The 144,179-nt window shown below is 45.7% G+C and overlaps 1 protein-coding gene across 1 annotated transcript; it reads right to left on the bottom strand.

The window, feature by feature from the left end:
• Positions 1–25,819: 25,819 nt before the first annotated feature.
• LOC147105176 (membrane cofactor protein-like) lies at positions 25,820–135,330 on the bottom strand. Its single transcript, XM_086011298.1, has 9 exons — positions 135,150–135,330; positions 127,354–127,450; positions 94,818–94,891; positions 92,844–93,023; positions 71,666–71,851; positions 71,328–71,396; positions 62,682–62,726; positions 40,790–40,819; positions 25,820–31,506 (listed from the first exon to the last, which is right to left on the bottom strand). Exons 1-9 carry the CDS (start codon positions 135,280–135,282, stop codon positions 31,445–31,447), a joined length of 876 nt encoding a protein of 291 aa, XP_085867424.1. The 5' UTR covers positions 135,283–135,330; the 3' UTR covers positions 25,820–31,444.
• Between the last annotated feature and the right edge of the window lie 8,849 nt (positions 135,331–144,179).

Genomic DNA, 144,179 nt, shown 5'->3' with positions numbered 1-144,179 from the left:
TATTTAATGAATTGGCCTTTACTGCCTTTGGTAGAGAATTCCACAGGTTCACCACTCTATGGGTGAAGAAATTCCTCCTGATCTCTGTCCTAAATGGCTTACTCCTTATCCTTAGACTGTGACCCCTGGTTCTGGACTCCCCGACCATCGGGAACAAAGCATTTTGATTTGTTTAAATGTTGAAAAACTAATTTTTCTCCAGTTATATTCAATGTTTTTATAGTATTTTGGAAAGACATCTGAAGAAAGGACAATAAGAAATATGACGTAATTTACTGTTTTCTGCAAGAATGTGCTATTTTGTTTTGTTTTGTCTGTTCATTGTTGATGCAGAGGATGGGCTTCGGCCTTGACGTTATAGTTGCCGGTGTGCCTGGAAGAAAATGAATTTGAATGTGAATGTTTGCAGGGCATGAGTGATTGTGTCTTTGTTGAAATGGCTTCCTTCTTTCTTTTCCAAGTGATACTGGTTGGTTGAAAGGGGAATTGGTTTGGATTGAATTGGAGTTGTGAGGTGGGTTAACCTATTGAAGCCGGACTTTCATTGTGGCCACGGGATGTGGATTGGTGTAGTCCGAATTGAATAAGATAATTCCACTCCGCAAGAACATCCGATAGTGGCAGGTCCCTCTACAATATTTAATTGACTACGGTACTGGGAGCCCTACAGAATGCGGGACTAAAGTTAAACCCTAGAAAGGTACAGGTAGGGAAGGGCAAAGAAATCTACCTAGGATACATAATAACACAAGGGAATCTGACCAATGAAGCCCAAGTGTTCGTGTTTAGTTAAAGTGTGAAAACACAACTGTCTTTTTCGATCGGAAATGTTTTTTTTATTTACGTGAAGTGATGCAATTGCGTAAGGCTGATAATGTTTTGCTCCACCTTCAAAAGCCTGCAAAGGAGTTAACCCTTTCCACTGACAGCTGTTTAAGTTCACCAAGCAACAACTTTAGTATGAAATTTAAAGATAGTGGACATTATTACATTTAAGTTTCTTAATGTTAAGTTAATATTTCCCCACAGTGATAGAAGGAAAATTATGATTTGATAAATGGAAGTTATCTTGTAAACTAATTGTATGATAACGTGCAACATGAGCTTGTACTGGTAGTGCTAGATTTAACCGATATGCCTTAACTACGTGGTGTTCTAAGAAAACTCAACAATTATATTAACACCTTCTAACTCAAGTGTTAAAACAAGGCGCGACATGGAGTGGTGGTGGACACAGTAAAAGAGATAAACAGATATGGAGATGTAAAAGGTTTGTGATAAATGACGCAGCAACTGCCTTTAATATGGGTACCTCAGTTGTTAATACTATTGATCTGGCGACACTGGATCAAAAGGTTAGAGACATAGGGTCTCGCATTAAAGATGTATTACAAAAGACAAATGAAAATCCAGATAAGAAATTATCTGAGGATCAAACGCTGACCATACATCTGCAAAAGATAGCTACAGTGCTAGAAACACACGCCCAAACCATTAATAAATTAATAAAGGAAGAATACAATGCATCTCAGCAGGCGGCTGCTAATGACATATGTAGCACATATGGTAACTGGATTGTGGAACAAACCAGAGAAAACCTGGCCCAGATACAGGCAGGGGAAGTACCCTTATGGATAATGAATCAACAATTAAGGGCAAACCTGACCGGTGGGCACAAGGGGGACGGTACCTCTAAACGGGCATTAGCAGGCAGGAGCTTGACGGATTGCCAGTTGAGAGCAATGGTTCGGGTGCATCCTACACAAGTCGAATGTAAACCTGATGGGGGAGGGCTCCTAGGGTTGGTATTGGTAATACCGGTGACGGCACCCGAAGCCCAAGGACGAGAGGTGTACCGAATACAGAATATTGGGATAGTGAAGGACGGAATGCACATATCCTATCACAATATGTTACCATATGCTGTAAAGATTAAAGGGAATTTGTCTGGAACAAAATTGGAGGGATGTGTTACTAGGCACGCTATCACTGTATGTCCACATGGTATTGGACACAGCCCAGAGGCACAGTGTGGGTTTGGTACCAGTATTGTTAATCAGGATATTATTTGTACCATGGAAGCCCTAGAGGCGGATTTAAAACCCACTCAAGTGGCATACGCTGGAAAGGGTGAATATTGCATTACAACTAATTTGAAAATGTTTAAATATGCCAATCTAACTTGTGATATTCCAAGTTCAGAGTTCTGCTTCACCCCTGAAATCCCGGTACGGATTGGTCACGAGGAATTGGTGGAGATACACCAGCATAACCTCACCACCTTACAAGTTTCTGAAGATATCAAGAAAGACTTGAAGGACTATCAGAACACATTTGGGTATCCGATACCCCTGTTGCTTGAACACTTGAAAGTATTGCGAATGGAGATACGCCTCTCCCAGGTTTATTATACCCTACAACAGAACAATAAAAACATTAAGCATGACATTGATCAAATTAAAGTCACCACTTGGTGGGATGACCTTTGGAGTTGGGGACTGAATATACAGATCCATCCTTGGATTAGATTAATTTCACATGTATTAGTAGTAGTGCAGTTTGTTGTAATGTGCTTCTTGATTTTCATGGCCTGTAATAAATGTCGTAGGCAGAGGATGAAAAGGTTGGCCAAGGCAGTAAAGCAGAGACTGGGTGAGAATGTCCCCAGTGCCTCTTTGACCTCAACAAAGGGCACATCTGAGTGGTACCAGGGGTAGTATCTACCGGGGCAAGGTGCATATAAAAGGGGAGACAATCATAGTTTGATAGGACTATCAGATGTTCTGCCTCTTTTCCACCTGGACTGGTGGCCACCACGAAGGGAACCTGGTTAAGATGAGGTACAGCATCCTGCATATAGGTGACGGATAAGGGTTGGCTACCTTGGGCTTAGCCAAGGGCCAAAAGGGGGGATTGTTAGGATAAAATTTGGTTTAAGGGATATAAAGGGGTCCTCAATATTCAACCGGTATAAAACTGTCTGAAAGGTACCATTTACTCTTGTTAGCTGGAAAACAAACGCAAAGCACCATGGGATACTTGGCTATATTAACTCTTTTAGACTAACATAAATAGAAATTAGCTGACCAAAGGCATTCTGAAATGTTGCTTGTAATTACAACCTGGTAACTGTTTAGAAAGAGCCTGTTCTTGGAAGAGATAAGAGTACAAAGGCACGATTAAGAAGCAGCAGCAAATAAGGCCTTGAAGAAGTAGTCAGCCAGCTGCATAATTCAATGTGGCTTTGTATCCAGCTAGCCATGTCTCTGCTGGAAAATACTTTCCCATACCGATAACAAGAGTAAGAGATAGCTCATGAATATGAAGCCTCCTACAGTCGACAAGCTTTTTACTGACGTATTCAGGGGGTACTCGAGTTTGAAGGACAGGCTTAGTAGTTGATTGATTAACCATGTAAACCAATGAAGTATCAGTATTCCCATGTATACACCCCATTAGTAATAAGTGGGTGTTGTCTAATAAACTGTATAAATTAAGCTGTATTGTCACTTTTCCTCTGAGAACGGTGCCTCCAGCTGGGGTTGGCTGAGGTGGTTCTCCCATGTGCACTCGTAATAAAACTATTGATCTGAGTAACACCTGAGTCTGTTAGTTCTGTTTTACCATCCAGATTTTCCTCGCTTACAGTAACCAATGTTCCCTCTAATTTTTTTTGGGCTGCATGACCCCTTGAACGGGCTGCGCGACCCATTAAAAATTCCGCGCATGTGTGTTTTTTCCATTTAAAAGCCGGTGAACCAGCTGCGCGTAACCTACAGAGTGTGGCGCTGCTGCGTAGCTTAAACAGAATGTTGGATGCAACTGGTTTTAAGCAAGTACACAGGCATGGAAAGAGGGAAGGGGAGGAAAGAACAAAAGGGAAGGTCTGTGATAGGGTGGAAGGCAGGAGAGATTAAATGACAAAAGGGATAATAGCGCAAGGCAAAAAGATATGGTAATGGGACAAGTAAAGAAAAAGAAGATGGGTCTAGTGGAGGTGTAAATGGGAATAGCAGAATCAATAGCTGCTGCCTGAAAAAATGGGGGCAGAGGTTATGTTGAAATTGTTGAAGTCATTGAGTATATTCAAGATAGAGTGATAGATTTTTGAATATTATCAGGGGATATGGGGATAGTTCAGGAAAGTGGAGATTAGGTAGAAGATCAGCCATGATCTCATTGAATGGCAGAACAGGCTCGAAGGGCCAAATGGCCTACTCCTGCTCCTATTTCTTATGTTCTTATGTTATGTTCTAATGTTGAGTCCGGAAGGCTGTAGAGTGCCTAATCAAAGGATGAGGTGCTGTTTCTCAAGCTTACGTTGAGCTTCATTGGAACAGTGTAGGAGGCTGAGGACTGAACGGAGGTGTTCTGCAAAGCGGTCACCCAATCTGCGTTTGGTCTCCCCAGTGTAGAGGAGACTGCATAGTGAGCAGCACATACAGTATACTAAATTGAAAGAAGTACAAGTAAATTGCTGTTTCATCTGGAATGAGTGTTTGGGGCCCAGGACGGTGGGAAGGGAGGAGGTAAAAGGGCAGGTGTTGCGTCTCCTACGCTTACATGGGAAGGTGCCATGGGAAGGGGAGGGGGTGATTGAGAAGTGGACATGGGTGTTGTGGAATAGTCCCTTCGGAATGCTGAGAGGGGAGGGGAAGATGTGTTTGGTGGTGGGATCACGCTGGAGGTGGCGGAAATGGCGGAGGATGATCCATTGAATGTGGAAGCTGGTGGGGTGGAAGGTGAGGACAAAGAGAACCCTACCGTGGTTCTGGGAGGGAGGGGAAAGGGTGAGAGCAGAAGTGGAGGAAATGGAACAGACATGGTCGAGAGCCCTGTCAACCATGATGGAGGGGAATCCTCAGTTGAGGAAAAAGGAAGACATCTGTACTTGGACTTCACACGTCAAAACCAACCTGAACCAAACCGAGATTGCATAAAGGGCAGCAGGCTCAGTGTTTGCGCCACTTCTCACAAGGAACATCATCCTCAACTCAGCTCAGCACCAACATTTCTAAACCACTCCCTGGGCTCGGTCTCAGTAAAGGAGAGTTTTCATAGTGTTCTGGACCGATGGACATTATGTGACATTCTGGACATTTTTACATGCAATAGCACCGTCTGGTGGCGGTTATTGTGTTAACAGTTTGTATGCTGGAAAGGTCATCTGATCTTTCTTCCTGTGTGAGGTCATTTGACCTTTGTTCCTTTCTTCCCATGTGAGGTCATTTGACCTTTGTTCCTTTCTTCCTGTGAGAGGTCACTTGACCTTCCTACCTTTCTTCCTGTTGACCCCAGGAAGCAGTTTTGCCAGGAAGAACCTGACTTGAGTAATGGAGAATTTGCTATGAGAGGTTCCATTTACAATCTAATGTAATCTGATTTCATATGTTAAGCCAAGCGCAATATCTGTGAGTATCTTTGTTCCTTAGCATAATAGCAACGTTGTCAGAGTAATATTTTGATAATACTATGTTTATAAAAGGTTAATATTTAATAGTTACAGAAGTTAGTTCAAATGTTAGTTAGTTATACAATTAGTCCATTCTACTGTTGTAAATATGTTTATATCTTATGTAATATCGAATGTATAGTACTCAGTTTATGTACAAAACATACTTTGTCTTTGTTTACAGTTTCACAAATTTGTTCAAGTAAAAGCTTCAAAACAGCAACCGGCTTCAGAAGAATTATTTTTGAATGAGTGTTTAACTTGCTGGATAGCTAGATAGGAGCACGTCTAGCGCAGCCAGTACAGTGAAAAGATAGCAATACGGCTAGCTGTGAAGAGCGGAGCAGGAGGAGCCCAGAGTAAGCCTTAACCTCGTAGAGCACATCTACCTCACATGAACATGTCAGAAGATAATAACGAAAATGCTTTGCAGCAAGTAGAAGACCTTAAACAGGCAGACGAAACTGTAGAACGTGACAATCGGTCTATAAGCACCGGTTACTACAGGTCGCAAGTTGGTTCACGGTCATCGGGTGGTTCTAGAGTAAGCATAGCCATCGCCAAAGCACGGGCTAAACTAGTAGCAGCTCAAGCCAGAGCTGCGCATATGGACAGTGAAATAGAAATAAAAGTAAGTCAGGCCCGTCTCCAAGCTGAACCCCAAGCAGAACAGGCCCGGCTCCAAGCAGAACAGGCCCGGCTCCAAGCAGAACAGGCCCGACTCCAAGCTGAATCCCAAGCAGAACAGGCCCGGCTCCAAGCAGAACAGGCCCGACTCCAAGCTGAATTCTAAGCGGAACAGGCCCATCACCAAGTGGAACGCCAGGCTGAACAGGCCCGTCTCCAAGCCACATTAGAGGCTCTGCAGCAACAAAAAGAGATAGATGCTGCATTAGCCGAGACACAAGTACTCGAGGCAATTTTGGACGGAGCTGATCCCGAGACAGCTTACAAACCTTTAATTCCCGTTCTGTGGCAGAGTCCACGACAGCGCACCATAGATTACGTGAGCGACCATGCCAACATACAGTTTACAGGAGAAAGGGATGGAGGCTCGCACATCTCTACAGACGCAAACACTTCGTATAACATGCCACAAGTTGCCAACCAAGGTCAAAGCAGACAGCGTGCCTCAAGCCGCAGAGTCTCCGCCAGCAGAACGGAAGACACGGTGCAAAGGAATAGGACGCCGAATAGAGAAAGTCAGAGGCAAATCCCCTCTCGGTTCCTTGAGACCCCCAACAGAGCCCCCAGCCAAGGCAACCCTGGCCCAGGTCCCAGCACCTACGACCTCGCCAAATACCTTGCACGCACCCAGCTGGTGACTTCAGGGTTAATCAAGTTTGATGACAGGCCGGAGAATTATCGGGCTTGGAAGTCCTGCTTCCACGATGCCATATCGGGCTTAGACTTGTCGGCAGGAGAAGAGCTCGGCCTCCTTATCAAATGGCTCGGCCCAGAGTCCGCCGGACAGGCATGCAGGATAAAAGCGGCCAATGTGGGGCAGCTGCCAGAGGGGTTGAAGAAGGCTTGGGTGAGGCTGGAAGAAAGCTACGGCTCGCCCGAAGCCATTGAAAGGGCTCTCTTTGACAGGTTGGCGAACTTTCCGAGTTTGACGAGTAAGGAACCCCAGAAGCTCCGCGACCTTGGAGATCTGCTGTCGGAACTCGAAGCCACAAAGCAGGATGGCTACCTACCCGGTCTATCGTACTTAGACACTTCCAGAGGGGTAAGTCCCATCATTGAGAAGCTTCCATTTAACCTGCAGGAGAAGTGGATAACGTTTGGATCAAAGTTCAAGCTAAAGCACAACGTGGCGTTCCCACCATTCTCTGCGTTCGTTAAATTAATCCGTAAAGAAGCCAAAGCCAGGAACGACCCCAGCTTCAACTTCTTCTCCTCCCACCCAGCACTTGCCAGAAGAGACAAGTTCGACAGACATGGAAAGACACCAATATCTGTCCACAGAATGCAAGTGTCCTCAACTGAGCACACAAAGATTCAGAAGAAACCTGAGGATATGAGCAAACAATGCCCTATCCACAACAAGCCCCATCCTTTAAAGAAGTGCAGAGGCTTCAGGGAGATGTCCCTGGAAGATCGGAAACAATATCTTAAAGAGAACTCTATATGTTTCAGGTGCTGCTCGTCCACGAGCCATCTCGCCAAGAACTGCAAGGTGGATGCAAAATGCACTGAATGTGAAAGTGATCGGCACGTTTCAGCACTACACCCAGGCCCAGCTCCTTGGAAGTCAGAGACGCCTCCTCCCGCATCAGAGCACGGCGGGGAGAGAGAGGGAGCTGCTGGTACGGAGATTACAACAAGGTGCACCGAGGTGTGTGGAGAAGGAGTGAGCGCAAGAGCGTGCTCCAAGATATGCCTCGTTGATGTGTACCCTGCAGGATGTCGACAGGAATCTGAAAAGATGTATGCCATACTAGATGAACAAAGCAATTGTTCTCTAGCAAGATCCGAGTTCTTCAACATCTTCAAGATCAAAGGAAGTCCGTCGCCTTACACGCTGAAGACATGTGCTGGACTTTCAGAAACAGCCAGCAGGAGGGCCTGCAGTTACGTTGTTGAGTCAGTCGACGGGAAGATTAGTCTCCCCCTTCCTACACTCATCGAATGTAATCAAGTCCCCGACAACCGTTCCGAGATTCCCACTCCGAATGCAGCTCGTCATCACCGTCATCTGAGACGCATTGCAGACGAGATCCCACCTCTTGACCCAGATGCAAGCATACTTCTGTTGTTGGGAAGAGACATCCTGAGGGTACATAAGATAAGGGAGCAGATCAACGGTCCACATGACGCCCCTTTCGCCCAAAGGCTAGACCTCGGCTGGGTCATTGTTGGAGATGTGTACCCCGTAGGACGGCGCCAAGAATCTGAGAACAAGCCATCTCAGGTGAGCACACTCAAGACTTCCATCTTGGAGAATGGTCGTCCAAGCTACCTTACCCCATGCAGTAGACAGATCCGCGTGGTGTTTGACTCCAGTGCACCATATCAGGGCGTCTCTCTCAACGACGTACTCCTCACAGGGCCTGATCTTAACAACAGCCTCTTGGGAGTGCTCATGAGATTCAGGAAAGAGCCCGTCGGCATCACTGCCGATATCCAGCACATGTTTCATTGCTTCGTGGTGAGAGAAGACCACAGAGACTTCCTCCGCTTCCTGTGGTATCGGGACAATGACCCCAATGGAGACATTGTGGACTACAGAATGCGTGTCCATGTCTTTGGGAATAGCCCATCCCCTGCTGTTGCCATATACGGACTAAGGAGGGCTGCCAAGGAAGAAGACGACGACTTTGGCAGTGATGTGAGAGGGTTCATCGAACGAGAGTTCTACGTCGACGACGCACTGAAGTCATTCCCGACCGAAGCAGAGGCCATCAGTACCCTCGGACGAGCCCAGGAACTACTTGCACTATCCAACCTCAGGCTGCATAAGATAGCCTCTAACAGACCAGCAGTGATGGAGGCATTCCCCCCTGAAGATCGTGCTAAGGACATCAAGGATCTAGACCTCTTCACTGATGACCTCCCCCTACAGCGTAGCCTAGGGGTGTCGTGGAACATAGCAACAGACACGTTCACGTTCCAAGTCCTAGACGCCAAGAAACCCTTCACACGTAGAGGAGTGCTCTCTACAGTCAACAGCCTATACGACCCTCTCGGCTTCTTAGCCCCTGTCACCATACAAGGCAGGCTGCTCCTCAGGGAACTCTCCACACGCGCTGAAGAGTGGGATTCACCTCTCCCTGAAGAGATGGAAGCAGAGTGGGACAGATGGAGCGACTCACTCCAAGACTTACAGGAGATCCGAATACCTCGCTGCTATTCGTCTTTCTCTCCCTTAAATGCCCAATTCAAAGAGCTTTGTGTCTTTGCAGACGCATCCGCTAAGGCCATTGCAAGTGTGGCTTACCTGAAGGTCACCACTCAAGAAGGACAAAGCAAAATCGTCTTCGTCTTTGATAGAGGCAAGTTGGCGCCCCAGCCAGACCTCACCATACCCAGGTTGGAACTGTGCATAGCAGAATGCAACCTACCTCCTCACAGCAGTCTACGGAAGCTGCATCCTATCATCGACATTGACGGACCGTCTCTGAGGTGGTTCTTCTTTTGTCACCAGAGGACTCCAGTGACAAGTAGAGTTCGGACTATGTGGAGTCGTTAATGACCCCAGACGGGGAGTGTTCTGGACCGATGGACATTATGTGACATTCTGGACATTTTTACATGCAATAGCACCCTCTGGTGGCGGTTATTGTGTTAACAGTTTGTATGCTGGAAAGGTCATCTGATCTTTCTTCCTGTGTGAGGTCATAGAGTCATAGAGTTTTCATTTGACCTTTGTTCCTTTCTTCCTGTGTGAGGTCATTTGACCTTTGTTCCTTTCTTCCTGTGAGAGGTCACTTGACCTTCCTACCTTTCTTCCTGTTGACCCCAGGAAGCAGTTTTGCCAGGAAGAACCTGACTTGAGTAATGGAGAATTTGCTATGAGAGGTTCCATTTACAATCTAATGTAATCTGATTTCATATGTTAAGCCAAGCGCAATATCTGTGAGTATCTTTGTTCCTTAGCATAATAGCAACGTTGTCAGAGTAATATTTTGATAATACTATGTTTATAAAAGGTTAATATTTAATAGTTACAGAAGTTAGTTCAAATGTTAGTTAGTTATACAATTAGTCCATTCTACTGTTGTAAATATGTTTATATCTTATGTAATATCGAATGTATAGTACTCAGTTTATGTACAAAACATACTTTGTCTTTGTTTACAGTTTCACAAATTTGTTCAAGTAAAAGCTTCAAAACAGCAACCGGCTTCAGAAGAATTATTTTTGAATGAGTGTTTAACTTGCTGGATAGCTAGATAGGAGCACGTCTAGCGCGGCCAGTACACATAGAGTTAAATAAATTACAGCACAGGAGGAGGGCATTTGGCCCCCAGTGCTGGCATTCACTTAACCCCATTCCCCCAGATCCTTTTATATTGTTCCTTTTCAAATATTTACCCCCTTCCCTTTTTAATAAAGTTTTAGTCTCTACCTCAATAGCCACATGTAGTGAAGAATCCCATGATGCCCTCAGTTCAAGAACCTTCCTCCTCCATTCCCCCTTGCTTCCTCCATTGAGAATCATTGGGGGGAAAAATTCAGTTGTTTGCGCCTCCCGTTAGCGCCTTAAGAGGGCGCTAATGGGGTGCAAAGCAACTCGCGCCCGGGCGCGGCGATATTAACTAGACATTTTGCAGCGGCGCTAAACACTACCGCCACGATCTCCTGCGCCGGCAGATTGTGATGTCAATCGAGTGCGCAATGCCCCGGTAACGCCCAGGACCGGATATTGAGTGGCGCCCCCTGCCTTACCGCCTGCCACTAGCAACGACAGGTTGAGGGGAGCGTTTTACAGTCAGAAAGGGACTGGGGGAGCGCTATTTAAAAGTGACCGCTTCCTGCCTTTTTTTGTTGGTGACATTTTTGCACCATGCATTCTGAGAGAGAGAGCGAGAGAGAGAGACTTCTGGAGAGATTCAACGCTGTGCGAAGGGGCTTTGGGTACTGAGCAGTACTTTGCAGGTTCATTTTGATTTGCCCTTCCTTGCTTCACCAGCGCTCTGAGGTAGCGCCTCGCTGCTCAGTCTTTGCGCCTTAAGACAGGTGTGAAGGGCCTGATTTAGCACTCCAATCACCTCCAGGGGCGATAAAAGCCAAGTTTGCTGTCGGAGGCGATAATTAGTGCCAAGCGCTAAACTTTGCACATGGCCGATAATGGCACCCCAAATGGGGCGATACTGAATTTTTCCCCCTTGGTTTCTATCCCTAGTTCCCCATTCACTCTTCTGCACAGTAACAGCCCCAGTTTTTACTTACCCCTGTACTGGCTGCTCCTCTCAGTACTGCTCCCACTCACACGTTGCTGTTGCTGCTCCCAGCTCTGCAGAAAATGCTGGTCCTCATGCCCACCCACATCCCATTCTCCCCCCACCCACTTGAACCCGTCCCCTTATCTCCTCCATTCCCCAGTCTCCTGTACTTCCCAAGCCCCCATTCCCCAGTCTCCTCTTCCCAAGCACCCAATCCGATCTTTCTGACAAATGCTTATAGCTGTATTGCATCTTTTTTCTCCAGTACAGTTATAGATGTTAGTCTTCTCATTGGGGTCTAGCTAGGGGTCTTTCTGTGGGCTCACCTCTCCATAACAGATTCTGGAGGAGGGGCAGAGGAGGTATACCAGACAGGTTTGCTTATACCATTGAAATTCCATTCGGACACATTCTCATTCTGGGACACATGTATATGGAGCAAGGATCTCTTATCTGAACCTCTTCCCCCTCCCCCCGCCATGAATTTCATCACCTAACTCTGCATATTGCTGCAACCAGGCATGGGCCCACTCCAGGATGGTCAGTTGCTGCTTTGGGCTTTAATATAACAGGCTCTTTCCACGACTTGTGGGAGATCGCTGCCATATTTCCCGACCTTCAATCCATAACTGCATCAAATAGGAAACTTGCATTGTTCATCAGGACCAGTAATTTCATTACATTTCCTGTGAAAAGCAGCCAGCATACCCATAACAAGGAATCAATAATTTAAGTTTTATAAATAGTGAATTGTTGAGTATAAATAAGGTGACATGAATGGTGTTGAGTGTTGGTGAACATGAATACAATTGACATCCAAGAGAGCCTAGTTAAATGTATAAAGACTTTGACAAAAAGTAAAAGGAAGTTTGGACAATTACAGTTACAGGATGGTGTCCTATTTTATGTATTCTTTTCAAGTAAATTTGAAGAAACTTTGCCGAATTGAAATCTGAGTCTGCAGCACTGCAGTTGACTCCGCACCCTCTTTTCATACACTGTGATTTTTTCCCCCAGTACAAATGCATTCTGTGCAATTAACCCATTCATGGATCTCAAGAGCCACAATGGTTTTTCTTTCAGGTGACCATGGTTTTCGGGACCGTCGGGGATGGGTGGGTGACGCAGGATTACTGAGAATATTTCTTTTACATTAAATTAGTTCCAGTGTTCCAGAGTGGCCTTTGCTAGAAAGGTGTTGGTGCAAGGAGATCCAGTAGTAAAGAATTTTTAATTCTTCTGCAGATCTAATATCATCAAATGTCACAACAACTTGTATTTATATAGCGCCTTTAACGTAGTAAAACATCCCAAGGCGCTGCACAGGAGTATTTTAAGACAAAAAATTTGACACCGATCCACATAAGGATAAATTAGGGCAGGTGACCAAAAGCTTGGTCTAAGAGGTAGGTTTTAAAGAGCGTCTTAAAGGAGGAAAGAGAGGTAGCGAGGCGGACAGGTTTGGGCAAGGAATTCCAGAGCTTACAGCCTAGACATCAGAAAGCACGGCCACCAAAGATTGAGTGATTATAACCAGGGATGCTCAAGAGGGCAGAATTAGAGGAGCGCAGATATCTTGGGGGGGTTGTGGGTCTGAAGGACATTTTTTAACTTTTTAAAATTCGTTTTTATGGGATGTGGGCGTCATTGGCAAGGCCAGCATTTATTGCCCAGCTCTAATTGCGCTCGAGAAGGTGCTGGTGAGCCACCTTCTTGAACTGCTGCAGTCCGTTCTGGTGAAGGAACTCCCACAGTGCTGTTAGGGAGTTCCAGGATTTTGACCCAGCGACGACGAAGGATCGGCGATATACTTCTAAGTCAGGATGGTGTGTGACTTGGAGGGGAACTTGGAGGTGGTGGTGTTCCCATGCATCTGCTGCCCTTGTCCTTCTAGGTGGAAGAGGTCACAGGTTTGGGAGGTGCTGCCGAAGAAGCCTTGGCGAGTTGCTGCAGTGCATCTTGTAGATGGTACACACTGCAGCCACGGTACACCGGTGGTGGAGGGAGTGAATGTTTAAGGTGGTGGATGGGGTGCCAATTAAGCGGGCTGCTTTGTCCTGTATGGTGTCAAGCTTCTTGAGTGTTGTTGGAGCTGCACTCATCCAGGCAAGTGGAGAATATTCCATCACACTCCTTACTTGTGCCTTGTAGATGATAGAAAGGCTTTGGGGAGTCAGGAGGTGAGACCCACGCCATAGAAATCATTGTGGACTTCAGGAAGTCTAAAGGCGGAAGTCACACCCCCATCCACATCAATGGGGCTGTGGTGGAAAGGGTGGACAGCTTTAAGTTCCTCGGAGTCCACATCACGGAAGACCTCTCCTGGTCCCTCAATACCTCCTCTCTGGTGAAGAAGGCCCAGCAGCGCCTATATTTCCTAAGGAGGCTGAAGGGATGTAACCTGTCACCCCTGATCCTCTCTAACTTTTACCGCTGCACAATAGAGAGCATCCTGACAAACTGTATCACAGTATGGTATGGCAGCTGTAGCTACTATGACCGGAAAGCCCTGCAGCGGGTAGTCAAAACTACCCAACGCATTACCGGCACCCGGCTACCGACCATAGAGCACATATACCAGAAACGCTGTTTACGGAGGTCACGGTCCATCATCAAAGACCCTACCCACCCCAGCCACAGTCTGTTCGCCCTCCTGCCATCTGGGAGGACGCTACAGATGCATTCGCACCCGTACGACCAGATTTAGGAACAGCTTCTTTCCCAGGGCTGTCATCCTACTGAACTCCACAAATAAACTCTAAAGCCTGCACATCTGCCAATGCACTTTATTACAGTTATGTTTATGTTAAAGTATTACAAGCCAAATGTATGTTGAATGTTTAAATGTCTTAATCTAAATGTACACTCTCGGGAGCCGCAAGCCTACATTTCGTTGTACTGCACCTGTGCACTAACAATGACAATAAAGTTGATTATGATTATGATTATGAATACCTAGCTTCTGACCTGCTCTTGTTGCCACAGTATGTGTGTGGCTGGTCCAGTTAAGTTTCTGGTCAATGGTGACCCCCAGGATGTTGATGGTGGGGGATTCGGCGATGGTAATGGCGTTGCATGTCAAGGGGAGGTGGTTAGACTCTCGCTTGTTGGGAGATAGTTATTGCTTGGCACTTCTGTGGCACAAATGTTACCTGCCACTTATCAGCCCAAGCCTGGACATCGTCCAGGTCTTGTTGCATGCGGGCATGGACTGCTTTATTATCTGAGGAATTGTGACTGGCACTGAACACTGTGCAGTCATCAGCGAACATCCCCATTTCTGACCTTCTGTTGGAAGGAAGTTCATTGATGAAGCAGCTGAAGATAGTTGGGCCTAGTACACTGCCCTGAGGAACTCCTGCAGTACTATCCTGGGGCTGTGATGATTGACCTTCAATCACCACAACCATCTTCCTTTGTGCTAGGTATGACTCCAGCCAGTGGAGAGTTCTCCTCAGTGGAGAGAAGCTGGACAAAGAAGAGCTGCTCACACTTATTATCGGAGGTGAGGGTGGAGGAAACAGGGGAGTGGGGTTTAAGAAGACGGTTAGCAGTAGAGAATAAGAGCTGGGGTTTATCTTTGCATTCCAGAATGATTCTGGAATAGTGAGCAATGTCACAGCATGGTGACACGTTGGAGTGAAGCTTAGCCTCCTCAAGCCTAGTTTTAACTCATTCAGTATGCTCTATGAGCTTCTGAGACAGAGTGCTCGGTAGGCAGGGGTGATAACAGTTACCTCCAAAAGCAATTGCAAGCACTGCTGTCAAACCACCAAGCATGGGCGTCATTTGTTTCCAGAATAAGATATGTTGACATAAATTGCTGTTCAAGCAATTGAGGGATAACAATTTATCTGAAGGGTTTAACATGGGATAATCATTTTTCTTTTTTTTTTAAAAGAGTCCAATCTAAGTGGTTCCTGCCCAATGCTGTATCTCAAGTAAGAATTTTTTTCTGGGAATAAAATTAACATCGACAAGGCCTGTTGTGTCCATGTGTTAATGGAGACACGGAATGCAGGAGTAGGTTTCACAGGTGTTTACTGAACAAAGTCTGGAGGTGAACTAACAGATACAAGACACTATACAGGCTTATATAGCCCGAGTGGCCATTACCGGCATTACAGTATACAGGGGCTCTTAAAGGCACATACACCACAATTCCTCCCCTTTTAGACAACCAGTACATAATATTTTAAATAATCATTAATTAACATATTACAAGAACAATAATCTACACATTTGCTGCAGTTAATCAATTATAAGTCAGTCTCTCTGGAGGCTTCCTGACTCGGTCCGGATAACGCCTCGGTGGTGTAGTAGGTTTTGGTGGTGTAGTAGGTTCTTTTGGCAAGGTCGATTCGGCTTGAATGCCAGTGTCGGGTTCATCTGGTTCCAGTATCACCGGATCGGAGGTAGATACTATGGGTATCTCTGCTTCATCATTAGGCGTATAGAGTTGTGGTGTAGGTTGTCCCTTTTCGGAGGACTCTATGATCTGGCCAACATGGCGCCTTATTATGCTTTCTCCAATGTCCACGGTATACATCAGCGGTCCTAGTCGTGTGCAAATAGTTCCAGGCTGCCAATTCTCAGTACGGTAGTCCCGGGCCAAAACTTGTTGACCTATCTGGAAGGTTCTAGTTGGCCTTTCATTCATGCCTTGAAATTGCCGGTTCTCCACGTCCCTTCTGATGTTTCGCTTGAGCAAATCCAGCCGGCATCTTAGGCTTCTATTGAAGAACATCATGGCGGGAGTTTGGTTTGTAACCACATGTGTTGCATTCCTGTATGCAAACAAGACATTATCTACCTTGTGCTGAAGTTTTATGTCTTCATTACCCATGGCCTTTATGGCCTTCTTCAAGGTCTGGACAAACCTTTCAGCCAATCCATTGGTGGCGGGATGGTATGGGGCGGACGTGTAGTGCTTAACCCCATTGTTTTTTAAGAACTTCCTGAATTCTTCGGACACAAATTGCGGTCCATTATCAGAACAGATCTGTTCCGGCAGCCCATTCCTGGCAAATATGGTCCTTAATACTGTGATGGTTTTTTCCGTGGTGGTGGAGGACATCTTTATTACCTCCGGCCACTTAGAGTGTGCATCAACCGCGATTAAGAACATTGAGTCCATAAATGGACCAGCAAAGTCGATGTGTACCCTTTGCCATGGAGATGAGCGCCACTCCCATGGATGTAGAGGGGCTTGTGGTGGGGCGTTTTGGACCTTCTGGCATCCTAGGCAGCTCTTGGTCATTTCTTCGATGTCTCCATCGATACCTGGCCACCACACAAACGCTCTGGCTAGGTTCTTCATTTTCACTCCACCCAGATGCCCCTCGTGAAGCTCCTTTAGCACTTTATCCTGGAGTTTGGGTGGAATCACCACTCTGGATCCACACATCAAGGTTCCTCGGCACACTGACAGCTGTTCTCTTCTTTGCGAGAATGCTGGCAACAGTGTTTCACCATGTGCTGGCCATCCCTTCACCGTTAAATCGTAGACTCGTGAGAGAGTCGGGTCATTCCTCGTTTCCTTTTCAATGGCAGAATTTGTTACTGGTAGACATTCCACTATGGTTGAATGGAACATCTCCAATGGGTCCACTGGAGGTGCCTCTTCTACCATTGGCAACGGTAGGCGCGATAAACCATCAGCATTCCCATGCTGTTTTGATCCTTTGTATTCTATGTCATATTGGTGTGCCCCTAGGAAAAGGGACCACCTCTGTAGCCTTTGCGCTGTCATAATGGGAACACCCTTTTTAGGGTTGAATATGGAGACGAGGGGTTGATGGTCAGTCAACAAGGTAAATTTTTGTCCGTGTAGGTAATGGTTGAATTTCTTCACTCCCCATACCAGGCGAAGTGCTTCCCTGTCGATCTGGGCATAGTTACGTTCAGCTGAGTTCAATGAGCGTGACGCAAAAGCTATCGGCCGCTCCGAGCCATCAGGGAATCTATGCGATAATACCGCTCCTACGCCGTAAGGGGATGCATTGCACACCAGTCTGATTGGCAGTGATGGGTTGTAATGAGCCAAAACTTCCTTGGACGTGATCAAGCCTTTGCATTTATGGAAGGCACGTTTACAGTCTTCGCTCCATTTCCAAATTACTCCAGTTTGTAGCAGTTCGTTAAGAGGGTGCAGAAGAGTTGACAAGTTCGGTAAAAATTTATGATAGTAATTTATCAATCCCAGGAACGACCTTAATTGTGAGACATTTTCAGGTGCTGGGGCTTTTATGACCGCTTCAATTTTTTCAGGTGACTTATTCAACCCTTCCTCGTTAATTATGTGGCCACAATATGATATTTGTTTCTGGAAAAATTCGCACTTGGGGCGATTTGCTCGTAGGCCCCATTCTCTCAACCTAGTGAGCACCTGCTCCAAATTGGCAAGGTGCTCGTTGTCGTTTTCTCCTGTTACAAGGATGTCATCTAGGTAGCATTGAGTCCCCGGAATCCCTTGGAGGACTTGCTCCATAGCTCTTTGCCAGATAGCTGGAGCTGATGCTACTCCGAAAACCAGTCGATTGTACTGGTACAGGCCTTTGTGTGTATTTATCGTGAGATACTTTTTAGAGGCCTCTTCAACCTCCATCTGTAGATATGCCTGAGCCAAGTCAATTTTGGTGAAACGTTTTCCTCCGGATAGTGAGGCGAAAATATCTTCTATCCTCGGAAGAGGATACTGTACCGTGTGAAGGACCGGGTTTACAGTCACCTTGAAGTCCCCACAGATGCGAATTTTTCTCTGTTCTTCAGATTTATCATTATTCAACGTTTTCTTCATGACCGGGACGATGGATGATGCCCACTCGCTCCAATCTATCTTGGATAATACGCCTGCCTTTTCCAAATTCTCCAGCTCTGCCTCGACTGCTGGACGAATTGCGTATGGCACCGGCCTTGCCTTAAAAAACTTGGGAATTGCCGCATCTTCCACTTTTATTGAGGCGGTGACGCCTTTCAAGGTTCCTAGTTCCTGTTGAAACACTTCTTTGGCGTTGGCCAAGATGTCTTTTAATCGTTCAGGTATGACGTCATCATCGTTTTTTTTCTTACTGGTCACCGTCTGTGCCTGAATGGAGTGCCAGTCTAAACGTATCTTCCTGATCCATTCACGTCCCAACAGCGGTGGACCACCATCTTGCAGAACGTATAAATACAAGTTCTGTATTTCCTTGCCGTTGTATACAACAGGCACCTTTATTTTCCCTTAGGGGTATACTTTCTGCCCCGTATATGTTTTCAAGATAATGGATGTGTCTTTCAAAGGTATATGCGGAAATAGCTGCTCGTAATCCCGTCGACTTATGACGGTCAGAGCTGATCCTGTATCTAGCTCCATTTTAACTGGGGACCCCGCTGTCGTGAGTGTAACCCAAATGGTCTGGTAATCTTCTTTGGCAATTACATTATGTAATTTGAGACAGCTTAGTCTCTTGTTTCCGGAGTCGCTATCGCTCTTCTGGTCTTCGGAGCTACTGTCCGTCATCATTTGTACCTTTCTGTACTTTTCCTTATTGATTTTTTTCCTGTCCGTGGATTTTTTGTGTCCAGATCGGCATACACGTGCAATGTGTCCAATCTTTCCGCATTGCCTGCATGCTTTGTCCTTGAACCAGCAGTCCCTCTGGTCATGGGTGGATCTGCCGCAGCAATAACATCTCTCGAAACCGGGTGTCATTTCATGGGTGCCGAAGTCCTGTGGCTTTTGCTGTATCTCTGCAGCTCCCCTTGCGGCTGCTTTGTATGATACAGCCATACTGAAAGCCTTGTCCAGTGTCAAATCTTTCTCAGAAAGTAGCCTTTTCTGTGTTCCTTCACTTAGGAGACCGCAGACAAATTTGTCTCGAAGAGAATCTGCCAGTCCTGCCCCAAATTGGCAGTGCTTTGACAGCTTCCTTAATTCGGTGAGGTAATCAGCGTTACTTTCATTCTTGTGCTGATTCCTCTTGAAGAATTTGAATCATTCCGCTATCAGCAGCGGTGTTGGGTTTAAGTGCTCCTGTAGGGTATCAACAATCTCCTTAAAATTCTTGTCCTTTGGTTTGGCTGGAGTGATTACGTTTCGTAACAGCCCGTATGTCCTTGCGCCCATTAGATTTAGAAGTACTGATGCCTTTTTATTATCTTCTATTTCATTTGCTGTGCAATATACCTCCACTCTTTCCACATATGTGGTCCAATCCTCTATATCACTATCGAAAGCATTAATATTGCCAGCCTTAGGCATCCTGGAAAAAAAATGGCGCCTCCCGCGCTTTCCTTTCTTCCCTGCAGAAAAAAATGGCGTTTCCCGCGCTTTTCCGCCGCTGCTGCTGCTGACAACGCTGTTCTCCGCGGTTTTTATTTACATAGGTTTTTTTTTCCAATCGGTGGAGACTCGTTCCCGCTGGACTCTCTGGGACTTTTCCCTCCCTCTGCTTGGTCCGAACGCCGACCTGCTTTGCAGCGCCGGTCGTCTCCCGAGTGCTCCCCCCCTCTGTCTCTATTTACCTCCGCTGCTCGGCTCCACTGCAGAGCCAGCCGATGGAGCCACAGCCCGCTGCCCTGGAAGGACCACTGCAGTACCTGCCACCAGCTCGGCCAGCCGATGAAACCACAGCCTTTCCCTTTTCTTTCTTGTTTTTCTTCGACTTTCGTCTGAGGAATCGATCTCCTTGAGGTGCTGCCGAATTGCAGGTAAGTCCGTTTCCAATTCGTCGCCACTGTTGTGTCCGTGTGTTGATAGAGACACGGAATGCAGGAGTAGGTTTCACAGGTGTTTACTGAACAAAGTCTGGAGGTGAACTAACAGATACAAGACATTATACAGGCTTATATAGCCCGAGTGGCCATTACCGGCATTACAGTATACAGGGGCTCTTAAAGGCACATACACCACAAGGCCAGTCAATCCTACAATACCAGTCCAGTCTGAAACTAATCCTAGTGTCAGAGGGGGGCGGGCGGAAGAAGAGACTGTTGTGTTAAAGGTAACTAACATCTCTTATCTTACAGACTGGACTGTCCTCTGGAAATTGGTACAATCTTAAAAAGATCAATTGGACTCAGGTACAACAAAGCAGGATATTTGGAGAAAAAAAGGTCCAGGAAGAGTTTAAGTAAAATAAACAGAAATGTATTCAAATATTGGACCAAACTGTCAATATTGTATTTGACTATAAGGTTCCTCCAGGGCTCATGAATGAGGTGAAATGGTAATAAAATGGGATGTGTAAATTGGACATGAAGTGACTGAGGGTATAAGACAGAAACAGAAAAAAATACACCACCAAATGGGGTCTAAGGTGATTATGGGTGTATTTCAGGAGTTTGAAAAGAAAGAGTTGGGGAAAAGATGTGTGAGTGCACCCAGGAGTAATATAAATCACCTGGGTACAATTGACCAAAAGATATTAATCTGGTATCAATGCACAATCTAGTGAAAGTTAGGAAAGTGTAAAGGATAGTTCATTGATAGTTTTCTCTTGGAGATGGTTGTGTCCTTGCCTATGCTCAACAGTCAGGAAAATGTATTTGAGAGCCTAGCTACTACCAGAGACATCGGGACCATGCAGGGGGGAGATCAGCAAAGACTTCCAGGCAACCCCCAATGTTTTGATAAGATAGCCTGAATGCCAGATAGCAGGGGCGTGATCTTAGGATACCGCTGTACATGTAAATGTGATATGTTGTGCGAGGCAACTAGCATGTAAAGTGCAACTTCATCATGCATTCAAGAACAAGTCTCAGACATGCTCAGTCATGTTGACAGCACCACTACATGAAATGGTTAATACAGCTCAGGAGAACATATACTGTATCACTATTGATTTGAACTTTTTAAATTAAGGCACTGACTGACATGTGCTCCATAGTGAAACTCACTAAATAATGAATGAAACAATAAGGATAGCGTTAAACATGCTGGCACCTATCAGAAGAATTGGTATCAAATTAAAGAGGGACATAGAATTACAAATTTCAAAATTCAGGGTTGTGTTCCTTTGAGTTAACAATGAAATTGGGAAAATTGAGGACTAGGGAGAAATAATACTAAGCCAAAATTATGCACAAGATGGATAATGGAAAAAGGAGATCTGGAATATATTTTAAGTCCAAGGGATGATTTATTGATAATATGATAGTATCAGGGGGAGGGGGAGCCTAGTTTCACTGTAGTTTTCTGTATTTTCTATGTCTGTATCACGATGTGTAATATTAACCAAATGAAACTTAGACTGGAAGAGCAAATAGCTTGTGATAGGTTTGTGATACGAATAAGATGTGGTGTGGGTCTTAGATGAAACTTATAGAGAGACCACGCTATTCATGATTGCAAACTCTAAGAGGAAATCTAATTTGTTGAAGATATAACAGATCAGAGATCTGTCCTGTTTAATATTGTAAGAATCTTTACTTTATATTTTTGAGTTGCGGATGGGTAGTTGTGCCATTATTGTTACCATTTTAAACTGGTTACTGCATTGATGAGAACAGCATGTCTAGATGAAATACACATTTTATGGACCAGGACTCCAGCATCAATGTGAGTTTCATTTCTTCTCTGATATCAAATTATCTTTGAGGAAATATGCAGGGCTGGCAGGAGAGACATGAGGGGCTGGATTTTGCTACGGGGGCGGGTTGGAGGTGGGAAACCCACATTCGGGCTTGTTGTCCCGCCTCCATGGAGATGTGGCCAACCCACTGGATTTTCCTCTGATTGACCTTGTTGAGCCCGCCCTGTGGGCTCAGCAGGCCAATTAAGGGCCACCCGGCAACAGGTGACGTCAGAGATTGACATTTCATCTGTCAAAAGCTTTTGGCAGATGAAATATCAGCGTTTGGCAGCTGTTTGAAGCTGTCAAGCACTGAAAAACTGCTAATTCAGCCTCAGTCCTTTCTCAGGATAACTTTAAAATCATTTTGCTGTAGAAACCAAGAAGCTGATTTTTTTTTTTTTAAATCGGAGCTTCTGTGGTTCTTGCAGCCAACTCCCGACACCGGAATGCAGGACTCCTGTAAAGGTAAGTAAAAGTAAGTTAAACTTATTTAAACACTTTAAACACTTGCAAAACACTTACCTTTGCACTCCTGCACCCCTCACTCACCTGAACACTGGGCATCTCGACCCCTCCAAGACCTCAGACCCACGTCCCGCCTCGAAAACTTTTCGTGGTTTGGAGCTGTCGGGAAGCCCACAAACCAGCAATAAAAATCGCGAATAGGCAAAAAACTACCTGTTAACAGGCAGTTTAATTGCCTTTAATCCCTTCCCGCCTCTGGGAGTCGGGTTCCAGCACTTGTCGGCAACCCGACTCCTATGAAATTGACATGGAGGCGGGTTGGGGTCGGGACCCCCGGATCTCCGATTTTTATCGCCCGCACGCCTCCAACCCGACTCCAGGGGCTTAGGAAAATCCAGCCCGAGGGATTCATATCACTGTCCAGTACCAATCAATGCAGGAGATAATAGGAAGAAGCAGAGTGCCATGCCAAAACCTCAGCTGGCACTTGCCTTCCTCCTTTCCAACTCTGACTCTTTGGCTTCCCAGAACCTCCAAGGCTTCATCCTTATAGGAAGCAAAAGGTCTCACATTTGGGGGCTGGCACCTTTCACTGATCCTTCTCTGCTGCCTTAATTCTTCCTTTGAAAACAATGCAAAAAGTATCTTTTGTTCCTACATGTAAGGATGTGAGTGAATGAAACCTTCCAGATGAAGCCTGTGGCTATCAGCTATCTAAGCACTTTAGCACAATGTGTTGGGAAAGGTCACTGCAAGCAGCAGACCTCCTTCAGTGCATTCTTGAAAGATGTAGCTGACTGCTCTGACCTCATTAAAGCTTTTCCAGCACAGAATGGAGGTATGGGGAGTCGTTGAACTGCCACTCTCTGCCCTCGACACTTCCATCCACTGGCTTTGAGCAGTGCTCCTTTGGAAACTGCTTCTGTCTTTTCCAAAGTGTGCCTCCCTCTTTGGTGAGCTTCCTGCTACAGCATTTCAAAATTAGAATCTGCAAAATGTGGAGAGGCTCTGTGTCCTATGGAAGACTTCACTGACATCCAACAATAATAAATTGATCTTTTACAGCCAAAACGATGATGATGATACCTGGCTCTTTAAATCCTACAGTGCTGTTAGGTCAGCTCTCAATTGAAGGAATACCTATATTCAAGAAGGGGGACAGAACATGTCCAGGGAATTATAGTCCAGTCAGCTTAACATCGGTGGTAAGAAAAATAATGGAATCCCTACTAAAGGAGAAAATAGAAGAGCATCTAGAAACCAAAATGTAAGGAAGTGCCAGACAATGACTATCTCCAACAAGCGAGAATCTAACCACTGCCCCTTGACATTCAATGGCATTACCATCGCTGAATCCCCCACCATCAACATCCTGGAGGGTCACCATTGACCAGAAACTTAACTGGACCAGCCACACACATACTGTGGCAACAAGAGCAGGTCAGAGGCTAGGTATTCTGCAGCAAGAGTCTCACCTCCTGACTCCCCAAAGCCTTTCTACCATCTACACGGCACAAGTAAGGAGTGTGATGGAATACTCTCCACTTGCCTGGATGCAGCTCCAACAACACTCAAGAAGCTCGACACCATACAGGACAAAGCAGCCCGCTTGATTGGCACCCCATCTACCACCTTAAATATTCGCTCCCTCCACCACCAGCGTACCGTGGCTGCAGTGTGTACCATCTACAAGATGCATTGCAGCAACTTGCCAAGGCTTCTTCGGCAGCATCTCCCAAACCCGCGACCTCTTCCACCTAGGACAAGGGCAGCAGGCGCATGGGAACACCACCACCTCCAAGTCACACACCACCTGACTTAGAAGTATATAGTCGATCCTTCATCGTCGCTGGATCAAAATCTTGGAACTCCCTCCCTAACAGCACTGTGGGAGTACCTTCATCACACTGGCTGTAGCAGTTCAAGAAGGCGGCTCACCACCACCTTCTCAAGGACAATTAGGGATGGGCAATAAATGCTGGCCTTGCTCGCGACGCCCACACCCCATAAAAACTAATTTAAAAAAAGCATAGATTTCAAAAGGGAAAGCCTTGCTTGACCAACCTCATTACATTTTGTGAAGAGGTAACAGAGAGAGTAGACAATGGTAATGCAGTAGATGTAATTTATCTAGATGTTCAAAAGGCCTTCGATAAGGTACCCCATAATAGACTGATGAACAAGGTCAAAGAATGCAGAGTCAGGGGACAAGTAGCAGAATGGATAGCTAGCTGGCTTCAAGACAGAAAGCAGAAGAGTAGGAGTAAAGGGTAGCTATTCACAGTGGCAGAAGGTGGGTAGTGGTGTTCCACAAGGATCAGTGCTGGGACCACTGCTGTTCACAATTTACATTAACAATTTAGACTTTGGAATCAAAAACACAATTTCTAAATTTGCAGATGACACCAAATTGGGGGGGGGGGGGATAGTCAATACTGAGGAGGACTGCAACAAATGACAGGAGGACATAAATAAACTTGCAGAATGGGCATATAATTGGCAAATGAAGTTTAACACAGATAAATGTGAGGTACTACATTTTGGTAGGAAGAATAGGGAGGTCACTTATCACTTGGAGGGTGTGAGTCTAGGTGGGGTAGAGGAACAAAGGGATCTCAGAGTACAAATACACAAATCACTAAAGGTTGCGACACAGGTTAGCAAGGCCATAAAAATGCAAACCAAGCACTAGGGTTTATTTCTAGAGGAATAGAATTGAAAAGTAGGGAAGTTATGCTAAACTTGTATCGAACCTTGGTTAGACCACACTTAGAGAATGGCGTACAGTTCTGGTTGTCATATTATAAAAAGGATATAGAGGCATTGGAGAGGGTGCAGAGAAGATTTACAAGGATGATACCAGAAATGCGAGGGTATACATATCAGGAAAGGATGAACAGGCTGGGTGTCTTTTCTCTTGAAAAAGGCTGAGGGGTGATCTAATATGAAAGGTTTTGATAGAGTGGATACAGAGAGAATGTTTCCACCTGTGGGGAACAGCATAACTGGAGGCCATCAATATAAGATAGTCACCAAGAAATCCAATAGGGAATTCAGAAGAAACTTTTTTACCCAAAGAGTGGTGAGAATGTGGAACTCGCTACCACAGGGAGTGGTTGAAGCAAATAGTATAGATGCATTTAAGGGGAGGCTAGACAAGCATATGAGGGAGAAGGGAATAGAGGGTTATGCTGATAGATTTAGATGAGGAAAGGCAGGAGCAGGCTCGAGTGAAGCATAAATGCCGGCATGGACTGGTTGGGTCGAATGGCCTGTTTCTGTGCCGTATAGCCTATGCAATCCTATGTAAGCTGTTTTGAATGCAATAATTATCCAAATGAGCCCATCGCTGGAGATTACAGAACACTGAAAAATCAGTGAATAGTGAAGGTAACAACAGCACTGACCCGGATAAAGGTTACAGTATAAAGAAAAATGCTAATTGGAGACAAATCAACATTTTCCAACTTGATTAATTATCATCTTTATTTCTTAGGGACTGAAACAGCTCCTGAAGCATCATTTTAATAAAGGCTAACAAAGATATGAGTAACACTGTTCTGAAAGTCTGTGTTTAATACAAAACAAAATTATACTTGAAACATACAAAAGAAAGAGATCTTTTCGGCAGTTTTTTTGGCTTTGTGTATCTTTTATATAGAATTTCTTTAATAATATTAGTGCTACACTCTCAAACAGCTGATCCTGCTGCCATCCACTATCATACCGCAACAGACATAATTACCCGGAATTTGAGGCCCTGATGACGGCAAACTGGCAGTGTTCGTCATCATTTCACCTTTGAAACTTACAACTTCAGGATTTAGCGCATGCGCAACCTAATGCGGAGATCCTGAAGTTGTGGTCTGTCATTCACTGCTCCTCCACAGGCTGCTCTGTAAAACCACCCCCCCACCCCTGCCCTACCCAAGAGCTGGCAATCAGTATAATCTGTCAAATCATGGAAACAGGTGAAAACTTTGGCTCTTCTGCGGTAATTACGCTGTTAAATACCCCATTAAAAGTTAGTCTCTTTTGGATTAGGTGTAACTGAGGTTTTTTCAGTGTATTGACTGCTAAACAAAGGTTACGGCCCTGAAAAACTAATTTTAATTTTGTGGGGTGTCAATTTTATCCATTTTTAAAAATGAACATTTTTAGAAACTTTCAGGTTTGCCTTTTCCCCATTTGTCCCTTGTACAACACAGTAAAACTGGGTCATAATTCCAGAATAGTGGACCTGGTTAAATGAGTCAATCTTACTGTTCTTTAAAAGCATGTACAGTATACACATTTTAAAAACATCAATTCTGACAGTTGGTGTTTTCACAAATACTCAAGTAGGTAAATATTTTTTATATTCAATATATCTGATGTTAGAGTCTCCAAATTGTAATATTAGAAGATGCCAACATCACCATTTGTTTTGTATAGAATGCAGCAGTCCTATACAACCTCAGTATTGTAGGATTGTAGATAGAAAGACTGGTCTGCTGAATAAAAGCACAAAACTGGATGCAATATAAATGTTCTATTTTCAAAGTCAATATTTCAACACAAACAAAATACAACATGTATATAAAGTCAGCTGATTCAGGTAGCTAAATAGATCCTAATCAACAAAAATATGCTACTAATAATAAGACTGCCTGAAAACTACAATGGCATAGGAAATCAACCTGCTAATCTGACCTCTGCTATTAATAATGTATGTTCACATTTTCAGCAGGCTTGAGAGAAAAAAAGCATTGTTGCCCCATTTGGATTATTAATTCAGAAACAATCGTAAAAATCAAATGAAGTCTGATCGATAAAAATGAATGTTCACATTCCTTCAGCTTCTTCTTGTCTGACAGTAATTAACAGATATTAATAGTACCATCAAGCCAGCTGCACTAGACAACTTTTGCTACAAATGCTAGTGTTGAAGTTTCATCTTGAGGTCAGTTACTGCATTTATTTCCGGTATTAAGTTGTCTTTTACTTTACATGTTGAGCTACTCGCTGACCTACACTGGCACCAGGTCTGGCAATGCCTCGATTTTAAAATTCTCATCCTTGTTTTCAAATCCCTCCGTGGCCTCATCCCTCCCAATCTCAGTAACCACCTCCAGCCCCACAACCCTTCAAGATCTCTGCGCTCCTCCAATTCTGGCCTCTTATGCATCCCTGATTTTAATCGTTCCAACATTGGCGGTCATGCCTTCAGCTGCCTAGTCCCTAAGCTCTAGAATTACCTCCATAAATCTCTCCGCCTCTCTCTCCTCCTTTAAAAAGCTTCTTAAAACCTACCTCTTTGACCAAGCTTTTAGTCATCTGTCCTGGTATCTCCTTATGTGGTTAGGTATCAAATTTTGTTTGATAATGCTCATGTGAAGCGTCTTGATACGTTTACTACGTTAAAAGGCGCTATATAAATGCAAGTTGCTGTTGCATAATGGTGACCCTGAGAGAGAGCATAGTGTAGGTACAGTTTAAAAAGACAATACACCATTTACTGAGGGTGGTACTGTTAGTATTTATGCATTTTATAATTTGATAGTGGAAATGGAACATGGGATCTAAATTTGAGATGCGTCACTGGCCCAAGAGGCAGTATATAAAAATGCTTCCGCATTATTTACAATTTTCATACAAAAAAGCAGACCTGCAGATTTCTAACATGACAAAATACTGTACAAAGATTGATCAAAAAAGAAAGACATGCATTTTATAGAGCCTTTCATGACCACCGGACGTCCCAATGCACTTTACAGCCAATTAAGTACTTTTTGAAGTGTGGTCACTGTTGTAATGTAGGAAACGCGGCAGCCAATTTGCGCACAGCAAGCTCCCACAAACAGCAATGTGATAATAACCAGATAATCTATTTTAGTGATGTTGATTGAGGTATAAATTTTTTGGGCGAGGACATTGGGGATAACTCCCCTGCTCTTCTTTGAAATAGTCCCATAGGATCTTTTACATCCACCTGAGAGGGTAGACGGGCCTTGGTTTAATGTCTCTTCCGAGAGATGTCACCTCCGACAGTGCAGCATTCCCTCAGTACTGTACTGGAATGACAACCTAGATTTTTGTGCTCAAGTCTCTGGAGTGGAACTTAAACCCACAACCTTCTGAATCAGAGGTGAGGGTGTTGTTACCAATTGGGCCATGGCTAACACTAAAATCAAATCCGATCAAACAATTCAGATACTTAAAATCTGAAGAGGAAATCATTGACTCTTATTCTTCTTTTGCTGATTTCACAACTGTCCAGCAAAACAAAACTTCATTAAAAATTGATTCAACTTAAATAACAAAATTAACATTTAGATAATGCATGAAAAACACTTTTCCGTTCACTTTTATTTGATGCACACCCATGTATTTAATTTTAAAAGTCTCCATGAGGTGGGGAGGTGGAAGCTGAGTCCAAGCACTGAACTGGCATGTTTCAGCATTTATCCTTAACTACAGCAAAGATGGCAGTCCCTCATTAGCTATCATGCAGTAAATTAATTTGATTCAAACAATTTTTGAGCCTAAACAATAAGGCTACTATAGGCCTTTGCAATCACTTGAGCAAATTCCTACTGAAGAATTAAAATACAATGTTTTATCCCATTTTGCTGGATATGACAAGTTAACAGCAAATCAAAGCTATTTTTCAATAGGACACCCATCAGTAATCCACACAAAAGGCCAGAGATACATACCAAGTGGCTCATTTTGGACACATTCCATAAAAAAACAATAAATAAACTTAGTAATGTACACTAAATTCACTTTTTTTCTAAAAGAAACTTATCTATGTGCTCAAATACAACTCATCCTCTAGTAGGCAGAAAAAAAAGCAAAGGGATATGAAAAAAGTGGGAAGAGCCACAAAATGGGAATACACGAAAAAGCTTGCGAGGGATATCAAGCATAATACTAAAGTATTTTACAAACATATTAAGTAAAAGAGGGTGGCTAAGTGTAATGTGGGCCCCTTAATGACAGACGCAGGTAATATTGTAATTAGAAATGAGGAAATGGCAGACTTACTAAACAGCTACTTTGTATCGGCCTTCACAGTAGAGGATGAGGATAAAATACCAGACGTACAAGGAAAACTAAAAATAAATCAAGGAGGAGCTAACTAGATTCAGTATGTTAAAAATTGGTGCTGGAGAAATTAATCTTATTAAACATAGACAAATCTCCAGGACCCAATGGTTTCCACCCTAGGGTATTGAAAGTAGTAGGTGAGAAAATTGTAGGTGCTCTAGATATGATCTTCCAAAATTCTCGATTCAGGAATTGTCACCTTGGATTGAAAAATTGCCAATATCACTCCACATTTAAGAAGGATAAGAGAGATAAACTTGGAAATTACAGGCCTATTAGTTTAATATTTGTTGAGGGGAAGTTACTAGAATCTGTTATTAGGGACAGAGTGACTGAGCATTTGGACAAGTATGAGCTGATCAGAGAACCAGCATGGATTTGTAAAGGGTAAGTCATGTCTAACAAACCTAGCTGAATTTTTTGAGGAGGTAACTCACGTGGTAGATAAGGGAGTGTCTATGGATGTTATTTATATGGACTTCCCAAGGTATTCAACAAGATTCCACATAAGAGACTTAACAAAAATGAGAGCACATGGAATTGAAGCCAACCTATTGGCTTGGATAGTGAATTGGTTAGGAGGTAGGAAGAGAGTAGGAATAATGGGTATATACTCAAATTGGCAGAATGTTAATAGTGGTTTCCCCAGGGATCTCTACTGGGGCCACAGCTTTTCACTATATATTTATAAATGACTTGGATGTAGGAATAGAGAGCTGTATATCTAACTTTGCTGAGGACACCAAGTTAAGTGCCACAGTATATTGTGTAGATGAGAACAGAAACTTACAAAGGGACATTGAAAAATTAAGTGAGTGGGTAAAACGGTGTTAGATGGGGGTTCAATGTGGGTAAGTGCGAGGTCATCCTCTTTGGATCCATGTAAGATAGATCAGAGTATTTCTAAATGGTGAGAAGCTAGGAACTGGGGATAAGCAGAGAGATTTAGGGGTCCAAATACAGAAATCACTAAAAGCTAGTGGGCAGGTGCAAAAAAATAATTAAAAAGGCAAATGGAATGTTGGCCGTTAAACCAAGAGGGCTGGAATACAGTTGTTCAGAGCTCTGATTAGACCCCATCTTGAGCAGTGCATTCAGTTCTGGACCCCACACCTCAGGAAGGATCTAGTGGCCTTGGAGGGGGTGCAGTGCAGATTCACCAGAATGATACTGGGCTAAAAAGGTTAAATTGTGAGGCCATGTTGCACAGATTAGGCTTGTAGTCCTTTGAATATAGAAGATGAAAGGGTTATCTAATTGAGGTGTTTAAGATGATTGAAGGATTTGATACGATAGACAGAGAGAAGCTATTTCCTCTGGTGGGAGAGTCCAGAACAAAGAGGCAAAAAAATTAGAGCTCGGCCATTTAGGGGTGATATCAGAAAGTACTTCTCCACACAAAGGGTAGTGGAAATCTGGAACACTCCCCCCCAAAAAGCTATTGAGGCTGGATCAATTGAAAATTTCAACACTGAGGTTGATAGATTATTGTTAGGCAAGGGTATTAAGGCTGACAAACCCAAGGTGGGTAGATAGAGTTAAGATACAGATCAGCATAATCTAATTGAATGGTGGAACAGGCTCGAGGGGCTGAATGACCTACTCCTGCTACTAGGTTTTGCAGTGTTGCACAAACTCTGCTCATTTCCACCAGAGAGAAAACCTGATGAACTTCAGTATAATGCAACTGTCAGAAATACAAGGATAGAAAATATGGCAATAAATTGGGACAAAAACTTTTGTAGCAAGTGTGGAGTATACTTCCATTTGTGCTGTTCCTGTGTGAACACATTGCTCTCATGCTAAATCCCGATGTACATTTTTTAATGCAGACGTTTATCTATTTTAAATGGGCTAATATCTGCATTTAAAAAAGGGCAGACAGGAAATTCAGTATGAGCACATCAAGTCTTTGTACGAGAAGAGTGCCAGTTGGAAACTATACCCCTATCAACAATTCAGTTCAGCTGCTCTGCAGACAGCATTAATCACAATAGGACAGTCAGAAATATAGTTACATTCAGGATGATAAGCAGTCCATATTGTTGACCTATAGGAGGGGAAACAGGAAAATTAGAAAAGGTCTTTAAATTAACAAACATGGAAAACAGTAAGACAGTGACTGCTACACCAGAATGGAAGCGGTCAGCAGAGGCCTGAAATAATAGGAGTCAAATTCTTTGTTGGGTGACCAGTATTTAACAGTTAGCACTGACTTTAAAAATGGCAAAACTAGCAGTAGCATTTTCCGTTCATTTAGAAAACTCACTCCACAAACCTTATCAAAATTTTGCAAATTGTTATTAATTCATTAGACCAACACCAACTTGACGCCATGCTCTGCAAACTTGGACCTTTGCGCTGATCTGGCTGGACCACAAAAAGCATTATCGGGTCCTCTCGTCTGCCAAAATTGGTCACTATTCCAGAATCTTTCTGGAATGCAAAGATAAACCCCGGCTTCTATTCTCCACTGTTAACCCCCTCTCCCGTCTCCTCCACCCTCGCCTCTAACAAGTCGGAGGAGCTCATGGACTTCTTTGTCTCTAAGATTGAGACCATCCATTCAGCTGCCTCTGCCACTTCCCTTCCTTCCCCTAGCCCACCGGGTCAAACTTCCTCTATGGTTCCCCCCTGCCCTAGCCCTGAACTTACATCTTTCTCCAGTTTCTCCCCAATCTCCCCATATGACCTTTTCGCGCTCATCTTGTCCATGAGACTCACTTCCTGCTCCCTTGACCCTATTCCCACCAAACTGCTGACCACCCAGCTTCCTTTTCTGGCTCCCGAGTTAGCTGACATTGTTAATGGTTCTCTCTCCTCAGGTACTGTCCCCCTCTCCCTCAAATCTGCTGTCATCACCCCTCTCCTCAAAAAAACAACCTTTAACCCCTCTGTCCTCGCAAACTACTGCCCCATCTCCAACCTTGCTTTCCACTTCAAAGTCCTTGAACGTGTTGTCGCCTCCCAAATTTGTGCCGATCTTTCCCGCAATTCCATGTTTGAATCCCTCCAATCAGGTTTCCACTGTTGCCACAGTACCAAATCGGCTGTTATCAAAGTCACAAATGACATCCTTTGTGACTATAACAAAGGTAAACTATACCTCCTCGTCCATCTTGACTTCAGCCTTTGACACTGTTGACCACTCCATCCTTCTCCAACGCCACTCCACCGTCGTCCAGCTGGGTGGGACTGCACTCGCCTGGTTTCATTCTTATCTATCTAATCATAGCCAGAGAATCACCTGCAGTGGCTTCTCTTCCTGCTCCCGCATGGTTACCTCTGGTGTTCCCCAAGGATCTATCCTTGGCTCCTCCTATTTCTCATCTACATGCTGCCCCTTGGTGATATCATCCCAAAACATAGTGCCAGTTTCCACATTTACGCTGACGACACCCAGCTCTACCTCACTACCACTTCTCTCGACCCCTCCACGGTCTCTAAATTGTCGGACTGCTTGTCCGACATCCAGTACTGGATGAGCAGAAATTTTCTCCAATTAAGTATTGGGAAGACCGAAGTCATTGTTTTCGGTCCCTGCCAAAAACTCTGTTCTCTAGCCACTGACTCCATCCCTCTCCCTAACATCTGTCTGAGGCTGAACCACATTGTTCGCAACCTTGGCGTCATACTTGTCCCTGAAATGAGCTTCCGACCACATATCCACGGCATAACTGAGACCGCCTATTTCCACTTCCGTAACATCGTCCGTCTCCACCCTTGCCTCAGCTCATCTGCTGCTGAAACCCTCACCCATGCTTTTGATACCTCTAGACTTGACTATTCCAACGCACTCCTGGCTGGCCTCCCACATTCTACCCTACGTAAACTTGAGGTCATCCAAAACTCGGCTGCTCGTGTCCTAACTCGCACCAAGTCCCGTTCACCCATCACCACTGACCTATACTGGCTCCCGGTTAAGCAACGCCTCAATTTTAAAATTCTCATCCCTGTTTTCAAATCCCTCCATGGCCTCGCCCCTCCCTAGCTCTTTAATCTCCTCGATCCCCACAACCCCCCCCTCCACCACCCTCACCCCCGAGATATCTGCGCTCTTCTAATTCTGCCCTCTTGAACATCCCTGATTATTATCACTCAACCATTGGTGACCGTGCCTTCTGTTGCCCAAGCCCTTTGCTCTGGAATTCCCTGCCTAAACCTCTTCACTTCTCTACCTTTTTTTCCTCCTTTAAGACACTCCTTAAAACCTACCTCTTTTACCAAGCTTTTGGTCACCTGCCCTCATTTCTCCTTATGTGACTCAGTGTCAAATTTTCTGTCTTATAATACTCCTTTGAAGCGCCTTGGGACATTTTACTATGTTAAAGGTGCTATATAAATACAAGTTGTTGTTGTTAAAAAAGGCTGTTAAATGTCTGTAAACGAACAGTTAAGTACCTCAGTGAGGTTGCCCGTCTCTCCCGAGTGGGTCCGTGGCACGCCTCGAAACGCGCCTGAGTTAAAGGCGGTAGTCGGCGGGTTCCCAACACGCTGCCCATTTATGTGCTTTTAACAGCGGACCCGCCCCCAAACCCGCACGCTCTCCAATGTGAAAATTCCGGCCAAATGTCTAAATCGGGTAGAGGAACAGAGGAACCTGGGGGTATAGATACACAAATCACTAAAAGTAGTGACGCAGGTTAATAAGGCCTTTAAAAAAGCAAACAAAGCACTGCTTTTTCATTTCTAGAGGAATAGAATTAAAAAGCAGAGAAGTTATGTTAAACTTGTATAGAACCTTGGTTAGACCACACTTGGAGTACTGTGAACAGTTCTGGTCTCCATATTATAAAAAGGATATAGAGGCACTGGAGAAGGTGCAAACAAGATTTACTAGAATGATACCAGAACTGAGGAGTAATAAAATCAGGAAAGGTTGTACAGGCTGTGGCTCTTTTCTCTAGAAAAGAGAAGACTGAGGGGTTACCTGATAGAGATCTTCAAGATTATGAAAGGGTTTGATAGGGTTGACGTAGAGAAGATGTTTCCACTTGCGGGCGAGACCAGAACTAGGGGCCATAAGATAGTCACTAATGTGATGAAATATTTCCATTCATCACTGCCTGTGACTGAGATCGGTTTCAGTGTCATTTCCCTTCCCCCAGACCTCATTGTATTGTGTACTGGAATGTGCTGTATTGTATACTGGAATGTGCTGTGTGTAGGGCTCCGCCCATACCTGGCCCCGTTTGTAAGCTAGCTTCAGTCTAGCCCCAATCTCCAGAAGGACGACATCTCTCTCGCTTACGTGTTTCGTTCTAAGTTAATAAAAGCCTTGTTTTGTTCTGCTACCTTCGAGTCTCGGAATTATTGAGGCACATCAATTTTATTAACTTATTTTTTCAACACTATGGATCAACTCCTGAAACCCGAACGTTTGGATTTGGATCAACATGCTCCGGACGCATCAGCACGCTTCGGACACTGGTTTGAGTGTATGGAATTCTTCCTGGACAATTCCGCAGCCGTCAAAGACGCTACGGAAGCTGCAAGGATGAGACTCGGAATTCTGCGGAATTGGGTAAGCCACCGGGTTTACCCCCTCATCCAAGACGCCGAGACGTACCTGGCCGCCTGCGACATCTTAAAGGCGCATTACCAGCAGCCTACGAATGAGGTGTATGCTAGGCACCTGCTCGCCACCCGCGCACAGCGACCTGGGGAATCGGTGGAGGAGTTCCTAAGCACCCTGAAAATGCTTGGCAAAGACTGCAAGTGCCGAGATGTAAAAGCCGCGGTGTACACTGACGAGCTTGTTCGCGATGCCTTCATCACAGGCCTCAGCTCCACTTACATCCGGCAAAGACTGCTGGAAAAAACGGGGTTGGACCTGAAACAGGCTGCGGACACCGCGCGATCCCTGGATGTGGCCCAGAGAAACTCGGACGCCTACTCTTCAGCCCGCGCCGTCCACGCCGCCACGTGTGCACCGAGGGCGCCGCCATCTTGGAAGGCATCTTCCCCGCCCGACAGCCCGACACCGGCTGGGCCCCGCTCTCCCCCCAGAAGCCCTACGACAGCCGCGACGCGCCAGGGACCCAACTGCTACTTCTGCGGGCAGCCAAAGCACACCAGAAACCTGTGCCCGGCGAAAGGCACCACCTGCTTTAAGTGCGGTAAGAAGGGGCACTTCGGGAAGGTGTGCAGAGGGAACCCCGCCGGAAAACCCGCCACCGCCGCGTGTGCGCCGTGGGAGCGGCCATCTTGGACGCCATCTTGCCCGACCTCGTGGGGTCCGCCATCTTGTGAGCAGACAGCGTGGATGCCATCTTGTATCGATCAGGGCCCTACAGTGGCATCGGTCACAGTGGACCAGACCAGGCCGCACCCGCTATCCAGATCAATGGTGGACATCGAGGTAAACGGGTGCCGGGTTAAATGCTTAATTGACAGTGGAAGCACGGAGAGCTTTATCCACCCAGAACTGGCACAACAACTCTCCCTAAAGGTGGTCCCTACTCAGGGTACCATCTCTATGGCTGACAAAACCCAGACATCGACCATTCTGGGTTACTGCACAGTACAATTGTGCGTTAACGGAACTGTATATGATAATTTTAAAGTATTAATCATGAAGAACCTATGTGCGAGCGTGATCTTGGGCCTGGATTTCCAGTGCAACCACCAAAGCATCACGCTCAAGTACGGTGGGTCCCAGCCGCCCCTCACAGTGTGCGGTCTGGCTACCCTGAAGGTAAAGCCACCTTCGCTATTCGCGAACCTTACCCCTAACTGCCGGCCAATAGCGACCAAAAGCAGGAGGTACAGCTGGGAGGACAGGCGGTTTATCGCGACCGAGGTAGACAGGCTCCTGAAAGAGCGCATTATTGAACGCAGCAACAGCCCGTGGCGCGCCCAAGTGGTAGTGGTAAGGGGTAGTGAGAAGAAATGGATGGTGATCGACTATAGTCAAACGATCAACAGGTACACCCTACTAGACGCCTACCCGCTACCCCGCATATCAGAAATGGTGAACCAAATCGCCCAATACCGGGTGTTCTCCACCATCGACCTCAAGTCAGCGTACCACCAGCTCCCTATCAGACCAGAGGATCGCCCGTACACCGCCTTCGAGGCGAACGGACGCCTCTACCAATTCCTCAGAGCCCCCTTTGGGGTGACGAATGGGGTCTCGGTCTTCCAGAGGGAGATGGACCGCATGGTCGATGACCACCACTTGCAGGCAACCTTCCCCTACCTCGACAACGTCACCATCTGCGGTCACAACCAGCAGGACCACGACTCGAACCTCGAGAGGTTCCTGAAAACCGCACAAAAACTCAACCTCACCTACAACGAGGACAAGTGCGTTTACAACACCACGCGCCTCTGCATACTAGGCAGCGTGGTGGAGAATGGGGAAATCGGACCAGACCCCGACCGATTGCGCCCCCTACGGGAGCTGCCCCTGCCCAACACTCCCAAAGCCCTGAAAAGGTGCCTGGGGTTATTTTCTTATTATTCCCAATGGGTCCCCAACTACTCCGCCAAAGCCCGCCCCCTCTTGAAAGCATCCTCTTTCCCGCTCTCTGCTGAGGCCCACACCACCTTCAAAAGCATTAAGCAGGATATTGAGCGGGCCACGCTACAGGCAGTGGACGAGAACACTCCATTTCAAGTGGAAAGTGATGCGTCTGACTTCGCCTTGGCGGCCACCCTCAACCAGGCGGGGCGGCCCGTAGCTTTCTTCTCGAGGACCCTCCAAGGGCCCGAGATCAGACACTCCTCCGTGGAAAAGGAGGCCCAAGCCATCGTGGAGGCAGTGCGCCACTGGCGCCACTACCTAGCCGGCAAACGCTTCACCCTACTTACCGACCAGCGGTCGGTAGCGTTTATGTTCAATAATAAACAGAGGGGGAAGATTAAAAATGATAAGATTCTTAGGTGGCGGATCGAGCTCTCCACCTTCGAGTACGACATCATTTACCGGCCAGGGGCCCTTAACGAATCCCCTGACGCCCTCTCACGAGGGATGTGTGCCAGCGCCACCGGGGATCGGCTACAGACCCTCCACAACGACCTCTGCCACCCAGGGGTCACGCGGCTGTTCCACTTCATAAAGTCCCGTAACTTACCCTACTCGATTGAGGAAGTTCGGTCCCTGACCAGGAACTGCCGCACTTGCGCGGAGTGCAAGCCTCGGTTCTACCGCCCAGATAGAGCCCACTTAATCAAAGCTACACGGCCCTTTGAGCGGCTCAGCTTAGATTTCAAGGGCCCCCTCCCGTCCGTCGACCGCAATGTTTACTTCCTGAACATTGTGGACGAATACTCCCGGTTCCCATTCGCCTTCCCCTGCCCAGACATGACCAGCGCCACGGTCATTAAATGCCTCAACAGCCTGTTCTGCCTGTTCGGTATGCTGAGCTACATCCATACGGATAGGGGGGCGTCCTTCATGAGTGAAGAGCTACGCCAGTACATGCTGTCCAGGGGGATCGCCACGAGCCGTACCACCAGCTACAACCCCCGGGGTAACGGCCAAGTGGAGCGAGAGAACGGGACAGTATGGAAAGCAGTCACTCTAGCTCTAAGGACCAAGGGCCTCCCTATCTCCTGCTGGCAGGAAGTCCTCTCGGATGTGCTCCATTCGATACGGTCGCTATTGTGTACGGCCACTAATACCACGCCTCATGAACGAATGTTTGTCTTTCCCCGGAAATCCACCTCAGGCGTATCCATGCCGTCATGGCTCTCCACCCCAGGTCCGGTACTCGTGCGAAGGCATGTGAGGGGCCACAAGACGGACCCTCTCGTGGAGCCAGTACACCTACTCCACGCCAACCCCCAATATGCATATGTCCGGCACGCCGACGGAAGGGAGGACACCGTGTCCATAAAAGACGTCGCCCCAGCCGGCATCGACAACAACCACGGCAATAGCGGCAACGACGATCACAGCAACTCTTACCCACCCACTACTCTTTCATCACCCCCGGAAGAACACCGACCAACGGCACCCCCACCAACTACCCCTTCAACAACCCTGGCGGCACCCCCGGCAGAGACCCAGGAGGCTACCGGGGACACCCAGCCGACACCCGCGGCACCTCAACAGCCACGTCGGTCGCAGAGGACTACCAAACCCCCGAACAGACTAAATCTATAGAAGGGGTGAATGTGATGAAATATTTCCATTCATCACTGCCTGTGACTGAGATCGGTTTCAGTGTCATTTCCCTTCCCCCAGACCTCATTGTATTGTGTACTGGAATGTGCTGTATTGTATACTGGAATGTGCTGGAATGTGCTGTGTGTAGGGCTCCGCCCATACCTGGCCCCGTTTGTAAGCTAGCTTCAGTCTAGCCCCAATCTCCAGAAGGACGACATCTCTCTCGCTTACGTGTTTCGTTCTAAGTTAATAAAAGCCTTGTTTTGTTCTGCTACCTTCGAGTCTCGGAATTATTGAGGCACATCAACTAATAAATCCAATAGGGAATTCAGAAGAAACATCTTTACCCAGAGCGTGGTTAGAATGTGGAACACGCTACCACATGGAGTAGTTGAGGCAAATAGCAGAGATGCATTTAAGGGGAAGCTAGATAAACATGTGAGTGAGAAAGAAATAAGATATGTTGATGGAGCATAAACATTGGCAGGGATCAGTTGGGCCGAATGGCCTGTTTCTGTGCTGTAAATTCTTTGTTAATACTTTGTAATGGTACTCTTGGAGATAAGGTACCGCTACAGATACAGAATCCAGATATAGCAAGTCACCAAAGCATTAACAGGTTCAGCAGGAGTTTGCGTAGAAACAGATCACGTGAGGGGTTGCAGAACCAGAACGAACTGGTTTGAGTCAGTTTCAAACAAAAGAAAGAGCACATGGTGTTAAAGGTACTGCAGGTTCATTCTTACCTATTACTGTAAAGATCAGCTCAGACCTGGGATTGTGAAGAAGCTAAGAGCAATAATAGAGGCTTAAGGATATGATAGACAAGACAACAGAGCTTGGATCCGGAAGCCTAGGCTTGTAGAACTGGATTAATCAGATTGAGGAGTAGACCTAATATACGTGAGCAGTTAGGATATGTAATAATGTTAATGAAAGACTAGATTTTACTATATAGAAGCAAAATGCTGCGGATGCTGGAAATCTGAAATCGTTTTTACGATAAATATGTGAAGCCTGTAAGGGGCAGTAGCAGACCTTATTGTGAGGAACTTACAAGAAGGCAGTCCTTGGTTCTCGGGAAATTTCGGATGGATATTCCATTTGTAAGTAACTAGAAGTAGCGCTTTCCCTTATTTAAACATGTACTGCTTAACTTAATAAAATTGTGCAGAAACTCGCTTTAGTCTCGGAACCTTATTTAGAATTCCATATTCCAAAATCCACTAGTGAGGAATTGGCAATGCCCTGATTCCACTGCAGCAGTAATACATCCTCAACCATCTTACATGCAAATATTTTTGGAACAACAATTTATTGTTGCAGTTATTTCCAACGGATGCTAAGGGCTAGACTTTGAAGTTTCCAACCTGCCAGGAGCGGGGGGGCCGGTAGACCGGAAGTCCGGGTTTCCCCACATGCTATGGAGTCCAGGCTGGCTTGCAGTCGTGCGGGGAACTCTGGCTGGACAGGACGCTGAAGCAACAGGTAAGTGCTGGGTCCAAAGGGCGGGGGGGGGGGGGTGCGAGGCGGTGGTTCCAAGCCCAGGGGGAGAGGGTGGTCCGTCCGATCCCAACCTCAGGGAGGGGCGTGCTGCTGGTGGGTGAGCTTGGGGGGCTGGGAGGAAGCACTCCTGCTCCTCCTGGCCCACAAGGATTGCTCCCCAAGGCTGTGCTCGCCTCGCTGCAGTGACCAGGAATCCCGAGTCGTGGGATTCCTGGTCAGCTGCAATTACACCTGCACAGCAGGTTAAAGCAGAGGCTTCAGGGCCTCGTTATCTTATTTAAAATGCCAACCTGGCTCCTGGCAGCAGGTTAGCTGCACCACCCCCCACCCCCCACCCCCCCCCACCCCCCACCCACCTTGAGTAAAAGTTGAAAATGGGTGGGTTGAAGGCGGGTTGGGGTCGGAATCCACCCATTTTTTCATGTTAAAATTCCCCCCTAACTGTTTACAATACAATTAGAACTTCTTTAGGCATTACAGCAAAAACCAGTGTCCAGCTACATAGTAAATGCCAATGCCTAATTCAAAACAGCATCCAGATTGAAGATTTATATACTTAGCTTGAATATTTGGAATGTCATTTCAAGTTGCGATTCTCATTAACAATTTTATTCCGGAGTGGTCAACTGTTAGTCCATACTAAAAGAAAATCTATTGAAGAAGTTTGTAAATGTATAAACAAACGCTTGTGTTACCCAGTTTTCCTACTTACCAACAATTGTTCCTGCAAGTCCATTCGGTGCTGCAATATTAAAAAATATATATTTTAAGCTGATCTTAAAAACACTTGTAGTTGGCTAATGCATATAATAGCAGACAATCACTCTCAAGTCGCCTGTCTTTTAGCAATTGGTAAGCTTTTGATTCCTCTACCATAACAGGAGAACTGTTCATGCTTCATCAGTTGGAAGGAGTTGCTGGTCTGTCTACTCTCTGCCTTCACTAAACATAACACGTGTCATTTACATTCTTGTGTACAAACCCGACCAGTTATTACCCAGCAATGGAAAATGTACAAGTGCTAATACTACAAGATCAGTGAAGTACAAGACATGGTCATCTCCACTAGTTAACTACTTCTTTGCAATTGTTATTCCTGAAAGTAGAAGCCTTTACCATGCCACCAAAATTGCCAAGCTGATTGCCAGACAGAAAGCAGGGTAGCTATTCAGAGTGGCAGGAGGTAGGAAGTGGGGTCCCACAAGGATCAGTGTTGGGACCACTGTTCACAATTTATATTAACGATTTAGACTTTGGAATGAAAAACGCAATTTCTAAATTTGCAAACGACACTAAAGTGGTGGTGGTGGGGGGGGGGGGGCGGTGTGGAGATAGTCAACACTGAGGAGGACTGCAACAAATTACAAGACAACATTAATAAACATGCAAAATGGGCATATTCTACTAAATTTTGATAAGAAAAATAAGGAGGTCACATTTTACTTGGAAAATGCAAATCTAAATGGGGTAGAGGAGCAAAGGGATCTGGGAGTATAAATACACAAATCACTAAAAGTAACCACGTAGATTAATACGGCCATAAAAAATGCAAACCAAGCACTAGGGTTTATTTTTAGAGGGGTAGAATTAAAAAGTAGAGAATTTATACTAAACTTGTATCAAACCTTGGTTAGACCACACTTGGGAATACTGTGTATAGTTCTGGTCGCCATATCATAAAAAGGATATAGAGGCACTGGAGAGGGTGCGAAACAGATTTACAAGGATGATCCTAGAACTGCAATGTTATACCTATCAGGAAAGGATGAACAGGCTGGGTCTCTGTTCTCTTGAAAAGAGAAGGCTGAAGGGTGACCTAATAGAGGTCTTTAAAACTATGAAATGTTTTGATAGAGTAGATACAGAGAGAGTGTTTCCACTTGTGGGGAAGAGCAAAACTTGAGGCCATCAATATAAGTCACCAAGAAATCAAACAGGGAATTCAGAACAAACTTCTTTAACCAGAGAGTGGTGAGAATGTGGAACTCGCTACCACAGGGAGTAGTTGATGCAAATAGTATAGTGTGGCGGTACCACCGGTTGTCCCTTACACTGAGATACATAATTCCCTTTAACTTACCTTTAAATGTATCTGTTACTGCACTCAGGCTTCATTCCTGTACTCTGCGTTATGACGTCATGACGTCAGAGCTTGGAACCTTCTGGCAGTAGAGCTCGGAACCTGCTGGCAGTTGAGCTCGGAACCTGCTAGCAGTTGAGCTCGGAAACTTCTAGTCAGTCCTCGTGGCATCCCCGCTGGGGAAAGACCTACACCACGGTGCTCCTACAGCCATCTTACCTGCTACCTTACCTGTTGTATTTAACCTGTTCCTGTAAATAAACAACTTATTTATAGTTCGTTGAAGTCGAACTCGATTATTTAGTGGCGATGCACACGAATCGCTGCAATAGTGCATTTAAGGGGAGGCTGGACAAGCATATGAGGGAGAAGAGAATAGAGGGTTATGCTGATAAGAGTTAGATGACGAAAGACTGGAGGAAGCTCGAGTGGAGCATAAACGCCGGCATGGACTGGTTGGGCCGAATGGCCTGTTTCTGTACTGTATATTCTATGTAATTCTATATTCTCCTGCTCCACGTGCTGAGTTAGTGGCTACAACCAGATCTCTCCCGCTGCTAACATTTACATAGGAATTGTCTTTTGAAGTGGAGATTCGACCTGAAGATGTAAAAGGGGCGAGACATGGAGGAGGGCAGGCGATAGAAAGGGGAGAGCGGGAGATAGAGAGATGGGTGAGTGGGCATGACAGATGGAGATGGAGAGGGTGAGAGAGAGCGACGGGGAGGGCGAGGGTGAGACGGGGAGGGCGAGGGCGAGACGGGGAGGGGGAGGGCGAGACGGGGAGGGGGAGGGCGAGTGACGGGGAGGGCGAGAGAGAGAGACGGGGAGGGCGAGAGAGAGAGAGAGAGAGAAAGACGGGGAGGGCGAGAGAGAGACGGGGAGGGTGAGAGAGAGAGAGAGAGAGAGAGAGAGAGAGAGAGAGAGAGAGAGAGAGAGAGAGAGACGGGGAGGGTGAGACGGGGAAGGCGAGGGGCAGACGGGGAGGGCGAGGGGCAGACGGGGAGGGCGAGGGGCAGACGGGGAGGGCGAGGGGCAGACGGGGAGGGCGAGGGCGAGACCGGGAGGGCGAGGGCGAGACCGGGAGGGCGAGGGCGAGACCGGGAGGGCGAGGGCGAGACCGGGAGGGCGAGGGCGAGACCGGGAGGGCGAGGGCGAGACCGGGAGGGCGAGGGCGAGACCGGGCGGGCGAGGGCGAGACCGGGCGGGCGAGGGCGAGACCGGGCGGGTGAGGGCGAGACCGGGCGAGACGGGGAGGGCGAGAGAGAGAGAGAGAGAGAGAGAGGGGGAGGGCGAGAGAGAGAGAGAGACGGGGAGGGCGAGAGAGAGAGAGAGAGAGAGAGATACGGCGAGAGAGAGAGCGAGAGAGATATACTGGGGAAGGTGAGAGCATGAGGGAGGGGGAAAGGGAGCTTGGGAAGAGCGAGGGATAAGTGACATGGGATGTTTGGAAGAGAGAGGGGAAGCGAGGAGTGAGCATGTGCAAGAATCAGAAAAGTGGAGAATGGCCTATGCATGGAAAGAGAGCAAAAGAACCAAGGTGCAAGGGAATAGTTGCATGGTGGTTAAAAAATAGGGGAGGGGGGAGAAGGATAGCCAGCCATACAGGGCTCATATGATTGCATATGTGCAGCCCACTCACTGGTAGTGATGTGTATATTGCCCCCAGCTTTGAAATGTTGATACATCCCTGATATAAAATGTGCGCAATGACTAAAAATAGACATAAGAGATTAGTGAGATGAGCTCAATATTCTCTCTCTCTCACTCTTCTCAATCCTGAAAAAATAAAAACATAGAACACTGACTCCTTTTGAAGCAATGTTAAATGCTGTACTCTTAAAGCAATGTTACAACAAATTAATACCGAGTAGTCATCAGCCTCACAACTGTTGTAAATACAAATTTCATTCTTGTACAAATTCTGCTTTAACAAAAATATATACTATGTACTCTATCAAAATGCCCTCAAAATTTTGAACACCTCTATCAAATCTCCCCTTAACTTTCTCTACTCTAAAGAAAATAATCTCAGTTTCTCTAATCTCTCCACATAACTGAAGTCTCTCATCCTTAGTACCATTCTTGTAAATCTTCTCTGTACCCTGTCCAAGGCCTTGACATCCTTCCTATAGTGATGTCCAGAACTGGACACAATACTCCAGCTGAAGCCTAACCAATGATTTATAAAAGATTTAGCATAACTTCCTTGCTTTTATGACTCTATTTATAAAGCTAAAGATCCCGTGTGCTTTTTTAAACAGTCATATCATCCTGTCCTGCCACCTTAAAAGCTTTGTGTACGTAAACACCCAGGTCCCTCTGTTGTGTATGCACCTTTAAGAGAATAACTGGTCTCAGACTGCAATACCGGCAGTGACCACCCCTGTATAAAAGGCGCTAGTGAGCCTCTGTGTTTTTAGTTTCACTATTGACTTCCACCAGTAAAGACTTATTTTGTTCCACTCCTGCAGTCCGTGTCTCAATTATTCACGGACGTAATACTGGCGACGAGTAAGAAACGAACTTACCTGCAACTCGGCAGCACCTCAGACGACGTTATTGAAGGTCGAAGCCAGAAGAAAGAAAAAAATAAAATAAATAAAATCCAAAGAAACTCGAGAAACGGGCGTCGACCGTGGGCAACTGCCCTCCAAATCGTCGGATTGAAAATTTGCAGATGGAGGTTGAAGAGTCCTCTAGGAAGTATCTCACGATAAACACTCACAAAGGTCTTTACCAGTATCATCGATTGGTATTCGGAGTAGCATCGGCTCCGGCGATATGGCAAAGAGCGATGGAACAAGTCCTGCAAGGGATTCCGGGGACTCAGTGTTACTTGGACGACATCCATGTGACAGGTGAAGATGACAGGAAACACCTTAACAACCTAGAACAGGTGCTCACTAGACTACGGGAACATGGGCTGCGAGCCAACCGCCCCAAGTGCGAATTTTTTAAGAAACAGATATCGTATTGTGGCCACGTGATTGATGAAGAGGGGTTACATAAGTCCCCTGACAAAATTGAAGCGGTTGTTAAGGCCCCAGCGCCTGAAAATGTGTCGCAACTGAGGTCATTCCTCGGATTGGTGAATTACTATCATAAGTTTTTGCCGAATTTGTCGACAATTTTGCACCCACTGAACGCCCTGCTACGAACGGGGGTAGCATGGAAATGGAGCGATGATTGTAAGCGTGCTTTTCAGAAGAGTAAGGACTTAATCACTTCAAGGGAAGTATTGGCTCACTACAACCCAGCACTGCCGATCAGACTGGCGTGTGATGCGTCTCCCTACGGCATTGGGGCGGTACTGTCACATAAATTCCTTGATGGTTTAGAGAGACCGATAGCTTTTGCGTCACGCTCGTTAACTTCTGCCGAGCGTAACTACGCTCAGATTGACAGAGAGGCCCTCAGCCTAGTGTGGGGGGTGAAGAAGTTCAATCACTACCTGCACGGTCAAAAATTTACTCTACTAACCGATCATCAACCTCTTGTCTCCATTTTCAACCCTCAGAAGGGCGTACCGATAATGACAGCGCAACGGCTGCAGAGATGGTCCCTTTTCCTAGGGGCACACCAATATGACATCGAGTACAAAGGAACTAAACAGCATGGAAATGCTGATGGATTGTCACGCCTACCGTTGCCGACGGTGGAAGAAGAAGACCTTGCAGTGGATCCAATGGAGTTATTCCACTCGACCATAGTCGAATGTCTCCCTGTGACGAATGCAAACACAGAAAAGGAAACACGGAATGACCCGACACTATCACGGGTCTATGATTTAACGGTGAAGGGATGGCCAGCACATGGCGAACCACTGCTGCCAGCATTCTCGCCGAGAAGAGAACAGCTGTCAGTGTGCAGAGGAACCTTGATGTGTGGATCCAGAGTAGTAATTCCACCTAAGTTGACGGATAGAGTGCTCAATGAGCTTCATGAGGGTCATCTGGGTGGGGTAAAAATGAAGAACTTAGCCAGAGCGTTTGTGTGGTGGCCGGGAATCGATAGAGAAATCGAAGAGATGCCCAAGAGCTGTGCAGGATGCCAGAAGGTCCAAAACGCCCCACCACAAGCTCCTCTGCATCCATGGGAGTGGCCCTCATCTCCATGGCAAAGGGTGCACATTGATTTGCTGGTCCCTTCATGGACTCGATGTTTTTAATTGCGGTGGATGCACATTCAAAGTGGCCAGAGGTAATAAAAATGTCCTCAACCACCACGGAAAAAACTATCACAGTTTTACGAACCATATTCACCAGGAATGGGCTGCCTGAACAGATTTGCTCTGACAATGGACCACAGTTTGTGTCTGAAGAGTTCCGGAGGTTCTTAAAGAACAATGGTGTTAAGCATTACACATCTGCCCCATATCATCCAGCCACTAATGGATTGGCCGAGAGGTTTGTCCAAACATTCAAGAAGGCTATCAAGGCAATGTGTAATGAAGATACAGGTAGACTACCCTTTATCCGGACTTCCGAAAACCGAAACCCTCTAAAAACCGAAGGTTTTTTCGGTCAGCGTAAGTCGTGCGCACGACATGACCAGAGTGGTGCACGACTTACAGGCCTAGCCGGATAAGGGATAGTGTAGCATTTTTCCGCACTTCTGAAAACCGAAATCGCTCAGCGTAAGTGTACCAGCCTTTATCCCTGTAACTACAGTATTTATAGTCGTTATTTATCCCACCCTTTCGGATAAGGGATAGTGTATCCTTTATCCGCACTCCCGAAAACCGAATTACCTCTGAAAACCGAAGTGTTTTCGCGCACCTTCTGAAATCCGAAATTTTCCTAAAATCGAAACACGGCTGGTCCCGAGGTTTTCGGATAAAGGTTAGTCTACCTGTATACCCCTACAACACAAGGTGGACAACTTCTTGTTTGCCTACCGGAATGCGACACATGTGGTTACCAACCAAACCCCAGCCATGATGTTCTTCAATCGAAGACTACGATGCCGCTTGGATTTGGTTAAGCCAAACGTCCGAAGAGATGTGGAGAACAGGCAGTTTCAGAATATGAATGAAAGGCCGACCAGGAGTTTTAAAATAGGTCAACCAGTTTTGGCTCGGGACTACCGCACTAAGAAATGGCAGCCAGGAACGATTTGTACACGGCAAGGACCTCTCATGTATACCGTGGACGTTGGAGAGAGCATTGTAAGACGCCATGCTGACCAGATTCTAGAGTCACTGGAAAACGTCAACTCCACACCACGATCTGATACACCTGGCAATGAAATCGACGTACCAATTGCAGCTACTGCAGAATCGGTGATATTGGAAGCAGGTGAACCAAACAACGACATTGATCTCGACTCAACATTGCCAGAAGAACCTGAGACCCCAAAGAGGCGTTATCCAGACAGAATCAGGAAGCCTCCTCAAAGACTGAACTTATAATTGCTTAAACTTAACCAATGTATCTAGCAACCGTAATTGTGATTGTAATTAGTTATCATTTAGTTGTTAAATGAATGTTATGTACTGTTTATCTAAAAGGGGAGGAATTGTTGTGTATGCACCTTTAAGAGAATAACTGGTCTCAGACTGCAATACCGGCAGTGACCACCCCTGTATAAAAGGCGCTAGTGAGCCTCTGTGTTTTTAGTTTCACTATTGACTTCCACCAGTAAAGACTTATTTTGTTCCACTCCTGCAGTCTGTGTCTCAATTATTCACGGACGTAATACCTCTGTTCTTGCACCCCCTTTAAAATTGTGCCATTTAATTTATATTGCCTCTTATATTGCCTCCCTCCCTCACTGCACTATGGGAGTACTTTCACTGCATGGACTGCAGTGGTTCAAGAAGGCAGCTCACCTTTTCAAGGGCAATTTGGGATGGGCTATAAATGCTGGCCTTGCCAGCGATGCCCACATCCCAGGAACGAATTTAAAAAAAAATTAGTATGTATCAGCACCAGTCAGGCACTGATGACGCATAAGACGAGGAACATCTTTAAGGTCCTTGTTCTAGAAACATTGGTAACAAACTGCCTGAACTAGAGATGGTCTGAGCAATATAGAACTATGGCGCAAGTAAAGCAGAGTTTATGCCACTAGATGGAGATGATTACAACACAGTATGATACAAAATGCTCAAGAACGATAGAGTAGATAACAAATAAGTGACTAGTAGATCTAATCAAATAATTGGGAGGCAAAGAAAGTGGAACTTGTGTACTGTGTCAGCCACCCAGAAAAAGAAAAAAAGAAAGACTTGCATTTATATAGCACCCTTCATGACCTAAGGACATCCCAAAGGGCTTTATAACCAATGGAGTACTTTTTGAAGTGTAGTCACTGTTGTAATTTAGTAAATACACTGGCTCAAAGTTTCTAATGTAAAGAGAGCGTAAATAAGACTCAGAGCTCTCTATAGCAATAGCAATAGATTGGGAGAAGGAGAAGTGCAACGAGACCTGGGTGTCCTTGTGCACCAGTCGCTGAAGGTAAGCATGCAGGTGCAGCAGGCAGTTAAGAAGGCAAATGGTATGTTGGCCTTCATAGCGAGAGGGTTTGAGTACAGGAACAAGGATGTCTTGCTGCAGTTGTACAGGGCCTTGGTGAGACCACATCTTGAGTATTGTGTGCAGTTTTGGTCACCTTATCTGAGGAAGGATGTTCTTGCCATGGAAGGAGTTCAGCGAAGATTCACCAGGCTGATACCTGGGATGGCAGGAATAACGTATGAGGAGAGATTGGGACGATTGGGCTTGTACTCGCTGGAGTTTAGAAGAATGAGGGGACCTCATTGAAACTTATAAAATTCTGACAGGATTGGACAGACTAGATGCAGGAAGGATGTTCCCGATGGTCGGGGAGTCCAGAACCAGGGGTCACAGTCTAAGGATAAGGGGTAGGCCATTTAGGACAGAAATTAGGAGGAATTTCTTCACCCAGAGAGTGGTGAACCTATGGAATTCTCTACCACAGAAGGCAGTAGAAACCAATTCATTAAATATATTCAAGAAGGAGTTGGATATATTTCTTAAAGCTAAAGGGATCCAGGGGTATGGGGAGAAAGCATGGACCGGGTACTGAAATTGGATAATCAGCCATGATCGCATTGAATAGCGGAGCAGGCACGAAGGGCCGAATGGCCTACTCCTGCTCCTATCTTCTATGTTTCTATAGGCTGCCAGCTCAGCCTAAGAGAGAGGACAGCATACATTATGAAGTAAGGAGGGTGTGTGAAAAACACAAAAATTGAGAATGCCCAGGTGCAATAGTCAGATTTGGCAAATGTAATGCAAGATTCCTTTGTGACTCAGTGCCTCAGGGAAACCACAAGAGGCAGTTCTCAGGTTAAGTTGCTAATGGTTAGTGCTCCAACAGCATAATAAAATTAAAATTATGGCAATACTAGGTGGCAATAACCACAACATGCCTAAATTTGATATGATCTGGGATTCAGCATTGCCTAGGACCAATAGCTGAGTATACAATTTCTCAAAGCCAATTATGGAGGGCTGACAGGAAACTTTCAGAAGCAGCTTAGAAGTTTGTTGAGAGGAGCAGAGGGAACTGGATAACAGTATAGCTACAGATGCTAACAATGAAGTGGGAAGAGATCTCGGGTGCTAAATAGCCCTCGAAAATGGGCGGAGTGCTCACGATGCATGATTAATCTGCGCCCATTGATTCCGATGCAGGCAGTACGCCAACTTTGTGCTGTCTGCTAATTTACATGATTGCTACACGCAGCCAGCACTAGCCACGCTACTGAGTGGCTGCACGTCTCAGCAGAGATCCAAAATTGTGAGAGGCTAGCACCACTTAAATCTAGCCTGTACCTCTTAAAGGGGAGGTGCATTGTGGCTGGAGCAGGCGGTGGAAGTCGTTGTGCAACACATTGTGAAGTGGAAAAAGAATGGCACAACATGGCAGAGAGCGGGCTCCAAGATTTTCCGACGCTGCGCTGGAGGCCTTGGTGGAGGAGTTGGAGAGGAGGTGAGCTGTTCTCTATCCACAGGGGGCCAGGAGATCCTCCAGAAAAACTCAGAAGGCAATGGGACCAGATAGCCATGGCGGTCAATGCCAGGAGTCAAGGACCTGGATGCAGTGCTGTAAAAAGTTCAATGACCTCACAAGTGGTCAAGATCAATGAATGCATCTTCAAGTGTTATATCCCACTAACTGCACCACTAGCCTCAGCAACTGCTCAATGCATCACACCCTCATCACTCACCTACCAACAATCTCTATCAATCAGGACCCATACCTTCAACTCACCCTCATACACTTAGCACTGGTGCAAGCCTCACACCCACATATCACAGCTTGCACACACTGCCAGCTGTTCAACCATAATAGCCACATCACCCAAAGAGATTGCACCACACTCACTGACATACTTGCCTCTCTCTTGGAGGACAAGGTGGCATATAACCATTAGCAGCAGGAGCTAAGCAGCGGGGACCGGCGCGGCTACATGTCCTTACCCCCATGGAGGAGACAGTGCTCGCCATCATTAGAGTGGCCATTGCTGAGGCCGTGGCCAGCGGCGAGGCTGAAACCATAGAAGATGACGGTATCCTCAAAATCTAATCCTCCTTCTCTCATCCCACTTACCCCTCATCCCACAATGTCCTCTGATTTAAAAGCTGCAGATGGTGTAAACATAGAATCATAGAATGGTTACAGCACAGAAGGAGGCTATGCAGCCCGTGGAGTCTGTGCTGGCTTTCTGCACGAGCACTTTAGCTAGTCCCACTCCCCTGCCCTTTCCCCGTAGCCCTGCAATTTTTTTTCCTTCAGGTACTTTCCAACTCCCTTTTGAAAGCCACGATTGAATCAGGCAGTGGTGAAAGAGCAAGACGGTGATGAAGAAGAAATACTGTTACTCGATTTCATACTCGCAGCCACCAGCTCAGAAACTGTGTGTAATTTAGAGGATAGCTTAGAGGGGGGAATCTGCACATGGAGACACACTGGGCACGAGTGGCCTACAGGTAGGGCAGGGGTCAAGGGTGGCGCAGGTGCCAGCTCACCGGAGGGCAAGGTCGCACACGGGTTCTGCTGCAAAGGACTCAGACAAGCACTTCGATGGGACGAGCTACAAAAGAAGGCTGATGGGTATGCACAATGAAATCCTTGGTGCATTGGCAGGCCTGCCAGAAAGCATGTGTGCAATGTCAAGGAGCATGGAGGAGGCTGGCACTAACTTAGCACAGGGCTGTGTGCAGAGCTCGGAGCCCATGATTTCCAGTATGTAAGTGGTGGCCAACTCCATTAGCACACTTATGGACCCAACCATGATGCAGCGTCTGAAGGCCGATGTCTCAGCTTCCATTGCAGCACAAGCAGAAGCCACCCAATGTCTGGGTGCTGCAGTGGAAGCTCAGACGTCTGTCATACAAGGTCAACTTGCTGCCGTGCAAGCTCAGGCTACTCTCATGCATGCTCAGACTGCTGCCATCATGGCTGCAGATACCAGTGTTCAAAGGGGTTTGCAGGGTGTCACAGCAGTCCAGCAATCTGTCCTCCAACAGATTACTAGGATTGCTGAGGCGCCGTCCCGGAGGAATGGCAGTGGGTCCGAGGAGCACAAACCTGCTGTCCTCTCTCAGGATGACAGAATTTATGCTCCCACTATGGCCACTCTGCCAGTGCCCTTGCTGTTGCCTGTCAGTCAGCCAGCAAGGCTGCTGCTGCCCATGCCAAGATGGTGCAGTCTGAAGCCAGGCCTTCTAGGCCCAAAGCAGCTTGAGGTCGTCCTCCAAGGCCATCTGCAGTCTCCCCCATTGAAAGTCAGCAGCCTTCCAACAGCCATGCTGCAGCTACTGGCGTAGCCCTGCGTAGGGGCACTAGGGCAAGGAAAAGCACACGGAAGACAGGCATTAAGGGAATGCACGAGAGTGATTGGTTGACATTTGTATGCAATATGGGATGGTTTGATATGTTTATTTTGTGTTGGCTTTTATTTTTGCATTGTGGCCAAGTGGACGCTATGATGGTCAGTAACAGATGGAAGGTAAGGTGGGACTGTTGGTGAATGGGGAATTGGGGTTGCGTTTAGTGGTATCGTAGTTGTTCATGGACAGCCTGGCCAGAAAGGGGCTGCCTAGGTTGCCTCCTCCCTTCCTCTTCCTGCTCAGCTACTCGACACATAGCTGGTGGCATGGGCTGTGCCCTCATGATGGCGAGGTTGTGCAGCTTGCAGCAGACCACCACGAATCTTGACATGCACTCAGCTGAGTACTGCAGGGCTCCTCCAGATCTGTCGAGGCAGCAGAATCATTGTTTCAGCACACAAATGGTGTGCTCTATCACATTTTGTGTGGCAGCATGGCTTTCGTTGTATGCATGCTACCCATGTTTGCGTGGGTTGCGCACCAGAGTCATGAATCATGTCGTCAACAGATAGCCCTTGTCGCTCAGTAGCTACCCTCTAGTTTGTCATGGTGGCTCAAATGCAGATGGCACAGCAGACTGCCGCAGAATGAAGGCATTATGACTGCTGCCAGGATACCCGATATTGACCAGCATGATTCACTCCGTATGGTCGCACACCAGCTGGAGGGAGTGGAACCACTTTCGGTTCCGGTACATCTCAAAGTTGACATGCGGCCCCCGTGCAGTCAATGGCACCTTGCACCATGGGGAACCCTGCAATCCTTACAAAGCTGCATGCTCGCTCCGCCTGCTGCTCTCTGGCAAGAAAGAATGAAATGTAATCAGCTCTCTTGGAATAGAATCACAGAATAGAATTGTTGAGTCTGTGTTTCCAAATGTAGTTATGCTGAATAACTGGACACAGACTACAGAAATAATTAAACAGGTCTTTAGTAATTGAGGGTCAGGGCTGAACTGGAATACACTTTGCTCCACAGGGTTTATATACCGGTGTGGTCACCACCGGTACTACAATGTACAGGAGCCATCAAAAAGTAGTCCATCACCTTAAGGTATCCTCTTAAGGTGGTACAGGTTACATACACTACAATTCCTCCCCTTTTAGCTTAACAGTGTACACCCCAATTTAAACATTACATGGATAACATATATACAACTTTCACACAAAACTGTTCAAAGATTCAGTCTCTGAGGAGGCCTCCTGATCCGGGCCGGATAACGCCTTTCAGGGGTCTCTGGTTCTCGTTGCTGGGGTGACTCATCCATTTGATCTCCTATGGATTGAACATCATCATGTACGTTCGAGTCTGAGGTAGATGCTACAGGCTCAATAACTTCTTCAACTGGTGTCTCTGCCGTAGACATGGGGTCGACCCTTGTTCTCGATTCCACAAGTTGGTCAGCATGACGTCGTATTACGTTCTCTCCAACGTCTACCGTGTACATCAAGGGTCATTGTCGGGCACGAATTGTTCCGGATTGCCATTTATCATTCCTATAGTCCCTGGCCAACACTGGTTGTCCTATTTCGAAACTCCGAGTGGCCTTCTTATTTACGTGCTGGAATTGCTTGTTTTTGACTTCCCTACGCACATTGGGTTTTAACAAATCCAACCGGGACCGCAACCTCCTGTTATAGAACATTATGGCAGGGCTTTGATTTGTCACTGCATGCGTGGCGTTTCAATATGCCATCAGGAAATTGTCCACCTTGTGTTGTAGTGGAATATGGTCTTCGCTCGTGGCCTTTATCGCCTTTTTGAACGTTTGTACAAATCTCTCGGCCAACCCATTTGTAGCCGGATGATATGGGGCAGATGTATAGTGTTTCACCCCATTCTTTTTCATGAATTTCTGGAATTCTTCTGACACGAACTGTGGTCCGTTGTCTGAACATATTTGTTCCGGCAACCCATTCCTTGCAAATATGGTTCTTAGAACTGCGATCGTCTTTTCAGAGGTAGTGGTCGACATCTTAATCACTTCTGGCCATTTAGAATGTGCGTCTACTGCTATCAAAAACATGGAATCCATGAATGGACCTGCAAAGTCGATATGCACACGTTGCCATGGGGTTGAAGGCCATTCCCACGGATGCAGCGGTGCAATTGGAGGTGCGTTTTGAACTTTTTGGCACCCTGAGCAGCTTTTAGTCAGATCCTCTATTTGTTTGTCGATACCTGGCCACCACACATAAGCCCTAGCAAGGCTTTTCATCTTGACTCCCCCCAGATGACCTTCATGCAATTCCTTCAGAACTCTCTCCCTTAATTTAGGAGGAATAATCACCCTTGTTCCATACATCAATGTTCCTTGACAGACGGACAGCTGTTCTCGTCTGGCTGAGAATGCTGGTAACAGTGGGTCGCCATGTGCTGGCCATCCCTTCACTGTCAAATCGTAGACCCGAGACAGTGTCGGGTCGTTTCGGGTCGCTCTCTCAATACCCGCATTGGTGACTGGTAAGCATTCGATGATGGTCGAGTGAAATGTCTCGACAGGGTCAACTGCCGGTGCCTCTTCCGCTGTAGGTAGTGGCAGGCGCGACAGCCCATCAGCATTACCATGTTGCTTTGTACCTTTGAATTCGATATCATATTGATGTGCCCCTAGGAAAAGGGACCATCTCTGAAGCCTCTGCGCCATCATAACCGGAACACCCTTCTTAGGGTTAAAAATGGAAACCAACGGCTGGTGATCTGTCAGCAGCGTAAACTTTTGGCCTTGCAGGTAATGGTTAAATTTCTTCACTCCCCACACGAGGCTGAGAGCCTCCCTATCTATCTGAGCATAGTTGCGCTCTGCGGAGGTCAATGATCTGGATGCGAACGCGACTGGCCTTTCCAAGCCATTTGGAAACTTATGTGAGAGCACTGCCCCAATACCATATGGAGAAGCATCACAAGCTAAGCGAATAGGCAGCGTTGGGTTAAAGTGAGCCAACACTTCCTTAGAGGTGATCAGTGCCTTGCTTTTTTGAAAAACCCGCTTACAATCATCGCTCCACTTCCATGGTATTCCCATTTGCAAAAAGAGTGTTCAGCGGGTGTAACACCGTGGATAAATTTGGAAGAAACTTGTGGTAATAGTTAACCAACCCAAGGAATGACCTCAACTGGGATACATTTTCCGGAGCGGGAGCTTTCACAACAGCTTCGATCTTGTCAGGTGACTTATGGAGCCCCTCCTGGTCAATGACGTGGCCGCAGTATGAGATTCGCTTTTGAAAGAACTCACATTTCTGGCGATTAACTCTGAGCCCATATTCTTTCAATCTGGTGAGCACCTGCTCCAAATTCGCGAGGTGATCCTTATCATCATCTCCTGTAATCAGAATGTCGTCCAGGTAGCATTGTGTACCTGGAATTCCCTGCAATACCTGCTCCATGGCCCTTTGCCAAATCGCTGGAGCCGATGCCACTCCAAAAACCAGTCTATTATACCGATATAAGCCCTTATGTGTGTTGATCGTGAGATACTGGCGTGACGCTTCATCAACTTCCATCTGTAGGTACGCCTGCGCCAGGTCTATCTTGGTGAAGTGTTTCCCGCCAGACAGCGAAGCAAAGATATCTTCAATCCGCGGAAGCGGATATTGCACCGTGTGAAGAACCGGATTAACAGTGATCTTAAAATCGCCACAGATGCGAACCTTCCCAGGTTCCCCCGGCTTGTTGCTCAACGAACGCTTCATGACAGGAACAATGGGCGTGGCCCATTCGCTCCAGTCCACCTTTGACAGTACTCCTGAACGTTCTAGCCCTTCCAGCTCTGCTTCCACAGCAGGTCGTATCGCATAAGGTACCGGTCTGGCTTTGAAAAATTGGGTTTGCATGTTCTTCAACCTTGATGTTTGCCGTAATTCCTTTCAGTGTTCCCAGTCCCTGTTGGAACACCTCCTTAGCATCGTCCAATATTTTGGACAGTCATTTAGGTTTGACATCATCCTCTTTACAGGAATCTACAGTCAGTGCTTGTATGGAATGCCAGTCCACATTTATTCTCCGGATCCATTCCCATCCCAGTAGTGGTGGACCTCCATCAGGTAACACATACAAGTCCATTTCCTGACTTTCTTTACCATTGTAGACCACATTTACTTTTATCTTTCCGATGGGGTATACTATTTGCCCCGTGTATGTTTTCAATACAATCTCCGTATCCCTCAGGGTCCGTATCCCTCAGGGGAATGTGCGAGAATAACCTTTTGTAATCTTGCTTATTCATGACCGTCAATGCCGATCCAGTGTCCAATTCCATCTTCACTTGGACTCCTGCTATCCGAAGCATGACCCAGATAGTTTGGTGGTCTGCTGTGTTACCCACATTATGTATTTTTAGACAACCCAGTTCCTTACTGCTGGAGTCTGAATCCATCTTCTGTTCATCCGAACTGTTCTCTGTCACCTTGTGTACTTTTTTGTACTTCTCCTGCGGCGACTTTTTACTGCTGGTCTTCTTTCCTGACCGGCATACTCTTGCTATGTGACCAAGTTTGCCACATTGCCTACATTCTTTATCTTTGAACCAGCACTGGTTCTGGTCATGCGTTGTCCTTCCGCAACGATAGCACTTTACTGTGCCCAATGCCATTTCATTGGTGCTGAATTCCAATGGCCTTTGCTGTATCTCTGCAGCGCCTCGTGCTGCTGCCTCGTGCGATGCTGCAATGCTGAAAGCTTTGTCCAGCGTAAGATGCTTTTCCTCTAGCAGTTGCTTCTGGGTTCCTTCCCTTAGGAGCCCACACACAAACTTATCTCTCAGTGCGTCTGCTAGTCCTGTACCGAACTGACAGTACTTTGATAACTTGCACAGTTCGGTTAGGAATTCAGTGTTGCTTTCTTCTTTAAGTTGAATTCTTTTGTAGAATTTAAATCGTTCTGCTATCAGCAGCGGCGTGGGGTTTAAATGCTCTTGCAGGATAGTAACAATATCCGCGAAACTCTTTCCTACCGGTTTATCTGGTGTTACAAGGTTCCTTAATAACCCGTACGTCTTCGCACCCATCGAGTTTAATAGGGTTAGTGCTTTCTTATCCTCCGGTACCTCATTCGTTGTACAGTAAACTTCGACGCGTTCCACATAAGTGGCCCAATCTTCCACATCACTATCAAAAGCAGTGATGTTACCCGTTTTTGGCATCCTTGTTGAGTTTCCTTTCCTTCGGATATGATTACTATTATATTTTTTTTTCAAAATGGCGGCTTCCCGCGCTTGGTGGCTTTTCCCGCGCTTGTCTTCTTCCCCCGCCGACTCAAAATGGCGATTACCGCGCTGTTGCCGTTCTCGCCTCCCAGAGGTCCTTTATTTTCCCCTACGCTGCTGCTCTTGTTCCCCGCCGCTCCCGCGGTCCTTGTGGACATAAACGCTTTTCTGGCTGCTGCGCGTCTCTGCCCCGATTGCAGTCCGGCCCCTGACACCGGCTGCGGTCGTGTTCTCCGCCCTTTTCGTCGTTTCCCTCCCCTTCTCTTACTGACAACTCGGCCGACTTCCCCCCGTGCCGCTCGATCGGGCTTACCCGCCGCTGTCGTCGAAGGGATGTTCACTGATGTTTGACTTCGTGGCCAGAAACCAACCCGGGTTCCCGATTGCCTCCCGTGCTATGCAGTGCCCAGCAGGATGTTGAGGGTGGATGTCCTTGATCGACGCCCGTTTCAGAGGCGAAGCTTCCTTTGATGCAACTGCCGCTAGGTAAGATCAGACTCGTCGCCACTGTTGAGTCTGTGTTTCCAAATGTAGTTATGCTGAATAACTGGACACAGACTACAGAAATAATTAAACAGGTCTTTAGTAATTGAGGGTCAGGGCTGAACTGGAATACACTTTGCTCCACAGGGTTTATATGCCGGTGTGGTCACCACCGATACTACAATGTACAGGAGCCATCAAAAAGTAGTCCATCACCTTAAGGTATCCTCTTAAGGTGGTACAGGTTACATACACTACAAGAATCATAGAAATTTACAGCACAGAAGGAGGCCATTTTGCCCATCATGTCTGTGCTGACCGAAAAAGAGCTATCCAGCCTAATCCCACTTTCCAGCTCTTGGTCCGTAGCCTTGTAGGTTACAGCACTTCAAGTGCATATCCAAGTACTTGTTAAATGCAATGAGGGTTTCTGCCTCTACCACCCTTTCAGGCAGAGAGTTCCAGAACCCCACCACCCTCTGGGTGAAAAAAATTCTCCTCAACTCCCCTCTAACCCTTCTACCAATTACTTTAAATCTATGCCCCTTGGTTATTGACCTCTCTGCTGGGGGAAAAAGGTCCTTCCTATCCACGCAACCTCTGTTCCAAAGAAAACAACCCCAGCCTATCCAATCTTGCCTCATAGCTAAATTCTCCAGTCCTGGCAACATCCTTGTAAATCTCCTCTGTACCCACACTAGTGCAACACATCTTTCCTGTAATGTGTTGACCAGAACTGTACGCAGTACTCTAGCTGTGGCCTAACTAGTGTTTTATACAGTTCAAGCATAACCTCCCATGCTACCTTCAGGGATTTATGGACTTGCACTCCAAGGTCCTTCTGTTCCTCTACACTTCTCAGTATCCCACCATTTATTGTGTATTCCCTTGCCTTGTTAGCCCTCCCCAAATGCATTACCTCACACATCTCCGGGTAGAATTCCGTTTGCCACTTCTATGCCCACCTGACCAGTCCATTGATACCTTCCTGCAGTCTACAGCTTTCTTCCTCACTATCAACCACATAGGAATAGAGAGCCTTAGTGACCTCCCTTATGTAACAGTGGATGGCAAACAGCGAGATGTTGCAAATATCTCCAGCCTGGAAGGAGCTTGACGCTTAAAAGTTCATGGCCACAGTCATCTTCACAGCCACTGGGAATGTGGACCTCACCCTGCTCAAAGGTTGCGTTTTATGGCTGCAGCTGTTGACATATTTCAGTGAGAACATCCTTCGTGAAGCGCAGACATCTGACACATTGTTTCTCGCTGAGGTTCAGGTAGGAGAATTGCTCCCTGAACACCCTGGGCAGATATGGCCTCCAGCTGAGAGCTCTTCTTCCCCACCCCCCCCTCCTCCTCCCACTTCTAGCAGCTTGCCCTGCTACGTGTGGCCTCTGCTCTTTCAGATGTATGGCAGATGCAGTATAATGTGGATAAATGCGAGGTTATCCACTTTGGTGGCAAAAACAGGAAGGCAGATTATTATCTGAACGGCAACAGATTGGGAGAAGGGGAAGTGCAACGAGACCTGGGTGTCCTTGTGCACCAGTCGCTGAAGGTAAGCATGCAGGTGCAGCAGTCGATTAAGAAGGCAAATGGTATGTTGGCCTTCGTAGCGAGAGGATGTCTTGCTGCAGTTGTACAGGGCCTTGGCGAGACCACACCTTGAGTATTGTGTGCAGTTTTGGTCGCCTTATCTGAGGAAGGATGTTCTTACCATGGAGGGAGTGCAGCGAAGATTCACCAGACTGATACCTGGGATGGCAGGAATGACATATGAGGAGAGATTGGGTCGATTGGGCTTATATTTGCTGGAGTTTAGAAGAATGAGAGGGGATCTCATTGAAACTTAGAAAATTCTAACAGGGCTAGACAGACTAGATGCAGGAAGGATGTTCCTGATGGCGGGGGAGTCCAGAACCAGGGGTCACAGTCTAAAGATAAGGGGTAAGCCATTTAGGACAGAGGCGAGTAGGAATTTCTTCACCCAGCGAGTGGTGAACCTGTGGAATTCTCCACCACAGAGGGCAGTTGATGCCAATTCATTAAATATATTCAAGAAGGAGTTAGATATATTTCTTAAGGCTAAAGGGATCAAGGGATATGGGGAGAAGGCAGGGACAGGGTACTGAGTTTGGATGATCAGCCATGATCTCATTGGATGGCGGAGCAGGCTCGAGGGGCTGAATGGCCTACTCCTGCTCCTATCTTCTATGTTTCTATGTTTCTCCCAGTCATGTATTCCAAGGGGAATGCCTACTACTGCACCCATGTCTGGGAGCAAGTGGTTTGTGCAGAAGCCTTGAAGTCGGGACAAAGTCCTTCAGTACCTTTCACACCACTGCCTGTAGATTTTAGCAACCTTAAAAAACTCTAGATAGCACCATAAACTTGAACAATTGCAGCAACAACCAGTAGAAATCAATCAACAACTAACCTGAAAGTAGTTGATGATCCCTTTAAATAGTGCTGGTGGGGGGGTCTTTCCTGCTGTTGAACACATGTTAAGCTGTGCGAGCTTAAGAGCGTTGAGCTCCAAAATGGCAGCGCTGACATCAAATCAGGGTGTAGACGTCATGATACTGTGCATATGTCCGGCGGACGTTTACTGCGCGTGTGCCGATGCCCTCACCAATATGGTGTCCGGCTCAACTCGCATGTAACGTGTGTGTGTGAGATTTTGGCACTCTGAGGGCACTTGTTGCGCCCAAAAAATGGCGCTACGGCTCCAAATTTTGCACCCCTGGGGAGGTATTGGATTTAGTATTGAACATCAAATTACCACGCTGTAGTTAATAAAACAAAGCAAGCAGAATGCTCAATTGCATTGCAAGGTTAATTAAGTATAAGTTGAAAACAGCATTCTAAAACTGTACAGTGCCTTGGTCAGACCACAGTTTGAGAACTGTGTTCAGTTTTGGTCACCGGCTGTAAGGAAAATATTTAACCCATGGAGGCAGTGCACAGAAAAACTAAAAGGCTGAACCCTCATGTCAAAGAATTGAGTTACTAGGAAAGATGGGAGAAACCAGAACTCTGTAACCTTGAAAGGTGGTGTCTCAAGGAAGTATATGAGATATGAAAAGACATAAAAAAATATAATCTGGAGAAGTATTTCAAGATCTGCATATGAAAAAAGCAGAAATAGGTTCAAATTGGTGAAAGGAATGTTAGGACAGATGTCAGGAACTGCTTTTTTACAAAAAGCATCATCAACACTTGTAATTACCTTCTGAGTGGGATAGTGGAGGAAAAAACCTTAGACTTAGTCAAGAGACAATTAGATATCATGAGGGGGCAATATGATTTTCTTCATCCCCAAACATGGTCTAAAATGGGTCAAATGGCCTCCCTCATCTGTAACTACCTTATGAACTTAAAAAGGTAGAATATTAAACAACTAAACTATACAAAAGATAAAATGAAAAACTACAAATACTGGAAACTCAAAAACAGAAAATGCAAGAAATACACAATAGGTAAATCACCTGAAAGAGAAAGACTGGAAAATATTTTAGATGGGAACTGATGTGCCAAATAACTGCCTGAATCCATAAGGTTAAAGCTTAAAACTAAAGGCTTTTATTAAGTAAGAACATGGCATCAAGTTAACACAGTCATCACCGACCCAGCCCTTGGTAGAACATTCCAGAAGAGGGGCGGGGCTAGGGAGGAGCATTAGTGGTTACACCAGTGGAACATTCCAGACATTAACAAGTACAACAACAACAACAACAATACAAATGCCAGAACACAGAGTTATTTCATCACAGGAACTTTCATTAGAAGAGTGAACTAAGGTGTCTACAGCTTCCCTTAAAAGCACCCATTATAAACACAATCTATACTTTGCACAACTATAGATTAAAATTGTGTCAAACACAGAACTACTGCAGATGTGGGAAATTTAAAACAAAACAGGAAATGCTAGAAATATTCAGCAGGTCAGGCAGCATCTGTGGAGAATAGAAAAAGCTAACCTATGAATGTTCGCCAGTTCTGATGAAGGGTTATACCTGAAAAGTTAACGGGCCAGTAATTCCAGTCCCAACGCGTGAGTACAGACGGTGTACTCACGCGTGGGCCCGTTGGAAGTGCCGGATTCCAGCATGCACAGTGCATGCACGGGAAACCGGCATTTCCTCTCCATCGAACTAAGGGGTTAAGAGGTCCAACGCGTGCGCGCAGGACTCTGCGCGCACGCGTTGAACTTCCTTCGTTTAGACAGGTTTGCGCGTGTGCAAGGGCCTGAACTTTTTGGAAATGAAAAAAGGAGGCGTAAGCAGTGGATTCTTGAAGGTAAGTGGTCTATTATTTAAATAGATTACATTTTTTCCACAGCTTCATTGTTTTTAAGGACTTTACAGTAAGGTAAGTTTTTTAGACCCAAATTCGTAAAAAAAAAAATTTTTCAAAAATATTATTAATTGTTTTAAATAGTTTTTTAGTTATTTATAGTTTATTTAATTATTGGGATGTTTTTTAAAATTTTAATTAAAGTTAAACTAGTCTTTTGGGCGCCCGTACTTTTCATGAGTTTAACATTCTTTACTATCAAACTCATGAATGAAGTTTCCCCTCCCCTGATTGGCTGCACAGTGCTCACCTGATCCCAGCCGGCACATCGCACTAACTACGCTGCTGGATCAGGTAAGCACATCGCGCCGACATCTGAACCGGGCCAGTGACAGGAAATGCAAGCAGGCCCGGGCTTCAGATGTCAGCGTGCAGGGTGAGTGCAGATCGGAGGCTTGCACGCGCGGCAAGCACCCGATCCTAATTTCTGGCCCAATTTGTTTCCTTTCTCCACAGATACTGTCTGAACTACTGAGTTTTCCCAGCATTTTATGTTTTTGTCACAGACCTTACAGGGATGTTAGCAGCTTTCTTTACTCAAGTAAGTTCATTGAATGATTAAATCTGCAACCTAGCGTGGGCCATTAAGTCTGAGGAATATACTTACCAAGTGTCGTAATTGTAGGAGTAGGAGTAGGAGTAGGATCAGTTACTGTACATGGGAGAGAAAAAATAAATTACTCAACTGACTCAATAAAGGAACGTCTTACCATAAAACAGTGTTTCTGAAAACATGTGGTGTGTATAAAGGAAAGGACAATCTAGAATACGCCAATGGCCCATGAATTTCGTACAATGACATGATCAGCAATGCACGGCATAAATTTTGCTGTTTCGCACGTCAATCTTCCTGTTATGAACTGCGCTAACATTTCCGGCAAAAGCAATTTGAATACGCCAGTGAACATAATGGAACCTCAGAAACTGCACAGCCAATGGCTTACCTCAACTGCATCAATAAACTTATTAAGCAGGTCAATATTGGCGTGACCCAAGTCATAGAATTCGGAATTGTAAATCATTTCACTATGCAGAACCTGATCACTTAGAGAAAAATGTTTGAGATTTGGACACACTCAGCTGTTGGTATTCAGTTTTCAGGAACATTCTAAGTTAGAGATTTATTTTACATTTATTTAGAAGATGACATTAGTAATTAAAGCTACCTAAAAACAGTCTCAAATTAAACATGACCTTACTTTATATGCAGGCGCTTTAGTACCTTACACTGTGCACCTATTATATAGAAAACCTAACACACAATAAAGAAGTGTATTGATGCATTTTAGCTCACAATTAAATATATCATGAAAGAGCAGAGGTTTTATTTTACTTTAATCAATTATTTTGAACACATGAATTAAAACATATTTACAAATCAAATAAATTGATTTAATGATTTTGTACTTACCACAAGGGCTCTATTTCTGAATGATCACAATAATAACATATTTTTGATGATGAAATGTGAAAGCCTATTTCTATTACGTATACATAAAAGTCTATTCACTGTAATCAACCACCACCTAGACTGAAGGGTGTGTTGATGTGGGGCGGGGGGGGGTGGTGGAGGACACAAGCACAGTCACAAGATTGGTAAATGAAAAACAGCAGTTAGCTGTGTTTTATTTTTAGAAAATGGGGAAAAAAGGTTCACATCTGGCAAAATCCAAAAAACCATATGACGTTCAAAAAAAGAAAAATGAAGAACAAAACTATCACCCGCCCCGGGTGGTTAAGAAGGCAGTCCTTACATCAATTTCCTCCAAAAACAATAAGCCAGGGTTACTTTATCACTGGATCTTTCTCAGCCAGTCCAGGGATCATATCAGGCTCTCAGAACTAACCAATATTCCACCCGGGTTCAATAGTAGACCTCTCTGTGGCAGCCGTAAGCTGGTCCTCAACAGCAGTCCTGGCCCTCAGGCACTGGCCTTCCCCTCAGGCACTGGCCTTGAAGGGATGCATTAGTTTGCCTTTTGAAGCTCCTGAGCTAATGGATAGATTTGCCTCAGGTGTGTTGGAGGTGGGTGTGGCCTTCACCTGAATTGGAGTGAGAGGGGGACTTTGGGCAGCGGGCGGTCGAGGGGGTCATCCAGCCAGATTGCCTCCCTCTCTTCCGCGGCCATGTTCGCGCCCGGGTGGCCCTGGAGATGGAGCACGTGGTGTCCGCCGGCGCGCTCGAGCACTTCCGTGACCGGTGGGCGCCGCGGGGACTGGAGTGCATAATTGGATTAAACAACCAAATTTTAATTTGATTTGTTAAGGTTTATTTAAAGATTTTTTAGTGGTTTAGTTACAGTTTATTTGTTCATTTATTTGGTCTTACCAAAAAGAGGAGGGGGACTTTGTCTCCATCTGGTGGCCACATACCGTCTATCCACCACAAACCGCCCCCATAGCTCACATCACACATGGTTCCAGATGTAGATATGAAGCTCCACATCTTTTATAAGAACATAAAAAATAGGGGCAGGACTAGGACATTCGACCCCTCGAGCCTGCTCCGCCATTCAATAAGATCGTGGCTGATCTTCTACCTCAACTCCACCTTCCCGCACTATCCCCACATTGCTTGATTCCTTCAGTATCCTAAAATCTATTGATCTCTATCTTGAATATATTCAATGACTGAGCATCCACAACCCTCTGGGATAGAGAATTCTAAAGATTTACAACCCTTTGAGTGAAGAAATTTCTCCTCATCTCAGTTCTAAATGGCCAACCCCTTATTCCGAGACTGTGACCCCTAGTTCTAGACACCCCAGCCAGGAATAACATCCTCCCAGCATCTACCCTGTCAAGCCCCTTAAGAATTTTATACATTTCAATGAGATCACCTCTTATTCTTTGAAACTCTATTGAATATAGGCCTATTCTACTCAATTGCTCCTCATAGAACAACTCCTCCATCCCAGGAATCAGTCTAGTGAACCTTCGTTACACTCCCTCGAAGGCAAGTATATCCTTCCTTAGGTAAGGAGACCAAAACTGTATACAGTACTCCAGGTGTGGTCTCACCAAAGCCCTAAATAATTGCAGTAATACTTCTTTTCTCTTATACTCCAATCCTTTAGTAATAAAAGCTAACATACCAACAAAAAAAAACTATGGACGACTAAAGTGGTAAGAGACAGCATAAAACTAAAAGAAAAAGCATACAAAAATGCAAAAAGCAGCACAGATCCTGGTGAATGGGAAAGATACAAAAAACAGCAAAGGGTGACAAAACAGATAGTAAGATCTACAAAAAGAGAGTATGAAAAGAAACTTGCAAGGGTTATCAAAATCAACACACAGAATTTTTACAATTATATTACGTATAAGAGGGTGGTCAGGAGCAATGTTGGCCCCTTCAAAATTGATATCGGTAATATTGTCAATGATAATAATGAAATGGCGGACACGTTGAATAATTACTTTGCATCAGTATTTACAGTAGAGGAAGAGGATAACATGCTGGAAATTCCAAGGAAACTAATATTGAATCAGGGACAGAGACTCAATAAAATTAACGTAAGCAAAATAGCAGTAATGAAGAAAATAATGGCACTCAGGAGTGACAAATCCCCAGGACCAGATGGTTTCCATCCAAGGGTTTTAAAGGAAGTAGGTGAGCACATTGCAGATGCCCTAACTATAATCTTCCAACGTTCTCTCGATTCAGGAACTGTCCGTTTAGATTGGAAAATTGCGCATGTCACTCTGATATTTAAGAATGGCGAGAAAGGGAAACCAGGGAGTTTATACACTAGTTAGCCTAACATCTGTTGTCGGACCACACCTGGAGAACTGTGAGCAGTTCTGGGCACCACACCTTTGGAAGGATATATTGGCGTTGGAGGGAGAGCAGCATAGGTTTACCAGAATGATACCCAGACTCCAGTGGTTAAATTACGAGGAGAGATTACACAAATTAGGGTAATATTCCCTAGAATTTAGAAGGTTAAGGGATGATTTGATCGAAGTTTTCAACATATTAAAGGGAACAGATAGGGTAGATAGAGAGAAACTATTTCCGCTGGTTGGGGATTCTAGGAGTAGGGGGCAGTCTAAAAATTAGAGCCAGACCTTTCAGGAGTGAAATTAGGAAACACTTCTACACACAACGGGTGGTAAAAGTTTGGAACTCTCTTCCGCAAACAACAATTGATGCTAGATCAAATGTTAATTTTAAGTCTGAGATTGATAGATTTTTGTTAACCAAAGATATTAAGGGATATGGGGCAAAAGCAGGTATATGAAATTAGATCGCAGATCAGCCATGATCTCGCTGAATGATGGAACAGGTTTGAGGTGCTAAATGGCCTACTCCTGTTCCTATGTTCCTACCATTTGCTTTCCCAATTGCTTGCTGTACCTGCATGTTAACTTTTTGTGATTTGTGTACAAGGATACCCAGGTCCTTCTAAATAGCAACATTTCCCAGTCTCTAACCATTTAAAAAATATTCTGCTTTTCTATTTTTCCTACCAAAGTGGATAACTTCACATTTCTCCACATTATCCTCCATCTGCTATGTTCTTGCCCATTCACTTAACTTGCAGCCTCTTTGCATCCTCCTCACAACTTACTTTCCCACCTAGCTTTGTATAGTCAGCAAACTTCGATGCATTACACTCAGTCCTCTCATCTAAATCATTAAATATAGATTGTAAATAGCTGAGGCCCAAGCACTGAGCCTGTCAATCCAAAAATGACCCCTTTATTCCTATCTCTGTTTTCTGTCCGTTAAACAATCCTCAATCCATGTTAATATATTACTCCCAATCCCATGAGGCCTAATTTTGTGTAATAACCTCTTGTGTGCCACCTTATTGAATGCTTTTTGAAATTCCAAATATAATACATTCACTGGGTCCCCCTTATCTATCCTACTAGTTACAACCAACATTCCCTTTAAGCTGCATGGTGCTCTGCCGCTCCCATGCAGCCGGTGAGCTGGCTTTTAAATAGGAAAAACCGCGCATGCGCAGTATTTTGAATAGGCTGCGCACCCCTCAAAACATTAAAGGGAACATTGGTTACAACTTCAAAAAACTGTCACAGATTTGTCAAACACAATTTCCCTTTCATAAATCTGTGTTGACTCTGCCCAATGATATAAGTTTTGAAGTGCCCTCTTACCATGTCCCTAATAATAGATTATAGCATTGCCCTACTATGGATGTCAGGCTAACTGGCCTATAGTCCCCTGTTTTCTCTCTCCCTCCTTTCTTGAATAGTAGGGTTATGTTTGCTATGACCTTTCTAATATGTAGGGAATTTTGGAAGATCAAAACCAATGCATTCACTATCTCTGTAGCCACCTCTTTTAAAACCCGAGGATGTAGGCCATCAGGTCCAAGGAATTTGTCAGCTTTTAGTCCAATTAATTTCTCAAATACTATTTTCTTTTCTAATACTAATTACTTTAATTTTGTCATTCTCACTAGACCCTTGGTTTCCCACTATTTCTGGAATTTTTTGTGTCTTCTTCCATGAAGACAGATACAAAGTATTTGTTTATTATCTCTGCCATTTCCTTATTCCCCATTATAATTTCTCCTGTCTCTGCCTGTAAGGGACCCATGTTTACTTTTGCTAACCTCTTCCTTTTTACATACCTGTAGAAGCTTTTACAATCTATTTTTATATCTCTTGCTAGTTTTACTCTCGTATTTTATTTTCTCTCACTTTATCAATTTCTTGGTCATCCTTTGCTGAATTCTAAAGAAACTCCCAATCCTTGGGCTTACTACTCTTTTGTCAACATTATAAGCCTCTTCCTTTAATCTAATACTATCTTTAACTTCTCTTTTTAGCCATGGCTGGACCACTTTTCCCGTGGGGTTTTTATTCCTTAAGGGAATGCATGTTTGTTGCATATTATATAATTTCTTTAAATGTTTGTAATTGCTTATCTACCGTCATATCTTTTAATCTAGTTTTCCAATCTATTTTAGCCAACTCGCCCCTCATGACTACGTAGTTTTCTTTGTTCATATTGAAGACCCTAGGTTCAGACTTAACTAAATCACTCTCAAACTCAACATAAAATTCTATCATATTATGATCACTCTTCTCTAGAGGCTCTGTTACTATAAGGTTATTAATTAACCCTGTTTCGTTGCACAATTCTAGATCTAGAATAATCTGTTCCCTAGTTGGTTCCTGGACCTACTGGATCTAGAAAATGATCTTGAATGTATTCCATGAACTCATCCTCTACACTATTACTGCAAATTTGCTTTGCCCAGTCTATAAAGCTAAGCCCCCATGATTACTGTATTACCCTTGTTACATGCACCTCTAATTTCCTGTTTTATACTCTGCCTGACACTACAACTACTGTTGGGGGGTCGAAAAACTACTCCCACCAGTGTTTTCTGCCCCTTGTTGTTTCTTAGCTCCATGCAAAATGATTCTACATCTTGATTTTCCGAGCCAAGATCCTTTCTCTCGGCTGTCTTTATCCCATCTTTTATTATCAGGGCTACCCCATCTACTTTTCCATTTTTGCCTATCTCTTCTAAAAGTCAAGTATCCAGGAATATTTAGTTCCCAACCTTGGTCACTCTGCAACCCCGTCTCCGCAATGGCTATTACATCAAAGCCATTTATTTCTATCTGTGCTATTAATTCATCTGTTTTGTTGTGAATGCTTCGCGCATTCAGATGTAGTGCCTTTAGCTTTAATTTTTTTCTATTTTTCCCTGATGTCACCTTAGTCACTAATGTCCTGTTACTTTTGGTAAGCTCTCTCTCCCTTCCTGCCCACTCTGCTTATTTTTTACCCAAATCATTACTCTGCTCTACAGCCTTGACATTTCTCTTACTGCTTTTGAATTTACCCTTTCCTGAATCCTCCCACCCCCCACCATTAGTTTAAAGCCCTATCTACCGCCCTAGTTATTCGATTTGCCAGGACACTGGTCCCAGCCCAGGTTTAAGTGGAGTCCATCCCAATGAAACAGCTCCCTCTTTTGCCAGTACTGGTGCCAGTGCCCCATGAATCGAAATCCCTGCCTCCCACACCACTATTTTAGCCACGCATTTAACCTTCTAATCTGTTTGTCCCTATGCCATTTTGCACGTGGCTCAGGTAACAATCCAGAGATTATTACCCGTGAAGTTTTGCATTTTAATTTCGACCCTAGCTCCTCAAAACAGTCTCAGCAGAGCCTCATTCCTAGTTCAAACTATGTCATTGGTTCCTACGTGGACCACGACAACTGGATCCTACCCCTCCCACTCCAAGTTCTTCACCAGCTTGAGGAGATGTCCTTAACTCTGGCACCGAGCAGGAAACTCAGTCTTCGGGACTACTGGTCGCGGTTGCAGAGAACAGTATCCATCCCCCTGACTATACTGTTCCCTACCACTACCACATTCTTTTTCACTCCACCCAATTGAATGGCCTCCTGTACTACATACTATGGTCAGTTTGCTCATTCACCCTACAGACTTTGCCCTCATCCGCACAGGCAGCAAGAACCTTGTACCTATTGGATAAGGGCAAAGGCCAAGGCTCCCAGAGCACTGCACCTGGGGTCTCCTTACCTGCCTGCGAGGCACCCAGATGATAAACTATGTTTGTGTTCTCGCAGATGACTTGTTTGGTAGACTTACGAATACCAGAATCCATAGCTAAAGGGATGCAAGAGTTCAAGACTTGTTTGGTGGGGCATGTCCTGAAACACTTCCAGAACTGTTGTAACAAAGCATGAGTGAATATTTTATGTTTAAATATACTTGCAGCAGTCCACTGCATTTTGAAGAGTTAGGGATAGTCTGAAACCACAGCTCATGACCCTATTACACAAGTAAGAAACACCAGTACACGAATACAATCATGTGCATAAACCGATTGTTAATTTTAGAGCAATAGTTTGGTGTCCTCAAAGAGCACTTTAGGAGGGTTGATCAGTCAAAGAGTACTTTGCAGTATGAATCACTCAAGTGTTTAAGTAAAGAGAATCTCATGTGCCAATTTCACAACACTCAGAATCATTCAATATTGCATGACATAAACCTAAGTTCATCTGAAAAAGATGGAATCACTGAATCCAACCAGCAAATATTTTTATTAATTACATTCCAGAATCAATCAACAAATGGACAAGATGCACATTACTTGATTTTTTTTAAATGCACATGTCTCTTGAAATTATCCTGTGGTAATACTACAACTACTAGATAGAATCACATGCTATTGAGAATGTGTGGAGGATCAGTGACGCTTCATAATATTGACATATAAAGGAAAGCAATGTCTTCAACCATTGCCATAGGAGGGGGAAAGTGGTCTTGTGGTCCCACTTGTGAAAATATATGGCGTCAGTTTTCTGCAACAAGTTTTCTTTTATGATGTTCTACACCGGCTCCAGTCAGCCATCAGCGGGTTGAGGACAGACCAAAAACATGCGCAAACACAGTTAAAAGTGTTCCTTAGGAGTACCTCCAATTATTCTTCAAGATCTGCTGTCATGAATGTAGAGCTGCTTGGAGAGTTGACTCCATACCCACAAAGGAACAGCATTTGAAACTGATGTTCTAGCATGTCTAAATTAAAAACTATGTTACTTATTTTTTCCTTCCATCATAAGGTTGTAATGTGGTATTCAGTGGTCCTGTACAGCATGCAACTAAGAGGGAAAATTGTTCTTACTTTTCAACATCTGATCCTTCACACTGAACAGTTGACTGATAGCACTGTGGATATCGTTGTTACATCAGCACCCTTACTTTGAAAATAGGCAGATTGACCTCCATACCACCTGATCATCTGCTGCTGCTCTTATCCTAGTAAGACTGCAACAGACTATGACTATGTCAAACTACCCTTTAACCAGCGCAAGTGCCAGGTTAATGCTCAACATTGATAACAAATTACCATATGTAGGTGCAGGTGCCTCAAATCTTTATACTGTTTGTCATAAATCTCATCATCGAGAAACTACCTATGAAATAACACTGGACAGCCAGCTGGTGGCGCCGTCCAAGGAGTATAAATACTCGGGCGTTGGCCCCAGCTTTCCAGGGACATTTTGTAAAGACAAGGAGCTAGTGAAGTACAACTAGACCTCCGTGTTCTGAAACAAGTTGATTAAAGCCTTGCTTTATACTCAAACCAAGTGCATAGTGAGTTTTATTACATCACTGTTGCTTACAGTAATAGTGTTAACGGTTTGTGTTGCTTCTGTTGCAATTTATTGATAGTAGTTTTGGAGTCAAAGTTGTTTGGCTTCATCAGGAATAAAATTTTCCTTACTTTTAAATAAGACAAACTTCTGTCCATGTATTCCTGTATGAAATGGGTATGTGACATCTGTGTTTGAAACTATAAAAGAAATAATAAACCTCAATTTAAAAATCAGCCAACGAGTAACATTGAAACATCACATTTTTGTTTTCATTAAGTTACTAAAAAGAACTACATTTCGATTTTTAGAACTCTTTGTGGAAGTGAAGAGAAACAAGAACAAAGTCAACATGCCCATGTTAACTGGGGAAAATCCACACAACATTTATATAGTTCTCACAGAAGTGAGGAAAAACTCAATCAACATCTTCTAATTCTATCCTCAAGTTCAAGAAATTATTACTCACCATTTCTGCAGGTAGGTGGTGGTGGCATAAATATGCTATTTTCACCACACTGAATTACACCTCTGCCAACTATTTCAAAACCTTCATCACATTTGTAGCTAATTGTATCCTTGTAATTGTATGTAGGCCCAAATCCTGCTACTATTCGACCATTTTTAGGCATTTTAGGACGATTACACCTAACAACTGAGAATAAAACAAAGCATTAGTCTCCACAAGATAGCAGACTTTACTTCAGACACTTGTACAAGGTTCATTTTAACCGCTGCCTGATATTGGCTTACCTGCTAAAATGGATTTTAAGCAGTCAGCAGAAAAAAATGTTTTGTGCTGGTTAAGGTCTTGCTAAAGGCAAGGCAACTTCTGCATAACTGCACAGAGTGATGTAAACAAAAGGTATTTCTGAACTCCATAATAAGGAGGAAAATGGTCATTTGTAACTCCAACTCCTCCATTCTGAATTCCCCTAATGTCTGACCTTGCTCCAAATGTTTATCGTCTTTTGAGTGAACAAATCTTTCAAGTTTGATTTTTATTTTCACTAACTTCAATTTATATCCTCTGTCCTACATGTCTAACTTTGCTTGAAGTAATATTTGGATTCATCTCACCCATGTCAACTAACAATATTCTACAATGAGATGCCTCAAATCCTTTTCTTCTAGTCTGTAAAGTTTAAGTTTCTTTTCCTTTTCCACATAGCTAATTCTATTTACATTTGGATCTAGTCTATTATAGCTTCACTAATACAACTTTTGTTATATTGCAATGCATCTACACAATAATGTCCCTATTCTTACACACTGCATATCAGAAAGCTTTTTTTCATATAATGATCAATACATGAAATGAACTCCTGGATGGATCAGTGGAGGTGAAAAACGAAGAATAATTTAAGGACAACTGGATGCTACAATGCTGAGAGGACTTTAGGGTCTTTCTGGATGGATGAACTAAGATGGACTAAATGGCCTTCATCTGTAATTATCTTGTGTATCTGTGTGTCTGTTTCCATTAGTTTGCCACATGGAAGAATTATTATACCTCTCACAAAATAGGGTCAGCGATTACAGCACGGAAGATGGCCATTCGGCCCATCGAGCCCGTGCCGGCTCTCTGCAAGAACACTTCAGCTAGTCCCACTCCCTGCTCTTTCCCCGTAGCCCTGCAATTTTTTTTCCTTCAGCTACTTATCCAACTCCATTTTCAAAGCCGTAATTGAGTCTGTCTCCACCACCTTTTCAGGCATTGCATTCCAGATCCTAACCACTTGCTGAGTAAAAATGTTTTTCCTCGTGTCGCCTTTGGTTCTTCTGCCAATCACCTTAAATCTGTGTCTTCTGGTTTTCGACCCTTCTGCCAATGGGAACAGCTTCTCTCTATCTACTCTGTCCAGACCTCTCATGATTTTGAACAATCAAATCTCCTCTGCTCTAAGGAGAACAACCCCAGTTTCTCCAGTCTATCCACATAACTGAAGTCCCTCATCCCTGGAATCATTCTCGTAAATCTTTCCTGCACCCTCTCTAAGGTCTTCACATCCTTCCTAAAGTGCAGTGCCCAGAATTGGACACAATACTCCAGTTGAGGCCGAACCAGTCTTCATTCTTTCTACCAAAATGTATCACTGTTCACTTTGCACTTTTTTGCGTTAAATTTCATCTGCCATGTGTCTGCCCATTCCACCAGCCTGTCTAAGTCCTCTTGAAGTCTATCACTATCCTCCTCACTGTTTACTATACTTGCAAGTTTTGTGTCATCTGCAAATTTTGAAATTGTGCCCTGTACACCCACATCCAAGTCATTAATATATATCAAGAAAAGCAGTGGTCCTAGAACCGACCCCTGGGGAACACCACTGTATACCTTCCTCCAGTCCGAAAAACAACTGTTCACCACTACTCTGTTTCCTGTCACTTAGCCAATTTTGTATCCATGCTGCCACGGTCCCTTTTTATTCCTTCGGCTTCAACTTTGTTCGCAAGTCTATTATGTGGCACTTTGTCGAACGCCTTTTGGAAATCCATGTACACCACGTCAACCACATTGCCTTCATCAACCCTCTCCGTTCCTCATCAAAAAACTCAATCAAGTTGGTTAAACACAATTTGCCTTTAACAAATCCGTGCTGGCTTTCCTTAATTATTCCACGCTTGTCCAAGTGACTGTTAATTTTGGCTTGATTATTGTTTCTATAAAAGCTTCCCCATTACCGAGGTTAAACTGACTGGCCTGTAGTTGCTGGGTTTATCTTTACACCCTTATTTGAACAAGGGTGTAACATTTGCAATTCTCCAGTCCTCTGGCATCACTCTCGTTTCTAAGGAGGACTGGAAGATTACGGCCAGTACCTCCGCGATTTCTTCCTTCACTTCCCTCAGTGTCATAGGATGCATCCCGTCTGGTTAAATCAACAAAATTGTGCAGCATAGCAGTTTTACAAAACCTAGTATTTATGAAAGCAAAAATGTGTATCTGCTGCTAACGCTCCAGCCCCAGACACTGCAGGCAACCAAAGCAAACACACTATTGCATTTCTGCTCTGTTGTAGGATGATATGGCTTTCGACGGTGCTTTTCAATTCTATCTCCATAAATGCTTTATTGTTCATCGTCTATATACAAATCAAGAACAGCCTTAGTTTCAATGACAACCTGTGCAATTATCAGCTGAATACATCACCTTGGCATACAAGACATAATGTTGTGAACTTGGATTCCTCTATACATCACTATCATAGCAACTGCGAAGGCTGTGCGCATAAGAATTGACAAACCAATCAAATGGAGGAGGGAGCCATGAAAAATTGGCCTGAATTCAAGGCTAGTCTGGAGTAATGATTGTGATGAAAATCATCTCAACAACATCTTTAATGTAGTAAAATGTCACAAGGCGCTTCACAGGAGCGTCATCAAACTAAATTTGACACCGATCCACATAAGGATATTAGGGCAGATGACAAATGCTTGATCAAAGAGGTAGGTTTTAAGGAGCGCCTTGAAGGAGGAAAGAGAGGTAGAGAGGTTTCGGGAGGGAATTCCAGAACTTAAGGCCTCGGCAGCTGAAGGCAAGGCCGCCAACTGTGCAGCAATTAAAATCGGGGATGTGCAAGAGGTCAGAATTGGAGGAGCGCAGATTTCTCGGAAGTTTGTAGGGCTGGAGGAGATTGCAGAGAAAGGGAGGGGCGAAACCATAGAGGGATCTGAAAACAAGGATGAGAATTTGAAATTCGAGGCGTTGCTTAACTGGGAACTAATGTAGGTCAGCAAGCACATGGATGATGGAAGAACGGGACTTGGTGCGAGTTAGGACACGTGCAGCAGAGTTTTGCATGACCTCAAGTTTATGGAGGGTGGAAGATGGGAGGCGGGCAAGGAGTGCATTGGAATAGTCAAATCCAGAGGTAACAAAGGCGTGAATGAGGGTTTCAGCAGCAGATGAGCTGAGACAGGGGCAGTGTTGGGCAATATTACAAAGGTGGAAATAAGCGGTCTTCTCTACCAGATGTAACAATCTTGCATGAATTCGTTCAGACAGGCTTTTAACCTAGTCCCTATTGAACATGGGACACAGCATGACAATGTTACTCAGGGACACCATGAGGATGGCTGGCTGGCAAGTGAAAATTCAGATTTGTGTAAGTAGGGGAGCACTTCTGAAGATGGGGCTGAGGTACATCCTTCAAAAAGAGCAGAGCGAGCTTCATACTGTATATTGTAGAAAAATGTTCCATTCCTCAGCACTTACATTCATCACCCAGAAGTGAATTGATCTGGAACATTTTAGCTTAATTAGAGCTAGCTAAATCTGCAACACAAGATGCTTTCTTGTCCTGGACTCCCCCACCAGAGGAAATAGTATCTCTCTATATACCCTATCAATTAGATCACCCCTTAATCTTCTATACTACAACAGTGACTACACTCCAAATAGTACTTCATTGGTTGTAAAGCGCTTTGAGACATCCGGTGGTCATGAAAGGCATTATATAAATGCAAGTCTTTCTTTCTTTATTAAAGGGAATACAAGCTTAGTCTATGCAACTTGTACTCATAATTTAACCCTTTTAGCCCTGGTATCATTCTGGTGAATCCATGCTGCACCCCTCCAAGGCATACATATCCTTCCTGACATGCGGTGCCCACAACAGAGTGCAGTAATCTAAATGGGGTCTCACCAGAGCTTTATAAACTGTAAAATAACTTTCACCCCTTTGTATTCCAGCCCTCTTGAGATAAAGGCCAACATTCCATTAGCCTTTTAAATTTTTTTTACCTGTCCAACAGCTTTCAGTGATTTCGGTACTTGGATCCCCTCTGCTCCTCCACAGTTCCTAGCTTCTCGCCATTTAGAAAAAACTCTGATCTATCTTTGAGGTCCAAAATGGATGACCTCACACGTCCCAACACTGAACTCCATATTCCACAATTTTGCCCACTCACTTAATCTACCAATATCAGTAACGCCAAGTCTCGTGATTCAATTGTAAGAAATGTGATTTTTCATGAAAATCCTCCCCAACTCGCAATTCTACTCAGGTAAGTCATGATTTTTTGCTTTGATTGGCTGCTGGGGACACGTGTGTTGCAGGGTCAGGGGGTCTCAATGGGTGACGTGTTGTGTCGCCCTCTGAGAAGTGCCACATGATGCAGACTGAAGCTGGTCGCGGTAAAACTGGAGGGAAAGATAAGGACTCACCAAATCGAAGACTCCAGAGCTAGTCTCAGTTTCCTTCGGCCGCATTCACTGGCAACTGCGCAAGGGTCACTATGCCGACCGTGTTGGGCCTGGAACCCCAGTCTACCTGGCCGCTATTCTCGAGTACCTGACCACTGAGATCCTAGAGCTAGCAGGCAATGCTGTCGCTGTTCCAGTTACTGTGATATTTCTAGATCATGTGGCATACATTGCAAGAGTGGAGGGTGCTTCAATGCAGCCATCATTAAACACTCCAGGAGGAACCTCGTGATATAGGGCTTTTAAACCGATGGAGTGTTAGGAACTTTGAAATGCAGCATGGAGACATTGTACCTCTGGTGCAAACGTGTGGTATAAATGATGCGATATGCTCAGGAAAGGATTGTCTTCAAAAGTAAAGGGCTGCCATCGATGGCATTTGCATCAGGTCCACCATTTTGATTTTAGCTTGCAAAAAAACTGTTTAAAAAAAGCCTGGATTTTACCAGTAATAATATAAATGACCCACAAGATGACACTGTCTTGGAAATGCAAATTTTGCTATATGAAGCAGTGCTTAATGGTTTAAAAGTAAGCAAAAATATTTCTACTTTCACAGTGAAAATAAGTAAGTCAGCATAGAAAACAATAGCATTCCATAAATACCTGAGAAAAAGCCAAAAGGGGTCTGTGATTGACTGCAATAGTTATGTTCAAATGGTAACTCCTAAACTCCACTGGTTTGAGAAAAAAAATCAGGTGGTTCCCATGGTGATGAGGACATCCTGTCCCTCACCTTCTCCTTTGGTGCCACGATTCCAGGAGCTATGTTACATAAACTAAAGCAGGCCAGATCAGTGCAGCCGGCCACCACTATGGGACTGGATGAAGCTTTCAAATCAGTGGGAGAGATTGGTAGATACCAAGTGTACCTCATCTTCTTATTAAACCTATTACAGGTGAGTGAGTCACTGAGTTTTACCTGCAACAGGTGAGTAAGAAGGTACTTTGTTGCTGTCAGATCGCAGTGACATGTTTTAGGAGAGGGAATGAAAAACAAGTTTGTGCGAATTTTGAGCTGCATGTGAATCCACTTTTTAAAATAAAATGATCCTATTGCAGATGGGTTTGTAAGATCAGACTTTCAATCATTAGGAGAGGTAAGAAAGCATTTTAACAGAGAAGAGTGATGTCCGAATGTGCTTCCTGTATGGGGGCAAAGGTCAGCGAGGGGTCGGAAAAAAATAGCAACTCATGATTTTTAAGAGTTTGTCTCATGATTTTTGAGACGGTGGGGTTGGCAATATCCCTTTGCAACTTTCTGCTCCCATCTACACTATTTATCTGGCCACCTAACCTGGTGTCGTCAGCAAACTTGGATATACGGCTCTCTGTTTCTTCATCCAAGTCATTTATAAATATAGTGAAAAGCTGAGGCCCCAGTACAGATCACTGGGGGACATCACTAGTCACATCCTGCTAATTTGAGTACATACCCATTACCCCTACTCTCTGGGCTGAATTTTTACTTTGTAGAGTGTGCAGGTTTGCGAGCAGGTGGGCAGTTAAAAGCGCTGAAATTCACAGCACTTCGGGAAGTCGGCTTTAACCCACTGGCTTCCACCTTTGACTCAGGCATGTTAGTCAGCACGAGACCCCCTTCGGGAGAGGCGGATGACCTATTTAAAGCAATTTAGAGACCGTTAAGAGTCTAGTAACAGCCTTTTTTACCTGATGTTGCAGCTTTTACTGGCTGTCCACGGGATTCCCGGGCTTACTGAACCAGTGAAAGTAAAGCGAAAGCACAACAGCAATTGTAGGAACTGAACAAGTGACATTTAAAAAACACATAAATACTGACACCTCACACCTACTTCCTTGCTTAAGGGAAAGGCTCTTGCTAACACCACTTGTGCTAAGAGTTTGCAGGTGATTTCTACAACTTTGGAAGTCACTCCCACTACATTGGAGGATTGTGCCTCTGATCTCCACTTTACTTCTATATAAATCAGATTAGCATGGATGCCGTTTATGTTGTTTCACCTTGGACCCCAGATGAGGATCAAGATGAGCACCACCAGCAGCAGCAACACCAGCAGGAGCAGCAGCAGCCTTCTTCTCACCAACCAGCCACTCCACAGGAGAGAAGGGATGAGCATAGGGGTGCACCTCGAAGGAGGCGATACCCCTCAACACAGGGTATACAGGCAGAGGATCAGCTTCCAGGACATAATTGAACACCAGTGCCTCAGGAGGCTCAGGGTTTTGCATCAGGTCGTGGCAGCCATTAGTAGCCTGTTGGAAGGAGACCTGCTGCCAAGTGGACCTGGTGGACACACATTACCAGTGGCTGTCAAAGTCACCACCGCCCTCAACTTTTTTGCATCAGGCTCCTTCCTTCCAGGAATTTGCAGGATCTCACAGTTGGCCACCCAGAAATGCATCACCCAGGTGACCGATGCCATATTTGACATGGCAGGCACTCTTCTTCTTCTTTTGTATGGTAGTAGCAAAGCAAATCAACTGTCAATATCTAAGTCAGATATCCAGGCCAAAACTTCCTGTGTAACAGTGTGATATCTTTTAGGCTGCCTGCAAATTTCCTCTGAGGCCAGTGTTCAATGATGTGCTCCAGGGTCTGATTAGGAGCTCTACAGTCGCATGATGCGGTTGCTTCAATCTTTCATCTATGGAGAAGGTTACAGCATCTACCATGACCGGTTCTGAGGCGGTTGATGGTTGTCCACTGTTTGCGAGAAATGTTTGATCCTTCAGATTGTACTGTGGGGTCCTCTATAAGGAATTCATTTAGTATATCGCAGTTCTTCCAAGCCTTTCGCCATCAGCCATCAAGGCTGAGGGGAGATCGCTGAAGGGCTTCAGCAATGGTCCAAAATGACCTTCTAGATTTGAGACGAGTTGGTGGTAGGTTGTTCAAATCAGCCTGGATCATCATGTCTTTGCTGGTATAACGGTTGTATTCGCTGGAGACTGCATATTCGCGGCGTAGGTGTGGTGGTGCGATGTTTGCAAGCACGGGCAGCCAAGGCATTGGTGTCGATAAAAGCGTACCGGTGATAATTGTCATAGCAGATTTCAGCTGGACATCAATGGATTTGACATGCAGACTTGATAGCCATGCCAGTGAGCAGTACTCTGCTGTAGAGTACACTAGGGCAAGTGCTGACAGATGGAGGGTTTGAGAGTCTGCTCCCCATGTGGATCCCGCGAGTTTCTGGATCAAGTTGACCTTACTCTTTAGTTTCTTCTCAAGGTTCGAGAGATGCTGTCTATATGACAGGGTGCAATCGAACGTGACTCCTAAATAGTAGGGTTTTTTGACACGGTTTACCTCTGCGCTGCAAAAGGAGATTTTCAAAGCTTGGTTTGCTTGATGGGGTTTGAGGTGGAATGTCGAGGTGACGGTTTTTTGCAGGTTTGGCCAAAGTCACCATTGGCGGAAGTAGGACTTCATCCATTGTAAATCATTGGTCAGGGTCCCCTTGGTGATGGACAGATTCATGTTGTGCGTGGCCAAGTCAATGTCATCAGCGTATATGAACTTGCAGGACTCTGTTCCGGGCAGGTCATTGGTGTAAACGTTGAATAACATGGGTGTCAGGCCAGAACCCTGTGGGAGTCCGCTGTTCAACATCCTATATCTGCTCTTCTGAAGGCCAGTTTACACATGGGACCGTCGGTTTCTCAACATGGAATGAGAAGATGGATTGTTGTTCTGCAGGGTAAAATGGTGGAGAGCTTGAAAAGCAGTCCATGCTTCCTTACTGTGTCATATGCCGTTGACAAGCTTACGAGTGCTATGATGGTCTTGAGTTGGTAACCTGCTTCGATGTGCTTTGTCAAAACTACTACTTGGATGCAGCAGTTACGGCTGCTCCAGAAGCCCGCTTGCTCCTTAGGGAATAGTTGGTTCGATGATGAGGGCTAGTCTGTGGAGTAGTTGCCTCGCCAGCACTTTATAACAAGTGCAAAGTAAGGAGATTGGGTGGTAGCTGGTGGCCTCACAAGCATTCTTCCCCTGCTTCAGGAGGGCAATTACTTCAGCCTCCCTCCAAACAGATGGAATTTTACAGGTTGTCAGTACCTTGGAGAAGGTGGTCAACCATCGCTTCGTTTTGGGTCCCAGTGCTTTTAAGAATTCTGGGTAAACACCATCTGGACCAGCAGCTTTTCCAGATTTGGTTGTTGACACGGCTGCACTTAGTTCATCCAAGGTGAATGGATCAGACATAGTTGATGATCTTGGTGCCGACATTGAGTTTGTCGAAAGCTGCCGCTTCACCTGGCTTTGAAATTCTTTGTCCACCAAAGCCTCTGATGTTTGTATCAAGTGGGATGCAATGGCGTCCGCTCTGATGGTCGTCCTGTGTTTATAAGCGGGGTCTGCCCCGGCAGGTTGACTGAGCAGGGCCTATGCTTTCCTACTGGCGTGAATGAATTTAGTCTTCTCCACAAGGCTCCTCCACCTTTCACGTCTCGCTGAGTTCAAGCATTGTGGTGGCGGTGGCTGGGCCGGGTTCTTGTTCAGCAAATACTCCTGGTGGAGAGCCTCGCTTTCTTCTGTCCGATAAGGAATAAATGTCTTTCTAACCGTTCCTCCACTCCCCCCCCGCCCCCCGCCCCAGGTATACTGCATTTTTAGGCAGCTTTAATAATTCCTATAAATCTGTTGTAGGCATTGGTGGTTGGCGGAATCAACCTGATACTGGTGTCAATTGACTTTTGGAAGGTTTCCCAGTCTGCTTTTTTGAAGTTCCATTGTGGTTCCGGTGTTGATGTAATGACAGGAATTTCAATGTCAATGTTGATGATTGAGGGCCTGTGTTGACTGTTGGGGAAGTCATCAAGAACAGTTTTGGAGGCAATGATTGGGTTTCCTTTACTGTCTTTAGAGAGGAAACATAGGTCTGGGTTATTTTCTCTCTGCCACCTTGATGAATGAAACATACCTCGACCTTTGGCATCAAAAAGGAGGAATTTATTCTCTATTGAAGCCCACTGTACAAATGTTTCTCCATTATAGTTGGCACAGCCCCACATTGTGGGTGGCTATTAAAGTCTCCGAGGTGGATGGATGAATGTTGACTAGGAGGGAGCGGTGGGTCAGGCCACTGCGCGGTGGGTCAGGCCATTGCACGAGTGGTGGTTTGTAGAGATTGGAGATTATTAGCTCTCCTACGCATATTGCTGTGGTAAAAACTCCGGCAATATGATATGCTTGAGTTTGGTGCAGCCTTCGATGCCTTGTTTGACATAGTATGCCAGGCCATATTTTGGATGATTATTGCAAGCAATTAGGTCAAAACCTATGATACGTCCTCTTGTGTCAAACTGGTGGATGTGTCCGATGTGTGTTTCTTCAAAAACCAGGACATCAACGCTGTGTTTCTTGACTACCCTTTCCAGATATTCGCATTTTGAGCGAGAGATGGGTTCGATGTTAAGTTGGCATATTTGGATGGTTGGACCTACGTGTAGTTTTCTTTGGTCGTGAAGAGGACCCTTCGATTTGCTTGATCTGCTACTCTCACTGGGAGGTCAATTTAACCTCTGGTGTCAAGTTCGGTGTCCTTTAAGACAACATTAGTTTTGATCTAAGATCACGCAACAGGGTAGGCCAGAGAAGGCTGACATCATCCACCCCAAGGCAGGCACTTATGTACACTTTGCCACTGATGAAGCCAGTCAGGCTGAGCAGGCGCTCAGCTTTGCGGCTCTGGCTGGCTTCCCACAGGTGCAGGGCATCAGCGACTGCATACGTGGCCATCAAGGCACCCTCAGGTCACCCAGGAGTGTTCGTGAACCATAAGAGCTTCCACTTCATCAATGTGCAGCTCATCTGCAACCATAAAATGATCATGATGCACGTGTATGCCAGATTCCCAGGGAGCTGCCAGTCCAACCTCCCTCAGCTCTTTGCAACTCCAAACAGACTTACCAGCTGGCTGCTTGGAGACAAGGGCTATCAACTGAAGACGTGGCTGATGACACCCTTGAGGAGGCCAAGCAATGAGGCTGAGGAGCACTACAATCAAAGCCAAATGACAATGAGATGTGTAATAGAGCAAGCAATTGGGATGCTGAAGATGTGCTTCAGATGCCTGGGCAGATCTGGATTTGGAGCCCGCAAGGGCCCCGCCAAAGACTGTTCCTCTTGCTCCTCTGCAGAAGCAAACTCAGCCATCAGGACACGAGGCAGCATGTGGGGCTCTGACTGGGGGGGGGGGTGGGGGGGGGGGGGGGGGGCGGGTGGCAGGACAATGGGGAAGAAATGGGAGCACTTTGAGCAGATTCCCCACTTCCATGTCCCCTCTCACCATCATCCCTCTCATGGCCCACACTTCCCTGCTAGCAAGGAGCTGCAGAGTACTTTGCTGCACATCAGTGGGGCGATGACCGGCCAAGTCAAGGTTTCCATCCATCCTAGATAAGGTTACAGTCAGAGTCAGCAAGATGTTGCTCAGAGCAAGCATGCACTCATTTGAACGCCACGTTTGATGCTCCATGCAGGTGGCCACCCTTTCCATGGACGAACACATCATTGCCATGTCCTGCAACATTATGCCAGTTATGCTGGAGATGGACTCCCCCATTATCCCTAAAAGTGAGCACATCGCAGTTGGAAAACCTGCCAGAGCCTCCGCATTTTCTGTTGCTCCTCATCTGCTTTGTCAACGGACCTCGAGGTTCAGCATCTTCGTCCAGCAGAGCACTGCTTGGCGCGTCTTGTGCCTTCTGATGAGGACTCTCCACTAATGTCTCTGTCTCCACCATCTGCTCCTGCTCACATGATGAGACACACACCAGGTGACACCACTACTCTCTCACTGGACCCACTGACGTGTGTATCTGTGCTGGTGCTTGGTTTTTATGGGTCGTGTGACGGTGCACCCTCAGAGTCCGCGACCTATTCTGAGGAGTCATCTTCCTCCTCAAGCTGGACAGTGTGTGGGGGGGGGGGAGAACTTTGATGGGCCTGTGGGAGAGTAATGACATGAATTAGAACTGTGATAAGAATGTTTTAAGTTACCATTATACACAAGATCATATTTCACTAGCTGCTGACATCAAGTCAATAGGAGTGGCTGTGTGATATTTTAATTCTGTCACCAGGTAGCTGGGAGACCCCCCTCTTTCCATCTCTGACCACCAACAGCTCCGCAACTTGGCTCAGCTCCAGCATCTCCTCTTCTGCTGAAGTGAGCAGTATTATCACTGGAGCGCCACCTCCGGTTCACTGCCTCTCCCGGGTATTCTGTGCTCTCTTCTCCTGCAAGGGGGAAACAAGAGACCTTTGAATGCGAGTCATGGAATGAGTGGAAGGGATGGATAGGTAACATCTGTTGAGAGTGACTGAGGGAGAGGTGTAACATTGCATTTAAATGAAGGTGAGTTTCAGTGGTGGATGGTCAGATGGGGATGTGACTAAGTGCATAGACAGTGAGGGATGGGTGCACTTGCAAAGTAGGTTGGTGTGAGGAGTGATGTGCAGGAGTAGGCTTGGGAAGGCAGCGTGAGGGGGTTGGAGTGACACGCACATCAGGATGTAGGGCAATGTGGCATTGTACTCACCTTTTCCTGACCTCATGAGGTCGTTAAAGCATTTTCTACACTGTTACCAGGTCCTGCCAACAACACTCCCGCTGCTCACTTCTCAGCGATCTCCAGCCATGCGTTCTTTGTCTGGCCAGCTGGCCTCTTCCTCCCATCAGCAGGAAACAGGATGTCCCTGCAGGCTCCGACTCCTTGGGAGTATGATTTCCAAGGAGGCATTACTAAATCGTGGGGCAGCTTTATGTCTTTAAGCCTGCATAGTTCATTTTAGAGCGTTATCAACTTTTTCCAACAGAAACAACTCACTATTCCCACTCCAACAGCCTGTCTTCCACCTCCACCAGCCTTCAAGTGACATCTGTGCATTGCTCCTTTAAATAGCTCAGCTGAAGTAGTCGTATGTGACATCATCAGACACGCTCCAGTTAATTGGCCGGGAAACCCGGAAGTCTGATTCAATTGCAGTGGGTTCGTTAAAAAGCCACTGCAAAAAGCACCTCTCTAACTTCCAGGTTCCTGATGTGATCCACGGTCCTCCCGTTGCCATCGTGACTCCAAAGTAAAAATTCAGCCCGTGTCTCCTACCTACAAACCAATTCCCTATCCATGTTAATATGTTGGCTCCAATTCCATACACTCTCATCTTTGTTAACAGTCTCATATGTGGAACCTTATCGAATGCCTTCTGGAACATCCATCAATACTCCCTTACCTACCACATTAGTTACCTCCTCAAAAAATTCAACTAGGTTCTTTAGACATGACTTACCCTTTACAAATCCATGCTGGCGCTCTCTGATGAGTTAATATTTTTCCAAGTGCTCAGTCACTCTGTCCCTAATAATAGATTCTAGTAATTTCCCCACAGGAGACGCAAGACTAATAGGCCTATAATTTCCTAGTTTATCTCTACTACCCTTCTTAAATAATGGAGTGAGTTTGGCAATTTTTTGATCCAAAAGGGACAATTCCTAAATCAAGAGTTTTGGAAGATCATGACTAGAGAATCTACAATTTCATCACCTACTTCTTTTAATACCCTGGGGTGGAAGCCATCAGGACCTGGAGATTTGTCTAACTTTAGTCTCATTATTTTCTCCATTACCTTTTTAAAAAAAAAAAAAAAAAAAAAAAAATTATATTAAATCTAGTAAGTTTCTCCGCTTGAGTAATTTTTAGTTTCCTCATATCTCTGCTATTTCATCCTCATCCTCTACTGTGAAGACCGATACAAAGTATTAAGTAAGTCTGCCATGTCATGATTTTCAATTACAACAACACCTGCGTCCGTCTTTAAAGGGGCTGACATTACATGTAGCCACCCTCTTTCTCCTAACATACTTGTAAAACCTTAGGCCTAAAAATTCAAGTGCAACACGAAAGCTGCCACTGCCACAGCCACCGCGGGTTAATGGCCGCCGAAAATGGTGGCGCTGGGAGTGAAAAATTGTCGCCGGGGACTAATGTCCATTAGCCCAGTGCTAAATTGACCATGTAACGCCTTCCTGGCGGCGTTCGTCCTGGCATCAGGCCCCAATGTGGCATCCACAAGCGGCGTTGCAGCTTCAAACAGCCTCTGAAAGCAAGGCTGTAATTTTGCAAAGCATTGTGGGATCTTAAAAGGGCAATGCATTGTCTTTTTCTTAAAAGAGCAATGCCTTCTGAAATTATAAAAAAATTATATAAAAATATGCAGTTTTCAGTCCTTACAGCTCAACTGCCTACTGAGAAAAAAAAATTCGCATTTGGAAAAAAATTCCCAATCTTCAGCTCTTAAAGCTGAATTCCCTTCCGCACCTTAAAAAATGGAAAAAGTGCTTCAGCACTAACACAAATGGCTTAGCAAGCCAGGGAAGGGGCACCTAAGGACTCGCTCGCAGCACTCCAGCTATGTGCATGAGGTCAACATTGCAAGAGAGTTCCTCTACCCACAGGGTCATCACTGCCAGCAGTGTTGCCCCCACGAGCTGGCTCCAGTGTCCAAAGAAGCTTCATGACCTCAGATCAGTGGTCAAGGTCAATGAATGCACTTTCAAAATCCATCTCCTACCAACTACATCACTAGCCTCACACACTTTTCAATATACGACTCCCCCCCCCCCCCCACTCACCTACCAACAATCTGTATCAATCACGAGGCACATCTCCCATTCCTAGCTTCACCTCATCCCCTCGGTGGAGACGGCGCTAGCCATTCTTGGCAGAGGCACAGCTGAGCCCTTGGCCAGCAGCGGGGCTAAAAATGCTGGTATCCTCATACGTTATCCTTCTTCTTGCATGCACCTCTTGCTTTCCCACCCTCCCCTCACCACAACTCCAGAAGGAGGAGAAACACCGTCACTCGATTTCACACTCCCAGCCACCAGCTCCTCAAGGTCGACCAGCAAGATCATTTGCAGAGTCCCCCACTGAAAGTCAGCAGTCTTCCACCAGCCAGGCAGCAGCCACTGCGGTAGCACTGCATGACATCAGTAAGATAGGCAAAGGCACACATAAGACAGTCACTAAGAGAATGCATAAGGATGATGAGTTGATTTCTTGATGTCATATTGGATGAATAGATATATAAAGTTGGATTGGAAAGTTTGTTTTGTGGTGGCTTTTATTTCAGCATTGTGGCCAAGAGGACGCTGTGATGGTCAGTAACAGAGGGAAGGGAAGGTGTGGGACAAATGCTGAAAGGGGAATTGGGGTTGAGGTCACTGGTATGGCAGCATTGCCTGACCTGCTGAGTATTTGCAGCATTTTCAGTCTTCGCAGAGGCCTTCCTTTACCATCCGAGGCCTTGCAAGCATCCAGCAGCACTCCCTGCACTTAAAAAAAACTTTTAATATGTATTGCAGCAAGCCTCTACTTCAATAAAATAAAAAAATCCAGTCCAAAAGCTTAAATGCAAAACTTATCTGAAAGATGTGCGAGTCTCTTTAAGAGGTGCTGACAGCACCTCTGTCAGTCTGTTGAATTTTCATGGTGATGTTAGGACCCAGCGCCAAACTCCAAGTTTGCCGAGGTGATGTTAGGTCGGAGTGTGACGTCACCCTCTTCCCTAACATACATTTCCCTTTTACCAGCAGTGCTGCCAGCCCTCAGAAAATGGCGGACGCTACAGGACTCATCACCAGCTGGCGAAAGAGCGCCGGCTGCTGTGTTTTCGCAAAATTATGCCGGTAAAGGGTAGCATAAAACACCCGAACTTTTAGCCTTTAATGTTGTCCATGATATACCTCACAAGTTTTTTCTCGTATTACCTTTTTGCAGCTCTAACTACTTTCTTTGTATCCCTATTGCAGAATAAAAGCAACTCTTGGGAGTGAGAGAATCAAACAATCAGAAATTTTATTAATTTTGAATTAAGAAAAGCTGCCTTTGAAACTGAAAAGCTTGCATATAGAGCAAGAAAAAAATAGGAAAAAAACACTCTTCATTTTTGGTCAATATTGCAAAAACTTGCACATGGTTGAATAATTTCAGATCATAACCACTGCTCCCATTTTTTTGGATAACAGCTGTTGGTAATGATTTCTGCTGCGATCATTTACAGCTCATCCTTTGTTTATTTTCTGGTCCCAGTACCACCCCATTCTGCCTTGCATCATCATCCCTTTTGTCATTTAATCTCTTCTGTCTTCCAACCTATCTCAGACCTTCCCTTTTGTTCTTTCCTCCTCATCCACCGCTCCCCTCCTTTCCCTGCCTCTGTACTTAAAACCTGTTACTGTACTGTTAAATCCGTGAATCTTGATGTATGGTGTCCTTCAAGAAATAGACAGAGACTGCAGAGGAACAATCAACAGGTGTTGACTGGATGAGGGTTACTCTAAAGCTAACAGTACAGATCCCTACTCAGGGTTTATACACAGGTGTGGTCACTGCCGGTACTACAGTATACAGGAGCTGTAAAAAGTAGTTCTCCCCTTAAAGGTACATACACTACAATTCCTCCCCTTTTAGATGAACAGTACCATAACATTCATTTAACAATTAACACTTTTAACATGCAACATTAACTGAAAATAGTCCTTTTATAAATTCAGTCTTTGGGGCGGCTTCCTGATCCTTTCTGGATAGCGCCTTTCCTGAGTGTCTTGCTCTTGGTGCGGGTGGCGATTCTGGCCCCCTGTCGTCGGTTGGTTCATCAGCTTCCGATGCTACTGTTTCTGGGGTAGATGCTACCTGCATATCGGGTTCATCACCAGGTACGCGAGACATGGGGTTGACTCGTTCCTGTGACTCTAGGATCTGGTCGACATGGCGTCTCACAATGTTCTCCCCAACATCCACTGTGTACATTAGTGGCCCCTGCCGTGTGCATATCGTTCCTGGTTGCCATTTCTCTGTTTAGTAGTCACGGGCCAAGACTGGTTGCCCTACATTGAAGCTCCTTGTCGGCTTCTCATTGATGTGCTGGAATTGCTTATTCTCAACATCTCTTCGTACATTTGGTCTGAGCAAATCCAGACGAGATCTCAACCTTCGGTTAAAGAACGTCATGGCCGGGGTCTGGTTGGTGACTGCATGTGTTGCATTTCTGTAGGCTAACAGGAAATTGTCCACCTTATACTGCAGTGGAATGTCGTCATCGCACATGGCCCTTACTGCCTTTTTAAAGGTTTGTACGAACCTCTCAGCCAATCCATTTGTGGCTGGGTGATACGGGGCGGATGTGTAATGCCTTACCCCATTCCTTTTCATAAATTTCCAAAACTCTTCGGACACAAACTGTGGTCCGTTATCAGAGCAAATCTGCTCTGGCAAGCCGTTCCTGGCAAATATGGTCCGTAGAACTGCAATCGTTTTCTCCGTGGTGGTGGAGGACATTTTGATCACCTCAGGCCATTTCGAGTGCACATCCACGGCTATTAAAAACATTGAGTCCATGAATGGACCAGCAAAATCAATATGCACCCGTTGCCATGGAGAGGAGGGCCACTCCCATGGGTGCAGAGGGGCATGTGGTGGTGCATTTTGGACCTTCTGGCATCCTGAGCAGCTCTTTGTCAGGTCCTCGATTTGCTGATCGATCCCCGGCCACGACACATAAGCCCTAGCAAGGCTTTTCATTTTCACCCCTCCCAGATGGCCTTCGTGAAGCTCATTGAGCACTCTCTCCCTTAACTTGGGTGGAATTACCACTCGGGATCCACACATCAAGGTCCCCTGGCATACTGACAGCTGTTCTCTTCTGGATGAGAATGCTGGCAACAGTGAGTCGCCATGTGTTGGCCATCCCTTTACCGTCAAGTCATATACCCGAGACAGTGTCGGGTCATTTCGGGTCTCCTTCTCTATATCCGCGTTAGTTACTGGCAAGTGTTCAATTATAGTCGAATAAAATATTTTGACAGGGTCCACTGCTGGTGCTTCCTCTGCCGTAGGCAGTGGCAGGCGTGATAGCCCATCAGCGTTTCCATGCTATTCGTGCCCTTATACTCTATTTCATATTGGTTCGCCCCTAGAAAAACGGACCATCTTTGTAGCCGTTGCGCAGTTATCACCGGAACGCCCTTCTTTGGATTAAAGATGGAGACAAGTGGTTGGTGGTCAGTCAGCAAGGTGAACTTCTGCCTGTGCAGATAGTGGTTGAACTTTTTCACTCCCCACACTAGGCTGAGGGCCTCCCTGTCAATCTGGGCGTAGTTACGCTCGGCTGAGGTTAGTGGCCGAGACGCAAAGGCTACTGGCCTCTCCGAGCCATCCGGGAATTTATGCGACAGCACCGCTCCAATACCATAGGGTGATGCATCACACGCCAACCGAATTGGTAGTGCTGGGTTGAAATGAGCCAACACCTCTTTTGATGTGATCAATTCTTTGCACTTCTGGAAAGCTCGTTTACATTCGTCATTCCACTTCCATGGTACCCCCGTTTGCAGTAGGGTGTTCAGTGGGTGTAGTACTGTAGACAAATTCGGCAAGAACTTATGGTAGTAGTTCACCAGCCCGAGGAACGACCTTAGTTGTGAAACAGTTTCCGGTGCTGGAGCCTTGACTACTGCCTCAATCTTTTTAGGGGACTTATGTAACCCCTCTTCATCAATAACGTGGCCACAATACGAGATCTGCTTCTGGAAAAACTCGCATTTGTGGCGATTAGCTCGGAGCCCATATTCCTTCAATCTAGTGAGCACCTGCTCCAGGTTGGCGAGGTGATCACTGTCATTTTCGCCCGTGACCAGGATGTCGACCAAATAACACTGGGTCCCTGGAATCCCTTGCAGGACTTGATCCATTGCCCTTTGCCAAATAGCCAGAGCTGATGCTACCCCGAACACCAGGCGGTTGTATTGGTAGAGACCTTTATGAGTGTTGATCGTGAGGTACTGTTTCGAGGCTTCTTCTACCTCCATTTGCAGGTACGCCTGGGCCAGATCAATCTTAGTGAAGCGTTTTCCTCCAGATAGCAAGGCAAAAATATCTTCAATCCGCGGAAGCGGATATTGTACCGTGTGAAGGATTTGGTTCGCTGTCACCTTAAAGTCCCCACAGATGCGAACCTTCTTTGGTTCCCCAGGCGTATTACTCAATGACCTCTTCATTACAGGAACAATGGGTGTAGCTCACTCGCTCCAGTCCACTTTGGACAGTACTCCTGAACGTTCCAAACCTTCCAGCTCTGCTTCGACGGCTGGGCGGATCGCATAAGGCACCGGTCTGGCCTTAAAAAACTTTGGCCTTGCATTTTCCTCTATTTTGATCGTCGCTGTTATGCCTTTTAATGTTCCGAGTCCCTCCTGGAACACTTCTTGTGCATCAGTTAGCATTTTTGACAGTCGTCCAGGTGTGACGTCGTCATCCTTTTTGGCATCTACAGTCAGTGCTTGTATGGAATGCCAATCTAGCTGTATCTTCTGGATCCATTCACGTCCTAGTAGTGGTGGTCCTCCATCTGGCAATACATATAGGTCCATTTTTGGTGTTTCCTTGCCGTTATATATAACGTTCACCCTTATTTTTCCTTTGGGGTAGACTTTTTGCCCCGTGTACGTCTTCAAGACAATCTCTGTATCTCTCAAGGGTATATGTGAGAATAGCCGCTTGTAGTCCCTTCGGTTTATGACTGTTAAGGCTGATCCTGTGTCCAATTCCATTTTCACTTGGACTCCGTCTATCTTGAGCGTGACCCAGATAGTTTGGTGATCCTCCATTTTGATTACATTATGTAGTTTCAGACAACCCAGCTCCTTGCTTCCGGAGTCTGTATCACTTTTCTGTTCGTCTGAACTACTCTCCGTCACCTTATGTACCTTTTTGTACTTCTCCTGTGGAGATTTTTTGCTGCTGGTTTCCTTTCCTGACCTGCAGACTCTTGCTATGTGTCCTACTTTTCCACACTGTCTGCACACTTGGTCCTTGAACCAACAATCCTTATGGTCGTGTGTTGTTCTGCCGCAGCAATAACACTTCACTGCTCCATATGACATTTCATTTGTGCCATATTCTTGCGATCTCCGTTGTATCTCTGCAGCGCCCCGTGCGGCTGCTTCGTGTGATACTGCCATGCTGAAAGCCTTGTCCAGCGTAAGATCCTTTTCTGATAGAAGCCGTTTCTGGGTTCCTTCACTTTGAAGCCCACACACAAACTTGTCCCTTAAAGTATCTGCTAGTCCCATTCCAAACTGGCAGTGTTTCGATAGCTTGCGCAGTTCCGTTAAATACTCAGCATTACTTTCGTCTTTATGCTGGTTCCTTTTGTGAAACTTAAATCTTTCTGCTATCAGCAGCGGTGTGGGGTTTAAGTGGTCCTGTAGGATTGCCACTATGCTTTCAAAATCCTTTTCCACTGGCTTCTCTGGGGTTACTAGGTTTCGCAGTAAGCCATACGTTTTTGCACCCATGGAATTCAACAATACCAGTGCTTTCCTGGCATCTGGCACTTCATTCGCCTTGCAGTACACTTCAATGCGTTCTACATATGTCGCCCAACCTTCGACTTCATTGTCGGACGCTGTGACACTGCCACTCTTCGGCATCCCTGGGTGTGGTTAGACTGGCTAAAAATGGCGTCTCCCGCGCTCTCCCTTCCTCTCCGCTGTGGCTCAAAAATGGCGTCTCCCGCGCTCTCCCTTCTTCTCCGCTGCGGCTCAAATGGCGTCTCCCGCGCTTTCCTTTCTTCCCCGCGGACGCTGCTCAGCCCTTGAACACCGGCCGTGCTCTGCGCATTTTCCTGCACGCCTCTCTCATTGACGCCGCTCGGTCCTGAACCCCGGCTGCGCCCTGTGCACTTTACCCTCTCTCTCTGCTCCTGTCGACGCTGCTCGGCCTTTTCCTGCGCCGTCGGTCGGCTCTAGCCGCCGCTGTGCGGGAAGGGTCTGCGCCGTACCTGTTGCCAGCCCGCCTCGCTGGAGTCTCCGCCGGATGGTCGATGCCCGTGCCTCTGGAATCGGCCTTCCTCTACAGAGTTGCAGGTAGGTTCGAATCGCCTCGTCGCCAATGTTAAATCCGTGAATCTTGATGTATGGTGTCCTTCAAGAAATAGACAGAGACTGCAGAGGAACAATCAACAGGTGTTTACTGGATGAGGGTTACTCTAAAACTAACAGTACAGATCCCTACTCAGGGTTTATATACAGGTGTGGTCACTGCCGGTACTACAGTATACAGGAGCTGTAAAAAGTAGTTCTCCCCTTAAAGGTACATACACTACATGTACATCCCCAACTTTTTCCAGTTCTGATGCAAGGTCATCGAGCTGAAATGTTAAACTGTTTCTCTCTCCACAGATACTGCCTGACCTGCTGAGTATTTCTAGCATTTTCTGTTTTTATTTCAGATTTACAGCATCCGCAGTATTTTGCTTTTGCACATGTGGCTGTTAGTGAGTTGACCTGGAAAACTTAAACTCAAGTGTAAATTAACTATTTTTCAGCTTCCCAACTTCAGCTGAAAAAGGGCAACTGAAACTAATTCTGAGCCTGTACTTAAGTACCTTTGCACTTCGGTGGGTCCTTGTCCCACTGTCCAGTTGCTGTACAAGCAAGATCTCTTGCACCAATCAATGAAGAGCCACCAATACATGAATATGTTGCTACCATTCCATATTCCCAGTTCGCTGCACGGGATGTAACTTTCCCATTAGGAATAGATGGAGGATCAGCACATGTAACAGCTGGGGAATAAATGAAATTCAGTTAATGTTCTGAACAGACTGTCAGATTAAAAATTTATCTTCATGGATTAAAATCAGTCAAGCTCAGTAACACAGCATACTGGTGAACCAATACACTGCAACACAATGCAGAACATGGGCATTCTTCTCCCCTTTCTCAACTGTACTCACCTCCAACACCCCCCAAAAAAAACCACAGCAAAGACCCGATCATATTCAGATGCATTAGTTGTCCGCAACCATTAACCTTCAACTTTCCCCGAGTACCTATTTCTTTCCATCCTGAATGTACTTTACGGTGGAAGAATTTCTCTACTTGTAACAAAGTCACAAATCTATTTAAAGAGAACTGTTCTAGGGTTTTGCTCTGCATAGAATACAGGAGAAATCCCCAATTGTGGCTCAGTGCTAACATCTCGTCTGAGTGAGAAGGTTGTGGGTTTAAGTTGTGGAGTGGGAAAAGAGGAGTGATAATCAGGAAAAGGGACAGAGAACCAGAAGAAAAGGTAGAAGAGGGCTGAAAAAGAAAAGCTGGAATAGAGACAGGCAAAAGAGATAATGGGGTAATTTTCACATGAAAATACAGGTGGGTTGGAGGTGGGGGGGGGGGGATGTCAGAGAAGTGAAATTTAAAAAAATCTAAAACCCGACCCCAACCCGCACACTTTCACCTTTTACTCAGGCGGGATGGAGGCAGGCAGCCAGCCCACTGCCGGAAGGTGGGTCGACATTTTGAATATAATATTATAATGTAGGAGTCTACGTACTCCTAGCAAAAAATACTGAACTCGGAGAGGTTCAACAGAAAAGGTTTAATTATTGAGGCTGCATGCTGAATACAAAATGGAGTCAGAGACTACACAAAGTACGACTGCCTTTCATCAGTGCACAGCTTCGACTGCTCCTCCCCCACTCTGGGCTTAACTATGTTGCAGATCCAGTTTCTTAAAGGTGTGATCCTTCTTAAAGGCATGACGCCTGATTTATAGTCTACAGACCGGAAAGCGGATTGTGTCCATTCTGTGATCGGTATGCCACAATAATGAGGCCTGAAGCCTCTGCTTTAACCTGCTCTGCAGGTTTAACTGCAGGCAGTCAGGGATCCCAGGGCTTGGGATTCCCGGTAGCCGTAGCGAGGCAATAACAGTCTCAGGGAGCAATCCTTCTGGGCCGGGAGGAGCAGGAGTGCTTCCTCCCAGCCCCCCAAGCTCACCCAATAGCAGCACCCCCCACCCCAGGGTCAGGGATCTCCCTCCCACACCCCCTACCCACCCAGGATCAGCTCCCCCACCCCCACCCCAGGATTGCAACTCAGCCCCGGGGTTGGGGATCGGAACCCCCCCCCCCCCAGGCTTGGAACTCCCCCCACCACCCCTAAAACCACCAGGCTTGCAACTCCCCCCCACAGACCCAGCACTTCTCTTTTGCTGCGGCGTCCTGGTCAGTCAGCAATCTTTGCCCGACTGGAAGCCAGCCTGTCAATCAGGCTTCCGGGAGGAGAACCCTTCTGGGCCAGGAGGAGCATTATGCCACATGCCGCTGTGGAGTTAAAACTTCACAGCGTGCTGGGAAACCTGGACTTCCGTGTTTCCCGCCGTCTACCGGGTCCCCCCCGCCCCCTGCTCCATGCAGGAGGGAAATGGGAACATCCCGGCCAATGTGTCCCCTGATTTACCATGAGCAATACCAAAGAAGATCCAGTAGGGTACAAGTGAAAATAGCGTAAATGTAAGGCTGGTTAATCATTTGGCACAAATTATTCAGCCCTCTAAGAAAAATGGAACCCGAACTTACCATCACACGTTGGGACCTGGCCATCCCAACCGTCAGCGAGACACAACCGGTATGACCTACCAACCAACTGGTACCTAGAAAAAGGAAAACAATGCACTGTGTAAAAGGAAAATAAAAATGACTCATCAGACAGGACGTTTAAAGTTAAATTTAAGTGGCACAATGTACTGATTAGGAGACAGATGCAAGACCTAGATTAGAAATAAAGAAAGGAATTGCAGTCATATAGTGCCTTTTCACAGCCTCTGGATGTCCCAAAGCGCTTTACGGCCAATTAAATACTTTTGAAGTGTAGTCACTGTTGTAATGTAGGAAATACAGCAGGCAATTAGCGAACAGCAAAGTCCCACAAACAACAATTAGATAATGGCCATATAATCTGTTTCAGTGATATTGGTTGAGGGAAATATATTGGCCAGCACACCAGAGAGAATATCCCTGTTCATCGATTTTCTACGTCCACCTGAGGGGGAAAAAGGGGCCTCGGTTTAATGTCTCATCCAAAAGACGGCATCTCTAACAGTGCAGCACTTCCTCAGTACTGCACTCAAGTGTGAACCTAAATTGTGTGCTCAAGATCCTGGAGCCACAGCCATCTGACTCAGGCAAGAGTGCTACCACTGATCCAAGGCTGACACCTAAACAGTGGATATAAATAAATGAAACTGTAAGGTAAAAGTTAACTAAACAGTCTTGAAGTCGCTTTCCATTGTCGTAATATTAACATAGCTTTTGTCTGTTAAGTGAGTCCCTGTTAGAAGAATAAAAGAATAAGATAGGATTGCTTTATTTTATTATAAAATGAAGTGTAAGGCAATAGTCGGTTTATATAGTAGAACTAAATTAGAAGACATTCCAGTCAGAGAGCTTTAGCTGATAAGTTATTGGACAGAGAACAGACAGAAAAGCTCTTTTGTTAGGAAGGCCTTCAAGAAACACCTGCCTGAGAAAGACCATGGATCTGGAAAGTTAGGGAGTGTGAGTCAAGTTAGGGAATTAACGCAGATCTATGTCTGTGGTCAGGCAAATCAGTGTTGAACGATAACTGTGCATTAGGTAATGCTATGGGCACAGTTTCCCTCTAAGGTGCGAGGCTGCGCACTAGTCCCTGAGCTCCCGCGCACTTCAGTTCCAAGACCGCGCAGAGCTGGACAGGGGAAAGGGCCCAATAAAGGATGGCCCAGAATGCAGACAGTCATTTGCGAGCCAATCCCAATTAAAAATGTTAAGGGAATGGATGATGTGTCGGTTGTGTTGTCCTCGGAGAAACGCCGCCTGCTGCAGGCAGAAGCTGTAGAGCAGCAGAGCTCAACCGGTTCCCATGGCGAGGAGAGCAGCATATCCCTCCGGGGGACCTGTGTTACACAAACTCTGCTGTCCCCATAGGGCAAATGCCAGCTCAGTGCAACCAGCCACCGCTACGGGGCTGGATGAAGCTTTAAAAATCGGTGGGAGAGAGCAGTAGATAAACTACGTGTACCTCATCTTATTAAACTTATATAGGTGAGCGAGTCACCAAGTTTTACCCGCAGCAGGTGAGTAAGAAAGTACTTTGTTGCTGTCAGATGGCAGTAACATGTTTTAGGAGGGGAAATGAGAAACAAGTTTGTGCGAATTTTGAGATGTACATGAATGCGCTTTAAAATAAAATGATCCTACTGCAGATGGGCTTGTAAGATCAGGCTTTCAAACATTGGGTGAAGCAAGGAAGCATTTTAGGAGAGAGAAGAATAATGATTAACACAAGTTTAACTTATTTTTATTTGCTACTTTTCAATAATTTTTTAATAAAGTTTCAACCAGGCCTTGAAGTCCAAATACTTTTAAAGAGTCTCTGAAATGCTTAAAATTGAAAGTTCTCAATATTTGATTTTGAGCGATCAAGTGAAGTGAGTAACTTTGCACAAACATGCAATCATGCTGTTGAGGAAGAAGAGGATTTGTAGGAGTTACATATTACTTTTTATTGACTTTTAAAAAATATATCATTAACCAAAAAAGGGGAAAACACAAAACATTTTATTTTGTCTGTTGTTCTATAGACCTAAAAAGTCCCAGGAATAATGTATATATATAGATTTCCTCTTGAAAGTTTAGTGGAGTGTTAATAGAAACAAGAGTTATGTAATGATGTATAAAAATTGCAGGGAGTTACTTTAGAAGAAACCACTATTTCTTTATTGAAAAAGACATAGAAAATACTTGATTAAACTGATATTTCGATTTGGTATAAATGTTTGAAATAGGAGATTAAAAATTGAGAGTACAATTAAGTTTGTTTCCCGCTATTTAATTGCAAAGTACCTAAAATAATTCAACACTTTTCGTGATAAGAACAGGGATTAATATTGTGGAGAATGTTTGAGAAAAACACATTAGAAGCAAAATTTGTAAATTAACATCTTTATGTCACATTATTAGTAAATATTTCCAAGTCAGTCTGATTGGTTCTCCTGTCCAGGAAGAAAGAGGAATGTTTATTTTGGTTAAATCAAAGCTTTTCCTGCCTTTTGTTTTTAAGTTGTTTAATTGCAAAGTATGCATGGCCCTGAATTTGCAGTCGGAGGCTTCCCACGGGTGGATGCCTCCAGCCAGCAAAAAATCTACGAACTTACCTGATGGTCCCGGAGGTTCAAATACTTGCGCTCCTGGGCCTCTATGCATGGCCTGCATAGAGGCACGAGTATCCCGGGGCGCAGGTGGTTCGCAAGCGCCCCTGGGATCACATGGGCCAGCCCAACCAATGAAAGAAAAGGATCTCCATTCATTCTTATCGGGATTCCATATGTACTGAATCCTCTAAGTATGACTGGGAATACCCCCAAAAATACACGTACACTTCAAATAAAAAATTTTTAAATCACATTTAAAATTAATCAAAATGGCATTTAATTAAATATTTAAAACAAAAATTTTAATTTTTTGAAAAATAAATTTTCATATGTTAAAGGGGTTAAAATAAACTTACCATATTTCACAGGTTTTCAAATGTATAAATTATTGAAAAAAATATATTTTTCTGTTCTTTAAAATCTTACGCTGATAAAAACAGGCCTTACGCCTGCTTTTACCAGGTGTAAGAATTTCACGGGTATTTGCTGGGCAGAAGTTGGGCAAATAGCCCAACTCTGTCCGTGGAGGCCCTTTTCCCGGGGATGTGTTGGATCTGTCGAGAGGATTCTTGACAGATCGCAAGTTCTGGGTTTTAGCACATATGTTTCGCATGCCTAAATCTGGAACTTGCGCAGCCCCTGTGTGCACGTACGCACCCGTAGGAGCAGCAAATTACAGCCCCTTGTGTTTTTCTGCACTTGTAAATAAGTACTGCATTTCTGACCTGTTACATTGGGTGGGAGGCGGGGGGCTGCTGGCTCAAGACGTTTATTAATGGAAGTGATTGAAGTTGAAAATACAGATACCCGTTTTTGTTCAGTTCTTTTTAATACTAGGAAGTAAAGAATTACAGCCCTTTATATTTGTTGGTTGACAGGTTGCATTGTGATTAATATTCTAATTACTTACGTGGACATACAGCAGGTCAGCGCCATAGGAAAGCCACTGCTCCTGCTGCAGCCATTGGTATCGTGACATGAGGGATGGGCTAATACGTTGAAAACTTTAAAATTAATACTAATTGCACCAATAGATATGCCTCTTTCAGCTCACCTTGGGCTTTTGGATTGTTTGTTGATGCATAACTGTGTAACTGAGTGATGTTTCTGAAGTATTAATGCATTATTATGCAGTTCTTTTATATCCTAGACATTTCTGACAAGTAATTTTATTTTTAAAATAGAGTTTGTAGATGACAAACTAAAAGCTTTTAATTAATTCTACCGTACACAAACTTGCAGATTGGGTATGTAAATGACAAATGAATTTCAATATAGATAAATGTGAGGCGGTGCATTTTGGTAGGAGGACTAAGGACCTATTCCCTGGAAAATAAGAGTCTAAATGGAGTAGAGGTGCAAAGGGATCTAGGGGTATAGATTTATAAATCATTAAAAATAGCAACACAGGTTTAAAAAGCCATAAACGTGCAAATAAAGCATTAGGGTTCATTTCTAGAGGAATATAATTCAAAAGCAGAGAAGTTATGTTAAACTTGAAGAGAATATTGTCTAATTGTCTCATGATTTGAGACAGTGGGTTGCAATATGGCATTAGAAAATTCTATCTATCTCAGCCTTGAATAAATATACTCAACGACAGAGCATCCACAGCCCTTTGGGGCAGAGAATTCCAAAGATTCACAACCCTGAGTGAAGAAAGTCCTCCCCAGCTTAGTCTTAGTTTCAGCCGTGGCTCAGTTGGTAGCACTCTTGCCTCGGAGTCATCGAAAGTTGAGAGTTCAAGTCCCATTCCAGGGACTTGAGAACAAAAATCTAGGTTGACACTCCAGTGCAGTACCGAGGGAGTGCTACACTGTTGGAGGTGCTGTCTTTTGGATGAAACGTCAAACCGAGGCCCCATCTGCCCTCACAGATGGACATAAAAGATCCTATGTGTGATAAATCCATGTAGTGAAACAAGGAACTCGAAGAGGCAAGATATTAGAATTAGCCCGTGTATTTATTAAACAACTGCGTAACAAACATACAGGCCTGCATCCTTCCATTCCACCTTCGCTGACCTTCCCTCCTTAACTAGTAGCAGCACTAGCTACAGCACCACCTGGTGGATAACCTTAATCATTGATATACCTATCAATTCGTCCAATAAAAAGCGACGAGTTAGGAACGTAACTAAAGGTTTTTATTGACTAAATAACAGAGCCCACCCTCGTGGGTGATCGGGTCCAACAAGGAGGAATACCAGCCAGTCGACTACCTTTATACCTGGGCAGGTAGGTGGAGCCATGGGCGGAGTCGGAGGTGGTCAGCCCAGGTATAACAGCGCGACAAGAGGCGACCTCGTATCGTGATACAACAGTGATAACGGTGATAACAATACAACAGTGATAACTATAGTGTAACGATAAAAGTGGTTTACCACATTCACCCCTTGTTTAGATTTGAGTCCGGCGGGGTGAAGTGTACTACCAGTTCTGGTATGTCAGTCTGTCCAGAGGCCTCGTAAGCCTCTCCGATCGTCGCAGCGGCGGTGCTGCATTATCCGGTGTTAGTGCTGGTGTCTGCGTGGTCGGCGAAGGCTCGTGGGGTTCCGGCATGCCGTCTACCTGGGCTGGAATTGGGGGGGTGGTGGGGGGGGTAAAGGTGGTGTCTCCGGAGTGCCCGAGGGTGCGAGGTCTCGTAAGGAGACAGTGTCCTCCCGCCCGTCTGGGTAAGCCACGTAGGCGTACTGGGGGTTGGCGTGCAGGAGGTTCACCCTTTCGACCAGTGGGTCTGTTTTATGGGCCCTCACGTGCTTTCGCAGCAAGACGGGCCCCGGAGAGGTCAGCCAGGTTGGTAGAGTGGTTCCCGTAGTCGACTTCCTGGGGAAAACAAACATTCGTTCATGGGGGGTGGCGTTAACGGCAGTGCAAAGTAGTGACCGGATGGAGTGCAGCGCTGTCGGGAGGACTTCCTGCCAGCGGGAGGTTGGGAGGCCCTTAGACTTTAAGGCTAAGAGGACGGCCTTCCATACCGTCGCGTTCTCTCTTTCCACCTGGCCGTTCCCTTGGGGGTTGTAGCTGGTGGTCCTACTTGCTGCAATACCTCTCGCTAGTAGGAACTGACGGAGTTCCTCGCTCATGAAAGAGGAGCCCCGGTCACTATGTATATAGTTTGGGAACCCGAACAAGGCGAAGAGGTCGTTCAGGCATTTAATGACCGTGGTACTGGTCATGTCTGGGCAGGGGAAGGCAAAGGGGAAACGGGAGTACTCATCAACAATGTTGAGGAAGTACACATTACGGTCAGAGGACGGGAGGGGCCCCTTAAAGTCGATGCTCAGGCGCTCGAAGGGGCGGGTGGCCTTGATCAGGCTTGCTCTGTCCGGCCTAAAGAAGTGCGGTTTGCACTCGGCGCAGGTCTGGCAGTTCCTGGTTATGGTCCTGACCTCCTCGATGGAGTAGGGCAGGTTGCGGGCCTTAATGAAGTGGTAAAGTCTGGTGACCCCGGGGTGGCAGAGGTCGTTGTGGAGGGTCTGAAGTCTATCACTTTGCGCGCTGGCGCATGTAATTCGTGACAGAGCATCGGGGGGTTCGTTCAGCTTACCTGGCCGGTACAAGATATCATAATCGTAGGTGGAGAGCTCGATTCTCCACCTCAAGATCTTGTCATTCTTGATTTTGCCCCTCAGCTTGTTATTAAACATAAAAGCGACCGAACGTTGGTCGGTAAGGAGGGTAAATCGTTTGCCTGCCAGGTAGTGCCTCCAGCGTCGTACCGCCTCCACAATCGCCTGGGCCTCCTTCTCGACCGACGAGTGTCGGATCTCAGGGCCCTGTAGGGTCCTTGAGAAGAAGGCCACCGGTCTCCCCTCCTGGTTAAGGGTGGCGGCTACGGCGAAGTCGGATGCATCGCTCTCGACTTGGAAGGGGATGGACTCATCCACTGCGTGCATAGTGGCCTTGGCAATGTCTCCCTTAATGAGGGAGAAGGCTGCGCACGCTTCCTCCGTAAGGGGGAAGGATGTGGACTTCATGAGGGGTCTGGCTTTGTCCGCATAATTGGGCACCCATTGGGCATAGTAGGCGAAGAGCCCCAGGGTTCTCTTAAGTGCCTTAGGGCAGTGGGGGAGGGGTAGCTCCATGAGGGGGCGCATTCTTTCGGGGTCGGGGCCGATGAGTCCGTTCTCTACTACACAGCCAAGGATGGCAAGGCGCGAGGTGTTAAACACACATTTCTTCTTATTGTAGGTGAGGTTCAGCCGTTGGGCTGTACGGAGGAATTTCTCCAGATTCACGTCGTGGTCCTGCCGGTCGCGGCCGCAGATGGTGACGTTATCTAGGTAGGGGAATGTGGCCTGCAGTCCGTTCTGGTCAACCATCCGGTCCATCTCCCTTTGGAAGACCGAGACCCCGTTGGTGACACCGAAGGGGACCCTAAGGAAGTGGTATAGGCGCCCATTCGCCTCGAAGGCGGTGTACTGGCGGTCCTCGGGGTGGATAGGGAGTTGGTGGTAGGCCGACTTAAGGTCGATGGTCGAGAATACGCGGTATTGTGCAATCTGATTGACCATGTCAGATATGCGGGGAAGGGGGTATGCGTCCAGCTGGGTGTATCTGTTTATGGTCTGGCTGTAGTCGATGACCAGGCGATTTTTATCGCCGGTCTTAACGACCACGACCTGGGCACGCCAGGGGCTGTTGCTCCCCTCGATGATGCCCTCCTTCAGGAGACGCTGCACCTCAGAGCTAATGAAAGCTCTGTCCCCAGCGCTGTACCGCCTGCTCTTGGTAGTGACGGGTTTGCAGTCGGGGGTGAGGTTAGCGAACAGGGAAGGTGGCGGCACCTTGAGGGTGGATAGGCTGCAGGTGTTACGCGGTGGGCGGTTTAACCTTCGCTGGTTGTCGACTGTGAGTGGGGGGAGGGGTCCACCGTATGCTAGGGTTACACTTTGGAGGTGGGATTGGAAGTCCAGCCCTAGTAGGACGGCAGCGCAGAGCTGGGGGAGGACGAGGAGTTTAAAGTTTTTATACTCTGTACCCTTAACCAACAAGGTCACAGCACAGTAGCCGCTAATGTCCGTGGCGTGGGACCTCGATGCCATCGAGATTCGGTTGCGCGTTGGCAGGACAGGGAGGGAGTAGTGGCTCACCGTGTCTGGGTGGATGAAGCTCTCCGTGCTTCCGCTGTCGAACAGGCAGGTCGTGGCGTGGCCGTTTACTTTGATGTCCATCATCGACTTGGACAGGTGGTGTGGGCGGGCTTGATCCAGAGTGACGGAGGCTAGCATGTAGGTAAGCGAGTCGTTGTCGTCTGCGGGCGAGGCGGTCGTCGGGTCCGGGGGCCCGGTGGCAGTCGGGCGTGGTGGGTAAAATGGCGTCTCCCACGAGGTAGGACAAAATGGCGGAGAAGATGGCTGCCCCCATAACTCACATGAGGCACTATTGGGGTCGGTTGCCTTGATCAAAGATGGCCGCCCCCATGACTCACGTGTGGGGATACTGGCCTCAGTTGCCGTGAAAGAAGATGGCCGCCCCCACAGTTCGCATGAGGCACTGCTGGCCTCTGAAGATCCGCTCCTGCAGGCCTTAGAGACGTGGCCTTTCTTCCTGCAGGTTGTGCAGGTAGAGTTCCTGGCTGGGCAGCGCGACCTCGGGTGCTTCTCCTGGCCGCAAAAGAAGCAGCCGGCGGCCCGATCGCGGGTGCCCGATGTCGGAGCCGGTACCGGGGGTGGCGGGCCCGGTCGGGTCCGGGACGCCGACGCTGAGGTAGGTCCCGGGGGCGGCGCTGCGAAGGGTATTGCGGTAGGGGTCGGGCCCGAGTCCCAGGGTCGCGAGCAGTACCTGGAAAACGCCTCCTGGTCCTGATGGGCCACCTCCAGGGAGAGAGCGAGGGCTTCAGCTTTGTCCAGGTCGAGGTCTTTAGCTTCAAGCAGTCTTTGCCGTGAGTAGTCGGACCGTAGGCCTTTCACAAAGGCATCGCGGATATTATCCTCCATATTTTCAACAGCCGTCACCGCTTTAAAGTCACAGTTCCTGCCGAGTGCTCTTAGCGCCCGTAAAAATTCAGCTACAGACTCTCCTGGCTGTTGCGGGCGGGATCTTAGGAGGTGCCTGGTGTACATGTAATTTACCGGGCTGCGGTACTGCTGTTTCAGTAGGTTGATAGCGGCCTCGTACGTAGTCGTGTCCTGTATGAGTGCGTATACTCTCGGGCTCGCTTGGGCGTTCAGAAGTCTTAGTTTGGATCTCTGCGGGGCGCCGGATTCTTCCAGGTAGGATTCGAAGCAGTCCAGCCAGTGTTTGAAGTTGAGGGCTGCGTTTGCTGCCTGTGGGTTTAGATCCAGGTATGGTGGTTTGAGGGCTTGCAGCCAAGCCGGCTGGTGTGGCTGTGCTTCTGGGAGGGCTTCTGGCTGGCCAGTAGTAGACATCTTTAAAATTTAGTCAATAAAATTGATATACCTATCAATTCGTCCAATAAAAAGCGACAAGTTAGGAACGTAACTAAAGGTTTTTATTGACTAAATAACAGAGCCCACCCTCGTGGGTGATCGGGTCCAACAAGGAGGAATACCAGCCAGTCGACTACCTTTATACCTGGGCAGGTAGGTGGAGCCATGGGCGGAGTCGGAGGTGGTCAGCCCAGGTATAACAGCGCGACAAGAGGCGACCTCGTATCGTGATACAACAGTGATAACGGTGATAACAATACAACAGTGATAACTATAGTGTAACGATAAAACCATTCCAGGGACTTGAGAACAAAAATCTAGGTTGACACTCCAGTGCAGTACCGAGGGAGTGCTACACTGTTGGAGGTGCTGTCTTTTGGATGAAACGTCAAACCGAGGCCCCATCTGCCCTCACAGATGGACATAAAAGATCCTATGTGTGATAAATCCATGTAGTGAAACAAGGAACTCGAAGAGGCAAGATATTAGAATTAGCCCGTGTATTTATTAAACAACTGCGTAACAAACATACAGGCCTGCATCCTTCCATTCCACCTTCGCTGACCTTCCCTCCTTAACTAGTAGCAGCACTAGCTACAGCACCACCTGGTGGATAACCTTAATCATAACATCCCAGATTACGATATTCCTCCCCCCTTAAGATTTCAGTATGAATTTCTTAACAAACAACCATTCCTAAGGGTCACATAAGAAGTCTCCATTCACTATGTTCAATACTTGATGAATCTAACAGGTCAGTACAAATCTCTCTGGTGGCTTGCGAGGCCTTTGTGAACGTCTAACAGTAAAGTCCCTGCTTGTTTGTGGTGAAGCCACCAGCTGCTCCTGAGCAGTGCTTAGAGTATCTGACTCTGCAACGATGGTTTCCTCTTGACGAATGGGTTCCTGTGGAATTGTCTCTGTCCATGGTGGTGGCACCACAGATGCACTTGGATAACTGGGGGCAAACCTGTCCTCAGCCATTGCATCTGGAACCTCAATTTCAATTTCCCCTTGTCTGGTAAGTATCTGATCGACATGTCTGCGTACTACCCTACCATCTCCCACCATGACCTTGTATGATACTGGACCTGTCATTGAGTCTATGAAGCCAGGAATCCACTTTGGTCCATAACTGAAATTCCTGGTAAGGACCGCATCTCCTTCTCTAAAACTTCGGCTCTTTGTTCTATTGTCATGGTTCTCTTTTTGTTTGTTTTGTCTATTTTCCATTTTCCTTTTTAGGTCTGGGTGGACAAGGTCAAGAGTGGAGCGTAGTCTACGACCTAATAACATCTCAGCAGGAGAGAGTCCTGTGGTGGATTGAGGTGTTATTCTGTAGCTGAACAGAACCCGTGACACTTTGGCTGCTAAACTCCCATCTGCACTTTTTTTTTATCATCTCTTTAAATGTTTGTACGGCTCTCTCCGCAAGTCCATTTGAGGACGGATGATATGGAGCCGAGGTCACCTGCACTATGCCATTGTTTCTCATGAACTCTTTTGTCTCTGTACTCACAAAACAAGTGGCGTTGTCACTTACCACGATCTCCGGTAGCCCTTGATTACTGAAGCTCTGACGCAGGCAGTCTATAGTAGTAGTGGAGGAAGCAGAATTAACAGGATAAACATCCATCCATTTGGAATGTGCATCAATGATTATGAGGAACATCGTCCCCATGAATGGACCCGCATAATCTAAGTGCAATCTTCTCCATGGTTTATCCGGCCACTCCCAGGGGTGGAGAGGAGCCGCTGCTGGTGCCTTCCTGTGTACCTGACAAGTGCTGCATGTCTTGACTAGATTTTCTATCTCATCTAGCTTTGGCCACCACAAGTAACTCCTAGCCAAGGCTTTCATACGCGAGACCCCAGGATGACACTGATGTAGTTGCTCTAGGATAGACTGTCGTGCTGGCTGTGGAATAATCACTCGTGCTCCCCACAACACGCAACCATCCTGCACACTCAGCTCTGTTTTCCTGACACTGTAGGGTGTGAAGTCAGTCCCTTCCGGATGCTGTGGCCATCCCCTCACCACATATTCTTGAACTCTAGACAGTACTGGATCTTTACCTGTCCATGTTCTTACTTGCTCTGCAGTCACAAGTGCCGTGTCAGTGTCCTCCAACATCAAAACTCTGTCCTCTGGAGCTGCAAGGATAGGTGTGCCTGGCAGTGGAAGATGGCTCAAGGCATCTGCGTTCCCATGGTACTTGCCCGCCTTGTAGATGATGACATACTCATATGCCCTCAACGTCACTGCCCAACTCTGAATCCGGGGTGACACCATCTGTCGAACTGCTTTCATTTCATTGAAAAGAGAGAGAAGAGGTTTATGATCAGTGCATATGGTGAACTTCCTGCCATATATGTACTTGTGGAACCTCTGTAACCCAAACATTACTGCTAACCCCTCTTTGTCCAACTGGGAATAGTTTTTTTCCACTGGTGTTAGAGTTCGGGACATAAACCCTATTGGTCTTTCAGTTCCATCTTTCATGCGGTCTGAAAGAACTGCCCCCACCCCGTAAGGTGAAGAGTCACAAGAGAGAATGATGTCTTTCTCTTCATTGTAGTGAACCAGCACATCCGACGACAGCATCAGTTTCTTGGACTGTTCAAATGAAACCCCCTGCTCCTCTCCCCACTGCCACTGTGTCTCCTTGCGCAGTAGTTTGTGAAGAGGTGCTAACACTGTTGACAAGTTTGGTAAAAACCTGTTATAATAGTTCAGCAGTCCCAGGTAAGCTTTTAACTCAGCCACATTGGTAGGAGCAGGGGCGTCCTGCAGTGCTTGTACCTTCTCCTTGATTGGATGGAGCCTGGTGGCATCCACTCTGTGTCCCAGGAACACTGCCTCATTCCCCAGGAAAGTGCACTTACTCCTCTTGAGCAGTAACCCTGCCCTCTCCAATCTCTGTAGTACCGTGCTCAGATGCTCCTGGTTGGTTCTTCCCATCACCAGAATGTCATCCAGATAGATGGAAACATGTGGAATCCCTTGCAGTACACCCTTGATTGTCCTCTGGAAGATAGCTGGACTAGATGAGACACCAAACGGTAAGCGGTTATATGTAAACAAGCCCTTGTGTGTATGTATGGTAACATACTTCTTTGATTCATCATCCAGTGTAATCTGCAAGTATGCATGACTCATATCCAACTTTGTGAATTTCTTTCCTCCAGCCAGGTTTGCAAAGAGATCCTCTGTTTTGGGAATAGGATACTGCTCCAGTTTGGACACCCGATTGACTGTCAATTTATAATCTCCACAGAGTCTTACCGAATTGTCCGGTTTTAAAACAGGTACTATGGGAGCTGCCCATTCTGAACATTTCACTGGCTCCAGTATGTTCTCTCTCAATAGACGGTCAAGCTCACCCTCTACCTTTGGTTTCATGGCATAAGGCACAGGTCGTTGTTGTGGTAAACCACTGTTTGTATTCCTGTTTGTCCTGTTTGTATTCCACTGTGTACATGCCTGGACATGCCTCGGCTGACTCCTCCCACAGGTCCTAGTATAAAGGTGACTGCTCCCCAGCCCTTTGTATTTCTGGACCGGTCGACCACTCGAGGCAGACCTCCATTCTGTTGTTAATAAAAGCCTTTAGTTACTCTTCTAACTCTCAGTCTTTTATGAGTAATTGATAGCGCATCAATTTTATTAACAACATTTTTATAATGGAGAAGATCCTCACACCAGCATGCCTGGACTTAGATCATCGGGAGGCGGACTCATCCACCAAGTTTACTCACTGGCTTAAGTGTTTCGAAAAATTCCTGACCGCCTCCGAAGCAATCAAATCGGACGAGGACAAACTGGATGTCCTGACCTCCAAAGTGAACCACCGAGTGTACTCGGTCATCCAAGACGCGACCTCGTACGCGGATGCTATCAAGCTCCTCAAGGACCAGTACACGCGCCCAGTGAACGAAGTGTACGCCAGGCACCTCCTGGGGAGTCGTAAACAACAACCTGGGGAATCGACCGTGGAATACCTTCAGGCACTGTCTGTGCTTGGCCGGGCCTGTGGTTGTAAGGATGTAAAGGCCGCCGTGTACACAGAGGAACTTATCCGGGACGCTTTTGTAGCGGGCCACAGATCCAATTACACACGACAGCGACTGTTGCAGCAGAGTAACCTCGACCTCAACAAGGCCTCTGAACTCGCACTATCGTTGGATGCAGCCTACCAGGGCATGGATGCCTACTCCTCTGCACCGTGGACGCCGCGGGGAATGACAGCCTGGGACACGGTAGGACCGCCTCATAGCGCCGTGCCACCCCAGCCACACCCCAACAACGGCCCAACTACCGCAGCAGTGTCCCAAGGCCAGACAGCAGTGCCCCAAGGCCAGAAATGCTACTTCTGTGGCCAGGCAAAACACCCCAGAGCGCGCTGCCCGGCGAAAAACGCGATCTGCTCGGGCTGCGGGAAGAAGGGACACTACGCTAGCGTCTGCAGGGCCAAAGCCACCCCGAACCCCAGCAGCGCCGCGTGTGGGCCATGCGGGCCGCCATTTTGGACCTCCCCGGCCGTGTGCGAATCACCGGTACAGCAGCCATTTTGGACGCCTCCAGCCACATGGGGATCATGGACGCCGCCATCTTGGACGACAGCCGGGACGCAGCAGGCCCCCGACACCGCCTCATCTGATACCCGCAGCGACACACCGACCCCTACGCTGGCATCCGTTACACTGGACCAAGCGAGACCGCACCAACTGGCCAGTTCCACAATGGACATTAAGGTAAATGGTCACGATACAATCTGCCTTTTTGACTCTGGGAGCACGGAGAGCTTCATCCACCCCGACACGGTGCGGCGTTGCTCTCTCCCAGTCCTGCCTGCGCAACAGCGGATTTCTATGGCCTCCGAGTCCCAGTCGGCGGACATCGGCGGCTACTACGTGGTGACACTCGTAGTAGATGGGACCGTGTACGATAATTTTAAACTTCTGGTCCTGCCTGACCTCTGTGCTGCCGTCCTGCTGGGGTTAGATTTTCAGTGCCACCTTAAAAGTGTTACGATGGCGTACGGTGGACCCCTACCCCCACTCACAGTCCGCAGCCAGCAGCTTCCAAATTGCCCGCCGCGCACCAGGTGCAACCTCTCCACACTCAGAGTCACCCCCCCACCACTGTTTGCTAACCTCACCCCCGACTGTAAGCCCATCGCCACAAAGAGCAGGCGATACAGTGCCGGGGACAGGGTTTTCATTAAAACCGAAGTGGAGCGGCTCCTGAAAGAAGGGATTATTGAGGGCAGCACCAGCCCCTGGCGAGCCCAGGTTGTGGTCGTTAAGACCAGCGAGAAGCAGCGCCTGGTCATTGACTACAGCCAGACAATAAATCGCTACACCCTGCTGGACGCCTACCCACTCCCCCGTATAGCTGATATGGTCAACCAGATCGCGCAGTACCGCGTCTTCTCGACCATTGACCTGAAATCAGCGTACCACCAGCTCCCCATCCGCCCTGAGGACCGCCAGTACACTGCCTTTGAGGCAAACGGCCGCCTCTATCACTTCCTTAGGGTTCCCTTTGGCGTCACCAACGGGGTCTCCATCTTCCAAAGGGAGATGGACCGGATGGTAGATCAAAATGCGTTGCAGGCCACTTTCCCATATCTGGACAATGTGACCATCTGCGGCCGTGACTTGCAGGACCATGACGCAAACCTCGAAAAATTCCTCCGCACCGCCCAACTCCTAAACCTGACATATAACAAGGAGAAGTGCATATTCCGCACAAACCGCCTCGCCATCCTTGGCTGTGTTGTGGAACATGGAGTCATCGGCCCCGACCCCGACCGGATGCGTCCCCTTATGGAACTTCCACTGCCCCACTGCCTCAAGGCCCTGAAGAGGTGCCTAGGGTTTTTCTCCTATTACGCCCAGTGGGTCCCCTACTATGCGGACAAGGCCCATCCGCTGATCAAGTCCACCTCTTTTCCCTTGACGGCAGAGGCCCGCTTAGCCTTCCACCGTATCAAGGAGGACATTGCCAAAGCCACCATGCACGCAGTGGACGAATCCATCCCCTTCCAGGTGGAAAGCGACGCGTCCGACTTTGCCCTGGCCGCTACCCTCAATCAGGCGGGGAGACCCGTGGCCTTCTTTTCACGAACCCTCCAAGGCCCGGAGACCAGACACTCCGCTGTTGAGAAGGAGGCCCAGGCGATTGTGGAGGCTGTGCGTCATTGGAGGCACTACCTGGCCGGAAAACGATTTACCCTGCTCACTGACCAGCGTTCAGTTGCTTTTATGTTTAACAACAAGCAGAGGGGCAAAATCAAAAATGACAAATCTTGAGGTGGAGAATCGAACTTTCCACCTACAACTACGAGATCTTGTACCGGCCCGGGAAGCTAAATGAACCCCCGGATGCGCTATCGCGTGGCACCTGCGCCAGCGCGCAGATCGATAGACTACGGGTCCTCCACAATGACCTCTGCCACCCGGGGGTCACCAGGTTCTTCCACCTCATCAAGGCCCGCAACCTGCCTTACTCTATTGAGGAGGTCAGGACCATGACCAGGAACTGCCAAGTCTGCGCTGAGTGCAAACCGCACTTTTATAGACCAGACAGGGCCCACCTGATAAAAGTCACTCGCCCCTTCGAGCGCCTGAGCGTTGATTTTAAAGGGCCTCTCCCCTCCTCCGACCGCAATGTGTACTTCCTCAATATTATTGATGAGTACTCCCGTTTCCCGTTCGCCATCCCCTGCCCGGACATGACCAGTGCCACGGTCATTAAATGTCTGAACAACCTCTTCACCCTGTTCGGCTTCCCCAGCTATATCCATAGCGACCGGGGCTCATCGTTTATGAGCGACGAACTCCGTCAGTACCTGCTAACTAGGGGTATTGCCACAAGCAGGACCACCAGTTACAACCCCCAGGGGAACGGACAGGTGGAAAGAGAAAATGCGACAGTTTGGAAGGCCGTCCTGCTAGCCTTAAAGTCTAGGGGCTTTCCAACCTCCCGCTGGCAGGATGTGCTCCCCGATGCGCTCCACTCTATTCGGTCACTGCTCTGCACTGCCACTAACGCCACCCCTCATGAGAAAATGTTTGTCTTCCCAAGGAAGTCCACATCGGGGACATCGCTACCGCCATGGCTGACGTCCCCAGGGCCGGTCCTACTGAGAAGACACGTGAGGACCCATAAAACGGACCCCCTGGTCGAGAGGGTCGACCTCCTCCACGCCAACCCCCAGTATGCTTACATCGCATACCCGGACGGGCGGGAGGACACAGTCTCCATAAGAGACCTTGCACCCTCGGGGGCTGCAGTAACCCACTACCCACTACCACCCCCCCCCCCCACGATCCGATATCCAGCCCCAGCAGACGGCAGGCCGGGGCCCCGCGACCCGCTCGACATCTACGAGGACGACACGCCTGTGCCACAGCCTACGCTGGACTCGACGCCGGAAGCTTCACTACCCCTGCCGTCGCCACGCCGATCACAGCGGCAGACAAGACCTCCGGAGAGACTCCAATACACTAACTTTTAATACACTTCACCCCGCCGGACTCAATTTTAAACAAGGGGTGAATGTGGTAAACCACTGTTTGTATTCCTGTTTGTCCTGTTTGTATTCCACTGTGTACATGCCTGGACATGCCTCGGCTGACTCCTCCCACAGGTCCTAGTATAAAGGTGACTGCTCCCCAGCCCTTTGTATTTCTGGACCGGTCGACCACTCGAGGCAGACCTCCATTCTGTTGTTAATAAAAGCCTTTAGTTACTCTTCTAACTCTCAGTCTTTTATGAGTAATTGATAGCGCATCAGTTGTTTAAAAAACCTTGGCGGTGCCTCCTTGTCTACATAATCTTAGCTGGGGGGCCATTAAATGTGTCAAGTTCCTCGTTGAACACATTCTTATTTTCACTCAACACTTCTTGCAAAGTCAACTGTTTGCCCTCATCTATTTGATTTACTGCTCCCCAGTCTAATTTAAGTTCTTTTATCCAGCCCCGACCTAACAGGTTTGGTCCGGTACCCGATACTACAACTACAGGTAGCTGTTTCACTGTGTCCCTGTGTTGCACAGTTACATTAGCTGCACCTAATGTCGCTACTCGTTCACCTGTATATGTTTTAAGATGCAGAGAGCAAGACTTTAACTCTGGAACTTTTGCACGTTTCCCCAATTTTGAGTACTCTGCCCTGTTCATTATGGTTACACCGCACCCTGTATCAACTTCAAAGTTCACCTTAGAGTCATTTACTGTCAGTTGCAATGTGATAGGAGCCACTTTTGGAATGTTCTCTAACATGCTATACATTATGAACATGTCCTCTTCTTCCTCAGCTTCCCCACTGATGTGGTGTGCTCCATGTTTTTTCACTTCTCTTCCTTGGTTTTGCTGTCCTCCCCCTTTTGGTTTGGATTCCTCCACAGGTGACTTTGCCCTGCATGCTCGTTTTATGTGTCCTTGCTTCCCACACTTGTGGCACTTTTCCTCCAGAAACCGGCATTCACTCACCAGGTGATCGCCCTTGCATCTATAACATGCCTTCACATGCTCACGTTGTGGTTTCTGACGCATGTTTAACTTGTGCACAATAACCTGACCTGTGACTTGCTTAGCATTAGCCCTGTCTGAACCCTGTATTTCTTTTACATCTCGGTTTGCTGTCTCTATGGCTTGAGCAAGTTCCAATGCTTTTTCATAAGTAAGCCCAGTCTCGGATAATAATCTATGCTGCATTCGGTCGTCCATTATTCCGCAAACTAGCCTCTCAGCATTCTTTCAGGTTGTTGCCATAATTGCAATCTTGTGCTAATTTACGCAACACCGCTACATAGTCCATTACACTCTCTTCCTCTTTTCTGTTCCTTGAATTAAACTTGAACTGCTGTACAATCTCACTAGGCTTAAGGTTGAAATGTTCTTTTAGCAAGGCCACTAATTCAACAATTGATTTGTCTCCAGGCTTTTCAGGACTGAGCAGATTCTTCATCAAACTGTAGGTTTGGCTTCCCACTGAACTAAGCAGAATGGCTTTCCTTTTTCCGGCATCATTTATTTCATTGGCTTCGAAGAAATAACCCAACAGTTCACAGTGTTCATCCCAGGTTTGTGCTTGAATATCAAAAACGGAGACCATTCCTACCGTGGCAGCCATGCTCTTGTCCAATTGGTAGCTAACTTTAGCTCGTGAGTTTTTTTTTTTTTAAAAGTCCCGGCAGACTTCTCTTCTTTATTCAGTGTCCTTTTACCTCATCGCCAAATGTGATAAATCCATGTAGTGAAACAAGGAACTCGAAGAGGCGAGATATTAGAATTAGTCCGTATACTTTATTAAACAACTGCGTAACAAACATACAGGCCTGCATCCTTCCATTCCACCTTTGCTGACCTTCCCTCCTTAACTAGTAGCAGCACTAGCTACAGCACCACCTGGTGGATAACCTTAATCATAACATCCCAGATTACTATACTATGGCACTATTTTGAAGAAGTGCAGGGGAGTTATCCCCGGTGTCCTAAGCTAATATTTATCCCACGGTCAACATCACTAAAAAAAAATTAACTGGTCATTATCACATCGCTGTTTGTGGGAGCTTGCTGTGCGCAAATTGGCTGCCACGTTTCCTGCATTAAAAAAGTGACTACACTCCAAATAGTACTTCATTGGCTGTAAAGCGCTTTGGGGCGTCCGGTGGTCATGAAAGGCGCTATATAAAATGCAAGTCTTTCTTTCTTTCTTTCTTTCAAGGCCAACCCCTTATCCTTAGACCATGTCCCCTAGTTCTAGACGCTTCAAGCGAGGGGAAACAACCTCTTCAGCGTCTGTCAATCCCCCTCAGAATCTTAAATGTTTCAATGAGATAACCTCTCATTCTTCTAAACTCCAGTGAGTATAGGCCCATTCTACTCAATCTCTCCTCATAAGACAACCCTCTCATCCCAGGAATCAATCTAGTGAACCAATGTTACACCACCTCTAAGGCAAGTACAACCTTTCTTAGATAAGGAGACAAAAACTGCACAGTACTCCAGGCATGGTCTCACCAAAGTTTCTCACCATTTAAAAAAAATTCTGTTTTCCTATCTTGCTACCAAAGTGAATAACCACACATTTCCCCACATTATACGCCATCTGCCACCTTATTGCCCCACTCACCTAACCTGTCTATATCCCTTTGCAGGCTTTATGTCCTCCTCACAGCATACTTTCCCACCTAGTTTGGTGTCATCAACAAACTTAGATACATTACACTCCATCCCTTCATCCAAGTCATTAATATAGATTGTAAATAGCTGAGGCCCAAGCACTCCTTGTCCTGTTTCACTCCTAGCCCATGGCAGGATGAACAAAGAATGCTGCCTTTGTGGAAAAATACAATAATGCAGGTAGAATTTTAAGGGAGCCAATGGACAGTTTGGACGTTCGCAACCATGTTGTCAGTGGTTGAATGTTCACAACATAAACCACCCATAATCATAGAATAGTACAGCACAGAAGGAGGCTATACAGCCCATCAGGCCTGCGCTGGCTCTTTCGAAGAGCAATCCAGTTAGTCCCGCTCTCCCCATATCGCTGCAATTTTTTGTGCTTCAATTATTTATCCAATTCCCTTTTGAAGGCTACTATTGTAATCTGTTTCCATCACCTTATCAGGCAGTGCATTCCAAAACCCAACCACTTATTGCGTAAAAGTTTTTCCTCATGTCGCCTCTGGTTCTTTTGCCAATCATCTTAAATCTGTGCCCATCGTTACTGATCCTTCAGTCACTGGAAACAGTGGGCTTGAAATTCAGGGATTTGCACTGGCAGTTAAGGCCCATTTTGAAGAAAAAAATCACTTCCGCCGGGTCCCAAGGCGGCTGCCATGTTGCCAGCGCTCGCCGCAGAAATGGAAATCAGTCAAATCATGATGTCAATGAGTGCAACGCTCATTTGACGCACGATTTGCCATTTTTGACGTCACCACTCCACTTACCGCCCTTTCTTAATCATGACCAGCTGACCAAGCGTTCAGCAGCAGGAAGAAGCCCCCAGCAGTGCTATTTAAAGGGATATCAACAACTTGCAGCTGACATGGTTTCTCAGTTTAATTGGCTCTGTCTAAGTATTTGCAACTCTTACAGCTTTCTGAAGTCGTTTAAAGTTCCTACGATGACAGCGAGTGTTGCTGCAAGTGCAGAATGCCATTATTCTCCTTTAAAGGCTTCTGCTCACACCATTTGCTCATAGTCATGGGGGCTCTACTTGCAGTCTTCCTCACGCTCGAGTATCTTCGGGAGAGGGAGCGGAGGCCGCGAAGAAAAGATGCTCGCAGAGGGAGCAGGAAGAGGGGTAGGAGGGCTATCAACAGGAGGCCTTACCTACCTAGGGTCTTCTGACAGCACTTCTCTAACCTCCACTTAAGTGAGGAGCAGTGTATTAGGAGGCTTGCTTCACCCAGGAGGTGGTCACAGAACTCTGCCACCTCCTGAAACCAGACCTGCAGCCTCAGAATAGGGCGACCACAGCTCTCCCAGTGGCCCTCAATTTTTTCGCCAGCAGATGCTTCCAGTCTGCAGCTGCAGGAATAGCTAACATCTCCCAGTTCGTCATCCATCACTGCATCCAGAAGATCACAGAGGCTCTCTACTTCAGGAGAAGGGACTACATTGTCTTCTCTCTGAGCAGAGAGAAGCAGGACGAGCGAGTATGTGGCTTTGCCAGGATAACAGGCTTCCCCGTGATGCAGGGCGCCATCAACTGCACACACGTGGCTTTGCAGGCACCGTATACCAATCCTGAGATGTTCCGTAACCGCAAAGGCTACCACTCACTTAATGTGCAGTTGTTGTGCGACCACTCCCAGCGCATCATGATGGTGAATGTCCGGTATCCTGAAGTAGTCATGATGCCTTCTTTCTCCGCCAGTCCGGTGTACCAGCAATCTTGCAGCCACCACGTCAAACCCAAGGGTGGCTGCTCGGAGATGAGGGCTATCCGCTCTGTACCTGGCTGATGACTCCCTTCTGCAACCCCACCACTCGTGCCCAGCACTTATATAATGACAGCCATTCTGCTACCAGGAACATCATCGAGCAGACCATCGGGGTGCTCAGTCTCTGCTGGAGTTATCCAACATTTCCATCCTGGAAATCATGGGCTCAAATCTCTGCGCAAAGCCCCATTCAATATTGGAGCCGGACTCCTCTATGCTCCTTGACACTGACAAGAGGCTCTCTGGCAGGCTTTCCATTGCAGCTAGCATTTCCGTGTGAATGCCCATCACCCTTCTTCTGAAGGCCACCCCAATGAGGTCATCATCAGAGTTGTGTGCAGCAGAACGCGTGCGCGGACTCGCCCTCCAGGGAGCTGGCATCCGAGCTACCCTTTCCTCCTGGACTGGTTGCAGCCCACTCGTGCCTGGTGTCTCACCATGTGCAGAGCCCACCTCTTTACTACCCTCCAAGTTCCATGCAGTGCCATTTTCTGAGCGGATGTATGGCCGATGTGTCTTCTTCTCCTCCTCCTCCTCCAACACTCTCCTCCACAAGTTCAGGGACAGGCTAGCCTGCTGGCAGTTCTTGCATATCTGAAAACAGAAAAACACAAGGGTCGGGTTGTGGTGAGGCTAGGTGAAAAGCAAGATATCACTTGGAAAACAGTGACGGGATCGGACAAAGTCAACGTGGATTTACAAAAGGTAAATCATGCTTGACTAATCTACTGGAATTTTTTGAGGATGTAACTGGTAGAATAGATAAGGGAGAATCAGTGGATGTGGTGTATTTGGACTTTCAGAAGGCTTTCGATAAGGTCCTACATAAGAGGTTAGCGTGCAAAGTTAAAGCACATGGGATTGGGGGTAAGGTACTGTCTTGGATAGAGAACTGGTTGGCAGACAGGAAGCAGAGTTGGAATAAACGGTTCTTTTTCCGAGTGGCAGGCAGTGACTAGTCGGGTACCGCAGGGATCGATGCTAGGACCCCAGCTATTCACAATATATATATAAATGATCTAGGCGAGGGAACTAGATGTACTATCTCCAAGTCTGCAGACGACACAAAGCTGGGTGGGCATGTGTGCTGTGAAGAGGATGCAGAGAAACTCCAGTATGATTTGGACAGGTTGGGTGATTGGGCAGATGCATGGCAAATGTAGTATAATGTGGATAAATGCTAGGTTATCCACTTCGGTGGCAAAAACAGGAAGACAGATTATTATCTGAACTGCAATAGATTGGGAAAAGGGGAAGTGCAACGAGACCTGGGTGTCTTTGTGCACCAGTTGCTGAAGGTAAGCATGCAGGTATAGCAGGCGGTTAAGAAGGCAAATGGTATGTTGGCCTTCATAGCGAGAGGATTCGAGTACAGGAGCAAGGATGTCTTGCTGCAGTTGTACAGGGCCTTGGTGAGACCACACCTTGAGTATTGTGTGCAGTTTTGGTCACCTTATCTGAGGAAGGATGTTCTTGCCATGGAGAGAGTGCAGCGAAGATTCACTAGACTGATACCTGGGATGGCAGGAAAGACGTATGAGGAGAGATTGAGTCGATTAGGCTTATATTCGCTGGAGTTCAGAAGAATGAGGGGGGATCTCATTGAAACTTATAAAATTCTAACAGGACTAGACAGACTAGTCACAGGAAGGATGTTACCGATGGCGGGGGAGTCCAGAACCGGGGGTCACAGTCTAAGGATAAGGGGTAAGCCATTTAGGACTGAGATGAGGAGGAATTTCTTCACCCAGAGAGTGGTGAACCTGTAAAATTCTCTACCACACAAGGCAGTTGAGGCCAATTCATTAAATATATTCAAGAAGGAGTTAGATATATTTCTTAAGGCTAAAGGGATCAAGGGATATGGGGAGAAAGCAGGGACAGGGTACTGAATTTGAATGATCAGCCATGATCTCATTAAATGGCGGAACAGGCTCGAGGGGCTGAATGGCCGACTCCTGCTCCTATCTTCTATGTTTCTACTGTCCCACCTAGCTTTGTATCATCAGCAAACTTGGATACATTACACTCGGTCCCTTCATCTAGGTCATTAATATAGATTGTAAATAGCTGAGGCCCCAACACTGATCCTTGCGGCACCCCACTAGTTACAGCCTGCCAACCTGAAAAAGCTTAGTTTATCCCTACTCTGTTTTCTGTCCCGTTAATCAATCCTCTATCCATGCTACTATATTACCCCCAACCCCATGAGCCCTAATATTGTGTAATAACCTTTTATGTGGCACCTTATCGAATGCCTTTTGGAAATCCAAATATACTACATCCACTGGTTCCCCTTTATCTACCCTGCTAGTTACATCCTCAAAAATCTCTAATAAATTTGTCAAACACGATTTCCCTTTCATAAAACCATGCTTACTCTGCCTAATCATGTTATGATTTTCTAAGTGCCCGATACCACTTCTTTAACAATGGATTCCAGCATTTTTCCTACTACTGATGTCACGCTAACTCGCCTGTAGTTCCCTGTTTTCTCTCTCCCTCCTTTCTTGAATAGCAGTCAATGTGTGCAAGGTGAGAGATGTGGGTGTGAGTGTTGCAACAGTGGTAAGGTTGTGAGGCTCAAGTGAAGCCATGATTGTGAGGTATGAGTGGCGATAGCTAGATATTGCTGGTAGGTGAGTGATGGGGTATGGTGTATTGAGCAGTGTGAGGGGCTTGTGGTGCAGATGGTGGGATATGGCATTTGCTGAAGCCTTCACTCACCTTGACCTGCTGTGTGAGGTCAATTAAACTTTTTTCGGCACTGGATCCAGGTCCTTGGGACCACACTGGTGGCCATGACAGTCAACTATTTCCTCCCACAGCCTTCTGCAAGTGGCCTTGGATGGCCTCCTGCCACCCTGTGGGCACAGGACAGTCCACCTTCATTGCACGGCCAAGACCAAGGCCTCCAGTGCAGCATCCAAAAACCTTTGTGCTCGCTCCCTTGGTTGCTGGCCACTTCTTCATACACAATGACAATGAAGTGCTTCTGCAACAAAGCACCTCCCCTTTAAGTAGTGCAGAGAGCCTCGGCCAAACATTACTGGCCATTAGACTGCACCTGATATTGGCCCCCCCAATGAGCGTGAAGCCAATTAGCAGCGCGTTTAGCACTCAGATCAGCGCTCCAATCATTATAATGAGCAGGCAGCACGAATTTTGCTTGTTGCCTGCACCACTTTGAACGGGTGCAGGCAAATAGCGCTGGCTTTTGTACACTATGCCTCTATACATAAAGCCCAGGATCCCATAAGCTTTATTAACTGCTTTGATAACCTGTCCTGCCAACTTCAGAGATTTGTGCACAACACCCCAGGTCTCTCTTCTTGCACCCCTTTTAAAATTGAACCATTTAGTATGCATGGTCTCTCTTCATTCTTCCTATCAAAATGTATCACCTCACACTTTTCTGCATTGAATTTCATCTGCCATTTGTCCCCCCAGCCCACCACCACCCCCCACCCCCAGCAGCCTGTCTATGTTCTCTTGCAGTCTTTTACTATATTCCTCACTGTTTACTACACTTCCAAGTTTCATGTCATCTGCAAATTTCAAAATTCTGCCCTGTACCCCAAGTCATTAATTTATCAAAAACAGCAGTGGTCCTAGTACTGAAACTCTGCGAATGCCACTGTATACTCCCTCCAGTCCCATAAATAGGCATTCACCACAACTCTGTTTTCTATCCCTTAGCCCATTTTGTATCCATGCTGCCATTGCACCTTTTATCCCATTAGCTTGAATTTTGCTAACAAGCCCAATATGTGGTACTTTATCAAATGCCTTTTGAAAGTCCATATACACATCAACTGCACTGCCCTCAACCACCCTCGCTGTTAGCTCATTAAAAAACTCAGTCAAGTTAGTTAAAAACAATTTGCCCTCAACAAATCCATGCTCCTCGGGATGGAACCAGCAACGGGGTCAGGACCCGCCACCGAAGTTGCCCACCCCACACCTGCCGAGGTAAGGAAAATCTCGGCCAGAGTCACAAAGGAACCATGCACTACCTTTCCAAATCTGACTATTCCGCTTCGGGATTCTCAATTTTTATTCGTTTTTCCACACACCCTCTTTACTTCATGTTGTATTCTGTCCTCTCTCTTATTCTGAGCTGGCAGCCTGTAGTGAACCTGGTGTCTTATTGAAATTCTCTTTACATTAGAAACTTTGAGCCAGCGTACTTTGCTGGGTGGCTTTCCCAATCTACAGGATTCACTTTCTTTGCCTCCCAAATATTTTATATCTACACTCCCTTATTTCTTACCTACTCTATCCTTCTTGTATCCTGTGTTATAATCATCTCCATCTATTGGGATAAACTGCTTTTCTTGCGCCATAGCTTTATATTGCAAAGACCATCTCTACTTCAGGCAGTTTGTTACCAATGTTTCTAGTATGAGAACCTCTCTGTTGTGTAGTTTTCTTAAAACCTAAAATACTGATTGCCATCTCAACATTACTTTATGGTATTATTGATCCTTAGAATTCTTTCTACTACCGTTTATGGAATTTATTCAGGAGCCTTGCTATTTTTTGGTGCAGCTGACCTTGGTGCACCACCTCGGCATGGGCAGCAGCAGTCTGTTCCGGCTGGATGACAGGCAGCAGCAAGGGCACTGGTGGAGAGGCCGTGGTGGGAGTAAGAATGCTGTCACCCTGAGAGAGGACTGCAGGTTCTTGCTCTATGGAGCCACTGCCACTCCCCTGGGGCGAAGCCTCAGCATTCTTAGCCATCTGTTGGAGCACAGATTGCAGGATTGCTGCGAGACCCTGTAAGCCCCTTGTAAACCCAGCCACGATAGCAGCAGTCTGATCTTGTGGGGCAACAAGCGGAAACTGCATGAGAAAAATCTGAGCTTCCATTGCAGCACTGAGATGTGTGCTGCAATGGACGTTGCGAGATTGTCCATCCCACCCAGCATCATGGTTAGGTCCGCAACTGTCCTAATGGAATTGTCCATCATTTCCATCCTGAAATCATGGGCCTAGAAATATGGGGATTTAGCGCCACGCGTTACCGCCAGATTCAGGCAAAAAATGGCGGTCACCACTCTTCCACCTGCTGTCGACGGGTCCCGCTGTGGCTGCCATTTTCGGATGGCCGGAGTGCTGCCAATTTCAGCACTCGCCAAGGTTTGCGACCACGCCCAGCGCTTCCTGATGGTCAATGCTCGCTATCCTGGCAGCAGTCATGATGCCTTCATCGTGTGTCAGTTCAGTGTGCCTGCAATCTTCCAGCCATCATATAAAACTCGAGGGTAGCTGCTCGCAGACGAGGTCAATCTATGCTTCCACCAGGAACATCATTGAGCAGACCATCGGGGTGCTCAAGCAACGGTTCTGCTGCCTTAAGCAGAAAGTAAAAGGAGGTGGAGTAGCTCTGTTAATAAACGATGAGATCAGTACAATAGTGAGAAATGATCTTGGCTCGGAAGTTCCAGATGTAGAATCAATTTGGGTAGAGGTAAGAAATAGTAAGGGAAACAAGGCACTGGTGGGAGTAGACTATAGGCCCCCTAACAGTAGCTACACTATAAGACAGTGTATAAATCAAGAAATAATGGGGGCTTGTAAGAAAGGTACTGCAATAATCGTGGGCGATTTTAATCTTCATATAGATTGGACAAGTCAAATTGGCAAAAGCAGCCTTGAGGACGAGTTCATAAGAGTGTATTCGGGACAGTTTCTTGGAACAATACGTTGTGGAAGTGACCAAGGAACAGGCTATTTTAGATCTGGTAATGTGTAATGAAACAGGATTAATTAATGATCTCATAGTAAAGGATCCTCCGGGGAAGAGTGATCATAAATTGATGGGATTCCACATTCAGTTTGAAGGTGAGAAACTTGGGTCTGAAACTAGAGTATTAAATTTAAATAAAGGCAATTACAAAGGTATGAGGAGAGAGTTGGCTAAAGTGGACTGGGAAAACACATTAGAAGGTAAAACGGTAGAAAAGCAGTAGCAGATATTTAAAGAGATATTTCATGACTCTCAACAAAGATATATTTCAGTGAGCAAGAAAGACTCGAAGAGAAGGGTGAACCAACCATGGCTAGCCAAGGACGTTAAGGATGGTATCAAATTGAAAGAAAAGGTATAAAATGTTGCAAAGATTAGTGGTATGCCACAGTTTGGGACAATTTTAGAAAACAGCAAAGAATGACTACAAAAAAATAATACTGTAAAGAGGGAGAAAATAGCTTATGAGAGAAAAATTACAAGAAATATAAAAACTGACAGTAAGAGCTTCTACAGGTATATAAAAAGGAAGAGAGTAGCTAAAGTAAACATTTGTCCCTTAGAGGATGAGACTTTGGAAATAATAATGGGAAACAAGGAAATGGCAGAGGCATTGAACACATGTTTTGTATCTGTCTTCACAGTAGAGGACACGAAAAACATCCCAGTAATAGTAGAAAATCAAGGAGCAAAAGGGAGGGATGAACTTAAAACAATCACCATCACTAGAGAAAAAGGGCTAGGCAAACTTATGGGTCTAAAGGCTGACAAGTCCCCTGGACCTGATGGCCTGCATCCTAAGGTCTTAAAAGAAGTGACTACAGAGATAGTGGATGCATTGGTTGTAATCTTCCAAAATTCCCTTGACTCTGGAAAAGTCCCAGCAGATTGGAAAATTGCAAATGTAACGCCCTTATTCAAAAAAGGAGACACAAAGCAGGAAACTATCGGTCAGTTAGCCTAACATCTGTCATTGGCAAAATGATCGAATCCATTATTAAGGAAGTAGTAGCAGGGCATTTAGAAAATCATAATACAATCAAACCGAGTCAACATGGTTTTATGAAAGGGAAATCATTTTTGACAAATCTATTAGAGTTCTTTGAGGAGGTAACAAGCAGTGTGGATAAAGGGGAACCAGTAGATGTAGTGTATTTGGATTTCCAAAAGGTATTTGACAAAGTGCCGCATAAAAAGTTACTGCATAAGATGAGAGCTCATGGTGTTGGGGATAATATATTAGATTGGATAGAGGATTGGCTAACTAACAGGAAACAGAGAGTCGGGCTAAATGGGTCATTTTCAGGATGGTAATCTGTAACTAGTGGGGTGCCACAAGGAGCCGTGCTGGGGCCTCAACAATTTTCAATCTATATTAATGACTTGGATGATGGAAGCGAGTGTATTGTGGCCAAATTTGCAGACGACACAAAGATAGGTGGGAAAGTAAGTTGTGAGAAGGACATAAAGAGTCTGCAAAGGGATATAGATAGGTTAAGTGCATGTCAAAAATTTGGCAGATGGAGTATAATGTGGGAAAATGTGAAGTTATCCACTGTGGTAGGAAGAATAGAAAAGAAAAATATTATTTAATTGGAGAAAGGCTACAGAATGCAGTGGTACAGAAGGATTTGGGTGTCCTCGTACATGAAACACAAAAAGTTAACATGCAGGTGCAGCAAGTAATTAGGAAGGCAAATGGAATGTTGGTCTTTATTTCAAGGGGGATAGAGTATAAAAGTAGGGAAGTCTTGCTACAACTGTACAGGCCACTGGTGAGACCACACCTGGAGTACTGTGTAGTTTTGGTCCCCTTATTTAAGGAGGGATATACTTGCATTGGAGGCAGTTCAGAGAAGGTTCACTAGGTTGGTTCCTGGGATGGATGCGTTGTCTTATGAGGAAAGGTTGAGCAGCTTGGGCCTATACACATTGGAGTTTAGAAGAATGAGAGGTGATCTTTTTGAAACATAAGATTCTGAGGGGTTTGGACAGGGTAGATGCTGAGAGGATGTTTCCCCTCATGGGGGAATCTAGAACGAGGGGGCATAGTCTCAGAATAAGGGGTCACCCATTTAAGACGGAGATGAGGAGGAATTTCTTCTCTCAGAGGGTCGTGAATCTTTGGAATTCTTTACCCGAGAGAGCTGTGAAAGCTAAGTCATTGTGTGAAGGAATAAGCCATATAACCTAGTCAGAAAAATACACCATCTTATGAAAGAATTCTGGCCTTATTAAAACATGACAAACTGGGTTTGGAAATTTAGAAACCTAACGATGAAATAGCTATGAAAGCATTCTGGCTATTGAGATAAGACAGTTGTTAACCCTAAATAAATAACCTTATTGAAACAGAAGGTGAAGGGCTCCGACAGGCTGAACTTTTGGGAACAAAACAATGGTTCACCCTGGATAAGGTGTTCTAATTTACACTTCACAAAGAAGCACATAAGATAAGGAACATCTGCCCTCATAAAGATGACATAGTAAGGAACACCTGCCGTCACATCGTTTTTATATGGTAAACTTAGAACACCTAGAGATGAGACATGATACTGTAGGGGGTTTTGCTCTGCCCAATTACAGGGGTCTTTAGTGCCTGTTAATGTATTGGGCCTCTGTCTCCTTTATACCCTTGCAGCTTATGTTAGCCTGCAGGTCGGGTGTCACTAAACACCCTCTAAGGAGATAGAGAACAACAGCTTATAGAGGAGGACTAGAATACGGTGACGACCCGCACAGTTTATACCTAATCTGCGGGGTACTCCTGAGCCCAAGGGCTCCTATAGTCCTCTCTCTTTTTCCCTAGCCTGCTGTTCCCTTGTTTGGCGGGTTCGAAGCACCCTAATGCCCCTATCTGGTTCTAACTCCAGAATTTGGATGGAGAACGATGCACTTTAAATAGACACTCGGAGACAAGTAGTCCTTGGAAAAAAAACAGGTGACAACCAATTTTATTTGGTTCTACCACAAACGTAATAAACACACACACTCTATAACTATAAATAAAATATGGGAGAGAACGGACATAACGAAAATGTTTTACACTGTTTTAACTTTACCAAGTCCAATCCCACCAACCCACTTTCCTACCTAGACTAGACTGACAGTTGCAGGCCCTTGGATTATACTCACAGCCTACTTTGAGTGCGGTTGTTGGGTTGTTGCTGTTGTTGGTTGGTTTGTGCTTGATGGAAAAGGCTCCCGAAATAGCGGGAGTGAATGCCGTCTTCCACAGCCACTTCGGTCGTTGGTGTCTTCTTGTTGATGTCCCCGGGATGGGAGTCGGTATACGGTGCGGTTTCTTGCGGTGATGTTGCGCCGTCTGGTAGCAGAGTAAACTTTCAGTATGCCGATTGAGTCTGGGGCCTGATGATGGATCTTCTCATCAGCGTGGTTGGAGTTCTTTAGATGGTAGTTCGCCCCAGCTCGTCTCTCCCTCAGCTTCTTAACTCGCTCTCCTGCTCTTTCTTCTGGTTTTTTTCTAATAATCTCTTGGTTCTGTATTTTATACCCAATTCCATTTCGGCCTCTTCGCGCCCAATTAAATTGGTGTTTACAAGTTTGAGGGCAGGGGTATTGTTTTGAGTGCACAGCGGCTCCTCCAAGTCTGCTGTCCCATTGTGTCAGTCCTGGGACTTGATTATTTTGGGCCACCTCTTAACTGTAGTGATCCCAAAACTATTGTCCCTAGTCCGAGTTGATTAAGGTGATGATGGCCTGTACTCATAGCTCGATTAGGGGTGAGTCACATATCCTTGCTTCAGGCCCGACTCAGTCCCCTGATTGGCCTTTGAGGATGCACTTTGTTTCGATTGGCCGACATCTATGGCTCGCTTCTGAGCCACAGTCCCCTGTAATCAGATATCCCAGTCTGCTTTTCGGGACCACTGCATTGGCCGAAAATGTTGGTTTTAAACTGTATAGGGCAATCCAATTTTGGTCACCTTGCCCTTAGAGGGCTCCAATAAAACGTGGTTGTGGATTTTCAAACCCTACAATACTGTAATGCTACCGGCTGAGTTGGCAGTAAGAGTTGCAGAGGTCGGCAGGAAAATGACTAGAGATAATTAGCTTGCATCAGCAGAAAACCTTAAAGGAACTACCACTGGAAAAGGGTATAAATATTGAACTCTCAAATGGGATAACAGACTCGCTTTAATCGAGCAAAGCAATTCTCGACTTCAGAGGCGGCTCTGTAGTCTCCAACTCTTTGTACCTCGGGGATCAAAGGCATGCGATATTGGTGGATATCCTGTAGAACACTAAGAACTGTAATTTTGCAGCGAACTTAAAATTTAAAAGTAAGATTCTCTGATAATAAGATCGTAAGTTTTCTCTTTTTAGAACAGTTAATGTTGCGATTGATTCACCTACTGTAAGTTGCATGTCGGTTCTTTAATAAATCTATATATTTTTAGAATTGTCTCACATAAGATTTCTGTATCAAAAACTCGTGAATTCAATCTCTGTACACTTTTTGGTGAGGAGTTGCAGAATTCTGGGGGAGTTTTCTGGACCCTCATAATATCCGGAACGTTACAGTCTAGCTAAACTTATTAAAAGTGCTATCTGGAGGACGGTAACATTCTTGGGTTGTTCCTTTCCTTTAGCAAGAGATAGCCCGGACCTTTAGACCCAATTAAACATCTTTAGGATTCGGCTACCTCAAACTTGAGTTGAAAGTGAACGTCTGAGAAATACGCCTGATCCAGGGTAGCCCTAAAGGGGCTAGGACTAGTAAAAATCCCTTCAAGTGAATATATTCAAGGCTGAGATAGACAGATTTTTGAGCAACAGGGGAGTCAAGAGTTATGGGGAACGGGCAGGAAAGTAGAGTTGAGGCCAAAATCGGATCAGCCATGATCTCATTAAATGGCGGAGCAGGCTCAAGGGGCCGAATGGCCTGCTCCTGCTCCTATTTCTTATGTTCTTAGGCAGGAATGTTACCTGCCACTGAATGCCGTCCCGGTCTTGTTGTATGCAGGCAAGGACTGCTTCATTATCTGAGGAGTTGTGAATGGCACCGAACACTGCGCAGTCATCAGCGAACATCCCCATTTCTGACCTTATGTTGGAGGGAAGGTCATTGATGGAGCAGTTGAAGATGGTTGAGCCTAGGTCACTGCCCTGAGGAATTGCCAGGTTTATCCTTCTCCCCTTTTTGAACAAGGGCGACATTTTCAATCCTCCAGTCCTTTGGCACCACTGCTGTATCCAAGGAGAATTTAAAGATTGTGGCCAGCACCTCTGCAATTTCTACCCTTACTTCCCTTAGCAACCTAGAATGCATCCCATCTGGACCAGGTGACTTCTCTGCTTTAAGTACTGCCAGCCTTCCTAGTACCTCCTCTATCTATTTTTATCTCATCCAGTATCCCGGCAACCTCCTTGTTTACCATAGCTTTGGCAAAGTCCTCTTCCTTGGTAAACACCAATGCAAAGTACACATTTAGTACCGCAGCCATGCCTTCTGCCTCTACCAATAGATCTCCATTTTGGTCCCTAATCGGCCCCACCACTCCTCTGACAATTTTGCACTTATTGGGCAAGCAAGTTATTTGGGGGTGGTGGAAGAGAATCAACAAAATTGCCTTTAGTTTGACAATGAATTGGAAGCCTCACTCAGAGGCCACATGGCTGAATGTCGTCAGAAATGTAAAGAACAAGTGGTCATATTCTTTGGCTGATTTTAAGGTGCATTGTTGTACCAGCATGGAAATGCTGTAATTGCACCTTAATAATGAAATTAAAGGAACATAACTCCAAACCAAGATCAATCTTTCAATGATTTGTGTACTGAATACTCACCCTTTGTCACAATAAAAAGTAACTCTACTTCCAAAAGTATTATCTGGTGCCGCATAATACCCATTCAGAATCTCCCCTGGATTGCCACAGTCAATTGCTAGACAAAGAAAAAAACAAATGGGGAAAGGTAAAGATGCTACAAAATACCTGGATCTCCAACAGGTTTTTCCAATGTAATTCAGTAAAATTTAATATTATGATAAACTAATACCAAATTTTCTGGACCGTCAGGTTTCCTCAATTCATCAGTTTATTTTCCATGTTTTGGCAAGTACAAGACTCACTCCAATGAGGCACTAGCCCACAATGACACAGCTCTGCCTTTGGTTGACATTAATAAAATTTACCAGTGCATGTGCCTGCGATAGCCTCAGCAGCCATGTCATACACAATGGAAGGATCTGGCTCTAGTTTAATACTAGTTATTTATTTTGTTCTATGGTCAGGTGTATTCTGACTAATCAATAAAGCTGGAGTGTGAAGGAGTTCAGCAACCATGCCAGTTGATTTGGGAAACACCAGTTAACAGGTAAAGAAGGAAAAAGACAACTTGCTTTTGTAAGGAGCGCCTAATCACAATGTTCAGAAACATCCAAAAGCTCTCAATATAAAATTGTCAGGTACTGTTGCTGTAATGCAAGCAAACACATCAGCCATTTTGCATACAGCAAGTACCCACAGACACCAATAGATGAACAGTTGATTTATTTCAGGTGGTGTTTGGATGAGGGAAGAATGTTGACCAGGGCACCAAGAGAGCTCATTTTTTGTCAGAGTGCTCAAGATTTTTAATGTCCCCCACCTGAACAGATAGACGGGGTCTCCTTTTAACATCTCAAGATGGATGGCACCTTCAACAATGCAGCGCTCTCTCAAACTGCACAGAAGTGTCACCTTCGATTATGTACTCAAGTCATGAAATTTGGCTTTAACCTACAAGCTGTTAATCAGTTGGGCATTCCAATAGACAATTTCCTCTCCTCTATAAGACCATTGAAAACTTTCTTTGGGGTGAAAAGGATTGGCTCCAGACCGATAGTTCGGAACTAATGTAAGAACATAAGGAACAGAAGCAGGAGTAGGCCATACGGCCCCACGAGCCTGCTCTGCTATTCAGTCAGATCGTGGCACCTCTTCTACCTCAACTCCACCTTCCCGCCCTAGATTTGGTGACAGAATTTAACAATCCGCAATCATCAATATCTGATCAAACTGTGGGTGAAGATATCCACATGTAAGCTTGTTCAGTAATCTGCTAAAATTCAGTAACAAAAATCACCATTTATATTAAATTAATAAATGTTCAAAAGAGACACAGTTTTTTCCTCCATTACTCAAACTTGTGACATTCTATAAACAAAGGGGATAAGAAATGAACAATTGTGTTAAATAAAAGCCTCCCCAATACCCAGCTGTTCTCAGCATCCTCAGGTGAGCAAGTGGAAAAGAACCGATTCCCATTACACAAACTTGGGTTGTATTCCGTGGAATTTAGAAGGTTACGGGTGATTTGATCGAAGTATTCAAGATATTGGCCCAGAAATTCGGGTCTCCACGGGTGAGTATGCACGGGGTACTCACCCGTAGGGCGAATGGAAGTGCCGGTTTTCTGCATGCACTGCGCGTGCCCGGGAAACCGGCACTTCCGATCCTCTGAACGAAGGGGTTCAGAGGTCGAACGTGCGCGCAGGAGAGGCTGCGTGCGCACATCAAACTTACGTTTTTTTTTGCAGGTTTTCACGCAAGGTTAAGCCTGCAGGATTTAGAAATGTAAAAAACAGGTGCAAGGCCTGCTTTTTACAAGGTAAGTGGTCAATTAATTAAAATTAAAACATATTTTCCACAGGTTTATTATTTTTAAATACTTTAAAGCAAGGTAAGTTTATTTTTAGCCCCGTTAGAATATAAAATTATTTTTTTCAAAAATTTAAATTGTTTAAAATAGTTATTTAATGTAATTTATAGTTTATTTAAAAAGTGTGATTTAAAAAAAAATTTATTTGAAGGTTTACTGCTATTTTGGGGCCCGTAGTATTTATAAGTTTTGACAGGTCTTCCTGTCAATCTTATGAATGGGCTTTTCCCTCCTCCGATTGGCTGCCCATGGCCCACGTGATCCCAGGGGACGTTTCGCACTAACTACGCCCCTGGGACATGCAAGCACAGCACGCCGGCAGCTGGGCCAGGCCCCGGAGTAGAATTCCACGGGGCCCTACAGCTCAACTGCCGGCGCGCAAGGTAAGTGCAGGTCGGGGGCTTACACCCGCGGGAAGCCCCGACCCGAATTTCTGGGCCAATATGGGGAACTGATAGGGTAGATGGAGAGAAACTATTTCCACTGGTTGGGGAGTCTAAGACTAGGGGGCATAGTCTAAATATTAGAGCCAGGCTTTTCAGGAGTAAAGTTAGGAAAGACTGCTACATGTAAAGGGCAGTAGAAGTTTGGAACTCTCTTCCGCAAAGGGCAGCTGATGCTGAATCAATTGTTAATTTTAAATCTGAGATGGCTAGATTTTTGTTAACCAAAGGTGTTAAGGGATATGGGGCAAAGGCGGATGGATGGAGTTAGGTCACAGATCAGCCATGATCTTATTGAATGGCCTAACAGACTTGGGGGCTAAATGGCCCACTCTGTGCCTCAGAGTGGCGGCAGCGGCGGACCTGTGAGGAGCGAGGCGGCGGTGGTGGTGATAAAAGCAGCGGTGAGGAGCAGCAGGTAGGCCGTAGAGCAGCGGCGGCCCTGTGAGGAGCGAGGCAGTGGTGATAAAAGCTGCGGCGAGGCTCAGGTAGGCCTCAGAGCAGTGGCGGCGGACCTGTGAGGAGTGAGGCGGCGGTGATAAAAGCTGCAGCGAGGCTCAGGTAGGCCTCAGAGCGGCGGCGGCGAAGAACCTGTGAGGAGTGAGGCGGCGGTGATAAAAGCTGCGGCGAGGCTCAGGTCGGCCTCACAGCAGCGGCGGACCTGGGTGAAGCTTACCAATCTCAGAGCTCCGAGGGAGAGAAGTAAAAAGTAATCGAAGTGTGACGTCACCAGAAAGCAGATAAGTGATTGATTGGTGAGTATTTCTCTCTTTTTTAAACTTAAACTCTGTGGTTTATAGTTTCTAAGCTCTCTGTGGTGTAGCGGGGACTGTTGGTAAATTAGGGCCCTTAAGTATATCATTTAACTGTAGTGTAATTGGTGGGATTGATTTGACTTAATTTGAATTAATTAAAGGGTAAGTCATGGCAGGAGAGCTCGGCCCTGTGGTATGCTTCTCCTGCGCTATGTGGGAACTCAGGGACACTTCCTGTGTCCCTGACGACCATGTGTGCAGGAAGTGTATCCAGCTGCAGCTACTGGCAGACCGCATTGTGGCGCTGGAGCTGCGATTGGATACATTCTGGACCATTTGCGATGCTGAAGACGTCGTGGATATCACGTTTAATCAGTTGGTCATACCGCAGGTAAAGGTTGCACAGGCAGAAAGGGAATGGGTGACCAACAGGCAGAGTGCAGGAAACTTTGGTTTATTCGGAGGTTAACTGTCCGGAATGCTCGAGCCACCAGCAAAAATCAGGAGCCGTTTCGTTAGGTTTTTTTTCTTTTCGTTGTTTTTTTTCCACCAGTCAGGCTCTGCAAGGTCTCGCTGGAGCTGTTGCTAAGCTACAGAGACGCTTGCAAGGTACAGCCGACTGTTTAGAAGCTGTTGCTAAGCAACAGGGTTTGTTGCCAGATACAGAGCTCAAAATCACCGTATGTTTCAACATTAGCGCTGGTTTGTCCGGCAGTTTTGATGGGACGGCAACAGCTCGGTCCCGTCGGTGCCGGATAGCAGAAAGTTTCCTGTAGTAGGCGCAGGCAGGTAGTGCAGGAGTCCCCTATGGACATACCCCTCTCAAACAGATATATCACTTTGAATACTGTTGAGGGGGATGGCTTATCAGGGGAAAGCAGCAGCAGCCAACTTCCTGGCACCAGCAGTGGTTCTGCTGCACAGGACGGGAGGAAAGAGGGGTAGAGCTATAGTAATAGGAGGTTCTATTGTAAGGGGAATAGATAGGCGTTTCTGCGGCTGCAAACGAGACTCCAGGATGGTGTGTTGCCTCCCTGGTGCAAGGGTCAAGGATGTCTCAGAGCGGCTGCAGAACATTTTGGAAGGGGAGGGTGAACAGCCAGTTGTCATGGTGCATATAGGTACCAACGATATAGGTAAAAAACGGGATGAGGTCCTAAAAGCTGAATATAGGGAGCTGGAGGTAAATTAAAAAATAGGACCTCAAAGGTAGTAATCTCAGGATTGCTACCAGTGCCACGTGCTAGTCAGAGTAGAAATAGAAGAATATTTCAGATGAATACGTGGCTAGAGGAATGGTGCAAGGGGGAGGGATTCAAATTCCTGGGACATTGGAACCAGTTCTGGGGGGAGGTGGGACCAGTACAAACTGGACGGTTTGCACCTGGGCAGGGCCGGGACCGATGTCCGAGGGGGGAGTGCTTGCTAGTGCTCTGGGGGAGGGTTTAAACTAAAATGGCAGTGGGTTGGGAACCTGAGCAGGGAGACAGAGGAAAGGGAAACAAGGATAAAAGCAAAAGGTAGGAAGGAGAAAAACAAAAGTGGCAGTCAGAGAAATCAACGGTTTAAATTAAACATGGCCACAGTAAATAATAATTCTAAAAGGTCTAAGAGCATTAAAAAAACAAGCCTGAAGGCTTTGTATCTTAATGCGAGGAGCATTCGTAATAAGGTGGATGAATTAGCTGCGCAAATAGAGGTAAATGATTATGATTTGATTGGGATTACGGAAACATGGCTCCAGGGTGGCCAAGGCCGGGAACTCAACATCCAGGGGTATTCAATATTCAGGAAAGATAGGCAAAAAAGAAAGGGAGGTGGGGTACCATTGCTGGTTAAAGAGGGGATTAACACAATTGTAAGGCTTTGATGATGTGGAATCTGTATGGGTAAAACCGAGAAATACCAAGGGGCAGAAAACGTTAGTGGGAGTGGTATATAGACCTCCAAACAGTAATGCGAAGGCTGGGGATGGCATTAAAAGGGAAATTAGAGAAGCGTGCAATAAGGGCACAGCAGTTATCATGGGTGACTTTAATCTACATATAGATTGGGCTAACCAAATTAGTAACAATACTGTGGAGGAGGAATTCCTGGAGTGTTTACAGGATGGTTTCCTGGACCAATATGTCGAGGAACCAACTGGAGATCAGGCCATCTTAGACTGGGTATTATGTAACGAGAAAGTATTAATTAGCAATCTTGTTGTATGAGGCCCCTTGGGTCGGAGCGATCATAATATGATAGAATTCTTCATTAAGATGGAGAGTGAAGTAGTTGACTCAGAGACTAGGGTCCTGAATTTAAATAAAGGAAACTATGATGGTATGAGGCGCGAGTTGGGTAGGATTGATTGGGGAATGTCACTCAAAGGGTTGACGGTGGATAGGCAATGGCAAACATTCAAAGACCACATGGATGAACTACAGAATTTGTTCATCCAGTTTGGCATAAAAATAAAACAAAAAAGGTGACTCAACCGTGGCTAACAAGGGAAATTAGGGATAGCATAAGATCCAAGGAGAGGACATATCAATTGGCCAGAAAAAGCAGTAAACCTGAGGATTGGGAGCAGTTTAGGATTCAACAAAGGAGGACAAAGGGATTAATTAAGAAGGGGAAAATAGAGTATGAGAGTAAGCTTGCAGGAAACATAAAAACTGACTGTAAAAGCTTCTATAGATATGTGAAGAGAAAAAGATTGGTGAAGTCAAGCGTAGGTCCCTTACAGTCAGAATCAGGGGAATTTATAATGGGGAACAAAGAAATGGAAGACCAATTAAATATATATTTTGGTTCTGTCTTCACAAAGGAGGACACAAATAACCTCCCAGAGATGTCGGGAAACATAGGGTCTGATGAAAGGGAGGAACTGAAAGAAATCAGTATTTGTAGGGAAATGGTGTTAGGGAAATTGACGGGATTGAAGGCCGATAAATCCCCAGGGCCTGATAATCTACATCCTAGAGTACTTAAGGAAGTGGCCCTAGAAATAGGAGATGCATTGCTGATCATCTTCCAACATTCGATGGAATCTGGAACAGTACCCATGGATTGGAGGGTAGCTAACGTTACCCCACTATTCAAAAAGGTGGTAGAGAGAAAACGGGGAATTACAGACCGGTAAGCCTGACATCGGTAGTGGGGAAAATACTAGAGTCCATTATAAAAGATGTAATAGCAGAGCACTTGGAAAACAGTGACAGGATCGGACAAAGTCAACATGGATTTACAAAAGGTAAATCGTGCTTGACTAATCTACTGGAATTTTTTGAGGATGTAACTGGTAAAATAGATAAGGGAGAACCAGTGGATGTGGTGTATTTGGACTTTCAGACGGCTCTCGATAAGGTCCTGCATAAGAGATTAGCGTGTAAAGTTAAAGCACATGGGATTGGGGGCAAGGTATTGAATTGGATAGAGAACTGGTTGGCAGATAGAAAGCAAAGAGTTGGAATAAATGGGTCTTTTTCCGAGTGGCAGGCAGTGACTAGTGGGGTACCGCAGGGATCGGTCCTTGGACCCCAGCTATTCACAATATATATTAATGATCTAGACGAGGGAACTAGATGTAATATCTCCAAGTTTGCAGACGACACAAAGCTGGGTGGGCGTGTGTGCTGTGAGGAAGATGCCGAGAAAACTCTAGTATGATTTGGACAGGTTGGGTGATTGGGCAGAAGCATGGCAGATGCAATATAACGTGGATAAATGCGAGGTTATCCACTTTGGTGTCAAAAACAGGAAGGCAGATTGTTATCTGAATGGCAATAGATTAGGAGAAGGGGAAGTGCAACGAGACCTGGGTGTCCTTGTGCACCAGTCGCTGAAGGTAAGCATGCAGGTGCAGCAGGCAGTTAAGAAGGCAAATGGTATGTTGACCTTCATAGCGAGAGGGTTTGAGTACAGGAACAAGGATGTCTTGCTGCAGTTGTACAGGGCCTTGGTGAGACCACACCTTGAGTATTGTGTGCAGTTTTGGTCACCTTATCTGAGGAAGGATGTTCTTGCCATGGAGGGAGTGCAGCAAAGATTCACCAGACTGATACCTGGGATGGCAGGAATGATGTATGAGGAGAGATTGGGTCGATTGGGCTTATAATCGCTGGAGTTTAGAAGAATAAGAGGGGATCTCATTGAAACTTATAAAATTCTGACAGGACTGGACAGACTAGATGCAGGAAGGATGTTCCCGATGGTCGGGGAGTCCAGAACCAGGGATCACAGTCTAAGGATAAGGGGTAAGCCATTTAGGACAGAAATGAGGAGGAATTTCTTCACCCAGAGTGGTGAACCTGTGGAATTTTCTACCACACAAGGCAGTAGAGGCCAATTCATTAAATATATTCAAGAAGGAGTTGGATATATTTCTTAAGGCTAAAGGGATCTGGGAGAAAGCAGGGACAGGGTACTGAATTTGGATGATCAGCCATGATCGCATTGAATGGCGGAGCAGGCTCGAGGGGCCGAATGGCCTACTCCTGTTCCTATCTTCTATGTTTCTATGTTCCATTCCTAATCACAATCTGATGATCCTGCTGGAAGTCCATGTGTAAGCTGGGTGAGGAAACAATCAAGGCTTAGCTGTCACTTGCCAAAACACTCTATTCAAAGTCACATGAAAGAACAGCCATTTGGGTGAACTACTGGACAGCTGCTCACACCCATGGAACCACATTCCAGCCAAATCACTTCCTTTGGGAAAGAACAAGATAGAAAAAGAACATTAATCTGATAACTTACATTTACAAGTGGCCTGTAATGAAGTCCAAGTTGAATCATGTCTACAGGTAGAAAATCTTGAACTTCCTGGCTCGAATGTGTAACCTGGATTACATTGGTAAGCAACCCTGGTACCCGAAGAAAATGAGGTCATAGAAATAAATGCATCAGTTGGTGAACCATTTATCAAAGTTGGAGGACTGCCACAGACACCTTTAAAATAAAATAAGTTCACAGTTTCAACACTCAATTACAGTCTCCCTTCAAGTTACATTTAGAGATCAATTGGTGCATTAAGTTTATACCTAGAAGATATCTCCCTTAATCTGAAGTCTTTCTTTTCATCTACACCATTTATCATTCCTTACATCTTTTGAAATTACATGATTCTGCTGACCCATTTCAAATTCATGGGCCTCTTTGTTTTGGCTTGGCCCTTTCTTAACATTAGCAGGATTCCTTTCTATAAAGAGACCAACATTGTGATGGTTTAAATCTGACAGTTATGCAAAAATAAAACTGTGATGCATAATTATGGGGTGGATTATGCAATGCGCAGTCACAGACGGCTTCTTCAGGTCCAGTGGACAGTGCAATTAAGTATTCTAAGCCTAAGAATGATCGTTAGCGATATCAGTAGGCATCACTTGAATAATTCACATAACATTCCTTTGGCCACAATTTTAAGTTTATAGTTATGCTTTAAATTAAATGAGTTAACACTCAGTAAAGTAAGCACAATTATATGGACATGATAAGTATTTCTGTGGAATATTAGAACAGTACTTTCTAACCTCTAAAGTTACTTGCGCATGAACCAATGTTGTGACCAAGGGCAAGATGTCAGATTTCTTCCACTGATCTAGACTCTGCCTGATGATCTTTAGCTTCCAGGACTTGCAAAAACTAGGAACAGATTAAGACCAAAGAGCTTAAATAAAGATAGTCAGTGTAGTTGAAAGTCAAGCCAATTAATCAGCAACCTTGAGATGGTGGTGAAAGAGCAACCTCCTCTAGTACAATAAGAATATGTTGCATGGACTGCATCACGATGTCTGTGAAACAGCGTAGGCTCATTCAAGTGCACTCCATAACGTACTATTCTGTATACCCAGGAGCTTCTTGGTTCTTGAAAGAACCTCCTACTCTGGAGCTTTTTACCAAGAATGTTCGCCATTAGAATAGTTTAACCATTGAAGTTGCATTACTTAATCATCCCTAAATAGAACAAGATGCATTGTGCCTTTTGAAAATTATAGAATCAGAGAATCATAAAAATTTACAGCACAGAAGGAGGCTATTGAACCCAGTGTCTGTGCCGGCTGAAAAAGAGCTATCCAGCCTAATCCCACTTTCCAGCTCTTGGTCCGTAGCCTTGCAGGTTATGGAACTTCAAGTGCACATCCATGTACTTTTTAAATGCAATGAGGGTTTCTGCCTCTACCACCCTTTCAGGCAGTGAGTTCCAGAACCCCACCACCCTCTGGGTGAAAACATTTCTCAACTCCCTGCTACTCCTTCTACCAATTACTTTAAATCTATGCCCCCTGGTTATTAACCTCTCTGCTCAGGGAAATACGTCCTTCCTATCCATTCTATCTCAGCCCCCCATAATTTTATACACCTTTTCATAGAATGGTTACAGCACAGAAGACGAGTAACATGTAAAGTATCAAAACAACTATATGGTGACTCCAAGTCAAATTCCATTTTAATTAAGTGGTATTGTGGGATTTTTTACTGGTATTGTGGGTATCAAATTCATCACTGCTGTCTATTTTTCAATGAAAATAGTTATTAAGTGGCCTTGATTATTATAAGTTTCTTTATCTGTTTAGTTTTACCTTATTTTTTTTTTTTTTTAAAAAGGCCCAGCATACACAGGAAGGGTGGGTCACATGCAAGGTTGGTATTTAGGATTAGCAATGGTGCTCAGGAAGGTGGGTGGGGGTTAGACGCAGATATGGAGGTGACTGGGTTTTGGTGTGGGGGGGGGGGCGGTCTGGGAAAAGCTTCTCAGCCATAGCGAAACCTTGGGTTTGATAGCACAGCAGGGTGGAATGAGAGGTTTGGTAGCAGTTCTAATGGGATGGGGGGGGGGGGGGAAGGAGTCAGTGTTTGACAACACCGGTGATGAGGATCTACGCATGTGACAGTAATGGGTAGGAAGCTGGGGCGTGGCAACACTCAGTGAAGATACCAGTCTCTTTCAGTCCTGAAGATGGTGGCTGCCAGAGCTGATAGAATTGTGAAAGGTCGACAACCATTGAGACTTGTATGGGGTTCTGCCAATATTTAGAGGAACCAGGCCATGGCAGTATTGATGTTGTGCAGCCTGTCTGTTTCCAAACCAGCCAGTTGGGGGCCATCACACAGCTCACCCACACCCCAGTTTCCATGGCCCTTAGTATTATGAAATTTGCAATTTTTTCATCTTTATATTAAATTTTAGTTGCTGAAGGGGGCGGGTGGTTGGGTTGGGGGGGGAGGGGAAGAACAGGAGCATTTAGAAAAAATTGGTTGAACCAGTATACAGTTCTTCTAATACAAAAGCAAAATACTGCAGATGCTAGAAATCTGAAATAAAAACAGAAAATACTGGAAATCAGTTCTTCTAAAATTAGTCAGTGAATACCAAAAAGTAAATTTGCATGTCAAGTGGATGAACTGTGTTTGAGGTAGAATAAACTTGTCTATCACCAAATCAACTGCAAGAAGTTTATAGCATGAATTTATAAATTAATATATTTGAATAATAAAGTTGACCACCATTGTGATACAAAAAGGTTATATAAAGAAGCATTAGCATTGCACATAAGGATTACAGTTAAGTATGCAATAACGTGTCCGATATAAACTCTGATATTATCAGATCTCCCACAGTCCCACAGCATTGAGTCAGAAAATATGCTGTTCCGTTGTCCCCATGACCAAAAAAATGTTCCCCGCATGGTTTAATAAAAGAACCAAGTCTGTGTAAAATGACTGATCTGAAAAGAGGCTCTTATTTTGCTAAGACAGTTAAAGATTGAATACTCTAGCACTAAGTGCTGGTAAACAGTGAAATGCTGCATTATCCAGCAAACAATCTCAGAATTCTCTGAGAAGGGCTCCAAGTGAAAAGAGGTGCGGGTAAGTCGGGGGAGGACTGGGGTGTCAGAGGTCATGGGTTCAAGTACAAGGCCGGAGGTGGCAGAAGAGGCAGGATCTTTACCAACTAACTAACCTGCAGAGACTGGTCCTGTCCAAAAGGTACAATGTACTTGCTACTAGTGAGGATAAGGATACAGGCTATGGGGTGGACAACCAGAATGCTATACATGGTACCGTGCAGCAGGAGGCAGTACAAGGGGGGTAAGAGCAGAATAGAAAGATTTTAGTCATAAAGGATTCGATAATTAGGGGGATAGATAGCATCCTCTGCAGTCACGACCAAGAGTCCAGATGTGTGTGCTGCCTACCTGGTGCAAAGGTGAAGGATATCTTGGAGCAACTGGAGAGGAACTTGGAAAGGGAGGGGGAAGATCCAGTTGTTGTGGTCCATGTAGGGACCATTGACAGAGAAGAAAAGGGAGGAGGTCCTGCTAAGGGAATATCAGAAGTTAGGAACTAAATTAAAAAGCATGACCTCACAGGTGGTAATCTCAGGATTGCTACCTGAACCACTTGCTAATCAGCATAGGGATAAGGCAGATCGGCAAGGTGAATGCATGGCTGAAAGACTGGTGGGGGAAGGAGGAGTTCCATTTCATGGGACACTGGCACCAGTACTGGGACAGGAAGGAGCTGTACTGCTGGGACAGGCTCCACCTGAACCGGAGTGGGACCAGTGTCCTAGCTGAAAGGATAAATAGGACTGTGGATCGGACTTTAAACTAGTAAGCCGTGGTGGTGGGGGGGTGGGGGGATCTGTTGAAAATAGCTAAATCTGAAGATAAAAGGAGATGAGAGTAAAGGTCAGAACAAGGTCATGAACAAGGGTAACAAACGGTCAAGGAACAAATACAGTTATAAAACAGAAGCATAAAAGGACCGTTAAAAATAAAGTAAAAGTAACTACTAAAGACAAATTAAACTGCCTGTACAGCAGTGTGAGCAACATCCAAAATAAAACAGGGGAACTGGAGGCAATAATCCATAGTGAGGAACCAGATGTAGTAGGAATTGACTGAAACATGGCTACAAAAAAAACAGGACTGGCATCTAAATATTTCAGATTATAACAATCAGAAACGATAGAGAAGGAAGAAGCGGGACTGGGATAGCTGCCTAATTAAAGAGAACACAAGGGCAGTAGAAAACAGGGACATAACTAGCAGAAGGATACAGAATCCATATGGATTGAAATAAAAGAGGGAATCAATCACGCCAATAGGTGTATACTACAGACTACCCAATAGTGGAAAGAAGGTGGAGGAACAAATCTGTAAGCAAATATGTGAAACTAGCTGGAGTGCCCGGCGGCGCCGAGGCTTTTTCGAGGGCATGTTGTTGTTGGGAGAGAGAGAGCGCGCGCGACTGGGGGGGGAAGAGAGACAGCGACTGGGGGGAGGGAGGGAGGGGGGAGAGGAAGGGGGGGGGGAGAGGAAGGGGAGGGGGGAGGAAGGGGAGGGGAGGAGTCCCCGAGCCCCGCCCCTGATCTCCCGCCCCCCAATCTCTCGATGTGCCGCCCCGCGATCTCCCGATGTGCCGCCCCCCGATCTCCCGATGTGCCGCCCCCCGATCTCCCGATGTGCCGCCCCCTGATCTCCCGTCCCCCGATCTCCCGATCTCCCGCCCCCGGATCTCCCGATGTCCCGCCCCCGCGATCTCCCGATGTCCCCGCCCGAGCCAGCTTCAAGACCAGAGAGACGCCGCCGCGCAACCTACTGCATGAGGCCCGGCCGGACTCAAGTCATGCTCCGGGCAGAAGATGACGCGGACGCTGACTCCCGCCCTGCCCGCCTTTACTAAGATGGCAGCGGTGGCGACGCTCGGCTCAGGCCCGCCCCCTCCAGCCTTCACAAAGATCACGACAGGAGGCGCCTAGCTCGGGCATGGCTGGTCAACAGACGCCCAGGCTTTGAGGCCTGGAAAAATAGTGAAAGGTAGGAAAATTATAGAGGTTAGACAAAAGATTTGCAAATTAATTAACTTTTTTAAAAAACAATTTGTCTTTTAAAAGCAACTTTTTTTTTTTGCTGGAAATGTAGATTTGAAAAGAAACATGCAGAAAGCGGGAAAAAGAAATGAAAAGTTTGGAATCAAGATGGCGGCGACTCACCTCGGTTAAGAACGATAAGGCCCGCCCACACAGGGACCGATTGGTGGACCGTCAGGTCACTGAAGCGTAGGATTGGTCAATCGTCCCGTCACTCGACCATAGGAGGGCCCGGCCGCACGCGCCAGGAACCCGCCGTACGATTGGTCGTCCTCGACGTCACTCGATGCTAATGAGCGGATAATGAGCGGAATGTTGAACGTTTTTTGGATACCGCGGGCGCAATTTTTGTCCGGCCGAAACGTAAATACGCTTCGGACGGTTCTGGAATCGTCAGCTTTCTTTCGACGTAACGCACGTGTAGGTACGCTCTATAACTTTTGAGTTAATTCAATAGACAGACAGACAGAATGACAGACAGACAGATGTATCCTTTTATATATATAGATGAGTAAAGGACATAAAATAATAATCATGGGGGAGATTTTAACTATCCCCAAATAAACTGGCAAGAGGTAGCAAAAGGGAAAAGGAAGTGGCGTTTTTACCATGTGTGCAGGACTCCTTTCTTACCAGGATGTCAAAAGTTCAACAAGAGAGGGGGTACAACTGCATCTAGCAATGGGAAATGAACCAGAACAGAGAAGAGAAGTAAGCGTAGGGGAACATCTAGGCAATAGCAATCACAACATAAATAAGATAAAGATTGAGAAGGACATAAGCAAGACAAAGACCGAAGTAATAAATTGGGAAAAAAGCTGATTTTAAGGGGATGAGAATGGAATTAGGGAAAATAAACTGGTAAAATTTACTGACAAAGAAATAGAACAGCAAGGGGAAACATTTGAAATGGTGATCAAGAGAGTCCAGGAGAAATATATCCCACTACAAAGCAAGAACAAATTAACCAGTAATGACACACCATGGATGAATAAAGAAATAAAGGCAAAATATGTTAGTTAATAAATTATTCTTCATGCCTGTTCAGTATTTGAGGATGCCCTTCACTACTTTGTTTCAAGTTGCATTTTACTGCATTTAAATCACTTTCTTGGTCTGGTGACAAAAGTCTTATTCCATTCTGCAATATATTTCCACTTGTTTGGCACCAAGTGCTTAATAACAATGTTGAACAATGGATGAAAATATTCCTGAACTGTATCTGTAAGGTTATAAAAATGTTAAATTCTGATCAGATTATCTGCCAGAGTTTTAAAAATCATGTTGTTACATAGAATTATAACACGTAAACATCTTTAGCCCAACCAGTCTATGTTAATATTCATGCTCCACACAGTCTGTAGTCCTAATACCCTTTTCCCTATCCTTTTATTGGTCTTTCTTTCAGCCAATTTATCTAACCTATTCTTAAATGTTGACATGTTCTTTCCTTCAAACATTAACTCTGGTAGTGCATTCCAGTCTCTGTGTAAAAAAGTTTCTCCTGCTCTCTGCCTTAAATCTCTTACATATAACCTCATCATTTTAAATACCTCTCTCAAATCAACCTTTAGTCTCCTCAGTTCTAACAAAATCTAAGCTGAATTTAGGTGGTCCAGCTACTTGCAAGAAGTATCTAAACATCAAGACTGCTATCTTTTGTCTGATCTCTGTGCTCAGTTCCATCTCTTTGTTTAGTTCCATTTCTTTGTTTAAATCCATTTTTCAATGGTTCAACATGTAAAATCAAGTACAGGTGTGTTCTGACTGATATGCTGCAGAATTATACCTAGTCACAGTCATATAGAAACAAGATTTCAAAAAACAGCAAAGAACAAAGCATGGCAAAAGCCACCATTACAAATTGTATTCTGCCACAGGTATCTACTCTGGTTTGATGGTAAAGGATAGCAAACTGAGATAAACCTTGACAAGGTACAGACTTAGTGAACATAGCCTGGCGATCGAAAAAGGCAGACACAGACAGACCCGGCTGCCAAGAGAGGACAGGATATGCTCTCACTGCAGTCAGGGAGTGGTGGAGACAGAGATGCACTTCCTCACAGCTTGTGGAAAATATCAGGGCATCAGGGAGAATTTCTACCAAAAATTCTCACAAATATGCCCTGAATTCAGAAATTTGAATGACGACCAAAAACTCCCATACCTACTAGGGGAACAGAGAAACTGTGTAACCTTAGTGGCACACTATGTTACAGCTTGCCATAAACAGAGGGACAACCAGTAAACCTAAGAAAAGAGTATATACAAATTATACGAATGGGATATATCTGTTTATACACTGTATGAATAGATCTGCGTTTATGTGTTCAACCATAAATGTTTTTCGATGCTTTGGCAACATAAGATGTACCTTATCATGCCAATAAAGCGATTTGAATTGAATTGAATTGAATTGGTGTCAAATCACCCCCTCAAGCAGTCGGGTTGCCTATGTTATTATTTGTTTTTGAAAAAGCAGGGCTTTACTCCCCACTGCTCTGCATCTGCGAGCACAGGAGCGGAGCCCAGGAGTGCAACACTGAAATGTCCTTGTGATCTGGACCAGACCTCCATGACTTATGCAGGTTTGTTTGTTCCTTTAATCTCTCCAAAGATAGACTCAGTTAACACCAGACAAGGTGTTATTCGGTTTGATTCGTAAACTGCTTTATTCTATAGTAGATAAAAATATAACAGTACACTGAATAGAACGAAAGTTACTTGACACAATCAATTCAACTTGTGTTCACATACCATTACAAAAATAAAGAACACAAGTATCCTGCCACACTGGTGCGCCCTTTACTTAAATGTAAAAACACAAACTCTCCCTGGACAGCTCGGAGGTTTCACACTTTCAGCCTGCAGCTGCCAGACCAGCTCTTGGTGTCTGTGTTGATTGGAGTCAGTCTTGGCTGAGTAGTAGCACTTTTCTCTTTGAATCAGAAGGTTCAAGCTCTACTCCAGAGACTTGGGCACAGAATTCAAACTGACACTTCAGTGCAGTACAGATAGAGTGATGCACCATTGGAGGTGCCATCTTTCAGGTAAGATGTTAAACTGAGGCCCCATCTGCCCTCTCCGGTGACTGCAAAAGATCACATGGCACTATTCAAAGAGCAGCGTAGTTCTCCTGGTGACCTGACCATCATTTATCCCTCAACCGACATCACTAAAAAAACTGTATAGTAACTTGTCTTGTTGCTGTTCATGGGATGCACTGTGCACAAATTGGCTGCTGCGCTTTCCTACATTACGAGTGACTACATTTCAAAAGTACTTTATGGGCCGTAATGAGTTTTGGGATGTCCTGAGGTTGTGAAAGGCTTTATATATACACATGCAAGTTCTTTCTTTCTTAAAAGCCTACCCATCAAAGACTAGCAGTGATCAAAGAATTTGTCAACACCAAACTTCTAGATGTCTCCTTAATAATTATATATTGCTAACAAATTTGGATCGAGTCCAAAACAGCAACCCCTTCCTCATTTAAATTACCTCTTGCCTACTTATGATGGCCCAAGAGCCTGGGGCTGTCTGAATAAATTACTCCTTTTCAAGCAATCTTATGCCCAAAATACGTTAAAATCATTTATGTTCCAGTCTTTTACATTATAAGAGCAGTCACAGACTCTCAAACCATGGCAGGGGCATTGATTTTGTACCTGACTGTACCTTGTTGAATGCAAGCACATTTTTGTTGTAATTACAGTGAGAATATATCGGAGCATACTATTGCTACTAGTATTAAGTTTTTTTCAATTCAGAATGATTTTTCTTATTAAATATGTGAGGTAGTCCACGTGGCATACAGCAAAAAGCCTCTGGGGGGAAAAAAGAGCTTGCATTTTATATAGCGCCTTTCACAACCTCAGGACATCTCAAACCGCTCAACAATGAAGTACTTT

The sequence above is a fragment of the Somniosus microcephalus genome, chromosome 18 (assembly GCF_052327205.1).
Source record: "Somniosus microcephalus isolate GS21.2 chromosome 18, FLI_Smic_1.0, whole genome shotgun sequence".
Classification (NCBI taxonomy): Eukaryota; Metazoa; Chordata; class Chondrichthyes; order Squaliformes; family Somniosidae; genus Somniosus; species Somniosus microcephalus.
Note: the sequence above shows the minus strand (reverse complement) of the source record. Positions and strands in the feature narration are given on the sequence as shown.

Coding starts and splice junctions, on each gene's coding strand:
- LOC147105176 (XM_086011298.1), bottom strand. CDS start 135,282: ATGACCTCATTTTCTTCGGGTACCAGGGTTGCTTACCAATGTAATCCA. Junction 127,451..135,149: donor ATTACAGGCCACTTGTAAAT/GTAAGTTATCAG, acceptor TTCTTTGTCTAG/CAATTGACTGTGGCAATCCA. Junction 94,892..127,353: donor ACTTTTTATTGTGACAAAGG/GTGAGTATTCAG, acceptor TCCTTTTTCTAG/GTACCAGTTGGTTGGTAGGT.